Consider the following 124645-nt stretch of genomic DNA (forward strand, 5'->3'; position numbering starts at 1 on the left):
CCCCTTCCTTTGCTCAATGCAAGGAATATCACATTTCTTATGTCATGATATTTGCTGCCAAGGTGTTTGTTTGAAGATCACGCATTTAGTAATGTTATGTTAAAATCATCTGCTCTGGAATCCCTGCCCAACTTCAAAACCCACACACTCCATTTTTAACTCCAGCTGCACCATACCTAGACAGCTCTTTCACCTGCTTTCTCGGTTCTAATTGACCAGTCCTTTCTCTCTTTGATCACCGATTTGGTCCAACAAGACTAAAATGCAACCATCCTTTGAAACATGGTGCCCTAGTCGGCATATTTCATGTTTTCCCATTTATTAGGGAATGGGAATTAGGTATCAAGACTTAATTCTGACATGGAATAAATACAGACCTTCAGCTTTAAGAGGCAGAGAACATGAATTCCATTCAAATTGGCTCATATTAATATTTATTTCATCTTCAGAGTGACTCATTAACTGTTTGGAGTTTGGATAAGCAATTAATGTGTCAGTGACTCTGACAGACAAGGAAGAGATGGTTGTGAGCACGCAAATAATGGCTTGCTTAGCCATGCAGCATTCTCTGCAGTTTTAAAGAGAATTTCATTACATTTTGTGAGCTTTAAAGAAGCAAACGGAGGACAAAAGTCTTTAGATGTTTGGAAGTATCATGTAATTTTGCAAGCGTTAATGTGAGAATCTACAGAGGATCCAGCTTAATGATACATGTAGTTGTGGATTTTTTTTATTTGTTCACAGGTATGTTTGTGTAAATAACCACATGTAAAGGAATGTTTCTAAGGCTTTACAGGAATATTTAAATCTGATGTATATTCATGCTCTAAGTTCTACATGCTGTGGAAAGAACACAAATGCCTATACAGCATGATTTCCTTCTACAAAACTCTTTTCCCCTACTCATTTCCAACTTGTTCCCTGCTCTTCTTGGGTCAGTCATGGTCTCGATACCTGTGCATTATTTGCTGCCATTCTACAGAACCCAGTGGAGATGCGTGGGCTGCACAACGATGGGTGGATTTCTCTATTTCCACACCTACATATTGTCATGGATTTAATGCTGCTTCTGCTCCTCAAGTCTCTCTATGTCCATTTATCTACTGCTATTGCTCAGGGCGCAGCGTACCTGGATCTTTTCAGCTGCAACAGAATTGTCTTAGCAAACATCTGTGTGAATGCTGTGCACATACACTGTAGTAGGGGTTTAAGAGAGCTGCATCATACAAAACAAGAACAGTGTGCATTTTTAAGAGAATCTGGAGAAGAGGGGATGTAGTTCTTGCACACTGGACAGCAGCTCAAAGCGCCTATTGTTACAGAGCACTCTGTAGATCGTCCTGTGCTCCTTTGTGCTCGGCCTGAGGTGCCACGTGCTGGTCTCTGGGCTTGTACGTAGCCGAGGAAATTCCCATGGAGGGCACTCTACAGCTTCATGAATGCACAAGAACTTTGGGACACAGTTCAGCCTCACACACTTGCAAAACCCCCAAACTAAAGTAAAACACCACAACAAACCAAAAAGCCCCACGCAAAACAAGAACCCATGGAAATGTGTTTACAAGTTATAATCAATTGTCTCGTGAAACCTCCGTTCTGTAAGCTAAACCACTGCCAACGTTCAGACAGAAGGACAAAGGGAGGGTTTAGCAGGCCTGACGAAGTTTTGGTATGGATGGAGCCTACTGTCCCCCCATGAGAGCCTGCTGGCCCTGCCTTTCTGTGTGGATGGACGGCACACCCCGGCCGTGCGGAGCAGCCTCCTGTGCACCTGCAGTGGGCTCAGCAGCAGCTCAAGCCACCCTCCCCCTGCACTGCCCAAGGGCTGCTCTGGCAGCGTCCTCAGCTCTCTCTCGGCCCCTTTCCCTCCGTGCTGCCCTGGCAGCTGAAAGCCCAGCTGGCCGAGGGGGTGCCTGAGCTGCCAGCCTCAGCTGGGTTCTGCTGCTTGAAGACTGGAGCTGCCACGCTGGGGAACCCACAGCTGAGAGCTTCACTGGAGTGCAACAAACAGAGGGCCTGACAGGAGGGAAGGGGCCCTGAGGTCAGGCAAGAGATGAAGGAAAAAGGGAACGGAAAAGAGAGAAGAGAAAATTCACAGGGCTTGATACTTAAATCTACCCTGCAAACTTTGCACACAAGTATTGTCCTGGATTCCCAAAAGATCAATGGTGTCTGAGTTTATTATTAAACAAAAGAGATGAAAAAGAATATTGATTAGTTGTTCATTGGCTGTTCTGGGCACTGACCATGTTGGGATCTGAAGGAAAACGGAGTCTGTGACCATGATCCTAAAAAAAGATACATATGCATATAAAAATGTGGGAATCAGAAACACCACATAAAAAAGCAAAAGATCAAACAAATTCTGGCATTTCCTCATGTTGAAAGTAATGAATCTGTGCTACAAGTTTGCTAAAGTTCCTGTAGGTACGTGAATATGCAATGCAAGCATGAAAAACGTCAGAATGGCATTTTCAAAAACACTACACCTTCACCATGTGCTAACAGTTTTCCAAACAGTTGGAGACAACAAAAATATCAAAATATCCAAAAATTCGGGAAGCTCTCAGATCCTTTCATCTCAGTCTAATCCTGAAAGAAAATCTAAGTTATGTGTCTCCTGAAAAATAGGCATATTTACATTCTAGTAAATGAGACTTTTTTTCTTTTTTTTCTTTTTTTTCTTTTTTTTTTTTTTTTTTTTGCCTAACACTGGAAAGAAAGCAAGCTCTTTCTTGTGGCATAGAATGGTAGCAGAAAGAGGAATTTAGGGTATTAAGACTGTATTAAGAGCTTCATTTTTCTTACTTTTTGCTGGAATTGCCTAACTCGAAACAGCCAGAATTGCTCTAATACACTGAATGTCCTCAAAGAGAGTAAGAAGGACAGGAAAGTACAGGTCAGTCAGCCTTGCCTCCATCCCCTGGAAAGGTGAAGGAGTAACTAATCCTGGAAACTGTTCCATACAAATGGAGAAGTTGATTGGGAGTAATGGTTAACCTACCTGATGCCCATGCTAGGACAGGCAGATTGATGGAAATGGGTGGAGCAATGGATGATGCCCACCGCAGCTTTACCCAAGCCTTTGAGACACTCAAAGCCTACAGCATCCTTAAACACAAACTGCCAAAATGCCCAGACAGGAAGGCTGAAAAACGGATGAGGACTGTCATCAGTGGCACAAAGCAGAGCTGGAGGCAAGTCGCGTCTGCTCTGACGCCCAGGGGCTGCTCCTGGGGCAGATACTCTTTGATGTCTTCATTCACGGCCGGCCTGGAGGAGCAGTTTACCCTCAGCAAGCCTGCAAACAAAACAGAGCCGGCAGGAGCAGGGGATAGCCCAAATGCTTGTGACATTCAGAGGGACCTCGGCAGGCTGAAGAATTGGCCTGAGGGGAATCTGATGGAGTTCATGGAAGAGAAACGAGAAGTCTTGGAGCTGAGCAGGGATAACCGCAGGCATCAAGAGCTGCAGGAAGCTGACTGCCTGGGAAGCAGCTTCTTTATCTTCCTTGCCTTGCTGGTTCGGGGCGTGCTGCAAAGCAAAGGCAGGAGGACGATGGCAGCCAGAGGCAGAGGGGGTTTGCAGCTGGCCGTGCCGTGCGGAGCCCGGCCAGCGCCGGGAGCCGCCCCGCCCGCGCTGTGCCCGCGGCCCCGGCTCTGCCGCGCTCGTCCCCGCCAAGTCCGGCCCGCGCCGGGGCCGCGCTGGGCGCGAGCGCAGCGCCCCCCTCCGGCCGCGCGCCGCCGGCGCAGCCGCGGCCGTTGCGCCGCGGGCGTTGCGGCCACAGGCGGCGATCGGAGCCATGGCGGAGCTGCCGCTGCCCGCCGGGCTCAGCGCCAGCGCCTTCCCCGCCAAGCTGTGGCGCCTGGTGAACAGCCCCCGCGTCCGCTCCGTGCGCTGGGACAGCCGCACCCAGGGGCTGCTCGTCGACCGCTCGCTCTTCGAGCGGGAGCTGCTCAGCCCAGGCCCCGCCCCCGGGGGCGGTGGTGCTGGGGCGGGGCCGGTGCCGCGCCCCTTCAGGGCCACGCAGTTCAGCAGCTTTGTCCGGCAGCTCTACCGCTACGGCTTCCGCAGGGTGCCGGGCTGGCTCGGCGCGGCTGCGCCGGGCGATGCCGGGGGCTGGCTGCACTTCAGCAGCCCCTGCTTCCGCCGCGACCGCCCCGACCTTCTGCTCCGCCTCCGGCGCCGGAGCGCGGCCGACAGGCGGCGGCCGGCGGCGGGCCGGGAGGGCCGCAGGCGCCCGCCCTGCGGCTCCCGGCAGCTCCCCGGGGCGCGGCCGCTGCCGGACGGGCGGCACGGGCGCGGCCGCTTCCAGCCGCTGCCCCGGGAGCGGCCGCCGCTGCCCCCCGGGCGCCCGCCCAGCGGCTTCCTGCTGCTGCAGCGGGAGCGGACGCTGCCGGACGGGCGGGAGCTGCGCAGCCCCCGGCCCGGCCGCCTCCAGCAGCGCCCCGGGGAGCGGCCGCTGCTCGCCCGGCGCCCGCCCTGCAGCTTCCACCTGCTGCACCGCGACCGGCCGGTGCCGGCCCGGCGGGAGGGGCCGAGCCGCTTCCAGGAGCTGTACGGGGAGCGGCCGCCGCCCGCCCAGCGGGAGGTGCTGGCGATCCCGCCCTGCGAACTGTTCGGGCTCCACGGGGAGCCGCTGCTGCCGCTCGGGCGGGAGGGACCCCCCAGCCGCTTGCAGGAGCTGTACGGGGGGCAGCTGCCTCCTCTCGACCGGGAGGTGCTCCGGCTCCAGCCCTGCAGCTTCCAGCAGCTGCACAGGGAGCAGCAGCCCCCGGCCTTCGACCCACGAGGTAGGAAACCTTGCTTTTCCAAAAGGTCAGGAAAAGTGACCGCTTAAGTGTTTTTCCACGAGGCTCTGTCATTCTCGGTCAGAAATTGTCAAGCCTATTAGGAAGCGGCACCTCGAAGGCTGCCAAAAAATTCTCTGCCTGCTTTTCCTGCATGCTTCCTGTGATGGTTAATCCAAGGCAGCAGTAGAGATCTGTGTCCCAGAGCCACATTGTGGAGCCTGACCAACGTGTTTGGATTCTTGCAGCCACCCCGGGCACTTCTGCACCCAGCGCTCCAGCTGGCAGTGCTGCTTGTGCAGCATCGACGGCCTCCAGCTCAGGACACAACGCACCTGGGGCAGAGGGATGGCCACCAGCAGATCTCGGCCTTGCCATAGAGAAAATGATCCGGGAGATCAGGAGATCCCTGCCCGAAAGGTCTCCCTCTGCTCAGGTAACTCCATTGGATGGGTAGCAAAGGGGCTGGACTGTGAGCTTTTGATCATTGTTACATAGCTGAGAAGCAAAGGCTTCTTTAATTGAACTTACTTTGTTATTACTTAGTTATTTAATAGTTCTTGGTAAAGAAAGATTTGTAAAAGAAGAGGAAATGAAACAGTCTCCCCCCCCTTAGTGAGGATGAGCGTTGTGAGCCTGTGTTGGCCAAGTTTGAGTGCTCCTTTTCCTGGGAAGAATCCTTCCTACCGGGGCATTTGCGGTGATGGTTTGCAGGATTTTTGTTTGCTGGGAAGGAAGAGAAGAGTGTTTAGAGAATTGCCACTGAAGGCCAAGTGTCCCGTGCAGGGAGGGACATGCCAGAGGTGCCTGTTCCAGCAGCAGATGTGGGCTGTGCCTCTTTTGGGTGGGAAGGCCAAGGCAAAGCAGGGCTGGGCTGCAGCTGCTGCTGCTGCTGTGTGAGCCCTGCCGGGCGTGTGGGCGCTCCCAGAGCCGTGTGTGGGGCTGGGCTGGAGCTGCAGCTCTCTGTCCTTGTGCAGATTATTCTACGTGTTGGCCAAAGAATGTCTCTCTGTCTGTTCATGTGCTGACCCAGTGCCTGCAGTACATTTATGATCAAGGCAGGGCAGACTCAAGGAGGGGAGTGGGATTTTTTGGATTTCCCACTATCATATTCTCAAGTGGGACGTCTTTTGTCTTCTGTAAACTCATACATAGCAGCTTTCAGAAGCATTTTATTCCATAACAAAAGGAAACATTGCAGGTTTGGAACCATCTTGAGAATCTTTAGGATTGTGATGGACGGGCTATTGCAGAAGAGATGAATGTTCTGGAACTGGTCCTAGTGAGAATATCTGTCTACCCAAAGGGCATTTGCAGGTGCTGCATTGTGGACATTGACTTCCTCGGTGGAATAGAAACAGTATTTGATTGTCTGGCTTTTCCTTTCTTTTGGGCTGGTTTTTTTTCCTTCCATCCTGATTTACAGATTTTTGCCACTGGTCACAAATGTGATCCTGGAAGGAGCCTAGGTGCATAAATGCTTGCCTGGATCCTACACATGGGGCAGCAGCAGAGGGCTCCGAAAAGCACCACGGTGTGATGGGTTGTCTGAGCAGTGTGTGGGGGTGTGAGAGTCCCAGCAGAAATGTGTGCCTTGCGTGTGGGTTTGCAGCACAGGGCAGGGCTGGGAGCGAGCTCTGCCCTTGCTGACAGCCGTGCTGGCAGCCAGGAGAGCCCCTGGCTTTCTGCTGGCTGATTTCTCACAGCTCCTGAGATAAGCCAGGGTCAGAGCGTGAGGGCACCTCCCCCACATCCCCTCACTTGGTGCCTTCTGGTTTTCTGTGTTCATGTTTTGTCTCAAAGATCATTTTGTAAGAGCTTCAGTTTCACCTTGGTCACCCAAATCCCGAGTTTAAAAGGCTTGTCATGTGAACCATGTAGGCAGTGTCCCCCCCGTGCTCCATGTCCTTTGGGAGTGGAGAATGAGAGTTCTTGTATCCCTGATGTGATTGCAGCCAAATAGTGAGTGATCTTTGGGTTCCTTTCTTTCTGTGTTTGTGCTCAGGCAGTGTCCCCCCCGTGCTCCATGTCCTTTGGGAGTGGAGAATGACAGTTCTTGTATCCCTGATGTGATTGCGGCCAAATAGTGAGTGATCTTTGGGCTCCTTTCTTTCTGTGTTTGTGCTCAGGATGATGTTAGTGTTGCCCCTGAGTCTTCAGGAGGTGAGCCTGCAGCAGAGGAAGCCTCATCTGGCACGGAGAGCTGCAGGAACAGTTCCCCAGAGCCCGAGGAGCCTGGTAAGGACAGAGCCCCCCTTGGTTTAGAGAGGTGTGAGATGGCTGCTCCGAGCCTGCCTCTGGCAGCAAGGGAGATGAGCAGAGTTGAGCTCCTGTCTGCAGGGCTGGTGCTTCCTGGTGCCTTTAGCTCAAATCCTGCACGGGCACAACCTCCCCGAGCCCTGCCCTCCACACTTCTCCAGAGGCTCTGACACTGAGTCCTCTGCTGTGGCAAGGGAGCAGGGAATAAAGCTGGCCTTGTGGAGTTGTGTCACCAAGCTGGGTGTCCCAGTTTGGTTCATGACTCAGCTCCCAGCAGCCTTCAGCTTCAGCCATTTCAGTGGGCACTGAGGTCTCTCTGTCACTGAGACTGTCTGTGTTTCAAGCTCAAGACTTTGCTGAGGCTTTATCAGGATACTTAAATACTTTACACAGTTCAGTTTTGAAACCCTTGGAAGAATCCCTTTTCTTTAAAGAGCAGGCTTCAAATTGCCAAGTGAGAGTTTGCCTTTCAGGCCATCTTTGACAGTGCCTGCTAGAAGGACAATTGGTGCTCAAGGAACACGTGCACAAGGGCCAATATTGACTCAGTGTTCCCTTTGCTTCCCAGATCCCATGTGATCGACCTCTCCAGGAGGGCTGGCCTGTGTAGCAGGAAGAGACAGAGGGAGAGCCTGGAACATCGGGCAAGTTGAATTCCTCTGTCTCTAGTTATATTTATAGATGCATATAGTTATCTTTGTTTATCTAGGTAGTTGTATTTATAGATTTATGTAATTATATTTATGTATCTACACAGATAGAGATCTGCACAGTTAATTTCTTTTTCATTTTAGATGTTTATCGTTATAGCTTTAGATGTGTTTTTGTAGGTGTGCACGTTTTCATTTATACGTGTGTATAATTACATGTACATATATATATTTCTAAATGCATATTTCTATTTTATATGGGGTTTTAGCTACATAGATTGATATGTGTGTGAGCCTCTTTTTAAGCTCTTACCCTGGTCTGCTTCCTCGCTCACCTCTGGCTTTTCCCCCTGTGCCCCCTGTGTCCCCTCTCCCTGGGCTGGGTCCGAGCTGGCGGCCGGGCCGGGCGCAGCAGCAGTTCCAGCCCCGGATGTCCCTGGAGTGCTGGGAGCTGCCGGTGGCCCCAGGCACTGTCCCCTGAGGAGCTGCTGAAGGACGGTGAGACTGAGGGGGCTGAGGGGGCTGAGGGGGCGGTGGCGCTGAAGGGACGGTGACCCTGAGCTGCTGCTGGGGCTGAGGGCTGTGGGGCAGCCCAGGGCCATGGTGGCACTGAGGTGACAGGCAAGTGGCACAGGCTGAGGGGGTGGCGGGTCTAAGGGGACGGGATGGGTCAGAAGGGACTGAGGGAGGTGAGAGGACTGTGAGGGGCTGGAGAAGCTGAAGGGGGCTGGGGGTTTGGCGAGAGCATGGCGGGGCTGAGGGGATGGAGGGGCCAGCAGGGAGCACAGAGGGCTCCGGGACTGCAGCTCTGCCAGGCCTTGGAACCAATTCCAGAGCCTCCACTTTTGCCACAGCTGCAATGAAGACCACGAGGACCGCCGGAGACTGCCGGGAGCCAGCAGGGAGAAGCCGAGGGCCAGCAGCAGGAGCAGGGAGCGAGGCCCTGCTGCTGCCAGCCTGGAGAGAGCCCGGGTGAGGCCCCAGGGCCGGGGAGGCAGGGTGGGGCTGAGGCTGGCGTGGGCTGTGGCCGTGGGCCCTGCCCGTGCTGGGGCTGCTCAGCGCAGCTGCCCCGGCTGGCACAGGGGCTGTCCTTGGGCAAGGCAGCTGTGCCGGCAGGGCCCGGGAGCTGTGCCGGCTCTGCCGGGCTGCCGGGGCTGCGGGACGGTCCCGCCGCGGCTGCGCTCACCACAGCCCGGCCCGCTCGGCTGCTTTCTCTTTCTGACCCTCCTGGGGAGGCTCTGACATTTCCTCTTCCCTGATGGAAGTGCAGCTGCTGCCAAGGGAAACGTGCCCCTACTGACTCAGTGTTCCCTTTGCTTCCCAGATGTCCCATCTGCTGTCCCTGTCCAGGAGAGCTGCTCTGCCTGGAGGAGGAGACCGAGGGAGCGGCTTCAAAGATGGGGCAGCTGAGATTCCTCTGCTTCGAGTTCCATTTAAAGAGTCTGGACTTGCACATAGAGAGGGATATGTACATATGTAGGCTTCTATTTGTATGGGAATATTCCTATATGTATGTTATTATATTTATGTTTTTTTTGGATGTATTACATGTATATGTATGCATATATTTACATATATGTTTATAATTACAACTATGTGTACATATATGTGTCTCAGTATACATGTATGTTGTTGTATCTGTTTAATTTCCTAGGTTTACAGCTCTGTAGGTATCTATTTGTGTTTATGCAGTTATAGGTATATGTATCTTTAAATGTTGTATTGGAATTTGTATTGGTCGATATGTCTATTTTTATATTTTTAATGTATATTGATCTATTTCTTTCTATTTAATGATATTTACATATGCGTCTAGATGTATAGCCGTATGTTTGTATTGATACAGTTGGGTGTATGTTTGGATTGATGATATTTTTATACTTATAGATAAGTTTGTTTTATATATCTACTGATATACATATATATTGTATGTAATATGTAATGTTTATATTTACATCTGTAGATTTTTATACTTTTATATGTATTTATATAGATGTTATATATCTGTGTATTTAATTGCATTTCAACATGTATGAAGTGATGTAGTTGTATAATTCTATCTATTGTATTCTTAGTGTAGGGCTGTTTAGAGAGCAAATGCACATTTTTGTATTTCTGTATGGACTGTCTGTATTGCTTGTAGTAATATGTAATAAATTAAGTTAAGTCCTTAAACACCTAATTAATCTTTGTGTATAGTGAGTTGTTGCAGAGAGTGGCAATAAATAAGTGTTTCTTATCTGAAGCTGGTATTGTATATTTTTACACAGACTGGTTGTAATAATCTCATAAATTCCTGGGTTTTACCTAAATTTAGATTTGTATACTTCTGTGTTTTCAGCACGGGTGTAGCAATTTGTAAGAAATGACATTTTTCCACTGAAACTTATTTTCATGTATTTGTCCATCAGCAGTGCAGCTGTAGCAATCTGCAAGAAATGCCATTTGTCAGCTGCGATGGGGGTTTTGTGATTTGTGCTACCCCAAGCCATGAGCAGATGGAAATGCTGCAGGATTTGGGCCATGGAAATCTCCGGCCATGCCCAGCACATGCCCCACCTGCACTCAGGCTGGGCACGGGAAGCGCAGATTTGGGATGGCAGCAGAGCCACACGTTGGCTCAGCACTGGCTGCTAAGGCCTGCTGAGAAAACTCCGGGACTCCACTGGGAGCAGAACTCCTGCTCTGTGGATATGCAGATAATTCAGTCCATGTTTGGCTCTTTACAGACAGACACACACAGAGAGCTGTAGGCAGCGCTCAGTAACCCGTGACATACTCGATTGTGGGAACTGAAATGGATATTTCTCTGTTTATAGATAGGGGCAGCAGAGTGGTGCCATTCTGCAGCCACCTTGTATCAGGCAGTGGTCGCTCTGTCTAAGCAGTGCAGTTGCAGCAGTCTGTAATGAATTTCCCTTTTCAACTGACATTGGCTTTGGGGCACTTCTCGTTTCCGTGATGAGCGACCACATCAATGTTTGTCCCTATTTCTTCACTGATCCTGAAGCTTTGACGAGTGTGTGACAGGCCATGGCACCCAATTTCTCACAGGTGTGTCCAGCTGTGGGTAAGAGACCTGTCTTGTCTGTGAAACATCCATCTGAGGGTATTTGTCTGAGAGTTGTGGTCCATCTCCAGAACCCCCTCAGGCAGCACCCTGGCTAGGGAGGGGAAAAATGTAAGGGGATTTATGGCATTTCTTCTCTTTTATCATGTATTTGCATGAAGCTGTAGCCTAAACTTAGTAAAGCAAAGGATAGACTTTGTTTGGTCATGCCGTGTGGAGCAAATGGTGCAGGAACAGCCACAAGCCAAACTGCAGGAGCAGCTTCTTTTTGGTCCTAACAGGACATTGTGTACAAGAAAGCACCACAACCTTACTGATTCACCTCTTAGGTAAAACCACAGTGGTTCACCGTGTCAAACTAGCTGGGGATGGAAATAACAAACATCCCTGGGCTGGGGCAGAAGCCTGGGAGTCACACGCTTGGAAAAAGAGAGCTGGCAAAGCCAGCCCAAGGCGCAGGCACGCATTTGGCTCCAGGCAAGAGGGAGCTTGTACTGCACAGCTCGGAGGGACTCCAGGCAGAGGAGCCGGCCGGCGGCAGGGAGCAGCTCCCGCTGTCACTGCCAGGGAAGGACTCGCAGGACGCAGGAGGAGCGGGCACATCGCGGATGGACAGCGGAGCCCCTCCTGAGCCCCAAGGTGACCCCTCCTGCTGCTGCAGTCACAGCACAGCCACCTGCCCTGCAGGCTCTCTTTGCCTTCCTAAGCCTCAAGCTGTGTCGGTGTTTTTCCTTTTCATGAACGGGCCGGGGCTGCTCGGGTACAAGACTTGAGCCTTATTGGCGGGATCAGCCTCATTACATGGTTGAGACAATAGGCAGAGGGCAAAGCTCACGTACAGCCAGCAGCAGCCAGAGATTTCTTTCTTACAGAGCATCTTAAAAACTTTTTAGCCAATAGCATGTTGCTAAAGCTTACAGACAGTTGTTTTAACTGATTACTAAAAGTACACGTACACCTGCTTCACACAGTGCTTGCTTATCTTCTTTTTATTAACAATACACAATATTCCATTAGTAAGCTTAAAACTTTCTAGTATTTTGCTAAGCATATTTTCCTGCCATCTAAAAGTCTATCTTAGCCAAGCCTAAGACTCAAGCTCTTGTTTAATATCCTCACTTGCTCTACTATTGTAACATTTTCTACTTTCAGACTTTGCAGCTGCAGATAGCTCTAAGTGTCTTGGCTCTTTCTGTTTCTAAGGCCTGCTTTCCCAGCTTTCTAAAAATCTTCTTAGCTTTACTAATTCCTCCACAACCCACTGCAGGAAGCAAACCTGATTACAAATGATAGCAATTATACCAGATCAAAACTTGTTGGCCCACTGCTAATACTGGATGTTTAGTTTTTTAGACTGCATTAAGTACCATTTGTGTTTCCAAAGGTGGTGCTCCAAATTTAGAACCGTGCATTCTCTCCTTCAGCTGATACACACACACACACACACACACATATATATATTTATACACACATATATGTTTGTAATTTTCTATGTTTGTAACATCTGTGTGAAGAAAGGGTAAACTTAAGAAAGTGTACTTGTTTCACAGCAGCACAGTTCCATAGAAATTTATTTGAATTTTTTTTCTGAGGTACCCATATTATAAAGACACTTTGCTAAAACTAGTAAGGATGAGAGTTGCAGGGCTGGTTTAAAATCGAATCCAAATTTGATTTCATTCTGTGCAATATTTCCATTAAATCTGAATAATGCCCAGGACTAAAATACTAGAATTCTATTTTCTTTTTTTTCTTTTTTTTTTTCTTTTTTTCTTCTTTCTTTTTTTCTTTTCTTTTTCTTTTCCATAGCAAACAGGGCATAGGTATAGTTTTGATTTTTAATTTAAATAGAGTAATCCACTGGACTAATTGCTACCTTGGAACTTCTTTATCATTTACAACTACCCATGGCTTTCAGGAACAGAAAGATTAAAGGAAGGGAAGAGAGCAAATCTTTTAAAGCTATGACCTGAGAGTTATTTTACATCCATTTGGAGTTATTTTACATCACTTGGTTAAATACACCATTACCTAAAAATCATGTATATATGTACTTGGTAAGAAGTATCAACTGAATAAACAAGTTCTCATCTAATTATTTTTTGCTAGCCTCATGTTCTCTTCTTATTTAGTAAAATCAGGAAGAGAAACACTGCTGTTCTTTGAAAAATTAATCTGTTAAAATATTGACAACCCTGATGTTTGATGTAGGAGTCTACAAGCAATAATTTTAATTGTCACCAAAGAAGAACAAAAGGGACACATCATCTGTGGTAAACACCAGACATTGTTGCCAGTAGGGTTGAACAAACTATCTGTATGATGTTGTACAGCAGTTAACGTGAAGATCTCATCAATGATGGAGATAAGAGACACTGACCCTTGAGGATTCAAAGAAGCATTTGATAACAATAAGAAGAGCTTATCTTGCCCATCTTAGTTATACTTAAAATGTATTTTATAGGAATTTGATTTATACTGATTGAAAACTCATCACTTCTTGTATGTTGCTGAATAATTAATGCTGATTATTTTAGTCTCAGCCCACAGACTTCAAAGATAAACACATTGCTCCAGCTTGCAGTATGGAACCGGTATCACTTGATTTTGTCACTGAAGTATCAGGAAGTGTTGTAAATGACACAGACTGCCATGGCGAGGTATTCCCAGGATCCGGTCAGCACTGCAAGTAAACATAGGTCTGATTTGCAGTCTGGCAGCAAATTTGCTGAGAGCAAACCAAATCTCTGAAATTGCCATGGCTATAAAGGAGAAAATGTGCCAGTAGAAAAAAGCTGGATAACAGATTCGGTAAGAAATCATAAAATGACAATTAAGCAACGCTATTGCAGAATTGTAAACACAAGTGGCCAGTATCATCATATCCTGTTTAGAAAGGCAGCAAAAGTCATAGTTAATCATTGCATAGTTAATTATTCTCCTCATTCATCTGGGGGTTGCTGAGGCAGCAGCAGCAATGCTGTTCCATATCAAAGATTTGTTATTGTTCAGACCACATTCTAAAATCTCTTGATTATCCACGTGCAGCATGACTTATTCTTTCAGCTAATATTTGTGCTCTTGGTAATAGGATAGTGCAGCCATGGATCGGAAGAGGCATTTTAGATCACTGATTTTATGGTTTCCATCTAGGAAAAGTAATACAAAAAAAGCTTTAACATTCTTCACATTTCATTCTTTCAAGCCATCTAAACCAAGAATCACTTTTGCCTAAGTTTTTGTCTTTGCTCTTCTGGGTAGCCCCAAGATTTGCACATGAAGGCTTGCCAAGTCTCTGATAACCAGGTATCTAGAATTTACTCTTGTGGTCTCAGCACAGCCATCTAATACTGTTTTAAATGCAACATGTCCATAAAGAGCCAACAGATACCACCCAAGACCTGCAGAGCACACATGTCCTTTTGGACAGACAAATAAAAAATGGCATCTCCCCTTAAAATTGCTCTCTAACACTCTTAGGCAGCTCCATAAAGTTTCTGTAGTGGGACTGCATGTTCTTTGCGGTCCTTATTTCCTCCAGTAAAAAGGAGGTGTATTATTGTTGGTATTTAATAATTTTGGGCTGTACTTTAGTTTCCATGTGCCTGTTCCTCCATAGGAGCCGGGTGTCCAAACTGCCTGTAGAGCTGGTGGAGATCTCATCCTCGGTTCAGGTGCCTTCAAGTGGGCATCTTGTTCAATTTAATCTACCCTGTGGAATATGTTGTGCCTCATTTGCTGCTCCAGAAGGAAAAAGGTCTCCCACACACACACACACCCATGCACACCTCTACAGACATGGGGTTCAGGGCAGGGGTCTCACGTACAGGAGATGAGCTGCTGAGGCTCAAGGTACACTCATCTTCTTTAAACAGATAAATATTGATTAGATATAGATATAGATAGATAGATAGATAGATAGATAGATAGATAGATAGATATAGATATAGATAGATAGATATAAATATAGATATATCGAAATAGATAGATAGATAGATAGATAGATAGATAGATAGATGACATAGATATATAAAGATATAGATAGATATATGAAAATTCAGCTCAGCTCAGAGGCATGAGGGGCTGCAGGAGATGTTGGCAGCTGCAGATCTGCTCAGCTGGCACTTCTGCTCTTGACTCCCAGGATAAACCCAAGAGGCTTTGTTGAGGAGGTCTCCATTGGTGGGAACACAGCTTCATGAAGGGCACTGACTTTGGGAGTCTGACTTCTGAAACAAATGAATCCCTTTCCTGAATCACTGTGATATTTGGCAGGTATGAATGGTTATAGTGACACTCACTTAAGGAGAGGGTCACACATGGATGTGATGTAGCAATAAAAACAAAACAACCACACAAGTGGAATGCACTTTCTGACTCTTTCCGGTGAACTGTCAGCACTTTTGTCCCTACTCATGTGACTGCTAGAAGAATAGAAAGGAGAACAGCAAATTCAATCTGAAGAGTGGTGTGAAATACCAAAATAAGATTTCCAGAGAGCAGAGGAATGATTGTGATTTATAAGCATGTATCTCATTTTTACTGGAGGAAACAGAGACTGATTACAAAGGATATCCAGATCACTTTAATGTTCTCTCTGTCATCTTTTCACAAAGCATGCAATTTCCAACCCACTGCAATCAGTGAGAATCCTTTCACGGACCTGAACAGGACAAACGTTTTTATCATAATAGAAGGCACTTATGCATGGATATTTAGAGATGATAGCCAGATGTGATAGCCAGTCTTGTCTTTCTTACATTTGTTTTGGTTTTCCTACCATTCCTTTTGGTCAGCAACTTACTAGCAGACTTCAGATATTGCTTGACATAGTTTGACACTATTTGATTCTGCCTGTATTTAACAGCACTCTGTGGACAATATTAACTGTACTTCGTGCTTTTCCCTACTTTATTTGTACAGCCTTATTTAAAAATAAATGTGAAAAAAAATACATGAAAATTTGTACAACTTGGAATAAAAGTTACAGAGTCGTAGCCATTCAGTGTATCAAAAGGGTTAATGTTTGCAGTATGCGTTTCTGTGTTTTTATTCTCAACTCTACACTAAGTTTCCTTTTGATCCCTAGATTGCTTCCTTGTCTTCTCTGAAGTGCAACCTTCTCAGGCAGGTCTAGGGAATTCCTCAATGTAAACACTCTTTTTCTCTTTAGAAAACGGACATTTTTCCTTACCTGCAAATCACAGATCAAGTCAGGAGAGGATGTTTTTCCAGTATCCTCTAACTGCTTTATTAAACACCGCTCAGAGTATTTAAGGATTGCCATCTAACACGTGAAATGCAAGTTGGTCCGTCCAGGCTTTACTCATTATGCAGCTCTTGAGGCTTAGAGGGATTATCCACCAGTTCCTGAGGAAAGCAGCTCTTGACCACGCCAATTTCCAGACCAAACAGCACCGTGGAAAATTATGTTCTCCCGTGTGTTTGGTATGTCTGCTTCCCCTGGAAGACACAAAATAAAAACGGATCTTTCAAGAGTTAAGTTTTAATAGAATTGAAGAGCTGTTCATGTTGGTTATTGCTAATTTTGTCCATCCGTTCAGGATGGTAAGAGGAAGGACTTGGAGCTACTGAGAGCATTCAGCTGTTTATTGCAACTTGCAGAATGAGCCGTCAGATGGGAGAGCAAATGTTTACGTACACACACAACAGGCCGTTGCTACATTTTGTGACTTCATAACTCAGCTTACAACTATTTTCTGTTATACATATTTTTAGGCTGTGTTTAGTGGAACCTGCAAAAAACCCACGGATTATTAAATGTGGTAATATTACTTGTAAAGTGTTTCCCTATAGAGAAAAGACTTTTGTACTAGATTGGGAGAGGTTTGTCTCCCAAAAATTATAATGCAAGAATTCAATTGGGATATAGGCAGGTTGTCGTAACGCAATTGTTTTGACTTCGTACTCTAATTTCTTATTTTTGTAATCCTCGAAAAATATTGATTGATCGATCAATCTATTGACTGGTTGCAGAAACCTTTGAAATGCTTACCAGGCTGGCTGAGAATTCACAAGCACACCGCTCTGCAATGTGTGCACAACCACGGCTGCTGAGGCTGCTGTGAATGTGCAGGAGTTTTTCACAGGTGGTGGGCTCCTCCTGTCCGGCACAGCCCTGAGCACAGAGGAATTTGGGAAGGGATGTTGTGATGCCTGTTTGCAGCAGTCTCCAGCCCGGATTAACCCTGCTCTGACGGACAGGTCCCTGCAACGTGCTGGTGCCCGCAGGCGGCAGGAGAGACCCGGGCCCCTTTGGCATCGTTCCCAAAAAGGCCGCAGGACAACGGGAAGGTCGCTGTGCCCCGGGCGGCCTTTGCCGCGGGCTCTGAATTTGGGCATTGCAGGATCTCTCCAGCAGGTCCCCCGCCCTTCTCCGCAGCCGGCACGGAGCTTTGCTGAGAAGGCGGCGCTGCCCAGGGCTGAGCCGAGCCCTGCCCGGCCGCTGCCCCTGCAGCCCCGAGGCCGCCCGGCTGCCGCAGCAGGAGCCGCTCCCCGCGGGCCGGGCCTGCTCCGGCCCTGCAGCAGCTCTCAGGAGCGCCGAGCGCAGCACACGGCATCGAGCCCGAGCTGCTGAGCTTCCATCCCTGCTCCTGACGCTCCGGGGCAGGCTGGGATCCGCGCGCCGGAATGAGCGCAGCAGCTGGGACGCCGCTTTTATCCGCGCTTGGGGCAAACGGGACCGTAGGAAAAGTGTCACTGGCAGCTGTCATTTGTTTGGCCGTTTGGACCGTGAGGAACGCATTTGTTTCTAAGCGCAACCTCATTTGGCTGCGCCATTTCTGGGAGATACAAAAAGTATTTTACATGAACCTAAGAAAATACTTTGGGTGTTATCTGATGTGGACATGATGCTACATTTACACAGTCCTTATTTTACATACCAGTGGCCTGCCTCAAAGAACCTATGACTTTGCATATATTGTTTCCATAATTTTGTATCTTTCAGAGGAAGCAGCACAGTTCATCTGAACTAAGTCCTTCCTTACACTTAAGAGAAAAAACAGGTTGAGTGAGAGCTCTGCTAGCTGGGAATGTGTGAAGGGAAGCATTTTAGGACACTGCTATGGAAAGTGCAGGCTGTTTAAGCACACTTTAGGGAAAAAAGCTAGTATATATGCTCATTTATGAAGATAAGTACCAAAATCTGAATTTTTCCTGTATTATACTCAGCCCCCAATATGTTTTGTAATTGTACTTTTCTCTGTATCCTTTCATGCAGGCGTCACTGGCAGTGACATGTTCTGTGCTCAGTGCTGCTTTGGCTGGTTGGTTCGGGGAGATGCCTTTAGTTTTATGGCACACAGGGGTCTAAGGAGGGTGTGCGGGTGTCCCTGTGCTCTGGCACCAGCTGAGGTGCAGGAGCACTTCCAGGGCTGCCTCCAGGTGTGATGAGCTGGAGTTAAAGCTGTGCCTTCTGCTGAGCAGCTGATACGACCTCTGACCATGAACAGCTGGGCCTGATATAATAAATAGAGGTCTCTTCCTTTCTTACTAAGACCCAGAGTCTGATAAAATGGGTTCTTCATCCTTCTGAGACCAGTGAATACCAGGGTTCATTTCCACAAATTCCCTGCTTTATCTGCTTTATACCTGCCAGCTTCATGAGCTGTAATATCCTGCTGCTCAGCTTCCTCCAGAGACATGGTTGCTGCTTTGTGTGAGGAGCTGCGAATCTTGACTCCATGTTTCAGAAGGTTGATTTACTATGTTATGATATATATTACATTAAAATGATATACTAAAACTATACGAAAAGAATAGAGAGAAAAGGATTCATCAGAAGGCTAGAACGGACAGCAATGGAATGAATAACAAAAGCTCACGACTCTCAGAGAGTACGAGCCAGCTGCACCTGTGACTGGCCATTAATTAGAAACAACCAACATGCACCAATCACAGATGCACCTGTTGGTAAACAATGTCCAGACCACATTCCACAGACATCAGATAGTTAATTGTTTACATTTCTTTTCTGAGGCTTCTCAGCTAGAAGAGGAGAAAAATCCTAGCAAAGGATTTTTCATAAAATATCATGGCTACAGAGAGAAGCTCTCATTTCTTTGGAGAAGGGCTCTTCACTAACAGTTTGACTCACAAGTGGCTCACTGATGTCTCTCTAACTCCCAAGTCGTTTCACACCTACAGTTGCCTTTCGGGGATATACCCTGATGCTCCTTTGATTTCTGTGGGATCCTCTTTGCCTACCACTTTCAGGAATGACTTAGAAGAGGCACATAAAAGATTCAAGGTAAGGACTTCTGTTTTCTACTTCATCCTGGGTCATTTCATTTGAAAAGTTTTCGACTTGGATTTTCAACAGTGAATTGCCATTGGCCCAGGCTTCAGGATCTCTCAGCACACTCCTGTTTTCAACATGAAAGTTTTTACACTCCAAAATAGTATCTTTCACTGAATTTTACTAAAAAATTGAATGGCTGAAGAACCCTCCACTTCATGGTTTGGCTTCATGAAAATTCCATATTGATCCAGAATAAAGTGGATTTATTTGGATACCCCTGAAAACTCCATGCCTTCCTTCTCCCCTTCCTTTGCTCAATGCAAGGAATATCACATTTCTTATGTCATGATATTTGCTGCCAAGGTGTTTGTTTGAAGATCACGCATTTAGTAATGTTATGTTAAAATCATCTGCTCTGGAATCCCTGCCCAACTTCAAAACCCACACACTCCATTTTTAACTCCAGCTGCACCATACCTAGACAGCTCTTTCACCTGCTTTCTCGGTTCTAATTGACCAGTCCTTTCTCTCTTTGATCACCGATTTGGTCCAACAAGACTAAAATGCAACCATCCTTTGAAACATGGTGCCCTAGTCGGCATATTTCATGTTTTCCCATTTATTAGGGAATGGGAATTAGGTATCAAGACTTAATTCTGACATGGAATAAATACAGACCTTCAGCTTTAAGAGGCAGAGAACATGAATTCCATTCAAATTGGCTCATATTAATATTTATTTCATCTTCAGAGTGACTCATTAACTGTTTGGAGTTTGGATAAGCAATTAATGTGTCAGTGACTCTGACAGACAAGGAAGAGATGGTTGTGAGCACGCAAATAATGGCTTGCTTAGCCATGCAGCATTCTCTGCAGTTTTAAAGAGAATTTCATTACATTTTGTGAGCTTTAAAGAAGCAAACGGAGGACAAAAGTCTTTAGATGTTTGGAAGTATCATGTAATTTTGCAAGCGTTAATGTGAGAATCTACAGAGGATCCAGCTTAATGATACATGTAGTTGTGGATTTTTTTTATTTGTTCACAGGTATGTTTGTGTAAATAACCACATGTAAAGGAATGTTTCTAAGGCTTTACAGGAATATTTAAATCTGATGTATATTCATGCTCTAAGTTCTACATGCTGTGGAAAGAACACAAATGCCTATACAGCATGATTTCCTTCTACAAAACTCTTTTCCCCTACTCATTTCCAACTTGTTCCCTGCTCTTCTTGGGTCAGTCATGGTCTCGATACCTGTGCATTATTTGCTGCCATTCTACAGAACCCAGTGGAGATGCGTGGGCTGCACAACGATGGGTGGATTTCTCTATTTCCACACCTACATATTGTCATGGATTTAATGCTGCTTCTGCTCCTCAAGTCTCTCTATGTCCATTTATCTACTGCTATTGCTCAGGGCGCAGCGTACCTGGATCTTTTCAGCTGCAACAGAATTGTCTTAGCAAACATCTGTGTGAATGCTGTGCACATACACTGTAGTAGGGGTTTAAGAGAGCTGCATCATACAAAACAAGAACAGTGTGCATTTTTAAGAGAATCTGGAGAAGAGGGGATGTAGTTCTTGCACACTGGACAGCAGCTCAAAGCGCCTATTGTTACAGAGCACTCTGTAGATCGTCCTGTGCTCCTTTGTGCTCGGCCTGAGGTGCCACGTGCTGGTCTCTGGGCTTGTACGTAGCCGAGGAAATTCCCATGGAGGGCACTCTACAGCTTCATGAATGCACAAGAACTTTGGGACACAGTTCAGCCTCACACACTTGCAAAACCCCCAAACTAAAGTAAAACACCACAACAAACCAAAAAGCCCCACGCAAAACAAGAACCCATGGAAATGTGTTTACAAGTTATAATCAATTGTCTCGTGAAACCTCCGTTCTGTAAGCTAAACCACTGCCAACGTTCAGACAGAAGGACAAAGGGAGGGTTTAGCAGGCCTGACGAAGTTTTGGTATGGATGGAGCCTACTGTCCCCCCATGAGAGCCTGCTGGCCCTGCCTTTCTGTGTGGATGGACGGCACACCCCGGCCGTGCGGAGCAGCCTCCTGTGCACCTGCAGTGGGCTCAGCAGCAGCTCAAGCCACCCTCCCCCTGCACTGCCCAAGGGCTGCTCTGGCAGCGTCCTCAGCTCTCTCTCGGCCCCTTTCCCTCCGTGCTGCCCTGGCAGCTGAAAGCCCAGCTGGCCGAGGGGGTGCCTGAGCTGCCAGCCTCAGCTGGGTTCTGCTGCTTGAAGACTGGAGCTGCCACGCTGGGGAACCCACAGCTGAGAGCTTCACTGGAGTGCAACAAACAGAGGGCCTGACAGGAGGGAAGGGGCCCTGAGGTCAGGCAAGAGATGAAGGAAAAAGGGAACGGAAAAGAGAGAAGAGAAAATTCACAGGGCTTGATACTTAAATCTACCCTGCAAACTTTGCACACAAGTATTGTCCTGGATTCCCAAAAGATCAATGGTGTCTGAGTTTATTATTAAACAAAAGAGATGAAAAAGAATATTGATTAGTTGTTCATTGGCTGTTCTGGGCACTGACCATGTTGGGATCTGAAGGAAAACGGAGTCTGTGACCATGATCCTAAAAAAAGATACATATGCATATAAAAATGTGGGAATCAGAAACACCACATAAAAAAGCAAAAGATCAAACAAATTCTGGCATTTCCTCATGTTGAAAGTAATGAATCTGTGCTACAAGTTTGCTAAAGTTCCTGTAGGTACGTGAATATGCAATGCAAGCATGAAAAACGTCAGAATGGCATTTTCAAAAACACTACACCTTCACCATGTGCTAACAGTTTTCCAAACAGTTGGAGACAACAAAAATATCAAAATATCCAAAAATTCGGGAAGCTCTCAGATCCTTTCATCTCAGTCTAATCCTGAAAGAAAATCTAAGTTATGTGTCTCCTGAAAAATAGGCATATTTACATTCTAGTAAATGAGACTTTTTTTCTTTTTTTTCTTTTTTTTCTTTTTTTTTTTTTTTTTTTTGCCTAACACTGGAAAGAAAGCAAGCTCTTTCTTGTGGCATAGAATGGTAGCAGAAAGAGGAATTTAGGGTATTAAGACTGTATTAAGAGCTTCATTTTTCTTACTTTTTGCTGGAATTGCCTAACTCGAAACAGCCAGAATTGCTCTAATACACTGAATGTCCTCAAAGAGAGTAAGAAGGACAGGAAAGTACAGGTCAGTCAGCCTTGCCTCCATCCCCTGGAAAGGTGAAGGAGTAACTAATCCTGGAAACTGTTCCATACAAATGGAGAAGTTGATTGGGAGTAATGGTTAACCTACCTGATGCCCATGCTAGGACAGGCAGATTGATGGAAATGGGTGGAGCAATGGATGATGCCCACCGCAGCTTTACCCAAGCCTTTGAGACACTCAAAGCCTACAGCATCCTTAAACACAAACTGCCAAAATGCCCAGACAGGAAGGCTGAAAAACGGATGAGGACTGTCATCAGTGGCACAAAGCAGAGCTGGAGGCAAGTCGCGTCTGCTCTGACGCCCAGGGGCTGCTCCTGGGGCAGATACTCTTTGATGTCTTCATTCACGGCCGGCCTGGAGGAGCAGTTTACCCTCAGCAAGCCTGCAAACAAAACAGAGCCGGCAGGAGCAGGGGATAGCCCAAATGCTTGTGACATTCAGAGGGACCTCGGCAGGCTGAAGAATTGGCCTGAGGGGAATCTGATGGAGTTCATGGAAGAGAAACGAGAAGTCTTGGAGCTGAGCAGGGATAACCGCAGGCATCAAGAGCTGCAGGAAGCTGACTGCCTGGGAAGCAGCTTCTTTATCTTCCTTGCCTTGCTGGTTCGGGGCGTGCTGCAAAGCAAAGGCAGGAGGACGATGGCAGCCAGAGGCAGAGGGGGTTTGCAGCTGGCCGTGCCGTGCGGAGCCCGGCCAGCGCCGGGAGCCGCCCCGCCCGCGCTGTGCCCGCGGCCCCGGCTCTGCCGCGCTCGTCCCCGCCAAGTCCGGCCCGCGCCGGGGCCGCGCTGGGCGCGAGCGCAGCGCCCCCCTCCGGCCGCGCGCCGCCGGCGCAGCCGCGGCCGTTGCGCCGCGGGCGTTGCGGCCACAGGCGGCGATCGGAGCCATGGCGGAGCTGCCGCTGCCCGCCGGGCTCAGCGCCAGCGCCTTCCCCGCCAAGCTGTGGCGCCTGGTGAACAGCCCCCGCGTCCGCTCCGTGCGCTGGGACAGCCGCACCCAGGGGCTGCTCGTCGACCGCTCGCTCTTCGAGCGGGAGCTGCTCAGCCCAGGCCCCGCCCCCGGGGGCGGTGGTGCTGGGGCGGGGCCGGTGCCGCGCCCCTTCAGGGCCACGCAGTTCAGCAGCTTTGTCCGGCAGCTCTACCGCTACGGCTTCCGCAGGGTGCCGGGCTGGCTCGGCGCGGCTGCGCCGGGCGATGCCGGGGGCTGGCTGCACTTCAGCAGCCCCTGCTTCCGCCGCGACCGCCCCGACCTTCTGCTCCGCCTCCGGCGCCGGAGCGCGGCCGACAGGCGGCGGCCGGCGGCGGGCCGGGAGGGCCGCAGGCGCCCGCCCTGCGGCTCCCGGCAGCTCCCCGGGGCGCGGCCGCTGCCGGACGGGCGGCACGGGCGCGGCCGCTTCCAGCCGCTGCCCCGGGAGCGGCCGCCGCTGCCCCCCGGGCGCCCGCCCAGCGGCTTCCTGCTGCTGCAGCGGGAGCGGACGCTGCCGGACGGGCGGGAGCTGCGCAGCCCCCGGCCCGGCCGCCTCCAGCAGCGCCCCGGGGAGCGGCCGCTGCTCGCCCGGCGCCCGCCCTGCAGCTTCCACCTGCTGCACCGCGACCGGCCGGTGCCGGCCCGGCGGGAGGGGCCGAGCCGCTTCCAGGAGCTGTACGGGGAGCGGCCGCCGCCCGCCCAGCGGGAGGTGCTGGCGATCCCGCCCTGCGAACTGTTCGGGCTCCACGGGGAGCCGCTGCTGCCGCTCGGGCGGGAGGGACCCCCCAGCCGCTTGCAGGAGCTGTACGGGGGGCAGCTGCCTCCTCTCGACCGGGAGGTGCTCCGGCTCCAGCCCTGCAGCTTCCAGCAGCTGCACAGGGAGCAGCAGCCCCCGGCCTTCGACCCACGAGGTAGGAAACCTTGCTTTTCCAAAAGGTCAGGAAAAGTGACCGCTTAAGTGTTTTTCCACGAGGCTCTGTCATTCTCGGTCAGAAATTGTCAAGCCTATTAGGAAGCGGCACCTCGAAGGCTGCCAAAAAATTCTCTGCCTGCTTTTCCTGCATGCTTCCTGTGATGGTTAATCCAAGGCAGCAGTAGAGATCTGTGTCCCAGAGCCACATTGTGGAGCCTGACCAACGTGTTTGGATTCTTGCAGCCACCCCGGGCACTTCTGCACCCAGCGCTCCAGCTGGCAGTGCTGCTTGTGCAGCATCGACGGCCTCCAGCTCAGGACACAACGCACCTGGGGCAGAGGGATGGCCACCAGCAGATCTCGGCCTTGCCATAGAGAAAATGATCCGGGAGATCAGGAGATCCCTGCCCGAAAGGTCTCCCTCTGCTCAGGTAACTCCATTGGATGGGTAGCAAAGGGGCTGGACTGTGAGCTTTTGATCATTGTTACATAGCTGAGAAGCAAAGGCTTCTTTAATTGAACTTACTTTGTTATTACTTAGTTATTTAATAGTTCTTGGTAAAGAAAGATTTGTAAAAGAAGAGGAAATGAAACAGTCTCCCCCCCCTTAGTGAGGATGAGCGTTGTGAGCCTGTGTTGGCCAAGTTTGAGTGCTCCTTTTCCTGGGAAGAATCCTTCCTACCGGGGCATTTGCGGTGATGGTTTGCAGGATTTTTGTTTGCTGGGAAGGAAGAGAAGAGTGTTTAGAGAATTGCCACTGAAGGCCAAGTGTCCCGTGCAGGGAGGGACATGCCAGAGGTGCCTGTTCCAGCAGCAGATGTGGGCTGTGCCTCTTTTGGGTGGGAAGGCCAAGGCAAAGCAGGGCTGGGCTGCAGCTGCTGCTGCTGCTGTGTGAGCCCTGCCGGGCGTGTGGGCGCTCCCAGAGCCGTGTGTGGGGCTGGGCTGGAGCTGCAGCTCTCTGTCCTTGTGCAGATTATTCTACGTGTTGGCCAAAGAATGTCTCTCTGTCTGTTCATGTGCTGACCCAGTGCCTGCAGTACATTTATGATCAAGGCAGGGCAGACTCAAGGAGGGGAGTGGGATTTTTTGGATTTCCCACTATCATATTCTCAAGTGGGACGTCTTTTGTCTTCTGTAAACTCATACATAGCAGCTTTCAGAAGCATTTTATTCCATAACAAAAGGAAACATTGCAGGTTTGGAACCATCTTGAGAATCTTTAGGATTGTGATGGACGGGCTATTGCAGAAGAGATGAATGTTCTGGAACTGGTCCTAGTGAGAATATCTGTCTACCCAAAGGGCATTTGCAGGTGCTGCATTGTGGACATTGACTTCCTCGGTGGAATAGAAACAGTATTTGATTGTCTGGCTTTTCCTTTCTTTTGGGCTGGTTTTTTTTCCTTCCATCCTGATTTACAGATTTTTGCCACTGGTCACAAATGTGATCCTGGAAGGAGCCTAGGTGCATAAATGCTTGCCTGGATCCTACACATGGGGCAGCAGCAGAGGGCTCCGAAAAGCACCACGGTGTGATGGGTTGTCTGAGCAGTGTGTGGGGGTGTGAGAGTCCCAGCAGAAATGTGTGCCTTGCGTGTGGGTTTGCAGCACAGGGCAGGGCTGGGAGCGAGCTCTGCCCTTGCTGACAGCCGTGCTGGCAGCCAGGAGAGCCCCTGGCTTTCTGCTGGCTGATTTCTCACAGCTCCTGAGATAAGCCAGGGTCAGAGCGTGAGGGCACCTCCCCCACATCCCCTCACTTGGTGCCTTCTGGTTTTCTGTGTTCATGTTTTGTCTCAAAGATCATTTTGTAAGAGCTTCAGTTTCACCTTGGTCACCCAAATCCCGAGTTTAAAAGGCTTGTCATGTGAACCATGTAGGCAGTGTCCCCCCCGTGCTCCATGTCCTTTGGGAGTGGAGAATGAGAGTTCTTGTATCCCTGATGTGATTGCAGCCAAATAGTGAGTGATCTTTGGGTTCCTTTCTTTCTGTGTTTGTGCTCAGGCAGTGTCCCCCCCGTGCTCCATGTCCTTTGGGAGTGGAGAATGACAGTTCTTGTATCCCTGATGTGATTGCGGCCAAATAGTGAGTGATCTTTGGGCTCCTTTCTTTCTGTGTTTGTGCTCAGGATGATGTTAGTGTTGCCCCTGAGTCTTCAGGAGGTGAGCCTGCAGCAGAGGAAGCCTCATCTGGCACGGAGAGCTGCAGGAACAGTTCCCCAGAGCCCGAGGAGCCTGGTAAGGACAGAGCCCCCCTTGGTTTAGAGAGGTGTGAGATGGCTGCTCCGAGCCTGCCTCTGGCAGCAAGGGAGATGAGCAGAGTTGAGCTCCTGTCTGCAGGGCTGGTGCTTCCTGGTGCCTTTAGCTCAAATCCTGCACGGGCACAACCTCCCCGAGCCCTGCCCTCCACACTTCTCCAGAGGCTCTGACACTGAGTCCTCTGCTGTGGCAAGGGAGCAGGGAATAAAGCTGGCCTTGTGGAGTTGTGTCACCAAGCTGGGTGTCCCAGTTTGGTTCATGACTCAGCTCCCAGCAGCCTTCAGCTTCAGCCATTTCAGTGGGCACTGAGGTCTCTCTGTCACTGAGACTGTCTGTGTTTCAAGCTCAAGACTTTGCTGAGGCTTTATCAGGATACTTAAATACTTTACACAGTTCAGTTTTGAAACCCTTGGAAGAATCCCTTTTCTTTAAAGAGCAGGCTTCAAATTGCCAAGTGAGAGTTTGCCTTTCAGGCCATCTTTGACAGTGCCTGCTAGAAGGACAATTGGTGCTCAAGGAACACGTGCACAAGGGCCAATATTGACTCAGTGTTCCCTTTGCTTCCCAGATCCCATGTGATCGACCTCTCCAGGAGGGCTGGCCTGTGTAGCAGGAAGAGACAGAGGGAGAGCCTGGAACATCGGGCAAGTTGAATTCCTCTGTCTCTAGTTATATTTATAGATGCATATAGTTATCTTTGTTTATCTAGGTAGTTGTATTTATAGATTTATGTAATTATATTTATGTATCTACACAGATAGAGATCTGCACAGTTAATTTCTTTTTCATTTTAGATGTTTATCGTTATAGCTTTAGATGTGTTTTTGTAGGTGTGCACGTTTTCATTTATACGTGTGTATAATTACATGTACATATATATATTTCTAAATGCATATTTCTATTTTATATGGGGTTTTAGCTACATAGATTGATATGTGTGTGAGCCTCTTTTTAAGCTCTTACCCTGGTCTGCTTCCTCGCTCACCTCTGGCTTTTCCCCCTGTGCCCCCTGTGTCCCCTCTCCCTGGGCTGGGTCCGAGCTGGCGGCCGGGCCGGGCGCAGCAGCAGTTCCAGCCCCGGATGTCCCTGGAGTGCTGGGAGCTGCCGGTGGCCCCAGGCACTGTCCCCTGAGGAGCTGCTGAAGGACGGTGAGACTGAGGGGGCTGAGGGGGCTGAGGGGGCGGTGGCGCTGAAGGGACGGTGACCCTGAGCTGCTGCTGGGGCTGAGGGCTGTGGGGCAGCCCAGGGCCATGGTGGCACTGAGGTGACAGGCAAGTGGCACAGGCTGAGGGGGTGGCGGGTCTAAGGGGACGGGATGGGTCAGAAGGGACTGAGGGAGGTGAGAGGACTGTGAGGGGCTGGAGAAGCTGAAGGGGGCTGGGGGTTTGGCGAGAGCATGGCGGGGCTGAGGGGATGGAGGGGCCAGCAGGGAGCACAGAGGGCTCCGGGACTGCAGCTCTGCCAGGCCTTGGAACCAATTCCAGAGCCTCCACTTTTGCCACAGCTGCAATGAAGACCACGAGGACCGCCGGAGACTGCCGGGAGCCAGCAGGGAGAAGCCGAGGGCCAGCAGCAGGAGCAGGGAGCGAGGCCCTGCTGCTGCCAGCCTGGAGAGAGCCCGGGTGAGGCCCCAGGGCCGGGGAGGCAGGGTGGGGCTGAGGCTGGCGTGGGCTGTGGCCGTGGGCCCTGCCCGTGCTGGGGCTGCTCAGCGCAGCTGCCCCGGCTGGCACAGGGGCTGTCCTTGGGCAAGGCAGCTGTGCCGGCAGGGCCCGGGAGCTGTGCCGGCTCTGCCGGGCTGCCGGGGCTGCGGGACGGTCCCGCCGCGGCTGCGCTCACCACAGCCCGGCCCGCTCGGCTGCTTTCTCTTTCTGACCCTCCTGGGGAGGCTCTGACATTTCCTCTTCCCTGATGGAAGTGCAGCTGCTGCCAAGGGAAACGTGCCCCTACTGACTCAGTGTTCCCTTTGCTTCCCAGATGTCCCATCTGCTGTCCCTGTCCAGGAGAGCTGCTCTGCCTGGAGGAGGAGACCGAGGGAGCGGCTTCAAAGATGGGGCAGCTGAGATTCCTCTGCTTCGAGTTCCATTTAAAGAGTCTGGACTTGCACATAGAGAGGGATATGTACATATGTAGGCTTCTATTTGTATGGGAATATTCCTATATGTATGTTATTATATTTATGTTTTTTTTGGATGTATTACATGTATATGTATGCATATATTTACATATATGTTTATAATTACAACTATGTGTACATATATGTGTCTCAGTATACATGTATGTTGTTGTATCTGTTTAATTTCCTAGGTTTACAGCTCTGTAGGTATCTATTTGTGTTTATGCAGTTATAGGTATATGTATCTTTAAATGTTGTATTGGAATTTGTATTGGTCGATATGTCTATTTTTATATTTTTAATGTATATTGATCTATTTCTTTCTATTTAATGATATTTACATATGCGTCTAGATGTATAGCCGTATGTTTGTATTGATACAGTTGGGTGTATGTTTGGATTGATGATATTTTTATACTTATAGATAAGTTTGTTTTATATATCTACTGATATACATATATATTGTATGTAATATGTAATGTTTATATTTACATCTGTAGATTTTTATACTTTTATATGTATTTATATAGATGTTATATATCTGTGTATTTAATTGCATTTCAACATGTATGAAGTGATGTAGTTGTATAATTCTATCTATTGTATTCTTAGTGTAGGGCTGTTTAGAGAGCAAATGCACATTTTTGTATTTCTGTATGGACTGTCTGTATTGCTTGTAGTAATATGTAATAAATTAAGTTAAGTCCTTAAACACCTAATTAATCTTTGTGTATAGTGAGTTGTTGCAGAGAGTGGCAATAAATAAGTGTTTCTTATCTGAAGCTGGTATTGTATATTTTTACACAGACTGGTTGTAATAATCTCATAAATTCCTGGGTTTTACCTAAATTTAGATTTGTATACTTCTGTGTTTTCAGCACGGGTGTAGCAATTTGTAAGAAATGACATTTTTCCACTGAAACTTATTTTCATGTATTTGTCCATCAGCAGTGCAGCTGTAGCAATCTGCAAGAAATGCCATTTGTCAGCTGCGATGGGGGTTTTGTGATTTGTGCTACCCCAAGCCATGAGCAGATGGAAATGCTGCAGGATTTGGGCCATGGAAATCTCCGGCCATGCCCAGCACATGCCCCACCTGCACTCAGGCTGGGCACGGGAAGCGCAGATTTGGGATGGCAGCAGAGCCACACGTTGGCTCAGCACTGGCTGCTAAGGCCTGCTGAGAAAACTCCGGGACTCCACTGGGAGCAGAACTCCTGCTCTGTGGATATGCAGATAATTCAGTCCATGTTTGGCTCTTTACAGACAGACACACACAGAGAGCTGTAGGCAGCGCTCAGTAACCCGTGACATACTCGATTGTGGGAACTGAAATGGATATTTCTCTGTTTATAGATAGGGGCAGCAGAGTGGTGCCATTCTGCAGCCACCTTGTATCAGGCAGTGGTCGCTCTGTCTAAGCAGTGCAGTTGCAGCAGTCTGTAATGAATTTCCCTTTTCAACTGACATTGGCTTTGGGGCACTTCTCGTTTCCGTGATGAGCGACCACATCAATGTTTGTCCCTATTTCTTCACTGATCCTGAAGCTTTGACGAGTGTGTGACAGGCCATGGCACCCAATTTCTCACAGGTGTGTCCAGCTGTGGGTAAGAGACCTGTCTTGTCTGTGAAACATCCATCTGAGGGTATTTGTCTGAGAGTTGTGGTCCATCTCCAGAACCCCCTCAGGCAGCACCCTGGCTAGGGAGGGGAAAAATGTAAGGGGATTTATGGCATTTCTTCTCTTTTATCATGTATTTGCATGAAGCTGTAGCCTAAACTTAGTAAAGCAAAGGATAGACTTTGTTTGGTCATGCCGTGTGGAGCAAATGGTGCAGGAACAGCCACAAGCCAAACTGCAGGAGCAGCTTCTTTTTGGTCCTAACAGGACATTGTGTACAAGAAAGCACCACAACCTTACTGATTCACCTCTTAGGTAAAACCACAGTGGTTCACCGTGTCAAACTAGCTGGGGATGGAAATAACAAACATCCCTGGGCTGGGGCAGAAGCCTGGGAGTCACACGCTTGGAAAAAGAGAGCTGGCAAAGCCAGCCCAAGGCGCAGGCACGCATTTGGCTCCAGGCAAGAGGGAGCTTGTACTGCACAGCTCGGAGGGACTCCAGGCAGAGGAGCCGGCCGGCGGCAGGGAGCAGCTCCCGCTGTCACTGCCAGGGAAGGACTCGCAGGACGCAGGAGGAGCGGGCACATCGCGGATGGACAGCGGAGCCCCTCCTGAGCCCCAAGGTGACCCCTCCTGCTGCTGCAGTCACAGCACAGCCACCTGCCCTGCAGGCTCTCTTTGCCTTCCTAAGCCTCAAGCTGTGTCGGTGTTTTTCCTTTTCATGAACGGGCCGGGGCTGCTCGGGTACAAGACTTGAGCCTTATTGGCGGGATCAGCCTCATTACATGGTTGAGACAATAGGCAGAGGGCAAAGCTCACGTACAGCCAGCAGCAGCCAGAGATTTCTTTCTTACAGAGCATCTTAAAAACTTTTTAGCCAATAGCATGTTGCTAAAGCTTACAGACAGTTGTTTTAACTGATTACTAAAAGTACACGTACACCTGCTTCACACAGTGCTTGCTTATCTTCTTTTTATTAACAATACACAATATTCCATTAGTAAGCTTAAAACTTTCTAGTATTTTGCTAAGCATATTTTCCTGCCATCTAAAAGTCTATCTTAGCCAAGCCTAAGACTCAAGCTCTTGTTTAATATCCTCACTTGCTCTACTATTGTAACATTTTCTACTTTCAGACTTTGCAGCTGCAGATAGCTCTAAGTGTCTTGGCTCTTTCTGTTTCTAAGGCCTGCTTTCCCAGCTTTCTAAAAATCTTCTTAGCTTTACTAATTCCTCCACAACCCACTGCAGGAAGCAAACCTGATTACAAATGATAGCAATTATACCAGATCAAAACTTGTTGGCCCACTGCTAATACTGGATGTTTAGTTTTTTAGACTGCATTAAGTACCATTTGTGTTTCCAAAGGTGGTGCTCCAAATTTAGAACCGTGCATTCTCTCCTTCAGCTGATACACACACACACACACACACACATATATATATTTATACACACATATATGTTTGTAATTTTCTATGTTTGTAACATCTGTGTGAAGAAAGGGTAAACTTAAGAAAGTGTACTTGTTTCACAGCAGCACAGTTCCATAGAAATTTATTTGAATTTTTTTTCTGAGGTACCCATATTATAAAGACACTTTGCTAAAACTAGTAAGGATGAGAGTTGCAGGGCTGGTTTAAAATCGAATCCAAATTTGATTTCATTCTGTGCAATATTTCCATTAAATCTGAATAATGCCCAGGACTAAAATACTAGAATTCTATTTTCTTTTTTTTCTTTTTTTTTTTCTTTTTTTCTTCTTTCTTTTTTTCTTTTCTTTTTCTTTTCCATAGCAAACAGGGCATAGGTATAGTTTTGATTTTTAATTTAAATAGAGTAATCCACTGGACTAATTGCTACCTTGGAACTTCTTTATCATTTACAACTACCCATGGCTTTCAGGAACAGAAAGATTAAAGGAAGGGAAGAGAGCAAATCTTTTAAAGCTATGACCTGAGAGTTATTTTACATCCATTTGGAGTTATTTTACATCACTTGGTTAAATACACCATTACCTAAAAATCATGTATATATGTACTTGGTAAGAAGTATCAACTGAATAAACAAGTTCTCATCTAATTATTTTTTGCTAGCCTCATGTTCTCTTCTTATTTAGTAAAATCAGGAAGAGAAACACTGCTGTTCTTTGAAAAATTAATCTGTTAAAATATTGACAACCCTGATGTTTGATGTAGGAGTCTACAAGCAATAATTTTAATTGTCACCAAAGAAGAACAAAAGGGACACATCATCTGTGGTAAACACCAGACATTGTTGCCAGTAGGGTTGAACAAACTATCTGTATGATGTTGTACAGCAGTTAACGTGAAGATCTCATCAATGATGGAGATAAGAGACACTGACCCTTGAGGATTCAAAGAAGCATTTGATAACAATAAGAAGAGCTTATCTTGCCCATCTTAGTTATACTTAAAATGTATTTTATAGGAATTTGATTTATACTGATTGAAAACTCATCACTTCTTGTATGTTGCTGAATAATTAATGCTGATTATTTTAGTCTCAGCCCACAGACTTCAAAGATAAACACATTGCTCCAGCTTGCAGTATGGAACCGGTATCACTTGATTTTGTCACTGAAGTATCAGGAAGTGTTGTAAATGACACAGACTGCCATGGCGAGGTATTCCCAGGATCCGGTCAGCACTGCAAGTAAACATAGGTCTGATTTGCAGTCTGGCAGCAAATTTGCTGAGAGCAAACCAAATCTCTGAAATTGCCATGGCTATAAAGGAGAAAATGTGCCAGTAGAAAAAAGCTGGATAACAGATTCGGTAAGAAATCATAAAATGACAATTAAGCAACGCTATTGCAGAATTGTAAACACAAGTGGCCAGTATCATCATATCCTGTTTAGAAAGGCAGCAAAAGTCATAGTTAATCATTGCATAGTTAATTATTCTCCTCATTCATCTGGGGGTTGCTGAGGCAGCAGCAGCAATGCTGTTCCATATCAAAGATTTGTTATTGTTCAGACCACATTCTAAAATCTCTTGATTATCCACGTGCAGCATGACTTATTCTTTCAGCTAATATTTGTGCTCTTGGTAATAGGATAGTGCAGCCATGGATCGGAAGAGGCATTTTAGATCACTGATTTTATGGTTTCCATCTAGGAAAAGTAATACAAAAAAAGCTTTAACATTCTTCACATTTCATTCTTTCAAGCCATCTAAACCAAGAATCACTTTTGCCTAAGTTTTTGTCTTTGCTCTTCTGGGTAGCCCCAAGATTTGCACATGAAGGCTTGCCAAGTCTCTGATAACCAGGTATCTAGAATTTACTCTTGTGGTCTCAGCACAGCCATCTAATACTGTTTTAAATGCAACATGTCCATAAAGAGCCAACAGATACCACCCAAGACCTGCAGAGCACACATGTCCTTTTGGACAGACAAATAAAAAATGGCATCTCCCCTTAAAATTGCTCTCTAACACTCTTAGGCAGCTCCATAAAGTTTCTGTAGTGGGACTGCATGTTCTTTGCGGTCCTTATTTCCTCCAGTAAAAAGGAGGTGTATTATTGTTGGTATTTAATAATTTTGGGCTGTACTTTAGTTTCCATGTGCCTGTTCCTCCATAGGAGCCGGGTGTCCAAACTGCCTGTAGAGCTGGTGGAGATCTCATCCTCGGTTCAGGTGCCTTCAAGTGGGCATCTTGTTCAATTTAATCTACCCTGTGGAATATGTTGTGCCTCATTTGCTGCTCCAGAAGGAAAAAGGTCTCCCACACACACACACACCCATGCACACCTCTACAGACATGGGGTTCAGGGCAGGGGTCTCACGTACAGGAGATGAGCTGCTGAGGCTCAAGGTACACTCATCTTCTTTAAACAGATAAATATTGATTAGATATAGATATAGATAGATAGATAGATAGATAGATAGATAGATAGATAGATATAGATATAGATAGATAGATATAAATATAGATATATCGAAATAGATAGATAGATAGATAGATAGATAGATAGATAGATGACATAGATATATAAAGATATAGATAGATATATGAAAATTCAGCTCAGCTCAGAGGCATGAGGGGCTGCAGGAGATGTTGGCAGCTGCAGATCTGCTCAGCTGGCACTTCTGCTCTTGACTCCCAGGATAAACCCAAGAGGCTTTTTTGAGGAGGTCTCCATTGGTGGGAACACAGATTCATGAATGGCACTGACTTTGGGAGTCTGACTTCTGAAACAAATGAATCCCTTTCCTGAATCACTGTGATATTTGGCAGGTATGAATGGTTATAGTGACACTCACTTAAGGAGAGGGTCACACATGGATGTGATGTAGCAATAAAAACAAAACAACCACACAAGTGGAATGCACTTTCTGACTCTTTCCTGTGAACTGTCAGCACTTTTGTCCCTACTCATGTGACTGCTAGAAGAATAGAAAGGAGAACAGCAAATTCAATCTGAAGAGTGGTGTGAAATACCAAAATAAGATTTCCAGAGAGCAGAGGAATGATTGTGATTTATAAGCATGTATCTCATTTTTACTGGAGGAAACAGAGACTGATTACAAAGGATATCCAGATCACTTTAATGTTCTCTCTGTCATCTTTTCACAAAGCATGCAATTTCCAACCCACTGCAATCAGTGAGAATCCTTTCACGGACCTGAACAGGACAAATGTTTTTATCATAATAGAAGGCACTTATGCATGGATTTTTATTAAAGATGTGATAGCCAGACTTGTCTTTCTTACATTTGTTCTGGTTTTCCTACCATTCCTTTTGGTCAGCAACTTACTAGCAGACTTCAGAGATTGCTTGACATAGTTTGACACTATTTGATTCTGCCTGTATTTAACAGCACTCTGTGGACAATATTAACTGTACTTCGTGCTTTTCCCTACTTTATTTGTACAGCCTTATTTAAAAATAAATGTGAAAAAAATACATGAAAATTTGTACAACTTGGAATAAAAGTTACAGAGTCGTAGCCATTCAGTGTATCAAAAGGGTTAATGTTTGCAGTATGGGTTTCTGTGTTTTTATTCTCAACTCTACACTAAGTTTCCTTTTGATCCCTAGATTGCTTCCTTGTCTTCTCTGAAGTGCAACCTTCTCAGGCAGGTCTAGGGAATTCCTCAATGTAAACACTCTTTTTCTCTTTAGAAAACGGACATTTTTCCTTACCTGCAAATCACAGATCAAGTCAGGAGAGGATGTTTTTCCAGTATCCTCTAACTGCTTTATTAAACACCGCTCAGAGTATTTAAGGATTGCCATCTAACACGTGAAATGCAAGTTGGTCCGTCCAGGCTTTACTCATTATGCAGCTCTTGAGGCTTAGAGGGATTATCCACCAGTTCCTGAGGAAAGCAGCTCTTGACCACGCCAATTTCCAGACCAAACAGCACCGTGGAAAATTATGTTCTCCTGTGTGTTTTGTATGTCTGCTTCCCCTGGAAGACACAAAATAAAAACGGATCTTTCAAGAGTTAAGTTTTAATAGAAGTGAAGAGCTGTTCATGTTGGTTATTGCTAATTTTGTCCATCCGTTCAGGATGGTAAGAGGAAGGACTTGGAGCTGCTGAGAGCATTCAGCTGTTTATTGCAATTTGCAGAATGAGCCGTCAGATGGGAGAGCAAATGTTTACGTACGCAGACAGGTACAACAGGCCGTTGCTGCATTTTGTAACTTCATAACTCAGCTTACAACTATTTTCTGTTATATATATTTTTAGGCTGTGTTTAGTGGAACCTGCAAAAAACCCACGGATTATTAAATGTGGTAATATTACTTGTAAAGTGTTTCCCTATAGAGAAAAGACTTTTGTACTAGATTGGGAGAGGTTTGTCTCCCAAAAATTATAATGCAAGAATTCAATTGGGATATAGGCAGGTTGTCGTAACGCAATTGTTTTGACTTCGTACTCTAATTTCTTATTTTTGTAATCCTCGAAAAATATTGATTGATCGATCAATCTATTGACTGGTTGCAGAAACCTTTGAAATGCTTACCAGGCTGGCTGAGAATTCACAAGCACACCGCTCTGCAATGTGTGCACAACCACGGCTGCTGAGGCTGCTGTGAATGTGCAGGAGTTTTTCACAGGTGGTGGGCTCCTCCTGTCCGGCACAGCCCTGAGCACAGAGGAATTTGGGAAGGGATGTTGTGATGCCTGTTTGCAGCAGTCTCCAGCCCGGATTAACCCTGCTCTGACGGACAGGTCCCTGCAACGTGCTGGTGCCCGCAGGCGGCAGGAGAGACCCGGGCCCCTTTGGCATCGTTCCCAAAAAGGCCGCAGGACAACGGGAAGGTCGCTGTGCCCCGGGCGGCCTTTGCCGCGGGCTCTGAATTTGGGCATTGCAGGATCTCTCCAGCAGGTCCCCCGCCCTTCTCCGCAGCCGGCACGGAGCTTTGCTGAGAAGGCGGCGCTGCCCGGGGCTGAGCCGAGCCCTGCCCGGCCGCTGCCCCTGCAGCCCCGAGGCCGCCCGGCTGCCGCAGCAGGAGCCGCTCCCCGCGGGCCGGGCCTGCTCCGGCCCTGCAGCAGCTCTCAGGAGCGCCGAGCGCAGCACACGGCATCGAGCCCGAGCTGCTGAGCTTCCATCCCTGCTCCTGACGCTCCGGGGCAGGCTGGGATCCGCGCGCCGGAATGAGCGCAGCAGCTGGGACGCCGCTTTTATCCGCGCTTGGGGCAAACGGGACCGTAGGAAAAGTGTCACTGGCAGCTGTCATTTGTTTGGCCGTTTGGACCATGAGGAACGCATTTGTTTCTAAGCGCAACCTCATTTGGCTGCGCCATTTCTGGGAGATACAAAAAGTATTTTACATGAACCTAAGAAAATACTTTGGGTGTTATCTGATGTGGACATGATGCTACATTTACACAGTCCTTATTTTACATACCAGTGGCCTGCCTCAAAGAACCTATGACTTTGCATATATTGTTTCCATAATTTTGTATCTTTCAGAGGAAGCAGCACAGTTCATCTGAACTAAGTCCTTCCTTACACTTAAGAGAAAAAACAGGTTGAGTGAGAGCTCTGCTAGCTGGGAATGTGTGAAGGGAAGCATTTTAGGACACTGCTATGGAAAGTGCAGGCTGTTTAAGCACACTTTAGGGAAAAGAGCTAGTATATATGCTCATTTATGAAGATAAGTACCAAAATCTGAATTTTTCCTGTATTATACTCAGCCCCCAATATGTTTTGTAATTGTACTTTTCTCTGTATCCTTTCATGCAGGCGTCACTGGCAGTGACATGTTCTGTGCTCAGTGCTGCTTTGGCTGGTTGGTTCGGGGAGATGCCTTTAGTTTTATGGCACACAGGGGTCTAAGGAGGGTGTGCGGGTGTCCCTGTGCTCTGGCACCAGCTGAGGTGCAGGAGCACTTCCAGGGCTGCCTCCAGGTGTGATGAGCTGGAGTTAAAGCTGTGCCTTCTGCTGAGCAGCTGATACGACCTCTGACCATGAACAGCTGGGCCTGATATAATAAATAGAGGTCTCTTCCTTTCTTACTAAGACCCAGAGTCTGATAAAATGGGTTCTTCATCCTTCTGAGACCAGTGAATACCAGGGTTCATTTCCACAAATTCCCTGCTTTATCTGCTTTATACCTGCCAGCTACATGAGCCGTAATATCCTGCTGCTCAGCTTCCTCCAGAGACATGGTTGCTGCTTTGTGTGAGGAGCTGCGAATCTTGACTCCATGTTTCAGAAGGTTGATTTACTATGTTATGATATATATTACATTAAAATGATATACTAAAACTATACGAAAAGAATAGAGAGAAAAGGATTCATCAGAAGGCTAGAACGGACAGCAATGGAATGAATAACAAAAGCTCACGACTCTCAGAGAGTACGAGCCAGCTGCACCTGTGACTGGCCATTAATTAGAAACAACCAACATGCACCAATCACAGATGCACCTGTTGGTAAACAATGTCCAGACCACATTCCACAGACATCAGATAGTTAATTGTTTACATTTCTTTTCTGAGGCTTCTCAGCTAGAAGAGGAGAAAAATCCTAGCAAAGGATTTTTCATAAAATATCATGGCTACAGAGAGAAGCTCTCATTTCTTTGGAGAAGGGCTCTTCACTAACAGTTTGACTCACAAGTGGCTCACTGATGTCTCTCTAACTCCCAAGTCGTTTCACACCTACAGTTGCCTTTCGGGGATATACCCTGATGCTCCTTTGATTTCTGTGGGATCCTCTTTGCCTACCACTTTCAGGAATGACTTAGAAGAGGCACATAAAAGATTCAAGGTAAGGACTTCTGTTTTCTACTTCATCCTGGGTCATTTCATTTGAAAAGTTTTCGACTTGGATTTTCAACAGTGAATTGCCATTGGCCCAGGCTTCAGGATCTCTCAGCACACTCCTGTTTTCAACATGGAAGTTTTTACACTCCAAAATAGTATCTTTCACTGAATTTTACTAAAAAATTGAATGGCTGAAGAACCCTCCACTTCATGGTTTGGCTTCATGAAAATTCCATATTGATCCAGAATAAAGTGGATTTATTTGGATACCCCTGAAAACTCCATGCCTTCCTTCTCCCCTTCCTTTGCTCAATGCAAGGAATATCACATTTCTTATGTCATGATATTTGCTGCCAAGGTGTTTGTTTGAAGATCACGCATTTAGTAATGTTATGTTAAAATCATCTGCTCTGGAATCCCTGCCCAACTTCAAAACCCACACACTCCATTTTTAACTCCAGCTGCACCATACCTAGACAGCTCTTTCACCTGCTTTCTCGGTTCTAATTGACCAGTCCTTTCTCTCTTTGATCACCGATTTGGTCCAACAAGACTAAAATGCAACCATCCTTTGAAACATGGTGCCCTAGTCGGCATATTTCATGTTTTCCCATTTATTAGGGAATGGGAATTAGGTATCAAGACTTAATTCTGACATGGAATAAATACAGACCTTCAGCTTTAAGAGGCAGAGAACATGAATTCCATTCAAATTGGCTCATATTAATATTTATTTCATCTTCAGAGTGACTCATTAACTGTTTGGAGTTTGGATAAGCAATTAATGTGTCAGTGACTCTGACAGACAAGGAAGAGATGGTTGTGAGCACGCAAATAATGGCTTGCTTAGCCATGCAGCATTCTCTGCAGTTTTAAAGAGAATTTCATTACATTTTGTGAGCTTTAAAGAAGCAAACGGAGGACAAAAGTCTTTAGATGTTTGGAAGTATCATGTAATTTTGCAAGCGTTAATGTGAGAATCTACAGAGGATCCAGCTTAATGATACATGTAGTTGTGGATTTTTTTTATTTGTTCACAGGTATGTTTGTGTAAATAACCACATGTAAAGGAATGTTTCTAAGGCTTTACAGGAATATTTAAATCTGATGTATATTCATGCTCTAAGTTCTACATGCTGTGGAAAGAACACAAATGCCTATACAGCATGATTTCCTTCTACAAAACTCTTTTCCCCTACTCATTTCCAACTTGTTCCCTGCTCTTCTTGGGTCAGTCATGGTCTCGATACCTGTGCATTATTTGCTGCCATTCTACAGAACCCAGTGGAGATGCGTGGGCTGCACAACGATGGGTGGATTTCTCTATTTCCACACCTACATATTGTCATGGATTTAATGCTGCTTCTGCTCCTCAAGTCTCTCTATGTCCATTTATCTACTGCTATTGCTCAGGGCGCAGCGTACCTGGATCTTTTCAGCTGCAACAGAATTGTCTTAGCAAACATCTGTGTGAATGCTGTGCACATACACTGTAGTAGGGGTTTAAGAGAGCTGCATCATACAAAACAAGAACAGTGTGCATTTTTAGGAGAATCTGGAGAAGAGGGGATGTAGTTCTTGCACACTGGACAGCAGCTCAAAGCGCCTATTGTTACAGAGCACTCTGTAGATCGTCCTGTGCTCCTTTGTGCTCGGCCTGAGGTGCCACATGCTGGTCTCTGGGCTTGTACGTAGCCGAGGAGATTCCCATGGAGGGCACTCTACAGCTTCATGAATGCACAAGAACTTTGGGACACAGTTCAGCCTCACACACTTGCAAAACCCCCAAACTAAAGTAAAACACCACAACAAACCAAAAAGCCCCACGCAAAACAAGAACCCATGGAAATGTGTTTACAAGTTATAATCAATTGTCTCGTGAAACCTCCGTTCTGTAAGCTAAACCACTGCCAACGTTCAGACAGAAGGACAAAGGGAGGTTTTAGCAGGCCTGACGAAGTTTTGGTATGGATGGAGCCTACTGTCCCCCCATGAGAGCCTGCTGGCCCTGCCTTTCTGTGTGGATGGACGGCACACCCCGGCCGTGCGGAGCAGCCTCCTGTGCACCTGCAGTGGGCTCAGCAGCAGCTCAAGCCACCCTCCCCCTGCACTGCCCAAGGGCTGCTCTGGCAGCGTCCTCAGCTCTCTCTCGGCCCCTTTCCCTCCGTGCTGCCCTGGCAGCTGAAAGCCCAGCTGGCCGAGGGGGTGCCTGAGCTGCCAGCCTCAGCTGGGTTCTGCTGCTTGAAGACTGGAGCTGCCACGCTGGGGAACCCACAGCTGAGAGCTTCACTGGAGTGCAACAAACAGAGGGCCTGACAGGAGGGAAGGGGCCCTGAGGTCAGGCAAGAGATGAAGGAAAAAGGGAACGGAAAAGAGAGAAGAGAAAATTCACAGGGCTTGATACTTAAATCTTCCCTGCAAACTTTGCACACAAGTATTGTCCTGGATTCCCAAAAGATCAATGGTGTCTGAGTTTATTATTAAACAAAAGAGATGAAAAAGAATATTGATTAGTTGTTCATTGGCTGTTCTGGGCACTGACCATGTTGGGATCTGAAGGAAAACGGAGTCTGTGACCATGATCCTAAAAAAAGATACATATGCATATAAAAATGTGGGAATCAGAAACACCACATAAAAAAGCAAAAGATCAAACAAATTCTGGCATTTCCTCATGTTGAAAGTAATGAATCTGTGCTACAAGTTTGCTAAAGTTCCTGTAGGTACGTGAATATGCAATGCAAGCATGAAAAACGTCAGAATGGCATTTTCAAAAACACTACACCTTCACCATGTGCTAACAGTTTTCCAAACAGTTGGAGACAACAAAAATATCAAAATATCCAAAAATTCGGGAAGCTCTCAGATCCTTTCATCTCAGTCTAATCCTGAAAGAAAATCTAAGTTATGTGTCTCCTGAAAAATAGGCATATTTACATTCTAGTAAATGAGACTTTTTTTCTTTTTTTTCTTTTTTTTTTTTTTTTTTTTTGCCTAACACTGGAAAGAAAGCAAGATCTTTCTTGTGGCATAGAATGGTAGCAGAAAGAGGAGTTTAATAGACTGTATTAAGAGCTTCATTTTTCTTACTTTTTGCTGGAATTGCCTAACTCGAAACAGCCAGAATTGCTCTAATACACTGAATGTCCTCAAAGAGAGTAAGAAGGACAGGAAAGTACAGGTCAGTCAGCCTTGCCTCCATCCCCTGGAAAGGTGAAGGAGTAACTAATCCTGGAAACTGTTCCATACAAATGGAGAAGTTGATTGGGAGTAATGGTTAACCTACCTGATGCCCATGCTAGGACAGGCAGATTGATGGAAATGGGTGGAGCAATGGATGATGCCCACCGCAGCTTTACCCAAGCCTTTGAGACACTCAAAGCCTACAGCATCCTTAAACACAAACTGCCAAAATGCCCAGACAGGAAGGCTGAAAAACGGATGAGGACTGTCATCAGTGGCACAAAGCAGAGCTGGAGGCAAGTCGCGTCTGCTCTGACGCCCAGGGGCTGCTCCTGGGGCAGATACTCTTTGATGTCTTCATTCACGGCCGGCCTGGAGGAGCAGTTTACCCTCAGCAAGCCTGCAAACAAAACAGAGCCGGCAGGAGCAGGGGATAGCCCAAATGCTTGTGACATTCAGAGGGACCTCGGCAAGCTGAAGAATTGGCCTGAGGGGAATCTGATGGAGTTCATGGAAGAGAAACGAGAAGTCTTGGAGCTGAGCAGGGATAACCGCAGGCATCAAGAGCTGCAGGAGGCTGACTGCCTGGGAAGCAGCTTCTTTATCTTCCTTGCCTTGCTGGTTCGGGGCGTGCTGCAAAGCAAAGGCAGGAGGACGATGGCAGCCAGAGGCAGAGGGGGTTTGCAGCTGGCCGTGCCGTGCGGAGCCCGGCCAGCGCCGGGAGCCGCCCCGCCCGCGCTGTGCCCGCGGCCCCGGCTCTGCCGCGCTCGTCCCCGCCAAGTCCGGCCCGCGCCGGGGCAGCTGAGAGATTCAGCTTCGAGTTGTATTAGAGTGGAATCCATTCACTGAAGGTTTCTGGTGCAAAGATTGAGGAAAAAAGGAGAAAAGTTTAATTTCTGAAAGCCATTTAGAGTCCTGGAAGCCTTGTCTAGAGATCTATAAAGCTAAAGCCTCAGAAAACCTGAACCTACAACATCCCCAAATGGATTGATAAGGTATGGTGGGCACACCTCTGCTGTTTTCAGAGTCAATGAAACTGACAATGAATGTCTGGGAATTAGGAATGCCAGCCCAGATTTTATCTCCATTACTCTAAGAACACCTTAATGAGGCACTTCAGGAACTGAGCACTAACATTTTCACTCTGCTCTATTTACTTTGCATTTGAATACAGGCTGGTAGGAGAAGAGATCTGACTTTAATTTCTCCCCAAGTTACCTGTTGCACTTTCAGGTTAGGAGTACATGTAAAAAGCAGCTAATCACTCCATCTATCCATGAATGTTCCACTGCTGAACTGACACACAGAAACATCCTTTTTCCTCTTTGTACCTTCCCAAGTGGTGTCTTAACTAGCAGGAGATTTGTGTAAATCACACAGAAAATCACCAAAACTTTTGAAATTAACACTCAATTCCATGATAAAAGCTTCTGAGAAAACGCTTGACAGGATCACTGAACAAACTGAAACTCGGAAGAGAAACATGCATTTTAGCACTGATCAAGGGGAAAGAAAAAGAAATGCTGTAAAATTTCCAAGTGGAAGATAAGGAGAAAGACAGGAAGCACAGGAAGAACAAGGCCCTGTCAGATGAGCTGTGGAAGGTAACTTTGTGCCCCAGCTCTGTCAGAGGACGTTCCCTGTCATTGGTGCAAGCAGCTGGAGACAGAAATACTGCTTGATTTGGGGGCCACAGTCTTGGGAAGTGCAGAAGTGGTTCAATAACGTGACATGAGGGAGTTCCCCCAGAGCAACTGGGATGCCTGAAAGAAGTGAACAGCTCACCACAGCCCGGCCCCTCGGCTGCTTTTCCTTCTGACCCTCCTGGGGAGGCTCTGACATTTCCTCTTCCCTGATGGAAGTGCAGCTGCTGCCAAGGGAAACGTCCCCATACTGACTCAGTGTTCCCTTTGCTTCCCAATGTCCCATCTGCTGTCCCTGTCCAGGAGAGCTGCTCTGCCCAGGAGGAAGAGACCGAGGGAGAGCCTGGGAACATGGGGGGCTGCAATCCCTCCTGATCTAGTTCTGTTTGTGGATGGGTACAGTTAGACTTGGATAGTTACAAGTGTAGGGATATTTACATACATTGACTGATATTTGTATAGACATCTGTCTATGTGTATTGTTATATTGATGCATGTAAGTTGATCTGTTTACATCTGTAGTTATATTTACATACTTGTACAGTTGTGTAGCTGTGTAGTTTTATTGCTGGGGTTGTATGGATTTTTTTTATTGGTCCACTGATATTTGTATATTTATAGATAGGTTTGATATGTGTATATTATATATGTCATATATGTAATGAAATATGTAATACATATCTACATCTATATATTCTTATGGATAGATATGTAATTACTTCTACTTAAATATATATGGAGTTGCATAGTTCTAAAATTGTATTTATTTAGTTCTGGATCTGAAATTCTTTAGAGAGGGATATTGATGTTTCTGTATTTGTATATGGGTTGTACAATTGTAGTAATAGGTAAAAAATTTAATTGTTATACTTCAATTCATATTTGTGTACAGTGAGTTGTACAGAGTTGCAATAAAATATTTTTTTTAACTGAAGTTGGTATTTGTATATATTTACAAAGCACAATTCTCGCAAAAAAATTACATTTTAAACTTAAATTGATATTTGCATGTTTATACATTGGCAGCACAAGTGTAGCAATTTAAAACAAATTTCATTTTTAAACTTAAGGTTTTTTGCATATTTGTACATTACTAGTGCAGGTGTAACTATTTGCAAGAAATGCAGTGTTTCTATTGAAAGAAGTGTAGATTTGTGCTGCCCAAAGCCATGAGCAGATGGAAATGCTGCAGGATTGGGCCATGGCCAGCACATGCCCCACCTGCACTCAGGCTGGGCACGGGCAGCGCAGGTTTGGGATGGCAGCAGAGCCACACGTTGGCTCAGCACTGGCTGCCAAGGCCTGCTGAGAAAACTCCGGGACTCCACTGAGAGAAGAACTCCAAGAAGGAGCCACCTGGAGAGGACAAATCCACCCCCCATCCCACGGGCAGCTCTTTAGGAAGAGCTCCAAGTGTCCCCCTGAAGCTCATCCCAGAGCCCAGAAGCCAACAGGGATCCTGAGCCAGCTCCGCTGCCTTTGGCAGCACTTGGGCAAATGAGCTGCAGCAAGGGGGAGGCAGCAGTGACTGTGACTGCTGCAGGCTGGGGATGAAGGAAGGGCCACGGACACAAGTGCTGAGATGCTCCAAAATCCAGAAGGAGGCTGGAGAACTGGGAAGGAACAAGTTCTGAAGGCACTGAAACAATGGAAACCCCTTGTGTGAAGTTCCCTGAAGGAACTCCCAAGGACACGGATGCTATAATAAGTAGCACCAGAAGACACAAATGCAGTAACACCAGGAGATGGTCTGTATGACCCACAGGCAATGGCTTAGAAAAAGACCAAGTCTATATTTTATATCTTCTGTTTATTATAGTATCTATATTAAAATATATAATATGTAGTATATAGATGATGAATTACATTTATCATAAATTCATATGTGTTGTGTGATACATTTTGATATGTTTTGATAAATATTTTTATTTCATATAGTTTTGATATATTCCTCCAGCCTGGAGAGTGAAGATGTACAGCAGTCCAAAACCTTCTGCCCACACAGCAGTCAGCCCCGGCTGTGTGCATGCACACCCACCCACTGTCCTTGCTCTCCTCAGCACTTCAGGGCTGCTGTTTGCACAGAACTGGGATGAATTTAACTCGACAGAGCCACAAGTGGGCTGTCCAGCTTGTCATGAACACTCATGTGGCAAGGAACAACACAGAGCTCTTAAATCACATTATCACATGTCCTTTCATTCCTGCTGGGCACTGAGGAACTCTCAAAAGCACCAAAGACACAGAAAAGAGGTGAAAAAACTGGTATCATGCTACTGCTGGTATCCTCATGGAGGAAAATCTGTTGGGTTTCTTAAGGTTGTAGTTTTCCAAAAACTAGGAAAAAATCCTACTGCTCAGCACCAGTAGCTCAATTGTGAATGATTTTCTTGACTTGGCAAAGCTAGGATGTCAACAGTGGACTCCGTCCTTGGTTCAAATCACCTGCCCTCACCTGCAGACAAAAGCACCACCACCAGCAGAAGCTACATCACTCAATTTTCTCAAAAAGCTGGGTAACATTTTTGAGAAGAAAGAAAAACATGTCAGACTCTGTGGATTCATGACAGGACTCTGTGAAACAGTTGCAAAGCAAAGGGCAGCAGCTTCTCTCTGGGACACTCCTTGTGCTCCAGGGCAGCCGGGCTGTCCCAGCTGCCCAGGACCCGGCGCTGAGTGAGCTCTGCAGAGCTGCACAGCGGGGAGGCAGCTTCGGGCACCTCAGCCCCTGGCCAGGAGTGGCTTCTTGCTCTGGAGGGCTCCCTGGGGGCAAATGCAGGCTGCTGGCCTTCTGCTCTTGGCCCTAGCCTGGCCTTGCAGGGCTAATCCTGTTCCCTGTGTCACAAAAGTTCCCAGACTGAAATTTGTGCTCCAACATGACAGCCCCAAAGTCTGTGGCGTGTCAGGAAGCTCAGGAATGAACCTGCAGGGCTTGGAAAAGCTGTGCGTCCCCCAGAGCACAGGCAGTTCTCCAACAAGACTTCAAGGCTGAGGGACAAAGCTTCCCCCTTCAGCTCTCCACAGCAGCTCTAGGGAGTCTCTCTCCATTGTGAAATCTCCTTTGTCAGTCTACAGTGACAAGAGCTGGCTGCAGGAGGCATTTGCATTGGAACTCTCCCCAGATGGGGGGAAGAAGAGGTGATTCCTGAGGAAAGAAAAAGGCAACACTGTTTGGGAAAACACCAGCATGAGTTCACTACAACTCCAGGCCAGAAATCCCTTGAATACAGCAGCATCCATCCATGGGGCAGCACTTTAGCTTTGAAATCAATCTGACAAACCTGCTGCCCCTTCCTGCTGCTGTAGCTGACTCTAAATCACGAGAAATGTGCCAACTCTGCCAAAGACAGGCAGACATGGTGAGATAAAAAGAGCCAGTCTGCTGAAAAGGAGACCAAATGAATGTTTTCTAATGCCCCCTTTTCATCCTTTCCCCAGCCAAGCCAGAGCAATGTCCTTCCTCTCTGTCACCGATGGTGACCCAGGCACGGGATGCGCAGTGGGGACAGAGCTCGCAACTGCTCCCCGTGCCTTCGCCACGGGCTTCCATTGCCCTGAAATGCCGTGCCGGGCGCTGCCCTTCCGTGCCGTGCCGTGCCGTGCGGAGCCCGGCCAGCGCCGGGAGCCGCCCCGCCCGCGCTGTGCCCGCGGCCCCGGCTCTGCCGCGCTCGTCCCCGCCAAGTCCGGCCCGCGCCGGGGCCGCGCTGGGCGCGAGCGCAGCGCCCCCCTCCGGCCGCGCGCCGCCGGCGCAGCCGCGGCCGTTGCGCCGCGGGCGTTGCGGCCACAGGCGGCGATCGGAGCCATGGCGGAGCTGCCGCTGCCCGCCGGGCTCAGCGCCAGCGCCTTCCCCGCCAAGCTGTGGCGCCTGGTGAACAGCCCCCGCGTCCGCTCCGTGCGCTGGGACAGCCGTGCCCAGGGGCTCCTCGTCGACCGCTCGCTCTTCGAGCGGGAGCTGCTCGGCCCGGGCCCCGCCCCCGGGGGCGGTGGCGCTGGGGCGGGGCCGGTGCCGCGCCCCTTCAGGGCCACGCAGTTCAGCAGCTTTGTCCGGCAGCTCTACCGCTACGGCTTCCGCAGGGTGCCGGGCTGGCTCGGCGCGGCTGCGCCGGGCGATGCCGGGGGCTGGCTGCACTTCAGCAGCCCCTGCTTCCGCCGCGACCGCCCCGACCTTCTGCTCCGCCTCCGGCGCCGGAGCGCGGCCGACAGGCGGCGGCCGGCGGCGGGCCGGGAGGGCCGCAGGCGCCCGCCCTGCGGCTCCCGGCAGCTCCCCGGGGCGCGGCCGCCGCCGGACGGGCGGCACGGGCGCGGCCGCTTCCAGCCGCTGCCCCGGGAGCGGCCGCCGCTGCCGCCCGGGCGCCCGCCCAGCGGCTTCCTGCTGCTGCAGCGGGAGCGGACGCTGCCGGACGGGCGGGAGCTGCGCAGCCCCCGGCCCGGCCGCCTCCAGCAGCGCCCCGGGGAGCGGCCGCTGCTCGCCCGGCGCCCGCCCTGCAGCTTCCACCTGCTGCACCGCGACCGGCCGGTGCCGGCCCGGCGGGAGGGGCCGAGCCGCTTCCAGGAGCTGTACGGGGAGCGGCCGCCGCCCGCCCAGCGGGAGGTGCTGGCGATCCCGCCCTGCGACTTGCTCGGGCTCCACGGGGAGCCGCTGCTGCCGCTCGGGCGGGAGGGACCCCCCAGCCGCTTGCAGGAGCTGTACGGGGGGCAGCTGCCTCCTCTCGACCGGGAGGTGCTCCGGCTCCAGCCCTGCAGCTTCCAGCAGCTGCACAGGGAGCAGCAGCCCCAGCCCCCGGCTTTTGACCCACGAGGTAGGAAAAGAGTTGTAGCCTTGTTTTTCCCAAACGTACTTAAAAGTGACCGTTTGAAGTATTTTTCCACAAGGCTCTGTCATTCTCAGCCAGCAATTGTCAAGCCTATTAGGAAGGGGAACCTAGAAGGCCAAAAAATTCTCTGCCTTTTTTTTCCTGCTTGCTGCCTGTGATGTTTGATCGAAGGCAGCAATAGAGCTCTGTATCCCAGAGCCACATTATGGAGCCTGACCAATGGGTTTGGATTCTTGCAGCCACCCCAGGCACTTCAGCATCCAGTGCTCCACCTGGCACTGCTGGTGCAGCATTAACAGCCTCCAGCTCAGCCCGTAACACACCTGAGGAAGAGCAGTCACCAGCAGTGGATCTTGCCTTTGCTGTGGAGCAAATGATCCGGGAGATCAGGAGATCCCTATCTGAAAGGTCTCCCTCTGCCCAGGTAACTCCATTGGAGGGGAAAGGAAGAGGCTGGGCTTACATGGAGAAGAAGAGAAACTTGCATCCCTGATGTGATTCCAAGAAAATACCAAATGATCTTGAGTTTTCTTTCTTTCCATTGTTCTTTCAAGGGCAATATTAATGCTGTGCCTGAGTCTTCAGGAGGTGAGCCTGTGGACAGAGCTGCAGCAGAGGAAGCCTCATCTGGCACGGAGAGCTGCAGGAACAGTTCCCCAGAGCCCGAGGAGCCTGGTAAGGACAGAGCCCCCCTTGGTTTAGAGAGGTGTGAGATGGCTGCTCGGAGCCTGCCTCTGGCAGCAAGGGAGATGAGCAGAGTTGAGCTCCTGTCTGCAGGGCTGGTGCTTCCTGGTGCCTTTAGTTCAAATCCTGCACGGGCACAATCTCCCCGAGCCCTGCCGTCCACGCTTCTCCAGAGGCTCTGACACTGAGTCCTCTGCTGTGGCAAGGGAGCAGGGAATAAAGCTGACCTTGTGGGAGTTGTGTCACCAAGCTGGATGTCCCAGTTTGGTTCATAACTCAGCCCCACCAGCCTTCAGCTTCAGCCATTTCAGTGGGGACTGAGGTCTCTCTGTCACTGAGACTGTGTTTCAAGCTCAAGACTTTGCTGAGACTTTATCAGGATACTTAAACACTTTACACAGTTCAGTTTTGAACACTTGGAAGGATCCCTGTTCTTTAAAGAGCAGGCTTCAAATTGCCAAGTGAGAGTTTGCCTTTCAGGCCATCTTTTACAGTCCCTTGCAGAAGGACAATTGGTGCTCAAGGAACATTTGCACAAGGGCCAATATTGACTCAGTGTTCCCTTTGCTTTCCAGATCACATGTGACCGACCTCTCCAGGAGGGCTGGCCTGTGTGGCAGGAAGAGACAGAGGGAGAGCCTGGAACATCGGGCAAGTTGAATTCCTCTGTCTCTAGTTATATTTATAGATGTATATAGTTATCTTTGTTTATCTAGGTAGTCGTATTTATAGATTTATGTGATTATATTTATCTATATAGATAGAGATCTGTACAGTTAATTTATTTTTGGTTTTACTGGTATATCGTTATAGCTTTAGATATGTTGTTGTAGTTATAGATGTGCACAGTTGCACTTATACCTGTGTATAGTTACATTTACATATATACATTTGTAAATGCCTATTTATATTTGTATATGGGGGTTTAGCTACGTAGATTGATATTTATATACACCTTTTTTTAACCTCTTGCCCTGTTCTGCTTCCTCGCTCACCTCTTGCTTTCCCCCTGTGCCCCCTGTGTCCCCTCTCCCTGGGCTGGGTCCGAGCTGGCGGCCGGGCCGGGCGCAGCAGCAGTTCCTGCCCCGGATGTCCCTGGAGCGGTGGGAGCTGCCGGTGGCCCCAGGCACTGTCCCCTGAGGAGCTGCTGAAGGACGGTGAGACTGAGGGGGCTGGGGGGGCTGAGGGGGCGGTGGCGCTGAAGGGACGGTGACCCTGAGCTGCTGCTGGGGCTGAGGGCTGTGGGGCAGCCCAGGGCCATGGTGGCACTGAGGTGACAGGCAAGTGGCACAGGCTGAGGGGGTGGCGGGTCTAAGGGGACGGGATGGGTCAGAAGGGACTGAGAGGGGTGAGAGGACTGTGAGGGGCTGGAGAAGCTGAAGGGGGCTGGGGGTTTGGCGAGAGCATGGCGGGGCTGAGGGGATGGAGGGGCCAGCAGGGAGCACAGAGGGCTCCGGGACTGCAGCTCTGCCAGGCCTTGGAACCAATTCCAGAGCCTCCACTTTTGCCACAGCTGCAATGACCACAAGGACAGCTGGAGACTGCCAGGAGCCAGCAGGGAGAAGCCGAGGGCCAGCAGCAGGAGCAGTGAGCGGGGCCCTGCTGCTGCCAGCCTGGAGAGGGCCCGGGTGAGGCCCCAGGGCCGGGGAGGCAGGGTGGGGCTGAGGCTGGCGTGGGCTGTGGCCGTGGGCCCTGCCCGTGCTGGGGCTGCTCAGCGCAGCTGCCCCGGCTGGCACAGGGGCTGTCCTTGGGCAAGGCAGCTGTGCCGGCAGGGCCCGGGCGCTGTGCCGGCTCTGCCGGGCTGCCGGGGCTGCGGGACGGTCCCGCCGCGGCTGCGCTCACCACAGCCCGGCCCGCTCGGCTGCTTTCTCTTTCTGACCCTCCTGGGGAGGCTCTGACATTTCCTCTTCCCTGAAGGAAGTGCAGCTGCTGCCAAGGGAAATGTCCCCATACTGACTCAGTGTTTCCTTTCCTTCCCAGATGTGCCATCTGCTGTCCCTGGCCAGGAGATCTTCCAAACTTCATCTGCAGGCTCAGAAGAACCGGTGTCCTTTGGCCACCCTCAGTTCCCTCTGAAGATGGGATCACCTGCAGAGCAGAGGGGACCAGCTGCAGCTCCAGGCCCAGCTCTTGCCGGTCACAGCTGAGCCTGTGGCAAGCTCCAGGAGCTGCTGCCATCTCCCTCCCTGTTGGTAGCTCACTCCCTCCAGTCCCCAGGCCCTGCCCATCCACCTTTTTCCCTCCCAGCTCACCCCTTCGCTTTGCCTTCCCTTATTAAACAGTTTGGCTTTTTCATTTGACTCGTGGATCTGTCCATGGAGCTGAAGCAGCACAAATTCTGAGCCTGGGGACACGCAGGGCCCTACTGCCGTTCTCTTCTGTGCACGGGCAGGAAGGAACAAGGGTAGCTCAGGCTACAAAGGTCCCTGTCCTGCTGCTCCAGTTGCACAGCACTGTGGAGTTAAAGGTGGTGCTGAGCACGCTGAGGGGAACAAGGACCCTGGGTTTTAGAAAAGCCAGCTTGAGTATGCTCTTCCATGGCAAGCATCCACCAAGGGCAGAGGAGCTTGCGATGCTGCAAGTTCTCACCAAGAGCTTCCTGAAAGTACAGCAATGCTCCATGCATACACAGGGACAGGAAGAGGGCAGAACCAGAGACCATGGTGGCCTAACAGTGAGCTCTGGGTGTGACTCAAAACAAATGAAGCAGCAGCAGAGGCGCGAGCGTCCCAGTGGCTGCAGCGCTGTCAGGCAGTGCCTGCAGGCTGGGTGCGCTTCTGGCAGCTCTGCTCTCCCCACAAGTGAGGAATTGCAGCCCCTGCCTCAGGCCCAGTCAGAAAGCCAACCAAGTGAGACCAGAGGCAGGGGGGGACCTTCCCAGCTCTCTTGGGCATGGCTGCAAAACAGCCACTGCGTCTTCCTGTGCCCGTGTTTGGGGTGTGCTGAGCCCAGAGCCGGCCAGCTTGTGCTCTGCTGTGCCAGGAGCGCTCTGGGCGGGCAGAAGTGCTGTGTGCACAGCGGAGCGTCCTGCAAGGGGCTGACCAGAGCCTCCTGCGGGAACAGGGCTCCGCTCCCTGGCTGGGAACAGCCTGCTTTTGCTGCCCTGAGCGCAGGCAGGAGTTCAGGCACGTGCAGAGGCAGCGGGCAGCTCGTGTTTGTAGGGGCCCGGGGCTGCGCGCCCAAAGCGACGCGTGGGCGTGGGGAAGGAAGTGACACAGAGCTGGGGGAGGGAAGATGAGCTCGAGCTGGAGTGCCTGTGCTGCAAGGAGCAGAAGGAATTCAGCCTTGCCAGGGTTTCTGACATTTGTGTTGGTGTTCCCTGGGAAATGCTGACATTTGGGGAAGTGCCTTTGGAGGAGAGGAGCTTGATTCTCAAGGCAACTGCTTCCCCAGGAGCCCCCAGTGAGGTAGGTGCAATTACAATCTGCACCCCAGCTCATGCTCAGTATTTACTACAATCTTAAATAACAATAAAGTCAAACACAACAGATGACTGATGTTCCTACCTTCTGCTTCCCAAACACAGCCAAGGGTGGCAGCAGCTACAGCTCCATTCTCCTGAGCTCACAGCGCAGCGCAGCTGCTCCAGCCACACCAGCACGGGACTGGCCGCAGGTTGTACAGCCCGTGCCTGAGCCAGGATCAAAGCGCGTTTCCTCTCAGGTAATGGGAGCCCCGCGCTCTTCCACAGGAGAATGAATGTCAAGAATGCCAGAGCAAATTGAAGTCTCTTGAGCCTGGTGAAGGTGAAATCTGCTTCTGTCCTTGTATAGAGCTATGGGTTTGTTTACATGGCTTCTCCTTCCCTTTTCTGCCTGGCTTTCTCACCTGCAGTTTTCCAAAGAAAAGTGAAGCCATAGGTGGAATAAATAGACTCCACAACCTGATGTAGTTATGAAGTGGGTCTGTATTGTCAGCACCGGGCACAAGTGAGATAGCTCTCCTGAAAACTTGTGCCCTGAGCCCTGGTTTGAGCCCCATCTTTTATTCACAAAGGTGCTCCATATACATGACATTCAACCCCTGGCCCTGCCTGTCCTCGCCTGGCATGATAATTAGATCCATGCCCTTCTGAGCATGCCTTGTTCATGGTGGGGGTGACATAGGAGTCTTTGGTGGTCTCTGAGGCTGAAGATTGTGGTCATCCGTATGGCTGAACTTTTCAACTTTTCTCCTTTGTGCGTGTGCTTTGGTCCCTTGGTGCTTATCTGAGTACGTCTCTCAGTCTTGATGAGCTTGGAGAGAGAGAGGAGCCCTTTATCTGGGTTTCTGCATCCTTGGTCTTCTCCCAGTATTGTTCTTTATGCAAGAAGCTTCTAAAATTGGCATTTTTCTATTCTATAGAAAACCTCTATAGACAGAGGTTTCTTAAGTAAATGGTTAAAATTCAACACATAATTCTGCAAGCTAAAATTTAAATGCTTAATTCATATTGCTAACTCAAGGGAGTTCCAAAAATCTCTCTTTCAAAAGCAACAAACCTTTGAAAGGTTAAACCTCAACATAACTGTGATCCTCAATCAATACCTCCATCTTCCACTTGCTTAAACTCTCTTTGTCCTGGGCACTCTGTATGGCCTTTTTCCTGGAAGCTCTCTGGCTGTCTTGAATGCTTATGGAGTAAAACGTAATCCCTGATCTATTTTCAACTCTCTGCACAGACAGAGACTGCTGGAAGGGAGGTGGGACTGGTATTGGGGACCTGGCAGCTTGTCCAGGAAACAAAATGATTGAAATTATGGCAATGTGGACAAGGCATGCAAGTCCAGGTGGTAAGCTCAAACATGCAAGTACTTGCAGTTTCCCCTCAGTACTTGACAGTTTAGGGGTATGGTCTCTTCTTATTTCTGTCTCTTAATCCTCAATCCTTGCCACACTCCTTCAACATCTTTTGCATTGTGATCTTCCATGTTTTCTCCCTCCCTTCTTCTTTCTGTGACTTTCTGTACACGACAGACAATCTGTCATACACTGTCAGCTTGCTCAGTCACCCGAGCAGTGATAATGATGGTGTAGAAATTGTAGTGGCACAGTAGGCAAACGCGTCATGCTTCTGTGTGCCCTCTGCAGGCAAAGCTGCTTCCCAAAGCTTCAGTCAAACTTGGAACAAAGGCTTGTCACCACTGCTTTGTTGTGGTTTATGCATTGATGGAGCAACACTTCTGTCTCAGGCCGCTTAAGCCACTGCAAAGCTGGAATTGTTGCTTTAGCAGCAGATGTGATGGCAGGGTTCTTACTGCTCCATAGTAAGAACTCTGCAGTTCTTCTAGAAGAGGTTTGTGATCTTTGTGCAATAAGAACGATGCCTTAAACTGCTGCAGTGCAAGTCATGCACTCATGAGATGTGTTTTCAGACACAGGTATTTCTAGATATGCCTAGTGAGTGGCCTCCTGGGGAGCAGGGACAAACGAGGAAGGAAAGTGGGCTGATAAAACATGCTTCTGCTTCAAAAAAAAGCCATGACTTCCCTTCACAGAGAAGGATATAAAATTGTTCTTGATTGGCCTGAAGGGAATAAACAAGTCTCTCTATGTCCTGATCTTTTACTAGTCTGAAATTGTTCAGAAAGATTGTAATTTTTTTTTTTTTTTTTTTTTTTGGGGTGGGGGGTTGGGGTCTGCATTTCAAGCCTGTTCTCCCAGCAGTCAGGGCCCTGCACAGCTGCTGTGGGTGGGGCAGGTGCTCAGGTAATTACCAACAGGTGCTTGGTAATTACTAACAGCCAGGTGAGAAGTTGGCTTGTGCCTGGTTGAGGGCTTGAGGACTGTGGTGAGAGAAGGGCCAGGGAGTGGAGTGGAAAATACTATTTACACAAGCAGGTATAGGTGGATGTCTGGGGTGTAGGTGGCATTTAACTGGTTTTGGTACTGCATTTATAAAGAATTGAACATTTAACTCTGAGATAGGACTATTTAGTTGCTACTCTAAATGCTGGGTTTACTGACATGGAATGTAGTTTCTTTGTATTTTGCTCTGAGAGTGTCTCAACAACATTGAAGTCCAATTACAGTCGTCATAAACACAAGTTAATATCTTACTTTTTGTTGCAAACAGAAGCTGAAAGGCCCAATGGATCTTGCATTCAGTAATGTACACATTTCTAAAAGAAGTGGCTCTCTCCTGTTCCTGTGGCTGGCTGGTCTCTTCAGGCTAGAAAAACATTTCTGGGAGCATTTTCTTGCTGCTCCAATATCTCTATGCCCTTGGAACCTGATGCAAATACTGCATGTTTCTAAAATTATCTCTAGGCCCTTCCATTTTCTACTTTGCACCTGTCACCTAGGGGAGAAACCAGTCTGATAAGGTTTTATTTTTTGTAGGCCTCTCAAATTGCAGCCCATTGTATTTAGCTGCAAAATCCTAAATCATGCTATCAGGATACCTGAAATGCACACTGGTAGAGAGTAAAAAAACAATGCCTGATACAGATGCTATCAACTATTTTTAGTTCCTGACAGTCCAGTATTGCCCTTACCCAAGGACTGTTCTTGTTTTTTTCTCTTTTTCTCAGTTCTCAGTTCTGTGATGGCTGAGAAACAAAAATCCCAAGTAAGGGTATCCAGAGTAGATGGACATGATGAGAATTCGGGGCAAATTTGACCATACACTTGCCCTCCTCCATGGAAGACTGTAGTGGTGTGATTGCAATCATTTCTGCTGGTCAGTGTTTTTAGTGTTAACACAGCTCCCCAGGGAGCCAGCCAGATTTTATGACTCTCTTTGGAACTGAAGGAAAAAGAGAAGAAAATGTGTCTGTGGTGTTTTCCTGCAGCAGTTCCACACGCTATTTGTGGCATGTAACAATTAGCTTCCACACCTAGGAACTGCTTGTGCTGCAGTCTTAAGTGTGCTAGCTGTGAGAGCTGCTTCTGGAGAAAGGTGATTTCTATTACTGCTGTGTAAATTCTTCCTCCAGAATGAGAACAACCCAACAACTTCCTAGTTGCTTCCAGATGGTTGCATAAGGGTTTGTATTTGTACCCCTGTTGTTGGATGTTTGAATTCTGTAGTCAAGCTACCCAAAAGGTCCAAGAGCTGTATCCAAGCAAGGGTGTGTTTGGATGGTGGTCTGGGACAGGGAGTATTCTCCTCTGTAGTTAAAACTGGCCAAGTTTAAGCTTTTTAATTGACAGGCATTTTTAACTGGAAAAATAACAGTTTTTGAAAGAGAGAGTTTTGAAATCCCCATAGTACATAATGTAAACCTAGAGCATATTTTACAAGCTCACTTTGGGAACTGCTTGCAATTCAATGTTGCCTCCTGAGGTCTCTCAAGTTGTGGGTGTCTTAAAGAAGAAGAGAAATAGGAATTTACGAGAGTGGAAACAGAACTCCAGAACTTTTCACTACACCCGTCCTGTACCGAAGTGGCTGTTGTGAAAAATACAGCCAGCCCAATGAAACTTAGCAGTGTGAAGAGACAGCTGCACAGCATCAGCTGAACTTCAGTGTGTCTGAGCCAGTACTGCTGGCACAAATGCCGCCAGCATTATCTCTGCACCCTGGGACACTTCCCAGTTCCTGTGCCTTGACACTGCTTTCCCATGGGGCTGGGGAAGGCGTTTGGCTCTATGAACTGGCTGGTGCTGTGAAACAGGTCCATTTTTGCAGATGAGGTGATGGTGTGCACGTGTCCACATGTCTCCCTGCCTTAGTGCCCTTTGTGAGCTTCTTACTTGAGCTGGGATTTGTGGAGTGGTTAAAGCTTGCTGCCTTTTATTTCTTTGCTCCTATTCAGAGAAATGAGTTGTTGAAGTCCCTGAAATGTTCTGTTTTCATCCTTATGCAAGACAGTGAGGAATGCGTTCTTTTCATCCCTTAGGTAATTCTTTGCTTTATTATTGCATGCAGTGAGATAGGATTAGTGTGGGTTACAAGCAGTAAGAGAATATGGAATCAGACAACAATAAGCACAAGTGCAAAAGGTAAAAATAGTCTCAGGAATTAACCTAGTAGTTTGAGATTTCTATGAATATATAAAACACTTGCAACAATGCTTAAATCTCTTTTTCTTTCTGATAAAAAATGTATTTTCAAGTACTTTGCATACGGGATTCCCCTGGGATGTAAGAACTCGAAGCATTTCAAGTCTGCAGCTTCAGGAATGAAATAAACTTTTGACTCAAGTTGTCAACCTGAATAAACTCTGAACTACCCCACAGCAATTGCAAGTTATAGCTAATAATGATGGAATAAAACCACAATTGCTCTTTTTCCTCTTAGCATTTTCTCCCTGGTCCTATAAAGATTGGGTTTGTGCCTTGTTCCTTAGTTTGGTTTCCAAACCATTCCATGTCCTCAATAGATCTGGAGAACTGCCTCATGCGTAGGTCTGAAGAATCAGTTTTGAATCTAGGAAATTAAAGGAAGAATTGCACTTCATAAGCTTGGGCTTCTGGATTGAAAGCTTTAGATCATTCAAGTAGACATTGCTGAGTGTTCAACCTGGTCTGGCAGGCTCCTCTCTCTGAAAGGTGGGCAACTGAAACCTCTGTGTTTGCACAGAAAGGCAAGTTATAGGATAGCTGGGAATTGGCTCTGGCCAGCTGGTGTCCCAGGTGTCATCTTTAATAGTTGTTTTCTTATGTTATTAGTAACCAGGCCATTAGGCCAAGCACCTGTATTGTTTGGGTTTTTGGTTGTTTGGTTTTTTTTTTTGTTTTTTTTTTTTTTGTTTTTTTTTTTTATAATTTTTAAAAATTATTTGAGGGTTGGTCTGTTTGGTTTTGCTTCTGTTTGCTTGTTTTAGTTTTGGCTAGCTGCGTTGGCAGGTGGCTGTGAGTGCACTGTAGTACCCCCAGCGGCTGCCCAGCTCTGCTCTATTATGTTTCTTTTTCTTAGCCAGGTCTCATAAGCCCTCAAAAGAAATATAATACAGCCAAGGACAGCTTATGTATTACTTTGGGGGCATAAAATTAGCAGGATGACTTCTGCAGCAGTGTTAGAAACAAAAAGGTTTAATAAAAGGCATAATAACAAAGAGAAAAACTCGAGCCAGGTGCAGAGGTCTGCTCCTGGTAAAAACACCTCACAAAAGCACTTAGCTCTTTTCTCTTCTTTTTCTCCCTGATGGATCAAGCAGGACTTTTTGGCTTCTATCCAATTAGATGTCCTCAAGTATTTGGTGAAGTCCCTGAGGTCCCATGAGGTGGCTTTTCACCTAATCCTTGAGAGAAACTTTTGGCCTTCTTTCCTTTTTTCGGGGACAAAGGCTAGTTTTGCCACTCTGCCATTAGGGTGCACACTCCTACAGACATGGCTCTGTTTTCTTTCTTGCTCTCTTACCTCTGTGGCACTCAAAGCCATACTTGCTATTGTAGTCATTAGCTACAAGGTCCTGCTAGGATGGTTGACTAATTCAGGAACAAACAGCCATGCTGCCATACCAGGGACACTGCTCTGGAAATGGGCAGAAAGAGAAACCATTCAATGTTTTTCACTTTAGAAATGTTCCATTGCAGCTTTATCTGCAGCAGAGTTACATTTACTGTACTGTCCAATACAATTCCATGTGTCCAGAGCTAACTTTAATCACATAATTTAGGAGTGTCCAGCTGTAAATCTCACAGCCATGGGATCAAAAGTCCTTTCCACTTCTGGTTAAGTGGCTCTCCTTTCTGGGTCTGGATGTACACCCAGTCTCCTGAGTAGTGAGGACATTCTTGAACATTCAGGCTTATTAGTGAGACCAAAACAACAAACTTGCATGATGATAAAAGCATTTTCTCCTAAGGGTTACAGATGCTCTAGCAGCAGCATTTCGGCCTCCAGCCTCTGGTGGCAGACAAGGCTCAATAGCCAGGGCTGCCAGAAGGAGGCAGGGCAGGAGCAGTTTGCAAAGCTTCCTTAAGAATCCGGGGAAACCGAATCCCCATTTAATCCCCATTTTCTTTCCAGAGAGCCTCTTGGGATATTTCAATCCACCACCTTCTATCAACAACCATAACTTTTTGGAGGTGGTGCCAAGATTTTGTTTTCTCAGTTTTGATCCTTAAATGTTGAAATAACTTACAACAACACAGACGAAGGTCAACGGGCTTCAGCTCTTTCTCATGCATTGCTTGGGGTTCTCTCCCCTGCAAGGGGTCCAAACTTGTCACATCACAGGTTGTTCCCCGGGCAAAAGACTAGGAATTTTCACCATGTGCTTCCTTCTCCAAAAGTTCTATTTCATTCCCCCAAATCCAAATTCGCAAAACATTCTCCATTTCCCTTTCTTTGCAATCATTGCTTATTTTCCCGTGTAGTTCAACCACTTCTGTTGCAGAATGAGGTAGCACTGCCAGACACTGCATCCTGATAAGCGAATTCCTTCTTTATCAGTGAGCAGGGCTTGGGATGAGGAGGGAAGAAGATTGGCTTTGCAGAGCCGAACCTCTCCTCCAGGGAGCAGAGGAAGGTGACATCATCTTCGGGGCATCCTACCTCTGTATTTTATAGGGGCTGGCGGAGTTTAGAGTGAGGGGCGGGGTTGGACTTTGAGGCATTAAAGCCCTCCCAAGGGCTGCAGGGCTGACCTTGCAGTCAGGAATGCCCTGCTGTTCCTGGAGTCTGGAAAACACTGCTTCCAGACCTTCCCCAGCACTGTTAAATTGCAACTCTAAACCTCTCTGGCTTTGGAGGAACATGTTTAACTGATTTCTCATGGTGTGGGGGCTGGCTTCATCCTGGCATTCAATTCCTGCTCTGGCCTCAGGCTGGCTATTGTTTCAGGCTCTGAGGCACTTTGCAGCTGATGGGCACCATACAGCTCTGAGTCAAACCTCCATGCATATGGATACCACGCATGGTCCTTTACTGGGAGTTTTTAATTTTCTTCTACCAAATTTCATGTTTCTCCACAAGTAACTGTGGATGGTGCTAGTTCCTCTCCATCCCCATCTCTCTTTAGGGCTGGACAAGCTTTCTATATAAGCTTTTAGCAAGTGCGGCAGTGGAGAGCAGTTCAGATCAATTTCTGCATGGGATTCTATTACTTTTCTGCCAGAAAAGAGCAGCTTTGACTGAAAATTTATTTCTCCTTTGTTATGTCATGAACAGTTAATGCTGTATAAAAGGCCCAAGTCACCTCAAGAGTACCTGGCTTGCTGTGCCAATTAAAATGCAAGCATCCAAAAATGTTGCTCTGTGAGATACTTTAAAAGGACTTCAACTTGTTCATGTACTCTAAGTTAGAAAAGCAGGAGAAATACCGACGAGATGTTCTCAAGAGTTCGGAATAACATAAAACCCCTTGACTGGCAACGTTTGAAAATCAGAGAACTTTAAAGGCAAAAATAATTTAGAGCAGGATTCAATCAACATAAAACATTCCATGAAGGATTAACTTAGCCCATTCAACTTATAATCTCTGCAAGTTAATTTACATTTAGATTATTAAACCTGTTAGATTTTAAATTATTCAAAACTCTGAGAGGAGGGAAAAGGGAGAAGAAAGAGAAAGAGAGAATGACAGAAAAGAACCAACATAGCTATCACTCCAGGTTCCAGTGGTGTTCAGCTGATAGAAATTCCAAGAGGAGGTAGGGTCAAGACATGTGGTGGCCACATATCCCAAGGTAAATAGCCTTTGGCTCTCCTGGGGCCTTCCCCCACATGGGGCTCCCACTCACTTGGCCATTTAGGAGCTGGGTTAGGGGCTCCAGACACAGGTGTGGAGCATTGCCTCTGGTGTGCCAGGGATCAGCAGCCACTGCTGGGCTGGGATACAGGCCTGGGGGTGTGGGGCGTGCCGAGTGGGGCATTGCCTCACCAGAGCAAGGCTTGATCTGCCCCTTTCCCTACAAGCCCCTGAAAAGTGTTGAGCCAGCACTCTCTTCTAGTCCCTCACAGCAAGGTGTCCAGGTTCCTGTGCTTCTTGGCTGTCAAGACTCCACAGATTTGCAACTGGATCTTAAGAAACTTGGACATCTATTCCTTCCAAAAGCGGCTGCATGAGGGTTGTTTATACTTTCTAAGGCATTCCCTCCATTCTATGTCCTCTTCTTGAGGTGGTCCTTGTAAAGCCTCTCCTCTCTCCCCTTCTCCATAACAATGGAAAGGGACAATGGAGAAAACAATCGATGAGAGGTTAAAACTATTAGAGTTACAGTGTAGTGAGGAAATAAAAAGCAGTGCACAACAATAAGAAGAAAATTGTGCAAAAGGGGTACTGGCTTATGCAACAAAGGTGAAGTGTCACATGGGGCTGCTGAAACAAAGACAGGATGGCGAGGGCTTACAGAATGGTTCTGATGGTAGATGGGGGCTGCTGGTGCTGCCTGGAGCAGCTGTGCACCTGCAGTGGCAGTTTCCCGCTCCCTCTCTGCAGCAGGGATGGTGGCAGTGGTGATGGTGATGGGTGTCTCTCTGTCCCTGCAGAGCTCTGTTTGGCACTGCCGCTGCCATCAGTCTGCCACGCTGGGCATGTGTGTGGGAATGGGATCTGCCACTTCGCTGCCTCTTCCTACCACCCTGCTGGGCTCCACTTGGCTTGGCTGGACTCACTTGGGATCAGTGTCACCACTGTGGCTTGCCTTGTTCTGCTGGAGCAGAAAAACAGTCCCACATGCCACCCTGGCCCTGATGGTTTCAGCTGTGTGTCAGAGCTGTCATTTCCATGCCACCCATCTCAGCCCCATCTCCTAACAAATACTGTGGAAGGACAAAAATGGGGGAAAAAATGGGGTGGTGCTTTGGTCCCAAGGCCTCCCTGCTAGAGTGAGTCAGACAGAACAATCCTCCTTGCATTTTCTGTCATGGCATTTCCCTGCTGAAATCACACCCATGGCTATGATGTAAAATGTTTTGAATATATAGTATTCAATAATATAATATACATACATACATACATACATACATATATATATATATATATTTATGTATAGAAAGATCCATGACCATGTCTCTGTACCTAGGAGAAACCTCTAAATGTAATTAAAGCAGTGCTTCTTCTCCTTGTTTTCTGATTTCTAGAACAAAGGAATAAGCCTTCTGGCTTTTGCTCATCAGCAATAGCGGCCAAAGACCACTAATGTGGTTCCTCACATCCTGGTCCCTTCTCAGTGCTCAGCTTCTCAGTGTGGGCTCCAGGGGCTCAGTGTGTTTCTACTCTTAGATGCCCTGAGCAACAGGTGATGGACTAGGAGGGCTTTGTGTGTTGCTTTGTAACAGAGGAGAACTTTGCAGGCTTTTTTTGGCATTAGGTGTAGAGAAGGTCTGGTTCTGTGCATGAATTCACAATCCAGCCTAGGGCGGCCGCTATTGTGATGTCAGCGGCCGCATCCCGGCGTTGTCAAGGCAAAGTTGCTGTGCCGAGGCCCGGAAGGGCTCAGTGTGCAGAGCACCTCTGTGGCACGCTCACTGCGGGCGGAACCTGCTGATCGACGAGGTCTCTGCCAGCAGGACTCTGAGTATTTTTGCTTTTCCCCACAGGCGTTGTCTGCTGCAGACTTGAGCAGCGCTGCTCAAGCCATGGAGGGAGTGTGTGCTGCAGTTTGCACAGCTTTTTCCGTGGCTTATTCTGGGTACTTTCTCACCCACCTGGCATGTAAGTAGATATTGCAGCATATGGAAACCAAAGTGCCACCAGGAGGCCTTTGGTTGGGTAAAGCCACTGTCAACAGCTCCAGCCAAGAAGGGGGTGTCTCTAGCCAGCGGGGAGTGGGCAGCATTTGTAATGTGGCCTGCAGGGGCTCCGCTTCTCCCATGGCACAGCATGTGGCAATGGAGTCTGGAGTCCCCTCAGTTTGCTGGCTCAAGGAAGACAACTTCCAAGATAGGAAGAGTGGGAGAGCTTGTCAGGAGTCCTTGTAAAAGCTGTGCACTGCTCTCCAGGACTGAGGGGAAGTCTCTCAGTTCAAGCCTTCCTATATGCATTCCCTCATCCCAGCATGTGCCTGTGGAACTTGACACTTCCTGCACATTAAAAGAGCCATTTGTTCTGTAAAGAAATTACAGAATCAGCTCGGAAAAGGCCTCTGAGATGGACATTTCAGAGGAGTTCTTGTATGCTCCTGAACACAGGAGCTGTTCCCTTGCTGTGTCACGATAGAACTGCCACCATGGCTAAAGGGCACTTGGGTGAAGCTTTTCTGGGGAAAGGTTTTCAGTGAGCTCATGGCAATTGCTACATGCAATCTCTTGAGAAAACTGAAGCACAGGAAAAGGAGGAGCTGTAGCTCCTGCTGGGTGGGGTGGGGCAGAACCACTGGGACTTTCTCAGTCCCAGGTTTCTATGGGTTGAGTGGCCAAAGAGGACAAAAGGTAGACATCAGGCAGTATTTTGTGCTGTTGATGTGCTTGCTGTGTGACACAGGGGTTGCAGCTGGAGTGATGTAGTGAAAGCAGAATGCTCTGTCTTTGGGTTGACTTTTTGGTGGGCTTGCCCAGCACAGGCAGTTTTCTTTCAGCATCTGGTTGTTTTTCCCTTGTGTGTTGCAGGTCACATCACCCATGCCTGGAGAGAATCCGGTCTTTGGGTGAGTGGGAAAGGAGCCTCTGGCCTTGGGAGCATTTGACAATTGTGGAGCAAGCTGTGAGCTGGGCCTGTTGCAGACCAGTGCCAGCCTGGTTGCATGAATGAAAGTACAGTCCAGACTCTTTGCAGCAAGAGCAGCAGCAGCAGGAGGAGCCTGGGCTGTTTTCTGCAGTTCCTTTTCAGAGCTTTTAAGCTGCTGAAAGTGGAGTTGCTTGGTGCTTTAAGCCATGAGAGAATATCTCGTGCACAAGAGAGTGCAGTCCCATCTAATTGTCCCATTTTACTTGAGTTGGAGCAACTTAGAATCCCATTTCCCTACAGATGATTTCTCCTTAGTGCATCTGGGTCTAGAGCTGAATATAAAGAAGGTCATGTGTCCCTCATGCTGCTGTCTGTCTGCAGAGCCCAACACCAACCTCGGAGGCTCCTCTGGCTATGTGTCTTCCTGCAGAAGAGGCCAAAGGGGAGGAAGATGCTCCCCAAACTGCACCTGCTGCCACTGCAGGGCCTGAGCATCCAGCATCAGTAAGTGGCAGCTCTGGGTAGTGCTGTGGCTAGAGCAAAGCATAGCTGCAAGTTTCTGATCAGACAGCACCTCCCGTGCCTGGCTGAAGATGCTGAGGGCTGGAATCTTTCCAGCCCTTCCCCCAGTCAGTTAGGCTTGGAAAAGGGGAGTGGAACTTGGATTGTTCAGACATCTGAACAGTAGGCAGTAGGCACCTTCCTACTGTTCTGAAAGGGGCTGTGAATTTGTCTTAGCAAGAGACAAGAGGTAGCATTAGGATGTCTTTGGATGCTCCTGGGGTACAAGTGAGGCCCTTGGTGGCCAGTGGCTGTGCAGGCTCCCTGTCCCCTGTGAGGAGAGCAGTGCAAAGATGCAGTTCAAAAGCTTGCAGGATATGAGGTGGCACTGTCCCCAGGAGGGACCTGGCCCTCCCCACAGAGCAGCTGTCAGTAGCTAAAGGAAGAGCTGAGCTGCAGCAGGGCCTGTAGCTGAATATAGGTAAGGTTGTGAATGACAGGTTCTTTCCTGTCCCTCGTGCTGTCCACAGAGCACAAGGGCAGCGTCAGCACCTGCTCTGGCTGCCTCTGTACCCGAGGAAGAGGCTGAAGAGGAGGAAGGTGCCAATGAACCTGGCCCTGCTGTCAGCCCAGGGCTGGAGCAAACAACACCAGTAAGTGCCCACTTTGGGTAGCAGCGTCTTTGGTGTCATTTTGTCCGTCATGTAAAAGCAGCCTTGGGATTTTGTGCCTTGAGCTCTTGAAGCGAGCTGCACAAGCTGGGAGGTGAAGAGCCCTGGGTGTGGCCAGCAGCATCTTCCTAGGGGTGTGCATTTGAAATGAGATGGGAGGGGCATCTCTGCCAGGCACATTTGTGACCCAAATTCATTTCTTGTCCCAGAGCTCCACCTCCTCTGTCCTGGCAGCTGCAGGAGCTGCAGCTGAAGGCTGGGAAGAAGGCTCCAGTGCCCAGGCTGGAAGCTCAAGCACGAGCAGCTCGTGCACCTGGAGCACGACTAGCTCCTCTGGCAGCAGAGAGCAGCAGCGAGAGAGCACAGAGGACAAGTGCCTGGCCGTGCTGAGTAGGTCCTTTGTGATCCTTGTGTGCCGGAGCGGTGCCTTGTGTGTGCGTGTGTCGGCATGAGCTGTCCCACCTCCTGCTCCTGCTCAGCTGAGTGCCAGGTCCTGAGGCCTCCACACAGGACCTGTTGTTGTGCCCTGAGGTGGTGAGGGATCAGCGGGGTGTTGCTCCTGCCTCTGAGAGCAGCTCGGCCTGGTTTGGCTTTGCCTGAGCTTCCCTGTAGGCAAAAGGCCAAGCAGAGCTTGCTTCTGGCTGAGCAGGAGGCTGTGACCTCGCGAATGAGTAGGCCTCAAGGAGCTCCTGCGGGGCCCAGCTGCTGTGGGCACGGCCAAGGTCATCTTCAGCACTCAGCCTGTCCTAAAGGCTGAGGGGCCTCATTCCTGAGGCCATCACAGTAGCTTATAACATGAGCTGCTGCTCCTGAAAGGCTGAAGGGCATTGTTTAGGCAAAGTCCTGCTTAAAGCTGGACATCTGGGCTCTGCTGGAAGCACACTATTCTTCCTGTTCTGGAGAGAGCAGCTGATGATAAAAATTGATGCCAGAACCCAAGATGCCTTTGATGTTTGCAAGGATGAAAGCTTGTGTTGAATGTCACGGAGTGTTCATTGCCAAGAACAGGAAGGTTTTGTTTTTCCTGCTGCCCTTAATGTTTCTAGAAAACAATCATTTCTCTTGGTTAGAGTTTTCTGATCCCTGTCTCCTCTGACTGTTTCTCCATGTGCTTAGATTGCAGTTTAGACTTTTAGTTTAGTGCAGGCCATCTGCGCTGCAGGGCTGCTTGTCTTGCTGCTGCTGTTTTTGAGGTGGTGCTGGTGCGGTGGTGTTGTTGTTTCCCGACTGACTGAGTTGAGAGGGCCCAGTGTCCCAGAGAGTGGGGCTGCCTTTGTGATCTGCTGCAGGGTGTGATCTCTTTTGAAGTGAGCATCTTTCCTTGGGCTTTTTACAGAGATGCTGGTGAGCAAGGGAGATCCTGAGGCGAAATACACAGAAGTGGAAACTCTTGGCAAAGGGTGAGTGCAGCCACAGTTCCTTCTTCAAAGCAAGGGGCTGTGCGTTTTGCTGGTGTCACATCTCCCTGGAGTGACAATCTCCAAAGCTGCTCAGACACTGCGTTAAGATGATGCCTGGTGATCTCTCAGTGCTGGCCAGCATTTATAGCTGTGGTCTAAAGGCACAGCAGAGACACCTGGATGCTGGCAATGTCTTTCCTGCAGCAAAGAGCAGCACCTGGCAGATCTCCTGTCCCTCAAGTGTGTTTGCACCTGTTTGCCGCTTTTTGTAGGAGAAATAATTTTTGAGTGTCTCAAAATAATACAAAATACGTGGGAATGAAAGGAGGAGAAACCCCATTGCCTCAAAGGTCAAGTTAGATATCAGGAAGCAGCTCTCGGTAACATTTCTTTCCTGTATTTTGCTGAAAACAAGATTCAGTGGTCAGGATGACCACCACCTAGTCTAGAAGCCAAAAGCAGAAATGAAAGCAGCACCTCTCTTTTGTGACTGAGGTGGCAAAAGACAAAGCTTCAGGGGAATGCCCAGTGCCAGTGCACTCTAGAGTAGAAGGCATCATTTGCCTGATGGCAGACCCCTCATGGATCCTGTGGGGTTTAGGCCTTTGCTGCAAAGAATCCACCAAGCTGTTCCCCTTGAAAGCCAGCTCTGCTGACTGTAGATGGGATTGATTTGCAACATTTTCTCTGTACCATGTGTCCTGGTTTAGGGCAATTTTGGGAGGAAACCTCCTGACAGGGCCCCCCCAAAAGGAAACCCACATGGCCACTGCCCCCAGCCGGTGTGGGAACAATTTCCTTGGAGATAAGTGGAAAGAAGTTGTTTATTTAACAGGCAAAGCACTCCCCAGCACACAAAATGAACAATACTGGATGTCAAAACTCATTTGCTGCTCTGAAGAGATGGCAAGTTCAGAAAGTCTCTCCTGGGGTTTGTCACTGTGTTATCTGTCCCTCCAGTGCTGGGAAAGGCTGCAGAGTAGGCCCTGGTGGGCTACAAAGTGTGAGCTCTCGATGTTTTGCCGGGTCCCAGTCTGGAGCAGGTTTGAATGGTTCCAAGAAAAGAGAAAGAAAAACAGTAAAGGGAAAACTCAGACTGCCTTAGCTAGCTAAACTAACTAACTAATGAAAAAGCAAAAGAAGTGTGGTGCTCTACCCCAACTGTGCCCAGACAACAACACTGGAGTTCCGTGTTCCAGCAGACTGCGGGGCAGAGTGCAGTTGATAACAAAACTCTGTGCTCCCTCTTCTCCTGACACCTACTGTCTGATCCAATCTTGGAGGCACAGAATATAACATCCAGCATAAACAGAACATGTGACTGGGGGTGCAAGCATCATAATGTCACCCCAGAACAGAAGCCAAATGTACAAGAAGTCACCAGAAAAGTAGAGTCCTTCCAGTGTCAGGTGCACTGAAGAGAAGCAGCTGCCAATGGTTCTGGACCCAGAGCACAGCTGTCTAAGGATCCTGTGTTTTGAGGACTTCTCCATTTGTGTGTGCAGCAAGGGAAGCCTTTGCCTGCTCTGGCTGTGGCTGGACACTATTTTCCTTGCAAGCTGGAAAAGGAATCTGTGTCTAGAGGATTTCCTCCAATGGCTGTTACAGGGCTTCAGGCTTCTCAGAAGGCCTGAGTGGTGGTGCTTGAGTTTAGCAAACAGACTCCAAGGAGAGATGTGAGAAGACCCAACTGGTAAATTCCTGGAAGAATCAGACACATGCACAGATAGAGAAAAGAAAAAGGAGAAAAGACCCAGAGAAGAATCTGTCGTGTTCCACTTACTGTTTGCCCAAGGACTTTTTTCCCGTTGGACTGCAGTGTTTTGCACTTGCAGGGACTAAAGGATATCTTTCTCTGCTGCTGTTTTGTTTCTAGGGGTTTCGGCACCGTGTGCATGGCAGTGGAGTCTGCCACAGGAGAAGAGGTAAGCGTCAAGCAGCGCCGCAGCTTCTGCAGCTCTCGAGTGCCCTCCCCTCTGCTGTGAGCTGTGGCTGAGCTTTGGGTCGCCAGCAGAGCTTTGCTGCAAAGGCAAATGGAATGCAGAGCAATGTCTGCCTGCCAAATACAGTGGGGACAGATTTTGTCCTTCTCAGCTGCCCCAGGGGATGCAAGGAGGCCAAGCGGTATCGTTCAGAGGAGAACACACTGGCTGGGTCTAAGTGCCCAGGTGGTGTCTCAGAGCATGGCACTGCTCTTTGGGGCTGCAGGGTTCCTGAATTCTCATTTCTGGCTGTTAGCCAATACATGGGAATCGTGCTGGTAGTTCTGTAGCCACCTGCAGTGCTGCCCTTGGGATCTGTACTTAGAGAGAGAGAGGTCTGCAAGGAGTCTGTCAAGGGCCTAAGCCCTGCTCAGAGCCTGGTGTACATCCCTAGAGGATCCAGGCTTGGGTTATTTCTTTTTACAGTCAGGCAGTAATTGCAAATATCAGTGGTGTGAAGTAAAGTATTTTAGTGGAATGAAATGCAAATTCATGAAGTGAGGAAGTGCTAGGATTGTCTATTTTGTCCTTAATGATGGTTTCATCATCATGGCATTTTTTCTGTGAAATATGTAGGGTTGTATTTCTTAGGGGGAATAACCCTCAGGATGATTTTAGGACAGCATTGTATCTGTCCTGTCTGTAAGAGTTTGCTTTGTAGTTGTGCAATGGAGAATGCCAGTGGTTGCTGGAGGAATGATCAAGCCCCCTAGAAGTGCCCAAGGTTTCCCAGCACTTTTGCTCCATTTTTACTGGCACAAAATGGCTTCCTGCTTGCAAGAGGTGTGTCAATGACAATGGGAATGATAAAGTAAGGCCCTGGGGGAAGACGATGGGCACAGTGAGTGTTGTTAGAGCTTTGAGGTGGAGAGCTTAGACCCTGTTTACAAGGCAAAGGGTATCTGTCTCTCTGTCCAGGGAGGTGCCCAAGCAAGCAGTCTGATGTCCAGTCACAGGGCAGTTTGGCCCAGCCCAGCTGGGCTACGGTCATCCCATAATCACTGTCTCCATCTTCGCCTTGTGGACGTGTGCCACACACTTCTTTGGTTCATGGTTTTCCATGTTGTTTTAGGTGGCCATCAAGAAAATTAGTCTCCTGCAAGGGAGCAGCAGTGAGCTGTGCCTGAATGAAATCCAGGTCATGCGTGGCACTAAGAATGCCAACCTTGTGAACTATGTAGACAGGTGAGTGGTTCTGCTGTCCTGCCATGAAAGGTCATTCACATCCTGCAAGCCAGAGGTTCAACCACTCCTTTGGGCGCTGGCAAAAGAGGATGGAGCTGTTAATTCCTGTTTCTGGGCTGATTTACAGCATCTTGGAAGGAGATTGCATTGGGGCTGCATTAATCTTTCCTGGCATACCTAGTGTGAAGGGCGCTTTCAAAGACAGGACTGGGCCCTGTCTTACTGAGCCAACAGCCTCCAAGTTCCTGTCCTCTCTCCACATTGTTTTGTTGGGTTTGGGGTTTGATTTTTCCCCTGGGTTTGAAGTGCTAACAAAGCACTGTCTATTGTATTTCCCTTGACCTGTTGCATTGGTGTGGATACCGAGCTGTCTTTTACACTGCACAGAGTTCAAACCCTGTAGAGCATAGTGAATGACTACTCACTTCCTCCTGTGTTCCTCTGAGAGAGACACAGAAAACAAGAATCCACCAGGTCATGTAAGTGCATGCCTTATTCTGCATGCTGTTGTTTCCTCCTTTCAGCTACCTGGTGGACGAGGAACTCTGGCTTGTGATGGAATACATGGACGGAGGTTCTTTACATGATGTCATCAGGGAGACTCACATGGCAGAAGGAGAGATAGCAGCTGTCTCTCGGGAGGTAAGGGATGGCGCTTCTGCTTCCCATGGCTTGGTCGGGATGGTCCTTCCAAATGGGTGATAAGGAGAGGAGAGATTTCATCTTCCAAGCCTTTCTCTTATGTCCTTGGCAGTAGCAAGAGCATCTGAAGTGCCTGCCAGTGTCCCTGCCCTTCTTCTAGCGTGTTTGTGTTTGCCTCTCTAAACACTTCCCTGTGTGTGCTGCATTCCTTCCCTGTAAGGGCAAATGTGATGGTGGCGCAAAGTGAAGCAAGGGGCAAAGACAAAGAGATACTCACAGGACTCTCCCAGAGCTCAGCCTCAAAGGAGAGCCTTGCACCCAAAGTGGTGTTTGCAAAGGCATCCACTGCTGTCTGGCTGGAGAGAGCACAGCCACTGCAGCAGGGCTCCTTCAGCCTGTGTTTGCCGAGCACTGGCCAGAGGAACAATTGCCCCTTCTCTCTCAGAAGCAAACACACCCTCACTTAGAAAGGCACTGCTGTCCTCGTGGTGGAGCAGCAGGCTCTTGCCCTTGCCAGCAGCCTGTCCTGCCATGGCTCACCATCCCCCAGGAAGTCAGTGTTTCAGATGTGCCACTTCCCTGCTTGTGGGATGAAATCCACTTAGGCTCGTGTTTCTTTTTCCTCTCTCAGTGCCTGCAAGGCCTGGATTTCCTGCACTCCAATCAAGTGATCCACCGCGATATCAAAAGCCACAACATTCTCCTGGGCTTGGATGGATCTGTCAAGTTGGGTGGGTGTTGCTGGCCAGGCTCAGCCGTGGCGGGCTGCGGTGTGGGGCTGCCTTTGGGTGGCTGCCAGTTCCCTGCAGAGGTGCCTGTGGCAGTGCAGGCTGCCCTGCTGCAAGCACAGAGCACAGCCACAAGGTGCAGAGAGGTGTTGCTGGGAAGAAGGGCCCAGGAGTGGCTTTGGGTTGTGTGTGTCCCTTCCCAAGCAAGGCAGTTTCAGTCTAATAGCTTCAGGGACTAAAAGCCACTGCCTGAAACTGGGGACTTTTGCTAAGTGGCCAATTCCTTATTTCCTCGGCTGCAGGCTGAGGAATGGCTGTATGGCCCCTTTACAGCTGGGTTCCACACTGCCTTCTTGGACGTTGGTACAGTGGGGATTTCTTTTGTTTGCTTTCCTAATTCACGCTGGCTTGATCAGAGTGGTTTTTCCTCCTCAGCTGATTTTGGCCTTGCTGCTCAGCTCACTGCTGAGCAGAGCAAACGGAGATCAGCTGTTGGGACTACTTACTGGATGGCGCCAGAAATTTTCACCAGGAAGCCCTATGGCCCCAAAGTGGACATCTGGTCCTTTGGAATTGTGGGGATCGAGATGGTGGAAGGAGCACCTCCGTACCTGATGAAAACCTCCCGCACGGTACGCTGCAGCTGCTCTCAGATACTGCTGTCACCCTGACAAAATCTGCTCCCATCCTTCTGCCTGGGAAGCTTGCCAACACCTGAAAATGATAGGTTCCAGGCTGCACAGTCTCTTGTGCTTCTTGGCCAGATCATCCCCTTGCCATTTTTATGCATGAACAACACCAAAAAATCGTGATGCCTTTTGCTTGGCAGAAGCTTTGCCTCAGGGAGCAGGGAGCAGTGCTGAGCTGCATTTTGTGGAATAATCCTTGGAAATAGTAGAATGAGATGGAAGTCCTTCTTTTAAAATGCCTGAAGAGGTGGTGTCAGTGCTCAGAGAAGCAAAGTGTGCTGTTGCTGATGGAGCTGCTGCTAATTCCAGCAGCCAGTGAAATCAGGGGTCAAGGCAAGAGCCTTTGCATACTGGACTGGCTATGGCTGCCTCTGGCTTTGGGTTGTTTTAGTAGGGCTAGGAAAGGCATCTGGCACCCTGTGGCAGGGAGTAAAGTGCCACTGGAGAGTGGAGCTTGTCCAGTGGGGTCTGTGTGAGCAGTTTGGGGTGCGAAGGAGACAGGTAGAGTGTGGCATTTCCTTCTTCTCTAGGTTCAACAGCTGATAAGCACCGGGGCCGCCCCGAAGCTGCAGAAGCCCAGGCAGCAGTCGGCGTGGCTGCGAGACTTCCTGCACTGCTGCCTGGAGAGGGACGAGGACAGGCGCTGGTCTGCCCAGGAACTTCTGCAGGTAAAAGGCAAAGCGGCTGCACGTCCTGGATGTGGAGACAGCATTGCACAGAATGCCCTCCTTTCTGTATCTTTCTGGTAGCCAGAGAAAGCCTGTTTCAGCCTGTGGGGAAAGTAGAAGTTCATTGCTTCTTTTTCTCTTTGGGCAGCATCCGTTTGTTACATCAGCCAAGCCGACCTCCACCCTGATGCCTCTGATCATGGCCACGCAGCAGTTTATGTCTGGCAGGAGATACTAGCCCTGGAAGAGGCCTTTGTTGCTGTTTGTAGTTTGTAGTCTGTAGTTTCTAGCTTGTAGTTTGTAGTTTGTTTAGAGTGATAGTAAGAATAAATATTTTAATAAATAAAACCTTCACTGTGTTGGAAGCTTCCATTTCTTCACACCCTGTGAATAAGCTCTTAAGTTTGCTTCTGAATGGTCAGGTGTTTCTTCTGTGTGGGAAGAACCATGGATGGGATTTGTGCTACGGTTTGTTTGTGAGCAAAGGTCATCTTCCTTCATCGCCTCCAGGCCACAACCTCTTGTGGAGATACAGGCTTGCAGCTGTGACTAGAGGAGCAGAGCAAGACAGAATGGAGCCGAGCAGTGGTGTCACGGCTGGGGATGCTGCTGTGCCTGTGGCTGTGTTGCAGCTCTTGGGAAAGGTTGGGAGTGTCTGTGTTGCTGTGGGCAGAGGGGGAGGGAGCCAGGCTTCTCCACAGTATCAGGCACAGGTGAGTGTCCAGTGGGAAGGCAAGTTCTGCCACGGGAACTGAAGCCAACATGAGGGAGTGAAAACTTGTTCAGTTTGGATCTGTGTGAGCCACTGTGGACACTGCTAGGGGACTTCCTGGGGCTATGCCCTGGAACAATGTTCCCTAGAACTTTAACCTCTCCCATGGAGTCCTGTTTTTCATTTCAATGTACAGTGATTATTGAAAATTATTGAAAATCATTTACTGTGTGATGTTTGGTGTTAAGTGACAGTGTATTTGATGACATTTAAACATAAATTTAGTTGCACAATATTTAACAGACTTCCTTTCCCAGTTTTCCTGTTGCACCCTTCACTTCCCTGAACCCACTATCCTTGAGAAGGAGAGAATGGGAGATGGAACCTGCTCAAGAGCACAGGTGAGCCACCAGTCATCTGCCATCTCCCCTCCTTTTCTGTCCTCTTGCCAGGACAGCACTGGCCATGCCAACCTGGAGTCTACCCTAACCCACTTTCTGACAGCCCTCAGCCCTACTCTTGCCTTCCTACTGTATTAGCCATTCCCCATTTTTGTTGGAATTCATGTTTTAGAGATCAAACTTACAATGAGATTTCACAATAAAACAGCCAGAGGACCGACTCTGTTGCCCCCACAGGAGACCTGTTCCTGGCCCTGCCAGAAGCTCCCCCACAGGCTAGTCCTCCATCAAAGCTTTTCTTTTGACTTGTGTGTTTGGTGAAGGGCACAGGGGAATGTGCCACCACAAGTCCTTTTGATTTTCTGTTCTCCTCTTTTGTGGGTAAGTGAGGGGGAATGGAGCGGCAGGGAGCAACCTGGGTCTCAGGGCTTTGGAAGTGAGGGGGACTGAAAATCATATTTTTTTTTTATTGTTTAGTTGTGCTCTGCAATATGAACCCACCTGTTAATTTAAATTGTCAAGTTTAGTTAAAGTCTATTAACTGTTGTGCTGTTTTTAGTTAAGACAAGATTATTATTATGATTGTTATACAATCATAATTCATTTTAAATCAAACAAAAAAGGGGGAGTCGTGGGAGCTTGTCCTAGAGGGCAGGGGCAAGAACTGAGCACACAGCCACACATCAGACAATCAACGGCCAGCACTAAGCCTCAGGAGAAGAGAAGCCACAACGGATGACACCCAGACAACTTATGGGGAGCTTCTCATGAAGAGCAGAAGACTCTGGGACTGATTTAGAGTGGCCATGCAGATCAACAGCCTGCCTGGACCCATCAGGGCAGAGGGAAAACAGGTGATGGCTTTGGGATGGGCACCCAAATCTGCCTACACTATCCCTCAATGCACCATCCAGCACCAGGAGAAGCCTTGCTTAATTTTTTCAGTATTTTATCCAATTAATCTTACTAAAAGATCGTATGGTTACTTTCAGCTTCTGTAAATAGTCTTCTCATTCCTTTGATGTTTCTACCTCTTCCTTTCTTTGCACCTTCCCCTCCCTAATTGCCAGCTGAACTATTGACAGATGGCTTTTTTCACCCACTGGTTCCTCGTGTGCCAACACCAAATTAATTCTCATTATTTTGCCCCTAACTGCCTTATCTTTGGAGCACTGTCACAGCTGGCAAAGCTTTGGTCTTTCATGTGTTTTTTGGGCAGGAGGTGGGTGAGGGCTGACCAAGTGACTTCCTAAGGCCCACAGAGCAATGCCCTGCAAGCCAGACCTGTTCTCTTTCAGGCAAATCTTCTTGGAAAGGACTTCAGAATTCCATCATGGAAATGAAGCACTGTTGACAGAGCACTGACTCTGAAAGGATTTGAAAGGGGAGAGGAAGCTCAGCTTGCACATGAGCCACAAGAAGCTTTCTCCCCACCAGAATTTTGGCATCACAATAGCAGTGCTCCATGCTGGCCATCTCTCCCCAGGATATCCCCCACGTGCACGCCCCTCCTGCTGGCAATGGGCTCACTTTGGCTGTCTTGTGGGGCAGAGAAGGGAACAGGCACCCAGAGAGGGAGCATTTCACTGTGTTTCAGAAAATGACAGCAGAGCAGCCTTCCTCAGCAAAGTCATCTGAAATGACTTAAGAGTCCTAATAATCTGGAACGCCTCAAAGGTAGGGGTCAAAGATACAACAAAACTCAAGAGACTCCAACCTCCTCAGCATATCATTTCAGTCAGGGTACTGGGTTCAGGCCAAATACCATTCCTGACTTTACCTAACCGTTCGGTGGGTCTCAAACCCAAAATCCTTCTTGTCTTTTTTCAGCTTAACCACTTATGCCTCTTTGTCTACAGCTGGAGAGAGCTTTCCAGCTGCCACCTCTGCCCCTCTGTCAGCGCCTTTTCTCCCTGTTTCCGGGGGCCACCAACAGTTCCACATGCCTTTCTTCTGCACAATTACACTCTACACATCACCTACCATTACTACATGCAGTTGCCTTGGTGGAGTAATTTTGTGCTTTACTCTGAGGAATTGGGAAGTGGTCTAAAAATTTGCCTAAGATAAATTTAGTGAGGAATCTTCTCACTCACTGTGGCAACCAGAGAGAAAATACAAACATTTAAAAATATTGCTTGCAACAAACTTATATAAAACATATGAACATGAATGTCTTAAAACTTAGCATGATAAAAACATGTAAATACTGGCTGCAGTGAAGAACAGCAATTCTTCAGTCCTGTCACCACTTCATCTTTCCATGAAACATCTCTCAAAGAAGAAAACTCAGTCCCACTTGGACCTACATGTTCTCGTTTGAAAGCAAAACCAGGGAGAGACTCCAAGTCAGAAATACAATTTATTAGGAAAAGGGAAAAGGAAAACCAAAACCACATGCAATATTACAAAAGAAAAACCACCAGCAAAGTCAGAATACAACCTGACACCCTGTTGGTCAGGGTGTTGGTAGCAGTCCAGTTGGACTGGACCAGGCAGTCCTCCAGCAGTGGGAAATGTGGTTCTGTTGGAACAGTGATCCTACAGTGATCCTCCAGAAAGGGTGTAGTCTTCCTCTGAAGATCCAGTGGAAAAGACGGCCATTCCTCTGGGAATCCAGTGGAAAGACTGATTTGTTGTGTCCTAAATCCCAGATTCTATCCAGGTGGGGATGCTTAGCTCCTCACCCCTGGATGGAGCATCTCACAGTGGGCTGTTATCATTCTGTGAGTCATGTGGTGGGTCCATTAAATAGAAATGGCTCCTGGAGGGAGTTTTCCCGGAGTCATGGGAAAGGCATTGATGGGCCCATTAGCAGGAGATAAGGAAAAAACAATGCCCTTCCTTGTTTCAACAGCTCTTGAGGATGGGAATAGAATACATCTTTATATTGTAACCTAGGACACTACTTCATACAGAGGAACTATCTACTTGGTATTTTCTGTGTTCTCTGCCATAGAAAGTTTGGTGATGCTTTAATCAAGCCAACAATAAAAGTCAGTAAAAATAAATTTAGAAGACATCAAGAAAGCCACAATCACTAATAAACCTAATTTGGAAAAAATATCTTATTTAAATTACCCACTGCATTGACAGTATGATGAGGATTCATAGCACCATGTAGGCAAACTGAAGTTAGAGGTAGCCAACCATCCTTTTGAGACCTTTTCAGTTTTAGGTAACATGGGGTTTTTGTCGGATCTACACATTCTGTAACATTCTATTGTGCAAATTTGGACTGAAGTCCAGAAACCAAAATTTCTTTTCCAAGCATGAGGTAGCATTTGTTCTATGTGTGTGATGTTAGAATGGCCCTTAGGGGACAGAACATGGCTCTCTTTTCTTTCTTGATCTCTTACCCCTCTGGCACTCAAAGCCATACTTGCTATTGTAGTCATTAGCTACAAGGTCCTGCTAGGATGGTTGACTAATTCAGGAACAAACAGCCATGCTGCCATACCAGGGACACCGCTCTGGAAATGGGCAGAAAGAGAAACCATTCAATGTTTTTCACATTAGAAATGTTCCATTGCAGCTTTTATCTGCAGCGGAGTTACATTTACTGTACTGTCCAATACAATTCTGTGTGTCCAGAGCTAACTTTAATCACATAATTTAGGAGTGTTCAGCTGTAAATCTCACAGCCATGGGATCAAAAGTCTTTCCACTTCTGGTTAAATGGCTCTCCATTCCAGGCCTGGACATCCACCCAGTCTCCTGACTGGTGAGGATATACTTGAACATTCAGGGTTCTTAGTGAGACCAAAACAACAAACTTGCACGATGACAAAAGCATTTTCTCCTGAGGGTCACAGATGCTCTAGCAGCAGCACTTTGGCCTCCTGCCTCTGGTGGAAGACAAGGCTCAAGAGCCAGTTCTACCAGAAGGAGGCAGGGCAGGAGCAGTTTGCAAAGCTTCATTAAGAATCCAGGCAAACTGAGTCTCAATTTATTCCACATTTTCTCCCCAGAGAGCCTCTTGGAATATTTGAATTCACCACCCTTTATCAACAACAATAACTTTTTGGAGGTGGTGCCAAAATTTTGTTTTCTCAGTTTTGATCCTCAAATGTTGAAATAAATTACAATAACACAGAAGAAGGTCAATGGGCATCAGCTGTTTCTCATGCATCGCTTGGGGTTCTCCCCCCTGCAAGGGTTCCAAAGTTTTCACACCACAGCTTGTTTCCCAGGCAAAAGACCAGGGCTTTTCACCATGTGCTTTCTTTATCTCAAAAATATTTATTTCCTAACCACACCCCTTTAGCCAAATTCTCCAAACATGCTCCATTTCACTTTCTTTGGGATCATTGCTAATTTTCCCCTGTACTTCTACCACTTCTGTTGCAGAATGAGGTAGCACTGCCAGACAGTCCATCCTGATAAGCAAATTCCTCCTTTATCAGCACGCAGGGCTTGGGATGAGAAGGAGGAAAGAAGATTGGCTTTGCAGAGCCGAACCTCTCCTCCAGGGAGCAGAGGAAGGTGACATCATCTTCGGGGCGTCCCGCCTCTGTATTTTATAGGGGCAGGCAGAGTTTAGGGTAAGGGGCGGGGTTGGACTTTGAGGCACTAAAGTCCTCCCAAGGGCTGGGGGCTGACCTTGCAGTCAGGGAGGCCCTGCTGTTCCTGGAGTCTGGAAAACACTGCTTCCAGACCTTCCCCAGCACTGTTAAATTGCAACTCTAAACCTCTCTGGCTTTGGAGGAACATGTTTAACTGATTTCTCATGGTGTGGGGGCTGGCTTCATCCTGGCATTCAATTCTTGCTCTGGCCTCAGGCTGGCTATTGTTTCAGGCTCTGAGGCAATTTGCAGCTGATGCAGCTCCTTTTCCAGCTGATGGGCACCATACAGCTACGACTCAAACCTCCTGGTATATGGATACCAGGCATGGTCCTTTACTGGGAATTTTTCATTTTCTTCTACCAAAGTTCATGATTTCTCCACAAGAAACTGTGGATGGTGCTAGTTTCTCTCAGTCCCCATCTCTCCTTAGGGCTTGGCAAGCTTTTTATATGAGCTTTTAACAAGTGTGTCAGTGGAGAGCAGTTCAGATCAGTTTCTACATAGGATTCTATTAATTTGCTGCCAGAAAAGAGCAGCTTTGACCAAAAATTTATTTCTCCTTTATTATGTCACGAGCAGTTACTGCTGTATAAAAGGCACAAGTCACCTCAAGAGTACCCTGCTTGCTGTGCCAATTAAAATGTAAGGCCCCAAAAACGTTGCTCTATGAGACACTTTAAAAGGACTTAAACTTTTTCATGTACTCTGAGTTAGAAAAATGGGAGGAATATTGACAAGAAGTTCTCAAGAATTCAGAACAACAAAGAAATATTCACTGGCAACATTTGAAAATCAGAGAACTTTAAAGGCACAAAAAATTTAGGGCAGGATTCAATCAACATTGTGAGAAATAGCTACTCACTTTTCAAAGATCAGAATGGTTTATTAAACCTTATCAAAAATACAACAGAAGACTGAATAAGAAAAAAGTTAGAGCGCTGGGAGCAAAATATTTTCCCTGACATGTTCTCAGCCCCATCACAATGGAGATTTTCCCTTTTTAACCCTTTAACCCCTCCCAAAGTTCTGTCCATCAACCCCTTCTTTGCTGTCCAGTGGTGGAGATCTCTTCCCCAAATCCTGATTGGAGGTCAGATGTCACCATAGTGACAAGCCAGCCCTCCCAGATGTACTAACTCCATCTGTCCCTTGATAACCACGCGAGGAGGTACAACATAATTATGAATCTATAAAACTTTTCTTCAGCTATTTACATGATATTAGTCTATTAATTGCGAGAGTCAATCATCGCATTACTCATCTATCACAACGTAAAACATTCCATGAAGGATTAACTTAGCCCATTCAACTTAACAAAGTCATTTAGTTAAGTTACATTTAGATCATTAAGCCTGTTAGAATGTTAGTTACTCTAACTAGTAAGGAGCTGGGTTAGGGGCTCCAGACACAGGTGTGGAGCATTGCCTCTGGTGTGCCAGGGATCAGCAGCCACTGCTGGGCTGGGATACAGGCCTGGGGGTGTGGGGCGTGCCGAGAGGGGCATCGCCTCACCAGAGCAAGGCTTGATCTGCCCCTTTCCCTACAAGCCCCTGAAAAGTGTTGAGCCAGCACTCTCTTCTAGTCCCTCACAGCAAGGTGTCCAGGTTCCTGTGCTTCTTGGCTGTCAAGACTCCACAGATTTGCAACTGGATCTTAAGAAACTTGGACATCTATTCCTTCCAAAAGCGGCTGCATGAGGCTTGTTTATACTTTCTAAGGCATTCCCTCCATTCTATGTCCTCTTCTTGAGGTGGTCCTTGTAAAGCCTCTCCTCTCTCCCCTTCTCCATGACAATGGAAAGGGACAATGGAGAAAACAATCGATGAGAGGTTAAAACTATTAGAGTTACAGTGTAGTGAGGAAATAAAAAGCAGTGCACAACAATAAGAAGAAAATTGTGCAAAAGGGGTACTGGCTTATGCAACAAAGGTGAAGTGTCACATGGGGCTGCTGAAACAAAGACAGGATGGCGAGGGCTTACAGAATGGTTCTGATGGTAGATGGGGGCTGCTGGTGCTGCCTGGAGCAGCTGTGCACCTGCAGTGGCAGTTTCCTGCTCCCTCTCTGCAGCAGGGATGGTGGCAGTGGTGATGGTGATGGGTGTCTCTCTGTCCCTGCAGAGCTCTGTTTGGCACTGCCGCTGCCATCAGTCTGCCACGCTGGGCATGTGTGTGGGAATGGGATCTGCCGCTTCGCTGCCTCTTCCTACCACCCTGCTGGGCTCCACTTGGCTTGGCTGGACTCACTTGGGATCAGTGTCACCACTGTGGCTTGCCTTGTTCTGCTGGAGCAGAAAAACAGTCCCACATGCCACCCTGGCCCTGATGGTTTCAGCTGTGTGTCAGAGCTGTCATTTCTGTGCCACCCATCTCAGCCCCATCTCCTAACAAATACTGTGGAAGGATAAAAATGGGGGAAAAAATGGTGGTGGTGCCTTGGTCGCAATGCCTCCCTGCTAGAATGAGTCAGACAGAACAATCCTCCCTGCATTTCCTGTCATGGCATTTCCCTGCTGAAATCCCACCCATGGCTATGATGTAAAATATTTTGAATAAATAGTACTGAAAGATCCATGACCTTGTCTCTGTACCTAGGAGAAACCCCTAAATGTAATTACAGTAGTGCTTCTCCTTGTTTGCTGCTTTCTAGAACGAAGGAAGGTCCAGCTGGAACAAGCCTTCTGGTTTTTGCTCAGCAGAAATAGCGGCCAAAGACCACTAATGTGGTTCCTCACATCCTGGTCCCTTCTCAGTGCTCAGCTTCTCAGTGTGGGCTCTAGGGGCTCAGTGTGTTTCTACTCTTAGATGCCCTGAGCAACAGGTGATGGACTAGGAGGGCTTTGTGTGTTGCTTTGTAACAGAGGAGAACTTTGCAGGCTTTTTTTGGCATTAGGTGTAGAGAAGGTCTGGTTCTGTGCATGAATTCACAATCCAGCCTAGGGCGGCCGCTATTGTGATGTCAGCGGCCGCATCCCGGCGTTGTCAAGGCAAAGTTGCTGTGCCGAGGCCCGGAAGGGCTCAGTGTGCAGAGCACCTCTGTGGCACGCTCACTGCGGGCAGAACCTGCTGATCGACGAGGTCTCTGCCAGCAGGACTCTCAGTATTTTTGCTTTTCCCCACAGGCGTTGTCTGCTGCAGACTTGAGCAGCGCTGCTCAAGCCATGGAGGGAGTGTGTGCTGCAGTTTGCACAGCTTTTTCCGTGGCTTATTCTGGGTACTTTCTCACCCACCTGGCACGTAAGTAGATATTGCAGCATATGGAAACCAAAGTGCCACCAGGAGGCCTTTGGTTGGGTAAAGCCACTGTCAACAGCTCCAGCCAAGAAGGGGGTGTCTCTAGCCAGCGGGGAGTGGGCAGCATTTGTAATGTGGCCTGCAGGGGTTCCGCTTCTCCCGTGGCACAGCCTGTGGCAATGGAGTCTGGAGTCCCCTCAGTTTGCTGGCTCAAGGAAGACAACTTCCAAGATAGGAAGAGTGGGAGAGCTTGTCAGGAGTCCTTGTAAAAGCTGTGCACTGCTCTCCAGGACTGAGGGGAAGTCCCTCAGTTCAAGCCTTCCTATATGCATTCCCTCATCCCAGCATGTGCCTGTGGAACTTGACACTTCCTGCACATTAAAAGAGCCATTTGTTCTGTAAAGAAATTACAGAATCAGCTCGGAAAAGGCCTCTGAGATAGACATTTCAGAGGAGTTCTTGTATGCTCCTGAACCCAGGAGCTGTTCCCGTGCTGTGTCACGATAGAACTGCCACCATGGCTAAGGGGCACTTGGGTGAAGCTTTTCTGGGGAAAAGTTTTCAGTGAGCTCATGGCAATTGCTGCATGCAATCTCCTGAGAAAACTGAAGCACAGGAAAAGGAGGAGCTGTAGCTCCTGCTGGGTGGGGTGGGGCAGAAGCAATGGGACTTTCTCAGTCCCAGGTTTCTATGGGTTGAGTGGCCAAAGAGGACAAAAGGTAGACATCAGGCAGTATTTTGTGCTTTTGACGTGCTTGCTGTGTGACACAGGGGTTGCAGCTGGAGTGATGTAGTGAAAGCAGAATGCTCTGTCTTTGGGTTGACTTTTTGGTGGGCTTGCCCAGCACAGGCAGTTTTCTTTCAGCATCTGGTTGTTTTTCCCTTGTGTGTTGCAGGTCACATCACCCATGCCTGGAGAGAATCCGGTCTTTGGGTGAGTGGGAAAGGAGCCTCTGGCCTTGGGAGCATTTGACAATTGTGGAGCAAGCTGTGAGCTGGGCCTGTTGCAGACCAGTGCCAGCCTGGTTGCATGAATGAAAGTACAGTCCAGACTCTTTGCAGCAAGAGCAGCAGCAGCAGGAGGAGCCTGGGCTGTTTTCTGCAGTTCCTTTTCAGAGCTTTTAAGCTGCTGAAAGTGGAGTTGCTTGGTGTTTTAAGCTATGATGGAATTTCACCTGCACAAGAGAGTGCAGTCCCATCTAACTGTGCCTTTTCACTTGAGTTGGAACAACTTAGAATCCCATTTCCCTACAGATGATTTCTCCTTAGTGCATCTGGGTCTAGAGCTGAATATAAAGAAGGTCATGTGTCCCTCATGCTGCTGTCTGTCTGCAGAGCCCAACACCAACCTCGGAGGCTCCTCTGGCTATGTGTCTTCCTGCAGAAGAGGCCAAAGGGGAGGAAGATGCTCCCCAAACTGCACCTGCTGCCACTGCAGGGCCTGAGCATCCAGCATCAGTAAGTGGCAGCTCTGGGTAGTGCTGTGGCTAGAGCAAAGCATAGCTGCAAGTTTCTGATCAGACAGCACTTCCCATGCCTGGCTGAAGATGCTGAGGGCTGGAATCTTTTCCAGCCCTTCCCCCAGTCAGTTAGGCTTGGAAAAGGGGAGTGGAACTTGGATTGTTCAGACATCTGAACAGTAGGCAGTAGGCACCTTCCTACTGTTCTGAAAGGGGCTGTGAATTTGTCTTAGCAAGAGACAAGAGGTAGCATTAGGATGTCTTTGGATGCTCCTGGGGTACAAGTGAGGCCCGTGGTGGCCAGTGGCTGTGCAGGCTCCCTGTCCCCTGTGAGGAGAGCAGTGCAAATATGCAGTTCAAAAGCTTGCAGGATATGAGGTGGCACTGTCCCCAGGAGGGACCTGGCCCTCCCCACAGAGCAGCTGTCAGTAGCTAAAGGAAGAGCTGAGCTGCAGCAGGGCCTGTAGCTGAATATAGGTAAGGTTGTGAATGACAGGTTCTTTCCTGTCCCTCGTGCTGCTGACTGTCCACAGAGCACAAGGGCAGCGTCAGCACCTGCTCTGGCTGCCTCTGTACCCGAGGAAGAGGCTGAAGAGGAGGAAGGTGCCAATGAACCTGGCCCTGCTGTCAGCCCAGGGCTGGAGCAAACAACACCAGTAAGTGCCCCCTTTGAGTAGCAGTGTCTTTGGTGTCATTTTGTCCGTCATGTAAAAGCAGCCTTGGGATTTTGTGCCTTGAGCTGTTGAAGCAAGCTGCACAAGCTGGGAGGTGAAGAGTCCTGGGTGTGGCCAGCAGCATCTTCCTAGGGGTGTGCATTTGAAATGAGATGGGAGGGGAATCTCTGCCAGGCACATTTGTGACCCAAATTCATTTCTTGTCCCAGAGCTCTACCTCCTCTGTCCTGGCAGCTGCAGGAGCTGCAGCTGAAGGCTGGGAAGAAGGCTCCAGTGCCCAGGCTGGAAGCTCAAGCACGAGCAGCTCGTGCACCTGGAGCACGACTAGCTCCTCTGGCAGCAGAGAGCAGCAGCGAGAGAGCACAGAGGACAAGTGCCTGGCCGTGCTGAGTAGGTCCTTTGTGATCCTTGTGTGCCGGAGCAGTGCCTTGTGTGTGCGTGTGTCGGCATGAGCTGTCCCACCTCCTGCTCCTGCTCAGCTGAGTGCCAGGTCCTGAGGCCTCCACACAGGACCTGTTGTTGTGCCCTGAGGTGGTGAGGGATCAGCGGGGTGTTGCTCCTGCCTCTGAGAGCAGCTCGGCCTGGTTTGGCTTTGCCTGAGCTTCCCTGTAGGCAAAAGGCCAAGCAGAGCTTGCTTCTGGCTGAGCAGGAGGCTGTGACCTCGCGAATGAGTAGGCCTCAAGGAGCTCCTGCGGGGCCCAGCTGCTGTGGGCACGGCCAAGGTCATCTTCAGCACTCAGCCTGTCCTAAAGGCTGAGGGGCCTCATTCCTGAGGCCATCACAGTAGCTTATAACATGAGCTGCTGCTCCTGAAAGGCTGAAGGGCATTGTTTAGGCAAAGTCCTGCTTAAAGCTGGACATCTGGGCTCTGCTGGAAGCACACTATTCTTCCTGTTCTGGAGAGAGCAGCTGATGATAAAAATTGATACCAGAACCCAAGATGCCTTTGATGTTTGCAAGGATGAAAGCTTGTGTTGAATGTCAGGGAGTGTTCATTGCCAAGAACAGGAAGGTTTTGTTTTTCCTGCTGCCCTTAATGTTTCTAGAAAACAATCATTTCTCTTGGTTAGAGTTTTCTGATCCCTGTCTCCTCTGACTGTTTCTCCATGTGCTTAGATTGCAGTTTAGACTTTTAGTTTAGTGCAGGCCATCTGCGCTGCAGGGCTGCTTGTCTTGCTGCTGCTGTTTTTGAGGTGGTGCTGGTGCGGTGGTGTTGTTGTTTCCCGACTGACTGAGTTGAGAGGGCCCAGTGTCCCAGAGAGTGGGGCTGCCTTTGTGATCTGCTGCAGGGTGTGATCTCTTTTGAAGTGAGCATCTTTCCTTGGGCTTTTTACAGAGATGCTGGTGAGCAAGGGAGATCCTGAGGCGAAATACACAGAAGTGGAAACTCTTGGCAAAGGGTGAGTGCAGCCACAGTTCCTTCTTCAAAGGGAGGGGCTGTGCTTTTTGCTGGTGTCACATCTCCCTGGAGTGACAATCTCCAAAGCTGCTCAGACACTGCGTTAAGATGATGCCTGGTGATCTCTCAGTGCTGGCCAGCATTTATAGCTGTGGTCTAAAGGCACAGCAGAGACACCTGGATGCTGGCAATGTCTTTCCTGCAGCAAAGAGCAGCACCTGGCAGATCTCCTGTCCCTCAAGTGTGTTTGCACCTGTTTGCCGCTTTTTGTAGGAGAAATAATTTTTGAGTGTCTCAAAATAATACAAAATACGTGGGAATGAAAGGAGGAGAAACCCCATTGCCTCAAAGGTCAAGTTAGCTATCAGGAAGCAGCTCTCGGTAACATTTCTTTCCTGTATTTTGCTGAAAACGAGATTCAGTGGTCAGGATGACCACCACCTAGTCTAGAAGCCAAAAGCAGAAATGAAACAGCACCTCTCTTTTGTGACTGAGGTGGCAAAAGACAAAGCTTCAGGGGAATGCCCAGTGCCAATGCACTCTAGAGTAGAAGGCATCATTTGCCTGATGGCAGACCCCTCATGGATCCTGTGGGGTTTAGGCCTTTGCTGCAAAGAATCCACCAAGCTGTTCCCCTTGAAAGCCAGCTCTGCTGAATGTAGATGGGATTGATTTGCAACATTTTCTCTGTACCATGTGTCCTGGTTTAGGGCAATTTTGGGAGGAAAGTTCCCGACAGGGCCCCTCCCAAAAGGAAACCCACATGGCCACTGCCCCCAGCCGGTGTGGGAACAATTTCCTTGGAGATAAGTGGAAAGAAGTTGTTTATTTAACAGGCAAAGCACTCCCCAGCACACAAAATGAACAATACTGGATGTCAAAACTCATTTGCTGCTCTGAAGAGATGGCAAGTTCAGAAAGTCTCTCCTGGGGTTTGTCACTGTGTTATCTGTCCCTCCAGTGCTGGGAAAGGCTGCAGAGTAGGCCCTGGTGGACTACAAAGTGTGAGCTCTCGATGTTTTGCCGGGTCCCAGTCTGGAGCAGGTTCGAATGGTTCCAAGAAAGGGGAAAGAAAAACAGTAAAGGGAAAACTCAGACTGCCTTAGCCAGCTAAACTAACTAACTAACTAAAAAGCAAAAGGAGTGTGGTGCTCTACCCCAACTGTGCCCAGACAACAACACTGGAGTTCCGTGTTCCAGCAGACTGCGGGGCAGAGTGCAGTTGATAACAAAACTCTGTGCTCCCTCTTCTCCTGACACCTACTGTCTGATCCAATCTTGGAGGCACAGAATATAACATCCAGCATAAACAGAACATGTGACTGGGGGTGCAAGCATCATAATGTCACCCCAGAACAGAAGCCAAATGTACAAGAAGTCACCAGAACAGTAGAGTCCTTCCAGTGTCAGGTGCACTGAAGAGAAGCAGCTGCCAACGGCTCTGGACCCAGAGCACAGCTGTCTAAGGATCCTGTGTTTTGAGGACTTCTCCATTTGTGTGTGCAGCAAGGGAAGCCTTTGCCTGCTCTGGCTGTGGCTGGACACTATTTTCCTTGCAAGCTGGAAAAGGAATCTGTGTCTAGAGGATTTCCTCCAATGGCTGTTACAGGGCTTCAGGCTTCTCAGAAGGCCTGAGTGGTGGTGCTTGAGTTTGGCAAACAGACTCCAAGGAGAGATGTGAGAAGACCCAACTGGTAAATTCCTGGAAGAATCAGACACATGCACAGATAGAGAAAAGAAAAAGGAGAAAAGACCCAGAGAAGAATCTGTCGTGTTCCACTTACTGTTTGCCCAAGGACTTTTTTCCCGTTGGACTGCAGTGTTTTGCACTTGCAGGGACTAAAGGATATCTTTCTCTGCTGCTGTTTTGTTTCTAGGGGTTTCGGCACCGTGTGCATGGCAGTGGAGTCTGCCACAGGAGAAGAGGTAAGCGTCAAGCAGCGCCGCAGCTTCTGCAGCTCTCGAGTGCCCTCCCCTCTGCTGTGAGCTGTGGCTGAGCTTTGGGTCGCCAGCAGAGCTTTGCTGCAAAGGCAAATGGAGTGCAGAGCAATGTCTGCCTGCCAAATACAGTGGGGACAGACTTTGTCCTTCTCAGCTGCCCCAGGGGATGCAAGGAGGCCAAGCGGTATCGTTCAGAGGAGGCCACGCTGGCTGGGTCTAAGTGCCCAGGTGGTGTCTCAGAGCATGGCACTGCTCTTTGGGGCTGCAGGGTTCCTGAATTCTCATTTCTGGCTGTTAGCCAATACATGGGAATCGTGCTGGTAGTTCTGTAGCCACCTGCAGTGCTGCCCTTGGGATCTGTACTTAGAGAGAGAGAGGTCTGCAAGGAGTCTGTCAAGGGCCTAAGCCCTGCTCAGAGCCTGGTGTACATCCCTAGAGGATCCAGGCTTGGGTTATTTCTTTTTACAGTCAGGCAGTAATTGCAAATATCAGTGGTGTGAAGTAAAGTATTTTAGTGGAATGAAATGCAAATTCATGAAGTGAGGAAGTGCTAGGATTGTCTATTTTGTCCTTAATGATGGTTTCATCATCATGGCATTTTTTCTGTGAAATATGTAGGGTTGTATTTCTTAGGGGGAATAACCCTCAGGATGATTTTAGGATGGCATTGTATCTGTCCTGTCTGTAAGAGTTTGCTTTGTAGTTGTGCAATGGAGAATGCCAGTGGTTGCTGGAGGAATGATCAAGCCCCCTAGAAGTGCCCAAGGTTTCCCAGCACTTTTGCTCCATTTTTACTGGCACAAAATGGCTTCCTGCTTGCAAGAGGTGTGTCAATGACAATGGGAATGATAAAGTAAGGCCCTGGTGGAAGACGGTGGGCACAGTGAGTGTTGTTAGAGGTTTGAGGTGGAGAGCTTAGACCCTGTTTACAAGGCAAAGGGTATCTGTCTCTCTGTCCAGGGAGGTGCCCAAGCAAGCAGTCTGATGTCCAGTCACAGGGCAGTTTGGCCCAGCCCAGCTGGGCTACGGTCATCCCATAATCACTGTCTCCATCTTCGCCTTGTGGACGTGTGCCACACACTTCTTTGGTTCATGGTTTTCCATGTTGTTTTAGGTGGCCATCAAGAAAATTAGTCTCCTGCAAGAGAGCAGCAGTGAGCTGTGCCTGAATGAAATCCAGGTCCTGCGTGGCACTAAGAATGCCAACCTTGTGAACTATGTAGACAGGTGAGTGGTTCTGCTGTCCTGCCATGAAAGGTCATTCACATCCTGCAAGCCAGAGGTTCAACCACTCCTTTGGGCGCTGGCAAAAGAGGATGGAGCTGTTAATTCCTGTTTCTGGGCTGATTTACAGCATCTTGGAAGGAGATTGCATTGGGGCTGCATTAATCTTTCCTGGCATACCTAGTGTGAAGGGCGCTTTCAAAGACAGGACTGGGCCCTGTCTTACTGAGCCAACAGCCTCCAAGTTCCTGTCCTCTCTCCACATTGTTTTGTTGGGTTTGGGGTTTGATTTTTCCCCTGGGTTTGAAGTGCTAACAAAGCACTGTCTATTGTATTTCCCTTGGCCTGTTGCGTTGGTGTGGATACCGAGCTGTCTTTTAGACTGCTCAGAGTTCAAACCCTGTAGAGCATAGTGAATGACTACTCACTTCCTCCTGTGTTCCTCTGAGAGAGACACAGAAAACAAGAATCCACCAGGTCATGTAAGTGCATGCCTTCATCTCCATGCTGTTGTTTCCTCCTTTCAGCTACCTGTTGGACGAGGAACTCTGGCTCGTGATGGAATACATGGACGGAGGTTCTTTACATGATGTCATCAGGGAGACTCACATGGCAGAAGGAGAGATAGCAGCTGTCTCTCGGGAGGTAAGGGATGGCGCTTCTGCTTCCCATGGCTTGGTCGGGATGGTCCTTCCAAATGGGTGATAAGGAGAGGAGAGATTTCATCTTCCAAGCCTTTCTCTTATGTCCTTGGCAGTAGCAAGAGCATCTGAAGTGCCTGCCAGTGTCCCTGCCCTTCTTCTAGCGTGTTTGTGTTTGCCTCTCTAAACACTTCCCTGGTGCCTGTGTGTGCTGCATTCCTTCCCTGTAAGGGCAAAGGTGATGGTGGCGCAAAGTGAAGCAAGGGGCAAAGACAAAGAGATACTCACAGGACTCTCCCAGAGCTCAGCCTCAAAGGAGAGCCTTGCACCCAAAGTGGTGTTTGCAAAAGCATCCACTGCTGTCTGGCTGGAGAGAGCACAGCCACTGCAGCAGGGCTCCTTCAGCCTGTGTTTGCCGGGCACTGGCCAGAGGAACAACTGCCCCTTCTCTCTCAGAAGCAAACACACCCTCACTTAGAAAGGCACTGCTGTCCTCGTGGTGGAGCAGCAGGCTCTTGCCCTTGCCAGCAGCCTGTCCTGCCATGGCTCACCATCCCCCAGGAAGTCAGTGTTTCAGATCTGCCACTTCCCTGCCTGTGGGATGAAATCCACTTAGGCTCGTGTTTCTTTTTCCTCTCTCAGTGCCTGCAAGGCCTGGATTTCCTGCACTCCAATCAAGTGATCCACCGCGATATCAAAAGCCACAACATTCTCCTGGGCTTGGATGGATCTGTCAAGTTGGGTGGGTGTTGCTGGCCAGGCTCAGCCGTGGCGGGCTGCGGTGTGGGGCTGCCTTTGGGTGGCTGCCAGTTCCCTGCAGAGGGGCCTGTGGCAGTGCAGGCTGCCCTGCTGCAAGCACAGAGCACAGCCACAAGGTGCAGAGAGGTGTTGCTGGGAAGAAGGGCCCAGGAGTGGCTTTGGGTTGTGTGTGTCCCTTCCCAAGCAAGGCAGTTTCAGTCTAATAGCTTCAGGGACTAAAAGCCACTGCCTGAAACTGGGGACTTTTGCTAAGTGGCCAATTCCTTATTTCCTCGGCTGCAGGCTGAGGAATGGCTGTATGGCCCCTTTACAGCTGGGTTCCACACTGCCTTCTTGGACGTTGGTACAGTGGGGATTTCTTTTGTTTGCTTTCCTAATTCACGCTGGCTTGATCAGAGTGGTTTTTCCTCCTCAGCTGATTTTGGCCTTGCTGCTCAGCTCACTGCTGAGCAGAGCAAACGGAGATCAGCTGTTGGGACTACTTACTGGATGGCGCCAGAAATTTTCACCAGGAAGCCCTATGGCCCCAAAGTGGACATCTGGTCCTTTGGAATTGTGGGGATCGAGATGGTGGAAGGAGCGCCTCCGTACCTGATGAAAACCTCCCGCACGGTACGCTGCAGCTGCTCTCAGATACTGCTGTCACCCTGACAAAATCTGCTCCCATCCTTCTGCCTGGGAAGCTTGCCAACACCTGAAAATGATAGGTTCCAGGCTGCACAGTCTCTTGTGCTTCTTGGCCAGATCATCCCCTTGCCATTTTTGTGCATGAACAACACCAAAAAATCGTGATGCCTTTTGCTTGGCAGAAGCTTTGCCTCAGGGAGCAGGGAGCAGTGCTGAGCTGCATTTTGTGAAATAATCCTTGGAAATAGTAGAATGAGATGGAAGTCCTTCTTTTAAAATGCCTGAAGAGGTGGTGTCAGTGCTCAGAGAAGCAAAGTGTGCTGTTGCTGATGGAGCTGCTGCTAATTCCAGCAGCCAGTGAAATCAGGGGTCAAGGCAAGAGCCTTTGCATACTGGACTGGCTATGGCTGCCTCTGGCTTTGGGTTGTTTTAGTAGGGCTAGGGAGTAAAGTGCCACTGGAGAGTGGAGCTTGTCCAGTGGGGTCTGTGTGAGCAGTTTGGGGTGCGAAGGAGACAGGTAGAGTGTGGCATTTCCTTCTTCTCTAGGTTCAACAGCTGATAAGCACCGGGGCCCCCCCGAAGCTGCAGAAGCCCAGGCAGCAGTCGGCGTGGCTGCGAGACTTCCTGCACTGCTGCCTGGAGAGGGACGAGGACAGGCGCTGGTCTGCCCAGGAACTTCTGCAGGTAAAAGGCAAAGCGGCTGCACGTCCTGGACGTGGAGACAGCATTGCACAGAATGCCCTCCTTTCTGTATCTTTCTGGTAGCCAGAGAAAGCCTGTTTCAGCCTGTGGGGAAAGTAGAAGTTCATTGCTTCTTTTTCTCTTTGGGCAGCATCCGTTTGTTACATCAGCCAAGCCGACCTCCACCCTGGTGCCTCTGATCATGGCCACACAGCAGTTTATGTCTGGCAGGAGATACTAGCCCTGGAAGAGGCCTTTGTTGTTGTTTGTAGTTTCTAGTTTGTAGCTTATAGCTTGTAGTTTGTAGTTTGTTTAGAGTGAATAAATACTATAATAAATAAAATCTTCTCTGTGTTGGAACTTCTCTTTGTTCTCACCTTGTGAATAGGCTCTAAATTTCTTCTGAATGGTCAGGTGTTTCTCCAATGTGGGAAGACCCATGGATGGGGTTTGTGACATGGTTTGTTTGTGAGCAAAGGTCATCTTCCTTCATCGCCTCCAGGCCACAACCTCTTGTGGAGATACAGGCTTGCAGCTGTGACTAGAGGAGCAGAGCAGGACAGAATGGAGCCGAGCAGTGGTGTCACTGCTGGGGATGCTGCTGTGCCTGTGGTTGTGTTGCAGCTCTTGGGAAAGGTTGGGAGTGTCTGTGTTGCTGTGGGCAGAGGGGGAGGGAGCCAGGCTTCTCCACAGTATCAGGCACAGGTGAGTGTCCAGTGGGAAGGCAAGTTCTGCCACGGGAACTGAAGCCAACATGAGGGAGTGAAAACTTGTTCAGTTTGGATCTGTGTGAGCCACTGTGGACACTGCTAGGGGACTTCCTGGGGCTATGCCCTGGAACAATGTTCCCTAGAACTTTAACCTCTCCCATGGAGTCCTGTTTTTCATTTCAATATACAGTGATTATTGAAAATTATTGAAAATCATTTACTGTGTGATGTTCGGTGGTATCGGACAGTATATTTGATGACATTTAAATTCAAATTTAGTTGCACAATATTTAACAAACTTCCTTTCCCAGTTTTCCTGTTGTACCCCTCACTTCCCTGAACCCACTATCCCTGAGAAGGAGAGGATGGGAGATGGAACCTGCTCAAGAGCACAGGTGAGCCACCAGTCATCTGCCATCTCCCCTCCTTTTCTGTCCTCTTGCCAGGACAGCACTGGCCATGCCAACCTGGAGTCTACCCTAACCCACTTTCTGACAGCCCTCAGCCCTACTCTTGCCTTCCTACTGTATTAGCCATTCCCCATTTTTGTTGGAATTCATGTTTTAGAGATCAAACTTACAATGAGATTTCACAATAAAACAGCCAGAGGACCGACTCTGTTGCCCCCACAGGAGACCTGTTCCTGGCCCTGCCAGAAGCTCCCCCACAGGCCAGTCTGCCGGGGTCGGCTGCCAGTGGTCTCTGCCCCAGCACGGGAAAAGGTGGTTCTGGGCAGGCCACACTCTCGAAGAAGGAGTCTGGACTCTTGCTTTTCGGTCTTCAGTTGAGTTTATTGTTCCTTATCTACAAAGTTTTTCTGTCTGTCCAGCCGAGGTCTGATCAGCAAGACAGCCAAGGGCACTCTCTCCCGCCCATGGGGCGGTTGTCTCTTTTCTAGTGAAAACTACGTATAAGATATTTACCTTTAATTTCCAATACTTTTCGCCCTTGTTGGCAAGTGCACTTTCCCTATGAACCAATCCACACATGCCAACATCATCCTGAACGTGGATGCCAAGGAGAAGAAAGAAGAAGGACAGGACATGCCCAAATTCCTCCATCTTAGTACCCCTGACCCCCATGTACAGAATTTCAAAACCCCCCTGTAGAACATATAAAACCCCCCTGTACAGTGCGTTATAATTCAAGTTTTATCAAGTGCGTATCTTCCCCTCACCATTCAGGCCTGAATTTCTCTCATTTTCTCACATTCAGGTGTCTTTGGCTTCCTGCCAGGGTCTCTGAGCCCCTGCCAGGGCTCTGAGACATCCAGGGCATCCAGAGAGATGCTCTGGGTTCCGACACTAGTCCTCCATCAAAGCTTTTCTTTTGATTTGTGTGTTTGGTGAAGGGCACAGGGGAAGGTGCCACCACAAGTCCTTTTGATTTTCTGTTCTCTTGTTTTGTGGGTGAGTGAGGGGGAATGGAGTGGCAGGGAGCAACCTGGGTCTCAGGCCTTTAGAAGCAAGGGGGAATGGAAATCAAATTCTCTTATTGTTTAGCTGTGCTCTGCAATATGAACCCACCTGTTAATTTAAATTGTCAAGTTTAGTTAAAGTCTATTAAGTGTTGTGTTGTTTTTAGTTAAGACAAAATTATTATTTTTACTATGATTGTTATACATTTAATTATAAATCAAACAAAAAAGGGGGAGTCGTGGGAGCTTGTGCTGGAGGGCAGGGGCCAGGAACTGACCATACAGCCACACATCAGACAAACAACGACCAACACCAAGCCTCAGGAGAAGAGAAGCCACAAGGGATGACACCCAGACAACTTATGGGGAGCTTCTCATGAAGAGCAGAGGACTCTGGATTGGGAGTGGCCATGCAGATCAACAGCCTGCCTGGACCCATCAGGGCAGAGGGAAAACAGGTGATGGCTTTGGGATGGGCACCCAAATCTGCCTACACTATCCCTCAATGCACCATCCAGCACCAGGAGAAGCTTTGCTTCATTTTTTCAGTATTTTATCCAATTACTTTTGATTTTTTCTTCTTGCTACCTTCAACATCTGTACATAGTCCTCTCATTCCTTTGATGTTTCTACCTCTTCCTTTCTTTGCACCTTCCCCTCCCTAATTGTCAGCTGAACTATGGACAGATGGCTTTTTTCACCCACTGGTACCTGATGTGCCAGCAGCAAAATAATTCTCATTATTTTGCCCCTAACTGCCTTCTCATTGGGGCACTGTCACAGCTGGCAAAGCTTTGGTCTTTCATGTGTTTTTTGGGCAGGAGGTGGGTGAGGGCAGACCAAGTGACTTCCTAAGGCCTACAGAGCAATGCCCTGCCAGCCAGACCTGTTCTCTTTCAGGCAAATCTTCTTGGAAAGGACTTCAGAATTCCATCATGGAAATGAAGCACTGTTGACAGAGCACTAGACTCTGAAAGGATTTGAAAGGGGAGAGGAAGCTCAGCTTGCACATGAGCCACAAGAAGCTTTCTCCCCACCAGAATTTTGGCATCACAATAGCAGTGCTCCATGCTGGCCATCTCTCCCCAGGATATCCCCCACGTGCACGCCCCTCCTGCTGGCAATGGGCTCACTTTGGCTGTCTTGTGGGGCAGAGAAGGGAACAGGCACCCAGAGAGGGAGCATTTCACTGTGTTTCAGAAAATGACAGCAGAGCAGCCTTCCTCAGCAAAGTCATCTGAAATGACTTAAGAGTCCTAATAGTCTGGAATGCCTCAAGGGTAGGGGTCAAAGATACAACAAAACTGTGCCCCGGCTGGCACAGGGGCTGTCCTTGGGCAAGGCAGCTGTGCCGGCAGGGCCCGGGCGCTGTGCCGGCTCTGCCGGGCTGCCGGGGCTGCGGGACGGTCCCGCCGCGGCTGCGCTCACCACAGCCCGGCCCGCTCGGCTGCAGCTGGCCCAGCCGTGCGCCGTGGCTGGCGCTGCTCCTTGCCTGGCCCAGAGCCCTGTCCCGGTCAAGCGCAGCTGGAGGGAGCCTCCTGTCCCTGTAGAGCAGAGGAGAAAGCACCGGGCAGTTGGGTTTCTGGCAGTTGCCTTCTGCCAAGGAGCAGCAGTGGGACAGTTTTCCCAGACAGTTGAACGAATAGGGCAGAGCTAATTAGACAAGGAATTGTTAGTTGAATAGCCCCAGAACATGTGGGGATTTTTTTCTTTCTCACCCTGTTTGGGAGGATGGGAGCTTTTGTCTTTCCTGATAGAAGTACAGTTGCTGCCAAAGGAAACACACCCAAAGACCAATAGTGACCCGGCCTTCTCTTTGCTTCCTTTCTTCTTCCCTCACTGCTACACAGTGCTCTCATACCAGGACCTCACTGCTGCCTCACCTGAGGGTTTACAGCTGCCTCCAGGCCCTTCCAGGCTAAGCGCAGGTGCTCAGGAGTCTGACTTTTTCCTGACATCTCCCAAGAAAGTCTTTGCCTCATCTGGACTTCTTGGGGTTTCATCAGAGGAACCAGGCACCAGCAAATTTCATCTCAAGCGTGAGCTCATCATTCCGCTGGTTCCCATAGACCGCAGATGCCGCCCTGAGCTCATGGTTTCTCTGCGTCCCATAGACCATCACAGCCCTTCCATGGCCTCTCCAGAGGGAAGCAGCTGCACATCTTCAGAGCAGTATTTGCCAGCCTGCAGTTCATCAGGTAGGGAAAGAGTTTCTACCCTTGCTTTCCAAGCAGGTCCTGGTTAGTGACCCTTTAAAGAGTTTTCCTGCAGTGCTCTATCATGGGTAGATCTCAAGCGAGAATCGGGTAGAAAGTGTCAAGTCGCCTAGGAAGAGGGATCTTGAAAACAGAAGGATTTTCTGCCAGCTTTTCCTGTCCTTGCTGCAGATTTGGAGGGTGTTCTGGGCATTTTCCAGACAGCCCTTCTGTAGGGGTACAAGGGCAAGGCAAAAGATATTGCCTAACAAGTCATCAGTGTTAGGTGCACTCCCCTCTTTCTTTGAATGAAGCCAGACTAGGATGGTGAGAGGATATTGCAGAGCTTTAAGACTGTCTGCCCTGAAAATCAAGCCAAACCACTGAAATGAGCTCTGCCTGCCCCAGAAGAGTTGGAGCTGCAGAATACAGCCTCACCCACAAGGCTGGTTTTAGAAAAAACTCACAGTTTAATTTCAGCATGTGTGTCTGAAGATCTGGGCTCTTCCTGGGTGAATCCACTTTCTGTGGTCTTTTGTGATGAGAAACCAAATGTAGCCAAATCCCAAAGCTGCTGGGAAGATGCAAAAGGCTGTGATTATAAAATGTGTGTGTGTGTCTATATCCCTTTTACAATCCATGCTTTAATCTGTGTACATGTGAATTAGGATAAATATTTTTTAAGAGGAGAACTCACTCCCCCAATCCCCTGGCAAGTCTGAATACATTTCTGGAACTGAGGTTGCTCTGTGCTTCCTGTGATGTTTGATCCAAGGCAGCACTAGAGCTCTGTGTCCCAAAGCCACATTGTGGAGCCTGACCAATGTGTTTGGATTCTTGCAGCCACCCCAGGCACTTCAGGCCCCAGCGCTCCAGCTGGCAGTGCTGGTTTTGCACCATGGACAGCCCCCAGCTGGCTGTGGAATACTCCTGGGGAAGAGGAATTGCCACCACCAGATCTGGACATGGTGCTTGAGACGCTGGAGGAGATGTTTTCTCCCTCTGCTCAGGTAACTGCATTGGACAGGGAAGAAAAGGGCTGGGAGCTGAGAGCTTGTGAATGTTGTTGCATGGCTGAGAAGCAAAGGCTTCTTGAGTTCAGCTCAGTGAATGGACAGGAAAAGATTTGCTTGGTGAAACAAGACTTCCTAAAGAAGAGGGAATGAAAAAGTCTCCCCCTGAATAAGGATGAAGAGGTGTGAGCCTGTGTTGGCCAGGTTTGGGTGCCTGTTTTCCTGGGAAGAATCCCTCGTGCAGGGGTGTTTGTGGTGAGGAAGTGGAAGCTTTGTAGGTTCTAAGAGGCTTTGTTTGGTGGGAAAGAAGAGAAGAGTGTTTGGAGAATTGCCAAGTGTCCCGTGCAGGGAGGGACATGCCAGAGGTGCCTGTTCCAGCAGCAGATGTGGGCTGTGCCTCTTGTGGGTGGGAAGGCCAAGGCAAAGCAGGGCTGGGCTGCAGCTGCTGCTGCTGTGTGAGCCCTGCCGGGCATGTGGGCGCTCCCAGAGCCGTGTGTGGGGCTGGGCTGGAGCTGCAGCTTTCTTGTCCTCTGGGTAACCTGGTGCCTGCAGCCCAGTCTCCATCTGGGAAATCCTCAGCTGGGCAAACTGGCCAGTCTTGCTGTCCATGTTGCAGAGCTCAGTCACCTTGCTCTTGGGCAGCTCTGTGGGAAGAGATGTGTGTTCCCACGCAGTCCCTGCCAAGCTGCAGCCTGGATGAGACTGCTTTGCTCAGGGTTGTGGAGGAGGAGCAAATCTCTGTGCCAGGACTCCTTCCTTAGCAGCCATTCCATGTGTTCAGTGTCACCCCCACGTTCAACACTGTCAGCTTTGACAGCTTTTGGACTGTGTTTGAGAAGTGAAATTGTTTTGACTCTTGAAGGGCTTTGGGGCCCAGAGTTCTTGTTAGGAACAAGGGATTAAGAGTGTGAGCCATGGAGTTGTTGGACCAGGTGTTTGGTGTAACTGGTGAGAAGGGTTTCTTCCTTTCTGTTTCTCTTTCAAGGGGAATATTAATGTTGCCCCTGAGTCTTCAGGAGGGCAGCCTGTGGACAGAGCTGAAGCAGAAGGAGCTTTGCCTGGCACCAGGAGGTGCGGGAACAATTCCCAGGAGCCCGAAGAGCTTGGTAAGGACAGAGTCCCCCTTGGTTTAGAGAGGTGTGAGATGGCTGCTCCGAGCCTGCCTCTGGCAGCAAGGGAGATGAGCAGAGTTGAGCTCCTGTCTGCAGGGCTGGTGCTTCCTGGTGCCTTTAGTTCAAATCCTGCACTGGCACAATCTCCCCGAGCCCTGCCCTCCACGCTTCTCCAGAGGCTCTGACACTGAGTCCTCTGCTGTGGCAAGGGAGGAGGGAATAAAGCTGACCTTGTGGAGTTGTGTCACCAACTCGGGTGTCCCAGTTTTGTGCTGAAGTCCGTGGATAAATTTGCTGTAGGGTGTCAGTGCTCTGGAGGCAACACTGAGTGACTCTTGAAGGGAGAGAAAAAAACCACAAGAAAAGGTCAGTGTAGAAGTCTGAGCTGTTTGTCTCCAAGCATTAAATCAATGTTGTACCAGTCTGCTGGTAGGTGTAGTGAGATACATTAAAAATACAAGCAGCAGAAGCTCTGAGGCCAAGCAAATCATCAGTCACAAATCCAGTAGCTCAAGGAAAACCTGAAATTACCCCAAATTAGTGAGAACTAAAGGAGAGATAGAGCACTTTGGATCTGCATGCTTGAGCAAAGCTGCTGCAGCCTGCAGGCCTGCTAGGAAGTTCTTTCCCTCCCAGCTGTTCATCCCAGAGCTGGTGGTTGTTTTGGAGGAGCTGTTGCTCACTGCAGAGGGCAGGTTGCAGACGGCAGGGAACGGTGCTGATTCATAGCTCAGCTTCCAGCAGCCCTGAGCTTCAGCCATTTCAGTGGGGACTGAGGTCTCTCTGTCAGCACAGAGAAAGAACAAGGCTGGGCTTCTTCGTGGCAGCTGGGGCTGCCTGTGTTTCCAGCTCTCATGGGTGCCCTTTGCACTGCAAGGGTTTTGACTTAATTGGGATTCTTCAAAATTTCAGAAATTTTGAACGCTTGGATGGATTCTGACTCTTTAAAGAGCAGGCTTCAAATTGCCAAGTGAGACTCTGCCTTTCGGGCCATCTTTTACAGTCTTTGACACAAGGACAGTGACTTCCAAGAGGAAAGATGCACAGAGGCCAATATTGACCCAGTGTTCCCTTTGCTTCTCAGATTTCCACCTAATCTACCTTGCCAGGAGGGCTGCCCTGCGTGAGAAAAAGGATCGGAGGGAGAGCCTGTGACCATCGGGCAGGTGGAATCCCTCCATTTATACATAGATTTATGGATTTCCATAGTTCTATTTATATATCCATGTAGTTACATTTATTGATTTATACAATCCTATTTATATATCCACATAGTTATATTTGTAGGTTTATAGAGGACATATATATATATATATATATACATCTATACAGTTAAATCTATATATAGTTTTTGATGTGATAGAATTATATTTATGTGCATGCAGTTACATTTATAGATTTTAAAATTTACATTTATATACATATAGAGTAATAATATATTTTTAATATTTTTATACTTATAAATCTGCATCGATATGTAGTTAGAGTTATATGGATTTTTAGATGGATAGATTGATGTTAGTGTAGGTCTAGGCAGTATTTTTACCTCTTTCCCCCTCGGCTGCCTTTTTCACCTCTGGCTTTTCCCCCTGTGCCCCCTGTGTCCCCTCTCCCTGGGCTGGGTCCGAGCTGGCGGCCGGGCCGGGCGCAGCAGCAGTTCCTGCCCCGGATGTCCCTGGAGCGCTGGGAGCTGCCGGTGGCCCCAGGCACTGTCCCCTGAGGAGCTGCTGAAGGACGGTGAGACTGAGGGGGCTGAGGGGGCTGAGGGGGTGGTGGCGCTGAAGGGACAGTGACCCTGAGCTGCTGCTGGGGCTGAGGGCTGTGGGGCAGCCCAGGGCCATGGTGGCACTGAGGTGACAGGCAAGTGGCACAGGCTGAGGGGGTGGCGGGTCTAAGGGGACGGGATGGGTCAGAAGGGACTGAGGGGGGTGAGAGGACTGTGAGGGGCTGGAGAAGCTGAAGGGGGCTGGGGGTTTGGCGAGAGCATGGTGGGGCTGAGGGGATGGAGGGGCCAGCAGGGAGCACAGAGGGCTCCGGGACTGCAGCTCTGCCAGGCCTTGGAACCAATTCCAGAACCTCCACTTTTGCCACAGCTGCAATGAAGACCACGAGGACCGCCGGAGACTGCCGGGAGCCAGCAGGGAGAAGCCGAGGGCCAGCAGCAGGAGCAGGGAGCGAGGCCCTGCTGCTGCCAGCCTGGAGAGGGCTTGGGTGAGGCCCCAGGGCCGGGGAGGCAGGGTGGGGCTGAGGCTGGCGTGGGCTGTGGCCGTGGGCCCTGCCCGTGCTGGGGCTGCTCAGCGCAGCTGCCCCGGCTGGCACAGGGGCTGTCCTTGGGCAAGGCAGCTGTGCCGGCAGGGCCCGGGATCTGTGCCGGCTCTGCCGGGCTGCCGGGGCTGCAGGACGGTCCCGCCGCGGCTGTGCTCACCACAGCCCGGCCCGCTCGGCTGCTTTCTCTTTCTGACCCTCCTGGGGAGGCTCTGACATTTCCTCTTCCCTGATGGAAGTGCAGCTGCTGCCAAGGGAAACGTGCCCCTACTGACTGAGTGTTCCCTTTGCTTCCCAGATGTCCCATCTGCTGTCCCTGTGCAGGAGAGCTGCTCTGCCCGGGAGGAAGAGGCCGCAGGAGAGGCTTTGAAGATGGGGCAGCTGGGGTCCCTTTTCTTTCTGTTATATATCTGTTCATATATGTCGTGTATATTATGTAATATTTAATTTCTGTTTACATATGTAGATTGTTATATAGGTATTTATATATATAACAATATATATTTTTTATATATATAAATATTTCTGTGTGTGTGTGTTTAGTACTATTTAAACATGTATGGAGTCATATAGTTGTACAGTTGTATCGATAAGGTTCTAGGTACAAGGTTCCTTGGGGAGGGAATGCAGCGGCGACAGCTAGCCTCTAAGACTCTGACTCCCGGGCACGCTCCGGCCGCGCCGCCGGCAGCACTGAGGGGGGAAGGGCACTCTCCCCCTGGGAGACTTCCTAGGGAGAGCGCTTAAGGCTGAATGCCTTCAGAAGGGCGAGAACCCCCAGAGCCGTTGGAAGAGGAGCTGGGCTGCGACCCACAGGAGAAAGACCGGACCGCGCCGACAGGGAAAACGGGAGGGTTTATTGAAAGCGCGTCGGGCGCGGACAAAAATGCTTGCCCGGCAGGGCCTTATAAACAGAATACAATGACCAATCTAAATTTTTGAGAGGAGGGAATAACGCGTAACAAACATCTCGGATCTCCAGTGGGAATAAACTGAGGGTTGAACCCTGACCTCTGGTCCAATCACTCAGTGTCCAAGACAGAAGGTTCTGGATGGAAGGGTATGGACACTGAATAACAGACAGGCAGCCAGGGAGGGATTAGGAGAGATAACTCGTAACTGACGGGACAATCAAGGAGAGGGAGAGAGAGAGAGCCCGGGCAAAACCATAAACAGGAATGGGGGGTACAGGAATAAACCAACTTAAAACTAATGCACCCCTACAAGGGAATGCATATTTTTGTATTTCTATATGGGCTGTACACTTGTAGTAATATGTAATAAATTAGGTTGTTAAAGTCCTAATTGATCTTTGTATCTAGTGAGTTGTAGAGGCTGGCAATAAATTAGGTTTTGTTAACTGAAGTTGGTATTTTTATATTTTTACATAGACTGGTTGTAGTAATCTAATAAATTCTTGTTCTTAATCCAAATGGAGATTTGTGTAGTTCTGTATTGTCAGCACGGGTGCAGCAATTTGAAATAAATGATGTTTTTCAATGGAAATTGATTCTCGTGAGTTGTAGCCGCAGCTCTCTTCACAGAGAGCAGCAGCTACATCGTGTGTTTGTCCATCAGCAGCGTGGCAATCTGCAAGAAATGCCATTTGTCAGCTGCGATGGGGGTTTTGTGATTTGTGCTACCCCAAGCCATGAGCAGATGGAAATGCTGCAGGATTTGGGCCATGGAAATCTCCGGCCATGGCCAGCACATGCCCCACCTGCACTCAGGCTGGGCACGGGAAGCGCAGATTGGGGATGGCAGCAGAGCCACACGTTGGCTCAGCACTGGCTGCCAAGGCCTGCTGAGAAAACTCCGGGACTCCACTGGGAGCAGAGCTCCTGCTCTGTGGATATGCAGATAATTCAGTCCATGTTTGGTTCTTTACAGACATACACACACAGAGAGCTGTAGGCAGCGCTCAGTAACCCGTGACATACTCGATTGTGGGAACTGAAATGGATATATTTCTCTGTTTAGAGATAGGGGCAGCAGAGTGGTGCCATTCTGCAGCCATCTTGTATCAGGCAGTGGTCGCTCTGTCTAATCAGTGCAGTTGCAGCAGTCTGTAATGAATTTCCCTTTTCAACTGACATTGGCTTTGGGGCACTTCTCGTTTCCGTGATGAGCGACCACATCAATGTTTGTCCCTATTTCTTCACTGATCCTGAAGCTTTGACGAGTGTGTGACAGGCCGTGGCACCCAATTCCTCACAGGTGTGTCCAGCTGTGGGTAAGAGACCTGTCTTGTCTGTGAAACATCCGTCTGAGGGTATTTGTCTGAGAGTTGTGGTCCATCTCCAGAACCCCCTCAGGCAGCACCCTGGCTAGGGAGGGGAAAAATGTAAGGGGATTTATGGCATTTCTTCTCTCTTATCATGTATTTGCATGAAGCTGTAGCCTAAACTTAGTAAAGCAAAGGATAGACTTTGTTTGGTCATGCCGTGTGGAGCAAATGGTGTAGGAACAGCCACAAGCCAAACTGCAGGAGCAGCTTCTTTTTGGTCCTAACAGGACATTGTGTACAAGAAAGCACCACAATCTTATTGATTCGATGTTGGGAAGGATGAAAATTTGACAAGAAAGTCTCACAGATACGTATGCTTAGCAGAAAGATTTTTGAATGTAGAAGCTGAGGAAGGAATAGAGATGGAAGCAAGTTTTGATATAGAAGAAAAGAATTGCTGAGCCAGTCTTACTGGATAACCAAGGAGGCAAAGGATATGTTAGTTAGAAGGGGTTTTTATGACTTAGAACAAAGGATAAGCCCACCTCAAACAAGAAGATGTTTTTACTAAGCAGAAAGATAGCACAGGCAGACAAGTCAGCAAATGTTGCAAGTAGAAAAAAGGTGTCGGAATTTTCCACTGCAAGAAAACTGAAAAACAACTTCTGGCTTAAACTGTAAACACATTTAGTGATTGGAGAATACTAACATGAATATGGTAATTGTAGTAGTTATGATAGGCTATAGATAAAAGTTAAGGTATAGATTGGTTCTACTGTATTAAGATGCTCAGCAAAGAAAAGTATATAATGCATTTGTAACCTAAAGGAAGGGTCTCCAGGCCTGCCTGCAGATGCAGCTGACAGCTCTAGGCACAGGCTCTGTCGCCCACGACCCTGGACTGCTCTAACGTCTTGCATGTGATAAACTGCGTTTTGGAAGAGCCGCCTGGAGTCCCGCATCTCTCATTTAGGCTCTTACAATTCACCTCTTAGGTAAAACCACAGTGATTCACCGTGTCAAACTAGCTGGGGATGGAAATAACAAACATCCCTGGGCTGGGGCAGAAGCCTGGGAGTCACACGCTTGGAAAAAGAGAGCTGGCAAAGCCAGCCCAAGGCGCAGGCATGCATTTGGCTCCAGGCAAGAGGGATCTTGTACTGCACAGCTCGGAGGGACTCCAGGCAGAGGAGCCGGCCGGCGGCAGGGAGCAGCTCCCGCTGTCACTGCCAGGGAAGGACTCGCAGGACGCAGGAGGAGCGGGCACATCGCGGATGGACAGCGGAGCCCCTCCTGAGCCCCGAGGTGACCCCTCCTGCTGCTGCAGTCACAGCACAGCCACCTGCCCTGCAGGCTCTCTTTGCCTTCCTAAGCCTCAAGCTGTGTCGGTGTTTTTCCTTTTCATGAACGGGCCGGGGCTGCTCGGGTACAAGACTTGAGCCTTATTGGCGGGATCAGCCTCATTACATGGTTGAGACAATAGGCAGAGGGCAAAGCTCACGTACAGCCAGCAGCAGCCAAAGATTTCTTTCTTACAGAGCATCTTAAAAACTTTTTAGCCAATAGCATGTTGCTAAAGCTTTCAGACAGTTGTTTTAACCGATTACTAAAAGTACACGTACACCTGCTTCACACAGTGCTTGCGTGTCTTCTTTTTATTAACAATACACAATGTTCCATTAGTAAGCTTAAAACTTTCTAGTATTTTGCTAAGCATATTTTCCTGCCATCTAAAAGTCTATCTTAGCCAAGCCTAAGACTCAAGCTCTTGTTTAATATCCTCACTTGCTCTACTATTGTAACATTTGCTACTTTCAGACTTTGCAGCTGCAGATAGCTCTAAGTGTCTTGGCTCTTTCTGTTTCCAAGGCCTGCTTTCCCAGCTTTCTAGAGATCTTCTTAGCTTTACTAATTCCTCCACAACCCACTGCAGGAAGCAAATCTGATTACAAATGATAGCAATTATACCAGATCAAAACTTGTTGGCCCACTGCTAATACTGGATGTTTAATTTTTTAGACTGCATTAAGTACCATCTGTGTTTCCAAAGGTGGTGCTCCAAATTTAGAACCGTGCATTCTCTCCTTCAGCTGATGCACACACACACACACACACACACACACACACATATATATTTATACACACATATATGTTTGTAATTTTCTATGTTTGTAACATCTGTGTGAAGAAAGGGTAAACTTAAGAAAGTGTACTTTTTTCACAGCAGCACAGTTCCATAGAAATTTATTTGAATTTTTTTTCTGAGGTACCCATATTATAAAGACACTTTGCTAAAACTAGTAAGGATGAGAGTTGCAGGGCTGGTTTAAAATCAAATCCAAATTTGATTTCATTCTGTGCAATATTTCCATTAAATCTGAATAATGCCCAAGACTAAAATACTAGAGTTCTATTTTTTTTTCCCATAGGAAACAAGGCATAGGTATACTTTTGATTTTTCATTTAAATAGAGGAATCCACTGGACTAACGGATACCTTGGAACTTCTTTATCATTTACAACTACCCATGGCTTTCAGGAACAGAAAGATTAAAGGAAGGGAGGAGAGCAAATATTTTAAAGCTATGACCTGAGAGTTATTGTACATCCATCTGGAGTTACTTTACATCACTTGGTTAAATACACCATTACCTAAAAATCATGTATATATGTATTTGGTAAGAAGTATCAACTGAATAAACGCTATACATAAACAAGTTCTCATCTAATTATTTTTTGCTAGCCTCATGTTCTCTTCTTATTTAGTAAAATCAGGAAGAGAAACACTGCTGTTCTTTGAAAAATTAATCTGTTAAAATATTGACAACCCTGATGTTTGATGTAGGAGTCTACAAGCAATAATTTTAATTGTCACCAAAGAAGAACAAAAGGGACACATCATCTGTGGTAAACACCAGACATTGTTGCCAGTAGGGTTGAACAAACTATCTGTATGATGTTGTACAGCAGTTAACGTGAAGATCTCATCAATGATGGAGATAAGAGACACTGACCCTTGAGGATTCAAAGAAGCATTTGATAACAATAAGAAGAGCTTATCTTGCCCATCTTAGTTATACTTAAAATGTATTTTATAGGAATTTGATTTATACTGATTGAAAACTCATCACTTCTTGTATGTTGCTGAATAATTAATGCTGATTATTTTAGTCTCAGCCCACAGACTTCAAAGATAAACACATTGCTCCAGCTTGCAGTATGGAACCAGTATCACTTGATTTTGTCACTGAAGTATCAGGAAGTGTTGTAAATGACACAGACTGCCATGGCGAGGTATTCCCAGGATCCGGTCAGCACTGCAAGTAAACCTAGGTCTGATTTGCAGTCTGGCAGCAAATTTGCTGAGAGCAAACCAAATCTCTGAAATTGCCATGGCTATAAAGGAGAAAATGTGCCAGTAGAAAAAAGCTGGATAACAGATTCGGTAAGAAATCATAAAATGACAATTAAGCAACACTATTGCAGAATTGTAAACACAAGTGGCCAGTATCATCATATCCTGTTTAGAAAGGCAGCAAAAGTCATAGTTAATCATTGCATAGTTAATTATTCTCCTCATTCATCTGGGGGTTGCTGAGGCAGCAGCAGCAATGCTGTTCCATATCAAAGATTTATTATTGTTCAGACCACATTCTAAAATCTCTTGATTATCCACGTGCAGCACGACTTATTCTTTCAGCTAATATTTGTGCTCTTGGTAATAGGATAGTGCAGCCATGGATCGGAAGAGGCATTTTAGATCACTGATTTTATGGTTTCCATCTAGGAAAAGTAATACTAAAAAAGCTTTAACATTCTTCACATTTCATTCTTTCAAGCCATCTAAACCAAGAATCACTTTTGCCTAAGTTTTTGTCTTTGCTCTTCTGGGTAGCCCCAAGATTTGCACATGAAGGCTTGCCAAGCCTCTGATAACCAGGTATCTAGAATTTACTCTTGTGGTCTCAGCACAGCCATCTAATACTGTTTTAAATGCAACATGTCCATAAAGAGCCTACAGATACCACCCAAGACCTGCAGAGCACACATGTCCTTTTGGACAGACAAATAAAAAATGGCATCTCCCCTTAAAATTGCTCTCTAACACTCTTAGGCAGCTCCATAAAATTTCTGCAGTGGGACTGCATGTTCTTTGCGGTCCTTATTTCCTCCACTAAAAAGGAGGTGTATTATTGTTGGTATTTAATAATTTTGGGCTGTACTTTAGTTTCCATGTGCCTGTTCCTCCATAGGAGCCGGGTGTCCAAACTGCCTGTAGAGCTGGTGGAGATCTCATCCTCGGTTCAGGTGCCTTCAAGTGGGCATCTTGTTCAATTTAATCTACCCTGTGGAATATGTTGTGCCTCATTTGCTGCTCCAGAAGGAAAAAGGTCTCCCACACACACACACACCCATGCACACCTCTACAGACATGGGGTTCAGGGCAGGGGTCTCACGTACAGGAGATGAGCTGCTGAGGCTCAAGGTACACTCATCTTCTTTAAACAGATAAATATTGATTAGATATAGATATAGATATAGATATAGATATAGATATAGATATAGACGATATAGATATAGATATAGATATAGATATAGATATAGATATAGATATAGATATAGATATAGATGTAGATAGATAGATATAGATATAGATAGATAGATAGATATAAATATAGATATATCGAAATAGATAGATAGATAGATAGATAGATAGATAGATAGATAGATAGATGACATAGATATATAAAGATATAGATAGATATATGAAAATTCAGCTCAGCTCAGAGGCATGAGGGGCTGCAGGAGATGTTGGCAGCTGCAGATCTGCTCAGCTGGCACTTCTGCTCTTGACTCCCAGGATAAACCCAAGAGGCTTTTTTGAGGAGGTCTCCATTGGTGGGAACACAGATTCATGAATGGCACTGACTTTGGGAGTCTGACTTCTGAAACAAATGAATCCCTTTCCTGAATCACTGTGATATTTGGCAGGTATGAATGGTTATAGTGACACTCACTTAAGGAGAGGGTCACACATGGATGTGATGTAGCAATAAAAACAAAACAACCACACAAGTGGAATGCACTTTCTGACTCTTTCCTGTGAACTGTCAGCACTTTTGTCCCTACTCATGTGACTGCTAGAAGAATAGAAAGGAGAACAGCAAATTCAATCTGAAGAGTGGTGTGAAATACCAAAATAAGATTTCCAGAGAGCAGAGGAATGATTGTGATTTATAAGCATGTATCTCATTTTTACTGGAGGAAACAGAGACTGATTACAAAGGATATCCAGATCACTTTAATGTTCTCTCTGTCATCTTTTCACAAAGCATGCAATTTCCAACCCACTGCAATCAGTGAGAATCCTTTCACGGACCTGAACAGGACAAATGTTTTTATCATAATAGAAGGCACTTATGCATGGATTTTTATTAAAGATGTGATAGCCAGACTTGTCTTTCTTACATTTGTTCTGGTTTTCCTACCATTCCTTTTGGTCAGCAACTTACTAGCAGACTTCAGAGATTGCTTGACATAGTTTGACACTATTTGATTCTGCCTGTATTTAACAGCACTCTGCGGACAATATTAACTGTACTTCGTGCTTTTCCCTACTTTATTTGTACAGCCTTATTTAAAAATAAATGTGAAAAAAAATACATGAAAATTTGTACAACTTGGAATAAAAGTTACAGAGTCGTAGCCATTCAGTGTATCAAAAGGGTTAATGTTTGCAGTATGGGTTTCTGTGTTTTTATTCTCAACTCTACACTAAGTTTCCTTTTGATCCCTAGATTGCTTCCTTGTCTTCTCTGAAGTGCAACCTTCTCAGGCAGGTCTAGGGAATTCCTCAATGTAAACACTCTTTTTCTCTTTAGAAAACGGACATTTTTCCTTACCTGCAAATCACAGATCAAGTCAGGAGAGGATGTTTTTCCAGTATCCTCTAACTGCTTTATTAAACACCGCTCAGAGTATTTAAGGATTGCCATCTAACACGTGAAATGCAAGTTGGTCCGTCCAGGCTTTACTCATTATGCAGCTCTTGAGGCTTAGAGGGATTATCCACCAGTTCCTGAGGAAAGCAGCTCTTGACCACGCCAATTTCCAGACCAAACAGCACCGTGGAAAATTATGTTCTCCCGTGTGTTTGGTATGTCTGCTTCCCCTGGAAGACACAAAATAAAAACGGATCTTTCAAGAGTTAAGTTTTAATAGAAGTGAAGAGCTGTTCATGTTGGTTATTGCTAATTTTGTCCATCCGTTCAGGATGGTAAGAGGAAGGACTTGGAGCTACTGAGAGCATTCAGCTGTTTATTGCAATTTGCAGAATGAGCCGTCAGATGGGAGAGCAAATGTTTACGTACGCAGACAGGTACAACAAGCCGTTGCTGCATTTTGTAACTTCATAACTCAGCTTACAACTATTTTCTGTTATATATATTTTTAGGCTGTGTTTAGTGGAACCTGCAAAAAACCCACGGATTATTAAATGTGGTAATATTACTTGTAAAGTGTTTCCCTATAGAGAAAAGACTTTTGTACTAGACTGGGAGAGGTTTGTCTCCCAAAAATTATAATGCAAGAATTCAATTGAGATATAGGCAGGTTGTCGTAACACAATTGTTTTGACTTCGTACTCTAATTTCTTATTTTTGTAATCCTCGAAAAATATTGATTGATCGATCAATCTATTGACTGGTTGCAGAAACCTTTGAAATGCTTACCAGGCTGGCTGAGAATTCACAAGCACACCGCTCTGCAATGTGTGCACAACCACGGCGGCTGAGGCTGCTGTGAATGTGCAGGAGTTTTTCCTAGGTGTTGGGCTCCTCCTGTTCGGCACAGCCCTGAGCACAGAGGAATTTGGGAAGGGATGTTGTGATGCCTGTTTGCAGCAGTCTCCAGCCCGGATTAACCCTGCTCTGACGGACAGGTCCCTGCAACGTGCTGGTGCCCGCAGGCGGCAGGAGAGACCCGGGCCCCTTTGGCATCGTTCCCAAAAAGGCCGCAGGACAACGGGAAGGTCGCTGTGCCCCGGGCGGCCTTTGCCGCGGGCTCTGAATTTGGGCATTGCAGGATCTCTCCAGCAGGTCCCCCGCCCTTCTCCGCAGCCGGCACGGAGCTTTGCTGAGAAGGCGGCGCTGCCCGGGGCTGAGCCGAGCCCTGCCCGGCCGCTGCCCCTGCAGCCCCGAGGCCGCCCGGCTGCCGCAGCAGGAGCCGCTCCCCGCGGGCCGGGCCTGCTCCGGCCCTGCAGCAGCTCTCAGGAGCGCCGAGCGCAGCACACGGCATCGAGCCCGAGCTGCTGAGCTTCCATCCCTGCTCCTGACGCTCCGGGCCAGGCTGGGATCCGCGGGCCGGAATGAGCGCAGCAGCTGGGACGCCGCTTTTATCCGCGCTTGGGGCAAACGGGACCGTAGGAAAAGTGTCACTGGCAGCTGTCATTTGTTTGGCCGCTTGGACCGTGAGGAACGCATTTGTTTCTAAGCGCAACCTCATTTGGCTGCGCCATTTCTGGGAGATACAAAAAGTATTTTACATGAACCTAAGAAAATAGTTTGGGTGTTATCTGATGTGGACATGATGCTACATTTACACAGTCCTTATTTTACATACCAGTGGCCTGCCTCAAAGAACCTATGACTTTGCAGATATTGTTTCCATAATTTTGTATCTTTCAGAGGAAGCAGCACAGTTCATCTGAACTAAGTCCTTCCTTACACTTAAGAGAAAAAACAGGTTGTGTGAGAGCTCTGCTAGCTGGGAATGTGTGAAGGGAAGCATTTAAGACACTGCTATGGAAAGTGCAGGCTCTTTAAGCACACGTTAGGGAAAAGAGCTAGTATATATGCTCATTTATGAAGATAAGTACCAAAATCTGAATTTTTCCTGTATTATACTCAGCCCCCAATATGTTTTGTAATTGTACTTTTCTCTGTATCCTTTCATGCAGGCGTCACTGGCAGTGACATGTTCTGTGCTCAGTGCTGCTTTGGCTGGTTGGTTCGGGGAGATGCCTTTAGTTTTATAGCACACAGGGGTCTAAGGAGGGTGTGCGGGTGTCCCTGTGCTCTGGCACCAGCTGAAGTGCAGGAGCACTTCCAGGGCTGCCTCCAGGTGTGATGAGCTGGAGTTAAAGCTGTGCCTTCTGCTGAGCAGCTGATACGACCTCTGACCATGAACAGCTGGGCCTGATATAATAAATAGAGGTCTCTTCCTTTCTTACTAAGACCCAGAGTCTGATAAAATGGGTTCTTCATCCTTCTGAGACCAGTGAATACCAGGGTTCATTTCCACAAATTCCCTGCTTTATCTGCTTTATACCTGCCAGCTACATGAGCCGTAATATCCTGCTGCTCAGCTTCCTCCAGAGACATGGTTGCTGCTTTGTGTGAGGAGCTGCGAATCTTGACTCCATGTTTCAGAAGGTTGATTTACTATGTTATGATATATATTACATTAAAATGATATACTAAAACTATACGAAAAGAATAGAGAGAAAAGGATTCATCAGAAGGCTAGAACGGACAGCAATGGAATGAATAACAAAAGCTCACGACTCTCAGAGAGTACGAGCCAGCTGCACCTGTGACTGGCCATTAATTAGAAACAACCAACATGCACCAATCACAGATGCACCTGTTGGTAAACAATGTCCAGACCACATTCCACAGACATCAGATAGTTAATTGTTTACATTTCTTTTCTGAGGCTTCTCAGCTAGAAGAGGAGAAAAATCCTAGCAAAGGATTTTTCATAAAATATCATGGCTACAGAGAGAAGCTCTCATTTCTTTGGAGAAGGGCTCTTCACTAACAGTTTGACTCACAAGTGGCTCACTGATGTCTCTCTAACTCCCAAGTCGTTTCACACCTACAGTTGCCTTTCGGGGATATACCCTGATGCTCCTTTGATTTCTGTGGGATCCTCTTTGCCTACCACTTTCAGGAATGAGTTAGAAGAGGCACATAAAAGATTCAAGGTAAGGACTTCTGTTTTCTACTTCATCCTGGGTCATTTCATTTGAAAAGTTTTCGACTTGGATTTTCAACAGTGAATTGCCATTGGCCCAGGCTTCAGGATCTCTCAGCACACTCCTGTTTTCAACATGGAAGTTTTTACACTCCAAAATAGTATCTTTCACTGAATTTTACTAAAAAATTGAATGGCTGAAGAACCCTCCACTTCATGGTTTGGCTTCATGAAAATTCCATATTGATCCAGAATAAAGTGGATTTATTTGGATACCCCTGAAAACTCCATGCCTTCCTTCTCCCCTTCCTTTGCTCAATGCAAGGAATATCACATTTCTTATGTCATGATATTTGCTGCCAAGGTGTTTGTTTGAAGATCACGCATTTAGTAATGTTATGTTAAAATCATCTGCTCTGGAATCCCTGCCCAACTTCAAAACCCACACACTCCATTTTTAACTCCAGCTGCACCAGACCTAGACAGCTCTTTCACCTGCTTTCTCGGTTCTAATTGACCAGTCCTTTCTCTCTTTGATCACCGATGTGGTCCAACAAGACTAAAATGCAATCATCCTTTGAAACATGGTGCCCTAGTCGGCATATTTCATGTTTTCCCATTTATTAGGTATCAAGACTTAATTCTGACATGGAATAAATACAGACCTTCAGCTTTAAGAGGCAGAGAACATGAATTCCATTCAAATTGGCTCATATTAATATTTATTTCATCTTCAGAGTGACTCATTAACTGTTTGGAGTTTGGATAAGCAATTAATGTGTCAGTGACTCTGACAGACAAGGAAGAGATGGTTGTGAGCACGCAAATAATGGCTTGCTTAGCCATGCAGCATTCTCTGCAGTTTTAAAGAGAATTTCATTACATTTTGTGAGCTTTAAAGAAGCAAACGGAGGACAAAAGTCTTTAGATGTTTGGAAGTATCATGTAATTTTGCAAGCGTTAATGTGAGAATCTACAGAGGATCCAGCTTAATGATACATGTAGTTGTGGATTTTTTTTATTTGTTCACAGGTATGTTTGTGTAAATAACCACATGTAAAGGAATGTTTCTAAGGCTTTACAGGAATATTTAAATCTGATGTATATTCATGCTCTAAGTTCTACATGCTGTGGAAAGAACACAAATGCCTATACAGCATGATTTCCTTCTACAAAACTCTTTTCCCCTACTCATTTCCAACTTGTTCCCTGCTCTTCTTGGGTCAGTCATGGTCTCGATACCTGTGCATTATTTGCTGCCATTCTACAGAACCCAGTGGAGATGCGTGGGCTGCACAACGATGGGTGGATTTCTCTATTTCCACACCTACATATTGTCATGGATTTAATGCTGCTTCTGCTCCTCAAGTCTCTCTATGTCCATTTATCTACTGCTATTGCTCAGGGCGCAGCGTACCTGGATCTTTTCAGCTGCAACAGAATTGTCTTAGCAAACATCAGTGTGAATGCTGGTGCACATACACTGTAGTAGGGGTTTAAGAGAGCTGCATCATACAAAACAAGAACGGTGTGCATTTTTAAGAGAATCTGGAGAAGAGGGGATGTAGTTCTTGCACACTGGACAGCAGCTCAAAGCGCCTATTGTTACAGAGCACTCTGTAGATCGTCCTGTGCTCCTTTGTGCTCGGCCTGAGGTGCCACGTGCTGGTCTCTGGGCTTGTACGTAGCCGAGAAGATTCCCATGGAGGGCACTCTACAGCTTCATGAATGCACAAGAACTTTGGGACACAGTTCAGCCTCACACACTTGCAAAACCCCCAAACTAAAGTAAAACACCACAACAAACCAAAAAGCCCCACGCAAAACAAGAACCCATGGAAATGTGTTTACAAGTTATAATCAATTGTCTCGTGAAACCTCCGTTCTGTAAGCTAAACCACTGCCAACGTTCAGACAGAAGGACAAAGGGAGGTTTTAGCAGGCCTGACGAAGTTTTGGTATGGATGGAGCCTACTGTCCCCCCATGAGAGCCTGCTGGCCCTGCCTTTCTGTGTGGATGGACGGCACACCCCGGCCGTGCGGAGCAGCCTCCTGTGCACCTGCAGTGGGCTCAGCAGCAGCTCAAGCCACCCTCCCCCTGCACTGCCCAAGGGCTGCTCTGGCAGCGTCCTCAGCTCTCTCTCGGCCCCTTTCCCTCCGTGCTGCCCTGGCAGCTGAAAGCCCAGCTGGCCGAGGGGGTGCCTGAGCTGCCAGCCTCAGCTGGGTTCTGCTGCTTGAAGACTGGAGCTGCCACGCTGAAAGAAAATCTAAGTTATGTGTCTCCTGAAAAATAGGCATATTTACATTCTAGTAAATGAGACTTTTTTTCTTTTTTTTCTTTTTTTTTTTTTTTTTTGCCTAACACTGGAAAGAAAGCAAGATCTTTCTTGTGGCATAGAATGGTAGCAGAAAGAGGAGTTTAATAGACTGTATTAAGAGCTTCATTTTTCTTACTTTTTGCTGGAATTGCCTAACTCGAAACAGCCAGAATTGCTCTAATACACTGAATGTCCTCAAAGAGAGTAAGAAGGACAGGAAAGTACAGGTCAGTCAGCCTTGCCTCCATCCCCTGGAAAGGTGAAGGAGTAACTAATCCTGGAAACTGTTCCATACAAATGGAGAAGTTGATTGGGAGTAATGGTTAACCTACCTGATGCCCATGCTAGGACAGGCAGATTGATGGAAATGGGTGGAGCAATGGATGATGCCCACCGCAGCTTTACCCAAGCCTTTGAGACACTCAAAGCCTACAGCATCCTTAAACACAAACTGCCAAAATGCCCAGACAGGAAGGCTGAAAAACGGATGAGGACTGTCATCAGTGGCACAAAGCAGAGCTGGAGGCAAGTCGCGTCTGCTCTGACGCCCAGGGGCTGCTCCTGGGGCAGATACTCTTTGATGTCTTCATTCACGGCCGGCCTGGAGGAGCAGTTTACCCTCAGCAAGCCTGCAAACAAAACAGAGCCGGCAGGAGCAGGGGATAGCCCAAATGCTTGTGACATTCAGAGGGACCTCGGCAGGCTGAAGAATTGGCCTGAGGGGAATCTGATGGAGTTCATGGAAGAGAAACGAGAAGTCTTGGAGCTGAGCAGGGATAACCGCAGGCATCAAGAGCTGCAGGAGGCTGACTGCCTGGGAAGCAGCTTCTTTATCTTCCTTGCCTTGCTGGTTCGGGGCGTGCTGCAAAGCAAAGGCAGGAGGACGATGGCAGCCAGAGGCAGAGGGGGTTTGCAGCTGGCCGTGCCGTGCGGAGCCCGGCCAGCGCCGGGAGCAGCCCCGCCCGCGCTGTGCCCGCGGCCCCGGCTCCGCCGCGCTCGTCCCCGCCAAGTCCGGCCCGCGCCGGGGCAGCTGAGAGATTCAGCTTCGAGTTGTATTAGAGTGGAATCCATTCACTGAAGGTTTCTGGTGCAAAGATTGAGGAAAAAAGGAGAAAAGTTTAATTTCTGAAAGCCATTTAGAGTCCTGGAAGCCTTGTCTAGAGATCTATAAAGCTAAAGCCTCAGAAAACCTGAACCTACAACATCCCCAAATGGATTGATAAGGTATGGTGGGCACACCTCTGCTGTTTTCAGAGTCAATGAAACTGACAATGAATGTCTGGGAATTAGGAATGCCAACCCAGATTTTATCTCCATTACTCTAAGAACACCTTAATGAGGCACTTCAGGAACTGAGCACTAACATTTTCACTCTGCTCTATTTACTTTGCATTTGAATACAGGCTGGTAGGAGAAGAGATCTGACTTTAATTTCTCCCCAAGTTACCTGTTGCACTTTCAGGTTAGGAGTACATGTAAAAAGCAGCTAATCACTCCATCTATCCATGAATGTTCCACTGCTGAACTGACACACAGAAACATCCTTTTTCCTCTTTGTACCTTCCCAAGTGGTGTCTTAACTAGCAGGAGATTTGTGTAAATCACACAGAAAATCACCAAAACTTTTGAAATTAACACTCAATTCCATGATAAAAGCTTCTGAGAAAACGCTTGACAGGATCACTGAACAAACTGAAACTCGGAAGAGAAACATGCATTTTAGCACTGATCAAGGGGAAAGAAAAAGAAATGCTGTAAAATTTCCAAGTGGAAGATAAGGAGAAAGACAGGAAGCACAGGAAGAACAAGGCCCTGTCAGATGAGCTGTGGAAGGTAACTTTGTGCCCCAGCTCTGTCAGAGGACGTTCCCTGTCATTGGTGCAAGCAGCTGGAGACAGAAATACTGCTTGATTTGGGGGCCACAGTCTTGGGAAGTGCAGAAGTGGTTCAATAACGTGACATGAGGGAGTTCCCCCAGAGCAACTGGGATGCCTGAAAGAAGTGAACAGCTCACCACAGCCCGGCCCCTCGGCTGCTTTTCCTTCTGACCCTCCTGGGGAGGCTCTGACATTTCCTCTTCCCTGATGGAAGTGCAGCTGCTGCCAAGGGAAACGTGCCCCTACTGACTCAGTGTTCCCTTTGCTTCCCAATGTCCCATCTGCTGTCCCTGTCCAGGAGAGCTGCTCTGCCCAGGAGGAAGAGACCGAGGGAGAGCCTGGGAACATGGGGGGCTGCAATCCCTCCTGATCTAGTTCTGTTTGTGGATGGGTACAATTAGACTTGGATAGTTACAAGTGTAGGGATATTTACATACATTGACTGATATTTGTATAGACATCTGTCTATGTGTATTGTTCTATTGATGCATGTAAGTTGATCTGTTTACATCTGAAGTTATATTTACATACTTGTACAGTTGTGTGGCTGTGTAGTTTTATTGCTGGGGTTGTATGGATTTTTTTATTGGTCCACTGATATTTGTATATTTATAGATAGGTTTGATATGTGTATATTATATATGTCATATATGTAATGAAATATGTAATACATATCTACATCTATATATTCTTATGGATATATATGTAATTACTTCTACTTAAATATATATGGAGTTGCATAGTTCTAAAATTGTATTTATTTAGTTCTGGATCTGAAATTCTTTAGAGAGGGATATTGATGTTTCTGTATTTGTATATGGGTTGTACAATTGTAGTAATAGGTAAAAAATTTAATTGTTATACTTCAATTCATATTTGTGTACAGTGAGTTGTACAGAGTTGCAATAAAATATTTTTTTTAACTGAAGTTGGTATTTGTATATATTTACAAAGCACAATTCTCGCAAAAAAATTACATTTTAAACTTAAATTGATATTTGCATGTTTATACATTGGCAGCACAAGTGTAGCAATTTAAAACAAATTTCATTTTTAAACTTAAGGTTTTTTGCATATTTGTACATTACTAGTGCAGGTGTAACTATTTGCAAGACATGCAGTGTTTCTATTGAAAGAAGTGTAGATTTGTGCTGCCCAAAGCCATGAGCAGATGGAAATGCTGCAGGATTGGGCCATGCCCAGCACATGCCCCACCTGCACTCAGGCTGGGCACGGGCAGCGCAGGTTTGGGATGGCAGCAGAGCCACACGTTGGCTCAGCACTGGCTGCCAAGGCCTGCTGAGAAAACTCCGGGACTCCACTGAGAGAAGAACTCCAAGCAGGAGCCACCTGGAGAGGACAAATCCACCCCCCATCCCACGGGCAGCTCTTTAGGAAGAGCTCCAAGTGTCCCCCTGAAGCTCATCCCAGAGCCCAGAAGCCAACAGGGATCCTGAGCCAGCTCCGCTGCCTTTGGCAGCACTTGGGCAAATGAGCTGCAGCAAGGGGGAGGCAGCAGTGACTGTGACTGCTGCAGGCTGGGGATGAAGGAAGGGCCACGGACACAAGTGCTGAGATGCTCCAAAATCCAGAAGGAGGCTGGAGAACTGGGAAGGAACAAGTTCTGAAGGCACTGAAACAATGGAAACCCCTTGTGTGAAGTTCCCTGAAGGAACTCCCAAGGACACGGATGCTATAATGAGTAGTACCAGAAGACACAAATGCAGTAACACCAGGAGGTGGTCTGTATGACCCACAGGCAATGGCTTAGAAAAAGACCAAGTCTATATTTTATATCTTCTGTTTATTATAGTATCTATATTAAAATATATAATATGTAGTATATAGATGATGAATTACATTTATCATAAATTCATATGTGTTGTGTGATACATTTTGATATGTTTTGATAAATATTTTTATTTCATACAGTTTTGATATATTCCTCCAGCCTGGAGAGTGAAGATGTACAGCAGTCCAAAACCTTCTGCCCACACAGCAGTCAGCCCCGGCTGTGTGCATGCACACCCACCCACTGTCCTTGCTCTCCTCAGCACTTCAGGGCTGCTGTTTGCACAGAACTGGGATGAATTTAACCCGACAGAGCCACAAGTGGGCTGTCCAGCTTGTCATGAACACTCATGTGGCAAGGAACAACACAGAGCTCTTAAATCACATTATCACATGTCCTTTCATTCCTGCTGGGCACTGAGGAACTCTCAAAAGCACCAAAGACACAGAAAAGAGGTGAAAAAACTGGTATCATGCTACTGCTGGTATCCTCATGGAGGAAAATCTGTTGGGTTTCTTAAGGTTGTAGTTTTCCAAAAACTAGGAAAAAATCCTACTGCTCAGCACCAGTAGCTCAATTGTGAATGATTTTCTTGACTTGGCAAAGCTAGGATGTCAACAGTGGACTCCGTCCTTGGTTCAAATCACCTGCCCTCACCTGCAGACAAAAGCACCACCACCAGCAGAAGCTACATCACTCAATTTTCTCAAAAAGCTGGGTAACATTTTTGAGAAGAAAGAAAAACATGTCAGACTCTGTGGATTCATGACAGGACTCTGTGAAACAGTTGCAAAGCAAAGGGCAGCAGCTTCTCTCTGGGACACTCCTTGTGCTCCAGGGCAGCCGGGCTGTCCCAGCTGCCCAGGACCCGGCGCTGCGTGGGCTCTGCAGAGCTGCACAGCGGGGAGGCAGCTTCGGGCACCTCAGCCCCTGGCCAGGAGTGGCTTCTTGCTCTGGAGGGCTCCCTGGGGGCAAATGCAGACTGCTGGCCTTCTGCTCTTGGCCCTAGCCTGGCCTTGCAGGGCTAATCCTGTTCCCTGTGTCACAAAAGTTCCCAGACTGAAATTTGTGCTCCAACATGACAGCCCCAAAGTCTGTGGCGTGTCAGGAAGCTCAGGAATGAACCTGCAGGGCTTGGAAAAGCTGTGCGTCCCCCAGAGCACAAGCAGTTCTCCAACAAGACTTCAAGGCTGAGGGACAAAGCTTCCCCCTTCAGCTCTCCACAGCAGCTCTAGGGAGTCTCTCTCCATTGTGAAATCTCCTTTGTCAGTCTACAGTGACAAGAGCTGGCTGCAGGAGGCATTTGCATTGGAACTCTCCCCAGATGGGGGGAAGAAGAGGTGATTCCTGAGGAAAGAAAAAGGCAACACTGTTTGGGAAAACACCAGCATGAGTTCACTACAACTCCAGGCCAGAAATCCCTTGAATAAAGCAGCATCCATCCATGGGGCAGCACTTTAGCTTTGAAATCAATCTGACAAACCTGCTGCCCCTTCCTGCTGCTGTAGCTGACTCTAAATCACGAGAAATGTGCCAACTCTGCCAAAGACAGGCAGACATGGTGAGATAAAAAGAGCCAGTCTGCTGAAAAGGAGACCAAATGAATGTTTTCTAATGCCCCCTTCTCATCCTTTCCCCAGCCAAGCCAGAGCAATGTCCTTCCTCTCTGTCACCGATGGTGACCCAGGCACGGGATGCACAGTGGGGACAGAGCTCGCAACTGCTCCCAGTGCCTTCGCCACGGGCTTCCATTGCCCTGAAATGCCGTGCCGGGCGCTGCCCTTCCGTGCCGTGCCGTGCCGTGCGGAGCCCGGCCAGCGCCGGGAGCCGCCCCGCCCGCGCTGTGCCCGCGGCCCCGGCTCTGCCGCGCTCGTCCCCGCCAAGTCCGGCCCGCGCCGGGGCCGCGCTGGGCGCGAGCGCAGCGCCCCCCTCCGGCCGCGCGCCGCCGGCGCAGCCGCGGCCGTTGCGCCGCGGGCGTTGCGGCCACAGGCGGCGATCGGAGCCATGGCGGAGCTGCCGCTGCCCGCCGGGCTCAGCGCCAGCGCCTTCCCCGCCAAGCTGTGGCGCCTGGTGAACAGCCCCCGCGTCCGCTCCGTGCGCTGGGACAGCCGCGCCCAGGGGCTGCTCGTCCACCGCTCCCTCTTCGAGCAGGAGCTGCTCGGCCCGGGCCCCGCCCCCGGGGGCGGTGGCGCTGGGGCGGGGCCGGTGCCGCGCCCCTTCAGGGCCACGCAGTTCAGCAGCTTCGTCCGGCAGCTCTACCGCTACGGCTTCCGCAGGGTGCCGGGCTGGCTCGGCGCGGCTGCGCCGGGCGATGCCGGGGGCTGGCTGCACTTCAGCAGCCCCTGCTTCCGCCGCGACCGCCCCGACCTTCTGCTCCGCCTCCGGCGCCGGAGCGCGGCCGACAGGCGGCGGCCGGCGGCGGGCCGGGAGGGCCGCAGGCGCCCGCCCTGCGGCTCCCGGCAGCTCCCCGGGGCGCGGCCGCCGCCGGACGGGCGGCACGGGCGCGGCCGCTTCCAGCCGCTGCCCCGGGAGCGGCCGCCGCTGCCGCCCAGGCGCCCGCCCAGCGGCTTCCTGCTGCTGCAGCGGGAGCGGACGCTGCCGGACGGGCGGGAGCTGCGCAGCCCCCGGCCCGGCCGCCTCCAGCAGCGCCCCGGGGAGCGGCCGCTGCTCGCCCGGCGCCCGCCCTGCAGCTTCCACCTGCTGCACCGCGACCGGCCGGTGCCGGCCCGGCGGGAGGGGCCGAGCCGCTTCCAGGAGCTGTACGGGGAGCGGCCGCCGCCCGCCCAGCGGGAGGTGCTGGGGATCCCGCCCTGCGAACTGTTCGGGCTCCACGGGGAGCCGCTGCTGCCGCTCGGGCGGGAGGGACCCCCCAGCCGCTTGCAGGAGCTGTACGGGGGGCAGCTGCCTCCTCTCGACCGGGAGGTGCTCCGGCTCCAGCCCTGCAGCTTCCAGCAGCTGCACAGGGAGCAGCAGCCCCAGCCCCCGGCTTTTGACCCACGAGGTAGGAAAAGAGTTGTAGCCTTGTTTTTCCCAAACGTACTTAAAAGTGACCGTTTGAAGTATTTTTCCACAAGGCTCTGTCATTCTCAGCCAGCAATTGTCAAGCCTATTAGGAAGGGGAACCTAGAAGGCCAAAAAATTCTCTGCCTTTTTTTTCCTGCTTGCTGCCTGTGATGTTTGATCGAAGGCAGCAATAGAGCTCTGTATCCCAGAGCCACATTATGGAGCCTGACCAATGGGTTTGGATTCTTGCAGCCACCCCAGGCACTTCAGCATCCAGTGCTCCACCTGGCACTGCTGGTGCAGCATTAACAGCCTCCAGCTCAGCCCGTAACACACCTGAGGAAGAGCAGTCACCAGCAGTGGATCTTGCCTTTGCTGTGGAGCAAATGATCCGGGAGATCAGGAGATCCCTATCTGAAAGGTCTCCCTCTGCCCAGGTAACTCCATTGGAGGGGAAAGGAAGAGGCTGGGCTTACATGGAGAAGAAGAGAAACTTGCATCCCTGATGTGATTCCAAGAAAATACCAAATGATCTTGAGCTTTCTTTCTTTCCATTGTTCTTTCAAGGGCAATATTAATGCTGTGCCTGAGTCTTCAGGAGGTGAGCCTGTGGACAGAGCTGCAGCAGAGGAAGCCTCATCTGGCACGGAGAGCTGCAGGAACAGTTCCCCAGAGCCCGAGGAGCCTGGTAAGGACAGAGCCCCCCTTGGTTTAGAGAGGTGTGAGATGGCTGCTCGGAGCCTGCCTCTGGCAGCAAGGGAGATGAGCAGAGTTGAGCTCCTGTCTGCAGGGCTGGTGCTTCCTGGTGCCTTTAGTTCAAATCCTGCACGGGCACAACCTCCCCGAGCCCTGCCCTCCACGCTTCTCCAGAGGCTCTGACACTGAGTCCTCTGCTGTGGCAAGGGAGCAGGGAATAAAGCTGACCTTGTGGGAGTTGTGTCACCAAGCTGGATGTCCCAGTTTGGTTCATAACTCAGCCCCACCAGCCTTCAGCTTCAGCCATTTCAGTGGGGACTGAGGTCTCTCTGTCACTGAGACTGTGTTTCAAGCTCAAGACTTTGCTGAGACTTTATCAGGATACTTAAACACTTTACAGAGTTCAGTTTTGAACCCTTGGAAGGATCCCTGTTCTTTAAAGAGCAGGCTTCAAATTGCCAAGTGAGAGTTTGCCTTTCAGGCCATCTTTGACAGTCCCTTGTAGAAGGACAATTGGTGCTCAAGGAACATTTGCACAAGGGCCAATATTGACTCAGTGTTCCCTTTGCTTTCCAGCTCCCATGTGACCGACCTCTCCAGGAGGGCTGGCCTGTGTGGCAGGAAGAGACAGAGGGAGAGCCTGGAACATCGGGCAAGTTGAATTCCTCTGTCTCTAGTTATATTTATAGATGTATATAGTTATCTTTGTTTATCTAGGTAGTCGTATTTATAGATTTATGTGATTATATTTATCTATATAGATAGAGATCTGTACAGTTAATTTATTTTTGGTTTTACTGGTATATCGTTATAGCTTTAGATATGTTGTTGTAGTTATAGATGTGCACAGTTGCACTTATACCTGTGTATAGTTACATTTACATACATACATTTGTAAATGCCTATTTATATTTGTATATGGGGGTTTAGCTACGTAGATTGATATTTATATACACCTTTTTTTAACCTCTTGCCCTGTTCTGCTTCCTCGCTCACCTCTTGCTTTCCCCCTGTGCCCCCTGTGTCCCCTCTCCCTGGGCTGGGTCCGAGCTGGCGGCCGGGCCGGGCGCAGCAGCAGTTCCAGCCCCGGGTGTCCCTGGAGCGGTGGGAGCTGCCGGTGGCCCCAGGCACTGTCCCCTGAGGAGCTGCTGAAGGACGGTGAGACTGAGGGGGCTGAGGGGGCGGTGGCGCTGAAGGGACGGTGACCCTGAGCTGCTGTTGGGGCTGAGGGCTGTGGGGCAGCCCAGGGCCATGGTGGCACTGAGGTGACAGGCAAGTGGCACAGGCTGAGGGGGTGGCGGGTCTAAGGGGACAGGATGGGTCAGAAGGGACTGAGAGGGGTGAGAGGACTGTGAGGGGCTGGAGAAGCTGAAGGGGGCTGGGGGTTTGGCGAGAGCATGGCGGGGCTGAGGGGATGGAGGGGCCAGCAGGGAGCACAGAGGGCTCCGGGACTGCAGCTCTGCCAGGCCTTGGAACCAATTCCAGAGCCTCCACTTTTGCCACAGCTGCAACGACCACAAGGACAGCTGGAGACTGCCAGGAGCCAGCAGGGAGAAGCCGAGGGCCAGCAGCAGGAGCAGTGAGCGGGGCCCTGCTGCTGCCAGCCTGGAGAGAGCCCGGGTGAGGCCCCAGGGCCGGGGAGGCAGGGTGGGGCTGAGGCTGGCGTGGGCTGTGGCCGTGGGCCCTGCCCGTGCTGGGGCTGCTCAGTGCAGCTGCCCCGGCTGGCACAGGGGCTGTCCTTGGGCAAGGCAGCTGTGCCGGCAGGGCCCGGGATCTGTGCCGGCTCTGCCGGGCTGCCGGGGCTGCGGGACGGTCCCGCCGCGGCTGCGCTCACCACAGCCCGGCCCGCTCGGCTGCTTTCTCTTCCTGACCCTCCTGGGGAGGCTCTGACATTTCCTCTTCCCTGATGGAAGTGCAGCTGCTGCCAAGGGAAATGTCCCCATACTGACTCAGTGTTTCCTTTCCTTCCCAGATGTGCCATCTGCTGTCCCTGGCCAGGAGATCTTCCAAACTTCATCTGCAGGCTCAGAAGAACCGGTGTCCTTTGGCCACCCTCAGTTCCCTCTGAAGATGGGATCACCTGCAGAGCAGAGGGGACCAGCTGCAGCTCCAGGCCCAGCTCTTGCCAGTCACAGCTGAGCCTGTGGCAAGCTCCAGGAGCTGCTGCCATCTCCCTCCCTGTTGGTAGCTCACTCCCTCCAGTCCCCAGGCCCTGCCCATCCACCTTTTTCCCTCCCAGCTCACCCCTTCGCTTTGCCTTCCCTTATTAAACAGTTTGGCTTTTTCATTTGACTCGTGGATCTGTCCATGGAGCTGAAGCAGCACAAATTCTGAGCCTGGGGACACGCAGGGCCCTACTGCCATTCTCTTCTACGCCGTCATCTGTGCACGGGCAGGAAGGAACAAGGGTAGCTCAGGCTACAAAGGTCCCTGTCCTGCTGCTCCAGTTGCACAGCACTGTGGAGTTAAAGGTGGTGTTGAGCACGCTGAGGGGAACAAGGACCCTGGGTTTTAGAAAAGCCAGCTTGAGTATGCTCTTCCATGGCAAGCATCCACCAAGGGCAGAGGAGCTTGCGATGCTGGAAGTTCTCACCAAGAGCTTCCTGAAAGTACAGCAATGCTCCATGCATACACAGGGACAGGAAGAGGGCAGAACCAGAGACCATGGTGGCCTAACAGTGAGCTCTGGGTGTGACTCAAAGCAAATGAAGCAGCAGCAGAGGCGCGAGCGTCCCAGTGGCCGCAGCGCTGTCAGGCAGTGCCTGCAGGCTGGGTGCGCTTCTGGCAGCTCTGCTCTCCCCACAAGTGAGGAATTGCAGCCCCTGCCTCAGGCCCAGTCAGAAAGCCAACCAAGTGAGACCAGAGGCAGGGGACCTTCCCAGCTCTCTTGGGCATGGCTGCAAAACAGCCACTGCGTCTTCCTGTGCCCGTGTTTGGGGTGTGCTGAGCCCAGAGCCGGCCAGCTTGTGCTCTGCTGTGCCAGGAGCGCTCTGGGCGGGCAGAAGTGCTGTGTGCACAGCGGAGCGTCCTGCAAGGGGCTGACCAGAGCCTCCTGCGGGAACAGGGCTCCGCTCCCTGGCTGGGAACAGCCTGCTTTTGCTGCCCTGAGCGCAGGCAGGAGTTCAGGCACGTGCAGAGGCAGCGGGCAGCTCGTGTTTGTAGGGGCCCGGGGCTGCGCGCCCAAAGCGACGCGTGGGCGTGGGGAAGGAAGTGACACAGAGCTGGGGGAGGGAAGATGAGCTCGAGCTGGAGTGCCTGTGCTGCAAGGAGCAGAAGGAATTCAGCCTTGCCAGGGTTTCTGACATTTGTGTTGGTGTTCCCTGGGAAATGCTGACATTTGGGGAAGTGCCTTTGGAGGAGAGGAGCTTGATTCTCAAGGCAACTGCTTCCCCAGGAGCCCCCAGTGAGGTAGGTGCAATTACAATCTGCACCCCAGCTCATGCTCAGTATTTACTACAATCTTAAATAACAATAAAGTCAAACACAACAGATGACTGATGTTCCTACCTTCTGCTTCCCAAACACAGCCAAGGGTGGCAGCAGCTACAGCTCCATTCTCCTGAGCTCACAGCGCAGCGCAGCTGCTCCAGCCACACCAGCACGGGACTGGCCGCAGGTTGTACAGCCCGTGCCTGAGCCAGGATCAAAGCGCGTTTCCTCTCAGGTAATGGGAGCCCCGCGCTCTTCCACAGGAGAATGAATGTCAAGAATGCCAGAGCAAATTGAAGTCTCTTGAGCCTGGTGAAGGTGAAATCTGCTTCTGTCCTTGTATAGAGCTATGGGTTTGTTTACATGGCTTCTCCTTCCCTTTTCTGCCTGGCTTTCTCACCTGCAGTTTTCCAAAGAAAAGTGAAGCCATAGGTGGAATAAATAGACTCCACAACCTGATGTAGTTATGAAGTGGGTCTGTATTGTCAGCACCGGGCACAAGTGAGATAGCTCTCCTGAAAACTTGTGCCCTGAGCCCTGGTTTGAGCCCCATCTTTTATTCACAAAGGTGCTCCATATACATGACATTCAACCCCTGGCCCTGCCTGTCCTCGCCTGGCATGATAATTAGATCCATGCCCTTCTGAGCATGCCTTGTTCATGGTGGGGGTGACATAGGAGTCTTTGGTGGTCTCTGAGGCTGAAGATTGTGGTCATCCGTATGGCTGAACTTTTCAACTTTTCTCCTTTGTGCGTGTGCTTTGGTCCCTTGGTGCTTATCTGAGTACGTCTCTCAGTCTTGATGAGCTTGGAGAGAGAGAGGAGCCCTTTATCTGGGTTTCTGCATCCTTGGTCTTCTCCCAGTATTGTTCTTTATGCAAGAAGCTTCTAAAATTGGCGTTTTTCTATTCTATAGAAAACCTCTATAGACAGAGGTTTCTTAAGTAAATGGTTAAAATTCAACACATAATTCTGCAAGCTAAAATTTAAATGCTTAATTCATATTGCTAACTCAAGGGAGTTCCAAAAATCTCTCTTTCAAAAGCAACAAACCTTTGAAAGGTTAAACCTCAACATAACTGTGATCCTCAATCAATACCTCCATCTTCCACTTGCTTAAACTCTCTTTGTCCTGGGCACTCTGTATGGCCTTTTTCCTGGAAGCTCTCTGGCTGTCTTGAATGCTTATGGAGTAAAACGTAATCCCTGATCTATTTTCAACTCTCTGCACAGACAGAGACTGCTGGAAGGGAGGGTAGGACTGGTATTGGGGACCTGGCAGCTTGTCCAGGAAACAAAATGATTGAAATTATGGCAATGTGGACAAGGCATGCAAGTCCAGGTGGTAAGCTCAAACATGCAAGTACTTGCAGTTTCCCCTCAGTACTTGACAGTTTAGGGGTATGGTCTCTTCTTATTTCTGTCTCTTAATCCTCAATCCTTGCCACACTCCTTCAACATCTTTTGCATTGTGATCTTCCATGTTTTCTCCCTCCCTTCTTCTTTCTGTGACTTTCTGTACATGACAGACAATCTGTCATACACTGTCAGCTTGCTCAGTCACCCGAGCAGTGATAATGATGGTGTAGAAATTGTAGTGGCACAGTAGGCAAACGCGTCATGCTTCTGTGTGCCCTCTGCAGGCAAAGCTGCTTCCCA

At 48.6% G+C, this 124645-nt stretch overlaps 4 protein-coding genes and 3 long non-coding RNA genes across 14 annotated transcripts; 6 read left to right on the forward strand and 1 right to left on the reverse strand.

Moving 5' to 3' along the window:
* Positions 1–3802: 3802 nt before the first annotated feature.
* Positions 3803–9944, forward strand: LOC135290078 (serine/arginine repetitive matrix protein 1-like). The gene is made up of 6 exons (XM_064403989.1): positions 3803–4793; positions 5039–5226; positions 6920–7028; positions 7618–8197; positions 8554–8671; positions 9024–9944. Exons 1-4 carry the CDS (start codon positions 3803–3805, stop codon positions 7626–7628), a joined length of 1299 nt encoding a protein of 432 aa, XP_064260059.1. The 3' UTR covers positions 7629–8197; positions 8554–8671; positions 9024–9944.
* A 13191-nt stretch (positions 9945–23135) lies between these two features.
* Positions 23136–29277, forward strand: LOC135290080 (serine/arginine repetitive matrix protein 1-like). The gene is made up of 6 exons (XM_064403990.1): positions 23136–24126; positions 24372–24559; positions 26253–26361; positions 26951–27530; positions 27887–28004; positions 28357–29277. Exons 1-4 carry the CDS (start codon positions 23136–23138, stop codon positions 26959–26961), a joined length of 1299 nt encoding a protein of 432 aa, XP_064260060.1. The 3' UTR covers positions 26962–27530; positions 27887–28004; positions 28357–29277.
* An 18721-nt stretch (positions 29278–47998) lies between these two features.
* LOC135289841 (uncharacterized) lies at positions 47999–50986 on the forward strand. Its single transcript, XR_010352578.1, has 5 exons — positions 47999–48431; positions 48562–48682; positions 49267–49848; positions 50205–50319; positions 50672–50986. It is a non-coding gene; the product is annotated as an uncharacterized LOC135289841 (long non-coding RNA).
* A 5244-nt stretch (positions 50987–56230) lies between these two features.
* Positions 56231–61923, reverse strand: LOC135291132 (uncharacterized). Of its 2 annotated transcripts, XR_010354000.1 has the most exons (3): positions 61585–61923; positions 57978–58091; positions 56231–57044 (listed from the first exon to the last, which is right to left on the reverse strand). It is a non-coding gene; the product is annotated as an uncharacterized LOC135291132 (long non-coding RNA). The 2 variants fall into 2 exon arrangements; XR_010353999.1 differs by lacking the exon at positions 56231–57044 and having other exon boundaries at positions 57629–58091.
* Positions 61924–62023: 100 nt separating this feature from the next.
* On the forward strand, positions 62024–64148 carry LOC135291023 (uncharacterized). The gene is made up of 3 exons (XR_010353896.1): positions 62024–62220; positions 63114–63151; positions 63553–64148. It is a non-coding gene; the product is annotated as an uncharacterized LOC135291023 (long non-coding RNA).
* A 339-nt stretch (positions 64149–64487) lies between these two features.
* LOC135291029 (serine/threonine-protein kinase PAK 3-like) lies at positions 64488–71516 on the forward strand. Of its 3 annotated transcripts, XM_064405016.1 has the most exons (6): positions 64488–64733; positions 65680–65743; positions 67620–67668; positions 68798–69552; positions 70184–70283; positions 70716–71516. In XM_064405016.1, exons 4-6 carry the CDS (start codon positions 69412–69414, stop codon positions 70949–70951), a joined length of 477 nt encoding a protein of 158 aa, XP_064261086.1. In that variant the 5' UTR covers positions 64488–64733; positions 65680–65743; positions 67620–67668; positions 68798–69411; the 3' UTR covers positions 70952–71516. The 3 variants fall into 3 exon arrangements, with proteins under 3 accessions (XP_064261086.1, XP_064261087.1, XP_064261085.1); XM_064405015.1 differs by having other exon boundaries at positions 64499–64733; positions 67620–69552; XM_064405017.1 differs by lacking the exons at positions 70184–70283; positions 70716–71516 and having other exon boundaries at positions 68798–69410.
* An 11406-nt stretch (positions 71517–82922) lies between these two features.
* Positions 82923–95669, forward strand: LOC135290623 (serine/threonine-protein kinase PAK 3-like). 5 transcript variants are annotated; one of them, XR_010353379.1, is made up of 10 exons: positions 82923–83075; positions 84022–84085; positions 85962–86010; positions 87140–87252; positions 87777–87894; positions 88533–88632; positions 89065–89261; positions 89823–89960; positions 90979–92542; positions 93935–94832. XR_010353379.1 is itself a non-coding variant. In XM_064404557.1 (9 exons), the coding sequence occupies exons 1-9, from the start codon at positions 84024–84026 to the stop codon at positions 94004–94006; spliced, it is 933 nt and encodes a 310-aa protein (XP_064260627.1). In that variant the 5' UTR covers positions 83133–84023; the 3' UTR covers positions 94007–94832. The 5 variants fall into 5 exon arrangements, 2 of the variants coding, with proteins under 2 accessions (XP_064260627.1, XP_064260628.1); XR_010353380.1 differs by lacking the exon at positions 82923–83075 and adding an exon at positions 95123–95669 and having other exon boundaries at positions 83133–84085; positions 93935–94282; XR_010353381.1 differs by lacking the exons at positions 82923–83075; positions 93935–94832 and adding an exon at positions 92985–93378 and having other exon boundaries at positions 83133–84085.
* Positions 95670–124645: the final 28976 nt, after the last annotated feature.

This window comes from Passer domesticus, chromosome Z (assembly GCF_036417665.1).
Source record: "Passer domesticus isolate bPasDom1 chromosome Z, bPasDom1.hap1, whole genome shotgun sequence".
NCBI classification, from domain to species: domain Eukaryota; kingdom Metazoa; phylum Chordata; class Aves; order Passeriformes; family Passeridae; genus Passer; species Passer domesticus.

Excerpts from the sequence above, each read along its gene's own strand:
- LOC135290078 (XM_064403989.1), top strand. The coding sequence starts at position 3,803 with ATGGCGGAGCTGCCGCTGCCCGCCGGGCTCAGCGCCAGCGCCTTCCCC. Across the intron at positions 4,794-5,038 it reads CCCGGCCTTCGACCCACGAG|CCACCCCGGGCACTTCTGCA; the intron begins GTAGGAAACCTT and ends GGATTCTTGCAG. Across the intron at positions 5,227-6,919 it reads AAAGGTCTCCCTCTGCTCAG|GATGATGTTAGTGTTGCCCC; the intron begins GTAACTCCATTG and ends GTTTGTGCTCAG.
- LOC135290080 (XM_064403990.1), top strand. The coding sequence starts at position 23,136 with ATGGCGGAGCTGCCGCTGCCCGCCGGGCTCAGCGCCAGCGCCTTCCCC. Across the intron at positions 24,127-24,371 it reads CCCGGCCTTCGACCCACGAG|CCACCCCGGGCACTTCTGCA; the intron begins GTAGGAAACCTT and ends GGATTCTTGCAG. Across the intron at positions 24,560-26,252 it reads AAAGGTCTCCCTCTGCTCAG|GATGATGTTAGTGTTGCCCC; the intron begins GTAACTCCATTG and ends GTTTGTGCTCAG.
- LOC135291029 (XM_064405016.1), top strand. The coding sequence starts at position 69,412 with ATGCTGTTGTTTCCTCCTTTCAGCTACCTGGTGGACGAGGAACTCTGG. Across the intron at positions 69,553-70,183 it reads TAGCAGCTGTCTCTCGGGAG|TGCCTGCAAGGCCTGGATTT; the intron begins GTAAGGGATGGC and ends TTCCTCTCTCAG. Across the intron at positions 70,284-70,715 it reads GGATGGATCTGTCAAGTTGG|CTGATTTTGGCCTTGCTGCT; the intron begins GTGGGTGTTGCT and ends TTTCCTCCTCAG.
- LOC135290623 (XM_064404557.1), top strand. The coding sequence starts at position 84,024 with ATGCTGGTGAGCAAGGGAGATCCTGAGGCGAAATACACAGAAGTGGAA. Across the intron at positions 87,253-87,776 it reads CTTGTGAACTATGTAGACAG|CTACCTGTTGGACGAGGAAC; the intron begins GTGAGTGGTTCT and ends TCCTCCTTTCAG. Across the intron at positions 91,063-93,934 it reads GAACCTGCTCAAGAGCACAG|TGCTCTCATACCAGGACCTC; the intron begins GTGAGCCACCAG and ends ACTGCTACACAG.